The sequence below is a fragment of the Rattus rattus genome, chromosome 8 (assembly GCF_011064425.1).
Source record: "Rattus rattus isolate New Zealand chromosome 8, Rrattus_CSIRO_v1, whole genome shotgun sequence".
NCBI classification, from domain to species: domain Eukaryota; kingdom Metazoa; phylum Chordata; class Mammalia; order Rodentia; family Muridae; genus Rattus; species Rattus rattus.
This window is the reverse complement of record NC_046161.1, coordinates 32,302,435-32,419,787: the sequence shown is the minus strand read 5'-3', so window position 1 is coordinate 32,419,787 and position 117,353 is coordinate 32,302,435. Positions and strand designations below refer to the sequence as shown.

Genomic DNA, 117,353 nt, shown 5'->3' with positions numbered 1-117,353 from the left:
CCTGTGGACTTGTGCCTTGAGTTCTGGGCAGGTCACTTTTACCGAAAAGTTGGTCTTACCTGTGGTCCCGAGGCTCAAGTTGCTTCATGGGGTGCCTTACGGGCTCTCCTTGGCCCAGCAGTGACCAGGAAGATCTCGCCGCCCCTTCAGGATCCTCGGTGCACCAGGGTTCCAGATGGTTTCTGGTGCTTTCCTCTGGAATCAGTAATGTGTGCAGAGAGTAGTCTCTTCTGGTTTTGCAGCCGTGTCTGCCTCTCTGAAGGTTTAGCTCTCCCTCCCACGGGATTTGGGTGCAGAGAACTGTTTATCCGGTCTGTTTCCTTCAGGTTCTGGCGGTGTCTCAGGCAGGGCTCTTGCTGCTCCTGGGCCCTCCCCCACAGGAACCCAGAGGCCTTGTACAGTTTCCTCTTGGTCCAGGGATGTGGGCAGGGGTGGGCAGTGTTGGTGGTCTCTTCACTCTGCAGCCTCAGAGTGCCCCACCTGACCAGGCAGTGGGTCTGTCTCCACAGGCTCTGGGAGCAGAGAGCTTTTTCGCAGGGCCCGGGATCCTTGGTGTGGGACTTCAGGTAAACACAGGGCGTGCCTGGTCCTAGGGATTCTGCCTCTGTTTTCCGATTCCACCAGGCAAGTCCTTGCAGCAGATAAGTTAGTCTTACCTGTGGTCCCGAGGCTCAAGTTCGCTCTCGGGGTGCTGCCCACGGGCTCTCCACGGCGGCAGCGACCAGGAAGATCCAGAGTGTCCGGTTTTATACTGAGTTCTTTCATCCTCTTGAACTTGAGCTTTGTGCAAGGTGATAAATATGGATCTATCTTTAATTTTGTACACAGATACCTTTAGTTAGACTGGCACCATTTACTAATAATATTTTCTGTTTTCCATTTTATATTTTTGGTTTCATTGTCAAAGATCAAGTGTCCATAAGTGTCTGAGCTTATTTCTGGGTCTTCAATTCTATTCCATTGATCAACCTGCCTGACTTTGTACCAATACCACGCAGTTTTTCTCACTATTGCTCTGTAGTTGAGTTGAGGTCAGAGATGGTGATTCTCCCCAGAAGTTTTTGTTGTTAAAAAATATTTTTGCTATCCTGGGATTTTTGTTTTTCCACGTGAAATTGAGAATTGTTCTTTTCATATCTGTGAAGATGTGTATTGGAATCTTAATGGTGATTCCATTGAATCTATAGATTGCTTTTGATCAAATGACCATTTTTACTATGTTAATCCTACCAATCCATGAGCAAAGATCTTTCCATCTAAGGTGTTCCTTAATTTCTTTTTTTAGGGATTTGTAGTTATTTTCATACAGATCTTTCAGTCACTTGCTAAGAGTTACACCAAGATATTTTACACTATTTTTGACTATTGTGGAAGATTTTGTTTCCCTAATTTCTTTGTCAGTTTATCATTTTGTAGAGGAAAACTACTTATTTGTTCGAGTTAATATTATATCCATCCACCTTGCTGAACTTGATTCTCAGCTGTAGAAACTCTATGGTAGATTTTTGGAGTCTCTTATGTATACTATCATATCATCCCCAAATAGTGATACCTTGGCTTCTTTTCCAATTTGTATGCCCTTGATCTTATTTTGTTGTCCTACTGCTGAGGCTAGAACTTTAAGTACTATATTGAATTCATACAGAGAGAGTGGCAGTCTTGCCTTGTTCCTGATTTTAGTGGAATTGATTCAAGTATCTTTCCATTTAGTTAACCTTACCTGCATTCCTGAGATGAAGCCTACTTGATTGTAATGAATGATGGTTTTGATATGTGGGCTAGAATATAATTGAGGATTTTTGCATTGATATTCATAAACAAAATTAGTCTGAACTTCTCTTTCTTTGTTGGGTCTTTGAGTAATTAGGTATCAGAGCAACTTGCCACATCATAGAATAAATTAGGTAGTGTTACTTCTGTTTCTGTGGTATGGAATAGTTGAGGAGTGTTGGTGTTAGCTCTTCTTTGAAGTTCTGGGCTTCTTTTGGTTGGGAAATTTTTAGTGACTTCTAATATTTTAGGAAATATAGGACTGTTTAGATAGTTTACTTACTCCTGATTTAACTTTGGTACATGGTATCTATCTAAAAAGTCATACATTTCATCTAGACTTTCCACTTTTGTTGAGTAAAGGCTTTTGAACTATGATTTGATTATCTTTTTTAATTTCCTCAATTTCTTTTCTTATGTCTCCCTTTTCTGATTTTGTAAATTTTGGTACTGTCTCTATGTCCTTTAGTTAGATTGGCTAAGGGTTTATTAATCCTGTTGGTTTTCTCAAAGAACCAGCTTATAGTTTTGTTGATTCTCTGTATCATTTTCATTGGTTCTAATTGGTTGGTGTCAGGTCTGAATTTGATTATATCCTGCCTTGTAATCCTCTTGGGTGTGGTTGCTTCTTTTTGCTCTATGGCTTTCAAGTATGTTGTTAAGTTTCTAGTGTAGGATCTCTCCAATTTCTTTATGGAAGCACTTAGTGCTAAAAGTTTTCTTCTCAGCTCTGTTTTCATTGTGTCCCATAATTTTGGGTATGCTGTGTCTTCATTTTCATTGAATTCTAGAATGTCTTTATTTTCTTTATTTTTCCCTGACCACAATACTAAGTAGAGAGTTGTTCAGTTTCCAAGTGTATGTGGGCTTTCTGTTTTTGTTGTTATGGAAGTCTAGCCTTAGTCCTTTGTGATCTGATAGGAGAAATGATTTTTTTTCAATCTTCCAGTATCTGTTGAGGCTTGTTTTGTCATCAACTATATGGTCAGTTTTGGAGACGGTACCATGAGGTATTGAGAAGAAGGTACATTCTTTTGTTTTAGGGTGAAATATTCTGTAGATTTCTGTTAAATACTTTGGGTTCATAACTTTTATTAGTTTCAATGTGTCTCTGTTTACTTTCTGTTTCAATGGCCTGTCCATTGATGAGAGTGGGGTGTTGAAGTTTTCCACTATTATTGTGTGAGAAGTTCAGTGTGCGTTTTGAGCTCTAGTAAAATTTCTTTAATGAATGTGGGTGCCTTTGCTTTTGGAAAATATGTATTCAGAATTGAGAGTTCATCTTGGTGGATGTTTCCTTTGATGTATATGAAGTGTCCTTCCCCATCTCATTTGATAACTTTTGTTTAAAAGTCTATTTTATTGGATGGAAGAGCAGCAACCCCAGCTTCTTTCTTGGAACCAATTTTTCTGGAAAACATTTTTCCAGACTTTACTCTGAGATAGTGTCTATCTTTTCTTGGATGTGTGTTTCTTAAATACACAAAAATGTTGATTTCTGCTTGCATATCCAGTCCATCTACCTTTTTATTGAGGGGTTGAGTTGAGTTTGCTGATGCTGAGAGACACTAAAGACAGATGATTGTTAGTTCCTGTGTTTATTGTTGGAACTGGTATTATTCGTGTGTGATTTTCTCCTTTTTGTTTATTGTGAGATGATTTATTTACTCTTTTTTTCTTTCTTGTAAATACTCTTATTGTATTGGAGTTTCCTTCTAGAATCCTCTGTAGGCCAGAATTACTAGATATATATATTGTTTAAATTTGTTTTTGTCAAGGAATATTTTGGTTTTGTTATGGTTGAGAGTTTTGTTGGGTATAAGTTTTGTTCTCTACATGACCTCTGTACAGTATCTTATGACTTTTAGGGTCACTGTTAAGAAGTTTGATATTATTATGATAGGTTTCCTTTACATGTTACTTGGCCATTTTCCTTTAAACTTTTAATATTCTTTTTCTGTTCTCTGCATTTAATGTTTTGAATATTATTTGACAGGAGGAATTTCTTTTCAGGTGCAATAGAGTTAGTGTTCTGTAGACTTTTTTTTAATACTTTTATAGACATCTGTTTCTTTAAGTTGTAGAAGTTTCCTCCTATGCTTTTGTTGAATATGTTTTCTGGCTGGAAAGTTTTACTTTCTTCTTTTCCTATTATTCTTAGGTTTGGTCTTTTCTTCATGTGCTGACTTCCCTCGATGTTTTGAGTTAAGAGTTTATTATACTTTGTATTTTATTTGACCTGTGTATTAATATCTTCTATGCTATCTTCTATACCTAAGATTCTCTCTTCTATCTTTTGTATTCTGTTGGTGATGCTTGCATTTGTAGCTCCTGACCTCTTTCCTAGGTTTTTCATTTCCAAGGTTACCTCTATTTGTGATTTCATCATTGTTTCTATTTCCATTTTTAGGTCGATACCCGCTTTGTTAAATTCCTTCACCTGTTATATTATATTTTGTGGTATTTATGTGAGGGATTTATTTGTTTCCTCTTTAAGGGTTCCTACCTGTTTAACTGTATTTTCCTTCATTTCTTTGAGTTATTTTTATACCCCTTACAAGTCTCTATTATGTTCATGAGATGGGATTTTAGGTCAGCATCAAGCTTTTCAGGTGTTTTAGGTTATCCAGGGTTCACTGTGTTGGGAGAGCTGCTTCTGATGGTGTGAAAGGATATTGGCTTCTGTTTCTTATGATTTGATGCCTGCCTTTTGCCATCTGGTTATCTCTGGGGTTAGCTAGCCTGAGTGTCTCTGTCTGGAACTTGCCTTTGTTATCTCTGCTTGAAGTAGATCTCCTGGGAGATTGGTGGCCCTGGCTACAGCCAATCTCCTGGGAGACCGGAAGACTGTGGGCTGTTGAGAGGAGCAGACATGCAGATCTGTCCCAGTAGAGGTACAGATAGGAATGGATATATGGTTTGAGAGGGGCAGTGTGGTCCTTCATCTGCTGGGCTCCTCAGGGGTCCCAGGTACTGTGATTATTTAGGGAGATGTCTTACCTGCTGCCCTGGCTATAGTAGGTCTCATGGGAGACTCGCAGATTTGTGGTGTTGAGAGGAGAGGGGAAGACATATGGATCAGCCCTGGTGCAGGTACTATGTTGGTAGTTTTAATGCATCTTTTAAGCCTATTTGTACTCTTTGAAGATTTTTGTATATTGATATATTTTTAAGATTAAAAAATCTAGTGCCCTATTACTTCCAAAGTTTCAATATTTTACTAATTTAATAGTATTTATTCTAATGGACTCTTAGGAATGCTTCCTTGACCATCTGCCACTAGTCCCATAGCAGCTGTGTTCCTCTGTGGACATGTCTATCATAACATGTATCCTTTGTCTGCCTGACTATCTCTTTCTAACCTCCACATCCAGATGACATTTCTGCCTGCAAACATGAAATATTTCTTCATGCCAAACCACACCCATATCTAAATAAAATTTTATTGGATTTTTTATTTATTTACATTTCAAATGTTATCCCCTTTCCTGTTTTCCCATTCATAAACCCCCATTCCATCCTGCCTCCCCCTTCTTCTATGAAGGTGTTCCCCCATCCATCAACCTATCCCTTCCCACCCCACGCTGACATTCCCCTACACTGGAGTGTTCAGCCTTGGCAAGACAAAGAATTCTCCTCTCATTGGTGCCCAACAAGGCCATCTTCTACTAAATAAGCTGCTAGAGCCATGGCTCTGTGCATATGTACTCTTTGGATGGTGTTTTAGTCCCTGAGGGCTCTGGATGGTTGGTATTATTCTTATGGAGTTGCAAGCCCCTTTAGCTCCTTCAGTCTTTTCTCTAACTCCTACAATGGGAACCCCGTTCTTAGTTCATTGATGTTTTTGTGATTGGGTTACCTCACTCATGATGATATTTTCTAGTTCATTCCATTTGCCTATGAATTTCATGAAGTCATTGTTTTTCATAGCTGAGTAGTGCTCCATTGTGGAAATGTACATTTTCTGTATCCATTCCTCTGTTGAGTGACATCTGGGTTCTTTCCAGCTTCTGGCCATTATAAATAAGGCTGTATGAGCATAGTGGAACATGTGTCCTTGTTATATGTTGGAGCATCTTTTGGGTATATGCTCAGGAGTGGTATATCTGGGTCTTCAGGTAGTACTATGTCCAATTTTCTGATGAACCTCCAAACTGATTTTCAGATTGGTTGTACCAGCCTTAAATCCCTATAACAATGGAGGAGCGTTCCTATTTCTCCACATCCTCACCAGCATCTATTCTCACCTGAGTTTTTGATCTTAGCCATTCTGATTGTTGTGAGGTGGAATCTCATGGTTGTTTTCATTTGCATTTCCCTGATGACTAAGGAAGTTGAACATTTCTTTATGTGCTTCTCAGCCATTCAATATTCCTCAGTTGAGAATTTTTTTTTTAGCTCTGTGCCCCATTTTTAATAGGGTTATTTGATTCCTTGGAGTCTACCTTCTTGCGTTCTTTGTTTATATTGGATATTAGCCCTCTGTTGGATGTAACATTGGTAAAGATCTCATTATCCCTATTCTAATAATGCCAAATGCTTTTGTCAAGATCAGGAGAAATGAATATCCTAGAACAGTATTTATAATTCTAGAACTAATATTAGATGCCCTGCTGGGTGCTGGGTACCTAGAACTATGAAATACATTTCTGTGAGTTAAACAAAAATAAACTATTTAATGTTTATAAGTTTACTGTCTAGATTTAGCAAAGATCCTATAGCTAATACAGAACTATTTCATTATATTAACCTAGTAAGATAAAAATGAAACCAAAATCTACATGAGCCTCAGCAATCCTGTCATTGTCATGAGACATTACTAAGTTGTTTTGGAAGAGTACAATTTTGATTTCTTTTTTTTTTTTTGGAAAAAAATCTTCTTTGAAAATAACTGGATAAACAAAGAGGTCAGTGCTCAAGGTGAAATGTGAAATGTCTATCAATGAACAGAGAAACACTGAATGATTCTACTTGTAAACAATAACATAGCAAGCAAGCAAACAGAATTTGCCTGGTTCAAGTGGAGAACAGAATGTTGATCACATGATGAGAGATATGGACACATTAAGAAGTTGTTCAATGAGTAGAATTATGTATTAGTATTGAATGGATACCTTATAAAGATGATATTCTATGGTATAATTTGTGTAATTAACAATGTGATATTTTTACTCAAAAATTAAAGAAATAGTTCTCACAGTAAACATTTAGAATACAAAAAATAAAGCAAGTAAACAGAAAACATGAATTTACATGGCTTTGGGATATGGTGGAAATATTATTCTGATTGTCATCATGATCTCATGATGGTTTGAATATAGAAGAACAGATTATATCATAGAGACAGTATGTGCCACCCACTGCATATCTACTTTAACAGCTGTGTTAACAGATCAACAAAGAAAACTTTGTTCCATGAAATAATTTTGGTATTTTGCTAATGAATATTTCTTTCTAAGAGGTGCCGTAGGTTAAGATACAGGAGAGAATTTTTGAAATTTCCTACATTGCCAAAGTCATGCAAATATGCAGGCAGTTTTCAGAAAAGAGTAAGCAGATGCCTTTAGAGAATATGCCAGAACTGACTTTAGACAAAAGCTGGTCACCAAAGTTTGATCGGAAATCCCCAACTGATGTCAAAGCCACAGACTCTGGACAAGATAATGGAGCTTCCGTGGTAGGATCAGCATTTATTGAGTCTCGTAAAAAGCAACAAAGAGAGAAAAGGCTACACTTCTGTTTGCATTCATGACATTGTATCATTAAGAGTGATAGGGACTGGCTATCTTACATGGGATGTGTTTCAAGTTGAGTCACTGATTGGTTGGTCATTCCCTATATCTCTGCTCCATCTTTATTCCTGAGCGTATCGTAGGCAGGACAAGTGTTGGTTTGAAGATTTTATGCATAGATTGATAGTCTGATACTATTACTGGTAGTCCCACCTGGCTACAGGAGGTAACTACTGCAGTCTCTATGTCTCCTACTAGTAGGAGTCTCCTGTAGGATTACCCCCACAGACTCCACAAAACCACTTCTGTTTCATGTCTACACTTACTGCCAGAGATATCGATTGCCATTCTCACTCCCAGACCTGTCCTATAATTCCTCTAGTTTCTTTGGGTCTGTGGACTATAGCATGGCTATCCTATATGTTATGACTAATGTTCACTTATAAATGAGTATATAACCTGTGTATCATGAATTTCAGTTGCCTCACTCAGGATGATGTTTTCTAGTTCCATCCACTTGACTACAACTTTCATGACATCCTTGTTTCTAGTAGCTGACTGGTATTCCATTGTGTAGATGTACCACATTTTCTTTATACATTCTTCAGTTGAAGGGCATCTGGGACGTTTACAGTTTCTGGCGATTACAAGTAAAGCTGCTATGAACATATTTGAGGGAGTGTCCTTGTACAGTGGGACATCTTGGTATACCCAAGAATGGTATAGCTGGGTCTTGGTGTAGAAATATTCCCCCAAGTTGAGTTTTAAAATCAACTGCCAAATGGATTTCCAAAGTGGTTATACCAGTTTGCACATCTACCAGAAATAGAGGAATGTTCCTTTTGCTCTACATCCTCACCAGCATAAGTTGTCACTTGAGTTTTTGATCTTAGACATTTTGATGGATGTAAAGTGGAATTATAGAGTTGTTTTGCTTTAATTTCACTGCTGCTTGGCCATTAGAGATTCCTCTGTGGAGAATTCTATTTTGCTCTGGACCTCATTTTTCAATTGGTTTATTTGGTTTGTTGGTATCCAATTTCTTGAGGTCATTACAAATTTTGAATATTAGTCCTCTGTCAGATGTATGGCTGGTGATCTTTTCCCATTCTGGATGCTAACACAACTGGGTATGGAGAGGCTTCATTGAGTAGCAGATGAAAGCATATATAGGGACCCATAGCCAAACATCAAGCAGTGTTCTGGCAGTCTTGTGGAAGAATAAGAGATAAAACTGGGAGAACTGGTCTCACAAGACCTATAGAATCTACTAACCTGGACCCATGAGGCTCACAGAGTCAGAATTACCAATCAAAAAGCATGCAGGGGCTGGATGTAAGCCTCCTAATCATATACAACAGATACGCAGTTTGGTCTTCACATAGATGCCCTTACATTTGAATTTGAGGCTCGTCTGATTTAGTTGCTTGCCCTTGGGTCCCCTTACACTAACTGGACTACATGGTTGGACCTCAGTGGAAGAAGATGTTACAAAGACACTTCCTAAGCTTCTTCCATCTCTATGAAGCTGTTCCCGACATTTCCTGTACGTGTTGCCACACAATGTATGACCCTCTCTGGTTGCATCCTGTTGGGAGGCTTCAGGGCATTGGAAGCAATGATATATCACAGAACAGCAGGCTTCTTCCCTACAGAAAAACTCTCTATTCCACGGCTCAGTTACATCCTTCCTGTCCAGGTATCAGGGAGTGGATACTTGGATGGCTCAAAATGCTTGAATAGAAGCACTTGTTCAGTGTTTCTAGTCATTCATGCATTAACCAATCACACACAAATTTTCATGTATATGCACATTTTTAGATTGGAGGTAATTTTTTTTTAGAATAGAGCCACAGGTTGAGTTAAACAATTTTATTTATAAGCTCTATGAACCTGTAATTAACTTCTAAATGCTAATAATCTCTGTACCAAAAAAAAGGACACTCTTTTTTTCCTAAGTTTTGTTACAATGTTATGTGTTGACTACAATGGCATGTGACCACTAGGTTGCAATCTGTAATTCCTTTATTATTTCACCAGTCTTGGCAAATCTGTCTCTAGATTAAGTGCATAGCATGATCTTCACTGTAGCCATCTGTAGAAGTAAATCTTCAAATGTCTCTGGAAGCTCCTAGAGGGCACCCAGAATAACTCTGCACCTGCCCAAGTGCTCGATATACACACAGTGCATTATTTTTAATATTCCTTAACTAGCTAAATGGTTGGGCTACTCCTGAACCTCCACATGGCTAACACACTCCCCTCCAATATTCCTTAATTAATATTTGCTAAATTTATTGTTCATCTCTTCTACCCCAGACCCAATCAGGGGAGTGAGCCCTGGGACCACTTCCCTATATCTTAGATGTCTAAGAGGACTCTTAAGTCTAATCTTTCTGCGTCCATATCATGATGATTCTGCTCCTTTCTCTTCCTTTCATCCCTTGTCTCAGAAATTCAAAAGTCCTGCATCCATCTCCCTGACCAACCATTGGTTATTAGTAACTTTACTGATTAATCGAAAACCAAATGGGAACAGGTACCTCAGTGTCTGGATATGCAGATTCCTGTGTAATTTTGGAAGCTTAGTTAAGACAAAGCATTAGAACCAATCCCTAACATAATACTTCTAAGCAGAGTTAAACCCCTTCAAAGCCTTCTTTGTGGATCTGGAACATTCCTATTTTCAGGTGAGATTTATTCATCTTACCGAGGAAACATTTTTGGTTAGTATGATTTGATAGTTTCAATATTTTGGGTATCAAGCCTTTTAAAATTATGTGTATTGACAGACGTTTCTGATTGTGATCTCTAAACTAAATTACCTTAATAAAATGAATATATCTAAAAGATAGTCCCTGGTTCCTACTTGTAAGGAGATCTGTAATGCAGAAATAGAAACGTGAGGAACAGCTCCTCCCAGCAAAGAACTGACACTGTGACCACACAAATTTCCTGCGATCTCACACGCTGAACACCACTCATCCATTTTCTAGAGTTTGTTTTGCTAACTGTTCTGCATCACGCTTCCCCATTTCAAAGAATGAATTTATTATTAGAAAACCAAGTTTTAGAATCTCGTATTCAGATGCTGCCTTCTTTGAATGCTTCTGAGACAGTTTCACTGTGTAGTCCTGGCTGACGTGTAATGCAGTGTATGTAGAACAGGCTGGTATGAAACTTGCAGTGATTTGCAGTCTCTTCATCTTGAGGACTGAGATTAAAGGTGTGTGCTCCACCACATCTGGATTTTTTGCTTGTTTTGTTTATATTCTTGCTTTTTTCTGCACTAGCTTACAAATGCATTTGTGTGCATTAATCATTCATGCATAAACATGAAATCTGCAACAACTTTCTCACTGAAGGGAAGTAGCACACATCCATTGACTAGCCATCCTGAGAAAAATGTTTTATATTCAGGGACTAGAACTCTAATAGAATTTTTCCTTTCACAATACTCAAGCATTAGCCTTGAAGCCTGTTCACTCCGCAACTATCACTTCAGATATCTCTCTTAACAGGCACAGGGAAGTGCTGTGTCTGTTATCAGCTTGCTTCAAATGTGTGATAAGACTAACGACTCATATTTGTATTTTGGGGATGAGATCTGGTTTAATTGACTTATTTTATTAGCTATAACTCTGATCTAGACACAGCAAGTTATTTAGCCGAAACAATATTTGTGCAGGTTGGGCCTAGAGATTGGAAACGGCTTGGGTGGAATGAAGTCAGGTAGGCAGAGGCAACAGAATTAGTGTATCTGACGAACCAAATTAAGTCCAAACCTAGATGTGGGAATTGATCTGGCTGAATGGAAAGGTTGAATCTAGTGTGGAATGTGCCTATGGGTTGGGAGAAAGGTAGTGAAGATCCTGGGAGAATATTAAAGGTTATCTGTGGTACAACTTGGGGTGGTCAAGACTAGGTTGGAGTACTGGATGTGGGACTTTTCGAAAGTTAGATATGTAGAGTTGGGAAACAGAATTGGATAGGGAGTTAAAAAAGACTCACCTGAGCAGACCTCGGTGAATGAAATTGGAAGTGTGGAGTGAGGTTGAGTGCAGTTCAGAAAGGACCTGACTTTAGGTAGGAAGGGCTCTGATAGAAGACTAGACGTTAGTTGTAGTTCAGGTAGGGCTAGCTAGACTGGGACGAGAAATTGGATATGGATCCTGGTCTAGATCTGGAGGGTTGAAGACAAGGCATGAATATGGACCTTTTTCTTTTAAAGTATTGATTCTTTCCACATGGGTTAATTATTGAATACAAAGTTATGTTCTATGTTCTGTTTATTTTTAGCCTCCTCTACAGAATAAATGGGTTTGGTGCATATTGTTCATCAATACTCATGCTGTTATGACAAAAACCTTGTTGTAGACTTCACCTTCCACTCTCTTTCAGAAAGTATTGGAAACTGGTTTAACTTTAGTGCAATAAGGCATACCTCAAAAGATTTTACTCAGCAACCATTCATTAGAGCCACAAAGTGTGTGTGTCCAAGTACTTCCCAGGTGCTTGCATTGTGAGGATTACAGTTGGAGAAACCCTTCTTTTGACACCATTAAAACATCTCATAAATAATAGGAAAAGGCATTGGGGATTATTAGTTTCATATCTACAGTTTATGATATTTTCATAATATTAATCCTACTGATTCATGTGCATGGATGGCCTTTTCATCTTTTTATTACAACTTAGGTTTCTTTCTTCAATATCTTAAAGTTTATATTATATGTACTGTGTCTGTCTCTTGCTTAGTTAGAATTATCCCAAGATATATTGGGGAGTTATAGTGAAAGGTCACATTTCCCTGATTTCTTTAGTTTGTCATTTGTACATATGATGTTCTCTCTCTCTCTCTCTCTCTCTCTCTCTCTCTCTCTCTCTCTCTCTCTCTCTCTCTCTCTGTAGTGTTTGTGTTAATTTTGTATTCTGAAAATATTTATCAGATATGAAAGTATCTTGCGGAGTCTTTGGGGTCTCCTATCTACAAAATATTATCTGAAAATATATTTTGGCTTCTGTTTCTCCTAATTGTGTGACCTTAATCTCCTTCAGTTGCTTTATTGATATGATTTTAAATAGTGTATTTGATAGGTATGGAAGAAGTTGATAACTTTGTCTTGATTTTAGTGTGATTTTTCTTAATTTTAGGATTTTATTGGCTGTGTGCTTTCTACAGATTTCCTTTATCATGTTTGTTTTGTGCATTACATACTAGTTTATCCAGGACTTTTATCATGAAGAGACATGGGATTTTGTCAAAGGTCTTTTCTATATTTAATGAGATGGTCACATTTCTTTTGTTGTTTTGGTTGGTGATTTGCTTTGCTTTTAGTCTGTTTGGTTTGTATGGTGCATTGTGTTCATTGATTAATGTAGGTGGAACCATCCCTGAATCTCTGGTATGGTGTCAACATGATTATAGTTGATAATTTTTTATGTGTTCTTGAATTTGGTTTTCATGTATTTTAGTGAGTTTATTTGTATCTATGTTCATGAAGAATATTGGTGTATAATATTCCATTTTGTTGACACATTGTGATTTGGGTGTCAGGGTAACAATTGGGCTTCATAAAAAGAATTTAGAAATGTTCCTTTAGTATCATTTTTGTGAAATGATTTGAGACACATTATGTTATTTTCTTTGACTTTCTGGAAGAATTCTGCACTGAATTTGCCTAGTTCTGTTCTTTTGTTCAGCCATGAGATTTTTAACTGCCACTGTTACTTCAGTACTAGTTATGGATCTAAACTCTTTATTTGTTAAGATATGGAAATAAAAATGGTCCAGATATTTTTGAAAAGCCAATGTTACAGCTTTGTGAAAAAAATCCAGTAGTTCTGTAAATAGGTAGAAATGGAGATATCACATGATGTAGCAATAAACTAAGAATTTTAATATAAAAGGAGCAATGTTTACAAGACCATCAATCTTAATGCCTGAAGCATAAATTTAACCCAAGTATGATCATTTAATGACTGAAAGAACAAATTATCATATTGTCCTGTATCAGAATTTTATTCTGGTTTTAAAACAATAAGTATTGAATTCCTATTCAGTGTAAATGAACTTTACCTCAGGTTCATAGTGAGTTGGATAATTGTCTTCAAATTAATCTAAAATGTATCTGATTGGAAATGATAAACTCTGAAATTGTAAAATGATGGTTGATAAGTTTGTAAGTATTCTAAGTGTACCAGTTGTGAGCTTGGAATTTAACCAACAGGGAATGAGCTTTCTCCTTTCTGCATATGTTGGCCAACATTTTTGTTTGTTTTGTCAGTTGTGGTCAAATTTCTTCATACTGTAGGAGTCTGGTGTCTTACGAAAGATGAGTCATTGTCATCAGAGTCCATTTTTAGCATCCACCGCAGTTTACTCATGTTACCAGGCTTTTAACAGATGACACCTAGTCATGGTGGCTCCAATACTAACTCTTAGTAGAGAATCACTTTCAAGAGTTCAATTAATCAAATTGAGAGTTTCATTAGGAAACCATCTTTGTATCTTCATGATGCAATATTCATCTCTGTTAATGGACTTGGCTTCACTGCCTATGAAGCAACAAATCAGGTACAGCCATCTATCCTCCAAAACTCAATTAAAATAGCATATATATATATATATAATACAATAAAAATAGCTGAATAAAGAGTACATGAATTTGAATTTGAAGGAGAGCACAGAAAGGTTTTGAGAAGGTTTGTAGGAAGGAAAGGGAAGTGAAACATGTGGTATTTAAAATACCATCTCAAAATTAACGAAACAAAAAGTCAGATTAATAGTGACAAGCAGAATATAAAGATCATCCAGTGAGGCAAAAGATGGACAAAGAGTTTTGGTGACATTTGCCCCACATGTCCATTTTCAGGGGAACTTCACTTGAAGATAAGGTTTAAATAAAAGGCAAGAGGCATGTATATCTGCACAAAGTGTCATCCTATCCATCACTACATGTTGTTAATGACAAGTTTCTCTTCTGGCAGATAAATTGTCCCCAGTACTTTTATCTTTTCTTTTACCAGTAGGAGATGCCTAGAGAAATAAACATTTATTGGAATCTATTCTTTCAGTACTCCGATAGTCAAAGAGATAATCATAGCTGCCTGTTTATCACACATTCCAAAGGTGTCCTAAATTTTCTGTCTTTATGTCTTTAGCATTCCTGATAGATATTTTAGTTATGTTTCCTAATAATCTTGCCAAAGATGAATTGTGATCTTAACTAAACTCTCAGATGGAATAGCTTCAATATAATCATATTATCTTTATATTTTATATTACCATTCACAAAAGGAGAAAAAAAACAGAAAGATTATGAAATTGCCAACTGTGAAGTGTCCCAGACTTTTCTATCTGCTTTTGAAAAGAAAACCTAAATATATTTAGATCAAATGGCTAACTAAATCAACTCAATTTTTTTTAAACTTTCCAGACCTTGAAAAATGAGTGTGTGATAGAGTCGTTACACCTAAAACACTCAATACACTAATAATTATATGTATCAACTGACAACATTTGAAAGTGATATATTTATGTCCAGGGTAGAAAGGAAAAGTCACAGGAATTTTGTAAGATTCATATTTCATTTCTGGTGGCAGACAACTGGTGTTCACAAAGGAATGCTGGCAGCCCAGGTTTATTTTTAAAGATAGAAAAAGTATTCTCTATATTATAGGATAACATATAATGATAATAAAGCATATATCAAAAATGAAGGACATATAAACAATATAACTTCAAACTTATGAACACACGGCAGAAAGAAATATGAGAACCAAACAGATCCCCCAGAGCTTCCAGGGACAAAACCACCAACCAAAGAGTACACAGGGGGTACCAATAGCTACAGCTGGATATGTAGCAGAGGATTGCCCTATCTGGCATCACTGGGAGGGGGTCCCTTGGTTCTGTGGAGGCTTAATGACCCAGGATAGGGGATACAAGGCTGCTGAGGCAGGAGCTGGTGGGCAGGTGGGGGAGCACCCTCATAGAGGCAGGGGAAGGAAGGAGAAGATAGAGGGCTAGTGGAAGGGAAACTGGAAAATAGGATAATATTTGAAATATAAATAAATAAAATAAAAATAAAAACTAATAAAAAGAAATATGACAAAAAAGGTACACTGAAAAAGAAGCACCCACTGAGAATTTCTTTGTTGTTTAACTGCAGAAAAATGTTAAATTGAATTTTGATCAATACATTCTCCTACTTAGGGTTTTTCTCAGGGCATCTTTAACATCTTTGTTCCTGAAGCTGTAGATTAAAGGATTCATCATGGGAACCACAATAGTATAAAAGATGGAAGAAATTTTTCCCTCATCCATAGACCCTGCTGAGGAGGGCTGAAGATACATAAATGTGCTTGATCCGAAAAACAGAGAAACAGCAAATATATGAGAACTGCAGGTACTGAAGGCTTTGTATCTGCTCTCTGTGGACCTCACTTGGAATATGCTGCGAAGAATGAAGCCATAAGAAGTAAGAATGATGGCAGTTGGAACAATAATATCTTTTACTGCTACAATGAACAGTTCTATTTCATTGACATAAGTGCTGGTACAGGAGAGCTGCAGTAAAGGTAGGAGGTCACAGAAATAGTGATTGATGGTGTTACCGTCACAGAAGGTCAGTCGAAGCATGCAACCAGTGTGGATCGTGGCACCCAAAAGTCCCATCAAATATGAACCAAGCATAAGATAGGAGCACACCTTAGGGGACATAGCGATGGTATATGAGAGTGGATTACAGATAGCCACATAGCGATCATAGGCCATTGATGTTAGTGTATAATATTCAGATATGGCAAAAAAGCAAAAGAAGTAGAGCTGGGTCATGCACCCCATATAAGAGATAACATTCTTCTTTAGTATGAAGTTCATAAGCATTTTGGGTGTAATCACTGAGGAATAACAGAGGTCTATAAGGGACAAGTTAAAGAGAAAAAAGTACATGGGGGTGTGAAGGTGAGAATTCAGTGCAATTAGAATTATCAAGGCCAAATTTCCTAATGTGGTTACCACATATATTATTAGAAAAAGTAAGAAGAGGGGTATTTGGAGTTTAGGCTCTTCTGTAATCCCCAAGAGAATGAATTCCAACACCAAAGAGCCATTTGACACAGCCATTCTTCACCAGGAAAATCTGGAGAGACAAAAATATTCAAACTTAGAAAAGAAAGTACAACTGATGAAAATCTATGATAATTTTGATAAATGTACTGGCAATATACTGACCCACTTGAAAATATTGTACCCACCTTTGCTGTTACCAAGACGTGAAGTGGTATTTTTCCATACTAAATATAGTAAATAAAGTGACTGCATCTAACTTCAGCACTTGGGAGGCATAAGCAGATAGACTTCTATGAGTGCAAGATCAGCATAACCTACAGAGTTATAAAAATGACACCCCTCCCCACACACACACACACACACTCACCACACACACACAGACACACACACACTCACCACACACACACACACACACACAATATCACAAGTAGATACACACATAATATAACAAGTAATGTATACACCGGAGTTAAGCACTGTCATTTTAACATGACTGCTTGAAAAACCAAGAGGGAAAAGCAAAATGGAATAGAATAAGACAGATTTGTTCATTTCTCTTCTGATCTTTTGTTTACTTATTGGATATAGAAAGAAGGTCTAGGAAACTAATACTGACCTCAGATTTCACTCTGTGGAGTGGAAATCATGAGCATTGTTTTCATAGAAAGGAGCCAGTATCTAAGACTAGTAAAGGTACTCAGAAACACTCATGATCTAAAGGAATTTTAGGGGTGTCATGAGGAAGCAGTTTACTAAATAAAACATTGCAACTTAAAGTTCTACTGACTCTCTTGGTACTGCCAATGCACCCTTCTCAGACATTCTTTTTTTGAATTTCATTTGAATCATTAGATGGCCCCAAAGGGAGAAATGGTCCTAGCATGAATCCTTAGTCTAGTCTTATCCTGAAGCTCCTGGGCACCAATGAAGGGGAACACACTCTGCGGGGAACCCTGCATACTATTTCCTCCACGTTAAATTTGAAATGTTTGAATTTACATGAGGAGAAAGAAGGATTTTGGTTGCTGGAACAAGTAGGAAATTTAAACAGGTGACATTTGGCCAAGTGGAAGAATGTTAAATATACAACAAAAATAGGTTCTTGATTTCAAATGTTCAGTGATGGTAAAAAAAATGAACAATGCTATATTTTATATCCAACTTTGCTTAAAAATTGTTTCTTATTCAGACACATGCATAAAACCACACAAAAATATATCAAGAGCTTACATGAATTAGTTTCATGATTGAGTTATTTCAACAATGTATATTTTAATCAAAACAGCAAGAATTATGTGATAGATACCTTATTTTGCACATTAGAAGTAACTCAACAAAATTATATATATATATGTATATATACATATGTATATACATATGTATATATGTATATATATGTATATATATATATATATACTAATCTGAATAGATTTTAAAACTTACCTTTCTTAGTAGAGAAAAATGTGTTGGCCCGTTGTCATTATTACTTACTGTTTTAGTCTTAGAAATTCAGTACCAGGATCTGAATCTTTGCTTTGATTCTATGAGAATGCTGAACAAATTTGTTTTCTTGCATTCTCCTTACACCTTTCTTAATTATTGCCCATTGTTTGTAGTGTTACTTCTTATGCCAATAAAATACAAGAAAAACAAGCCAATTTTCTTTTATCATATTTGTTTTTTGAAACTCCAGTTTCTCGCAGGTTTAATTTCCTAAGGTAATCAGAATATGCCCAAAGCTTTCTTTGGCTCTTCAAAGAGACCGAAGATAGCTATTAAAAGGCACTGACAAGATTGCTTGTATATGCTAGACCATGAAGTATCCTTAGTGCCTCAGAGATTCAACCATGCCTGAGCCAGCCTTTGGGGATTGTATATCCCCAGGGACTTGATCCAAAATTAAACTCACATTTTCTAATTACCTTCATTAGAAATAGCCATTATTTGTTTCTTAGATTTTTCTATGGTTTCAATTCTTTTAAGTTTGTAAAAATTGTTCATGGAGTATAGTAACACTTCAATTGTCATCTCCCCTGATACATCTCTCAAATCATTTTTAATTTGTGTTATTTTGTTTGTTGATCTGGACATGAATACTAAGAACTCATGTGTTTTTACTAGAGTTCAAACATAAAAGTACTTTCCCCAGCCATCCAAAATTAATTTTAAATGTTGTATTTGCTCTGATTTTAACATTTCTTGAAATTAACATTTAAACATCAAAATCTCTTAGTCCTTAAACCTAATATTTTACAATCCATGCCATCATTTTTTATATACTTTATTGAAAATTTTGGAAGTAAAGGGATTGTGGAATTGCAACTTGAATTCATAATGTAATAGATGGAGAGAGGATGTTAACAAATCTTTAACCAGGATCCACTAAAACAAGCATGGTAAATAAAATATATGCTTCATCAAATATTTATGGTGAATAATTTTGGAAAAGAAAAGTAAAATACAAAAGGCAATGCCTGGCAAATCCAAAATAGTGAAATCTTACATGTAAGTAAACAGTGCTCATGGATTTAGTCTTTGTCTAGATGAATTCACCATAAATTGAAAATAAAATAAATTGAAAGTATGTCTAAATTAAATGTATAGGCTATATTGTTGTATAGCTGGTGTTATGATAACTAGACCCAGAACAACATGCTGGAAATGTGCCCATTAAGCCTAATCATACTTATCTGGAATAGATAATACACTTGTATTATAGTTTTCATGTGATTAATTTGGACACATATTTGTAATATAGTTTCAGTTTCAGAAGAAATGATAATTGGAATATTGTTACTAACTTGTGATCTTGATTTACTTTTTTTTAAAAACATGAATGTTCCCGTGTTACTTAGGGATGATGTGTTCTTCCAATATCTCAACATATTCAGTAAAATCTATTAAAACTTGTACCAGGCCAGGAGAATTAACAGGTTCCTGTAACACCATCAAGCAGATATATATATAATTTAAATACTTATGAGTTTATTTAATAGGTATACAATAACTGTCTTCAGACACACCAGAAGAGGGCATAGATTGTTACGAGCCACCATGTGGTTGCTTGGGTTTGAACTCAGGACCTCTGGAAGAGCAGTCAATGCTATTAACAGCTGAGACATCTCTCCAGCCATGAAGTAGTTTTTATTTCCAGGTACATAAGAAACTTCCAGCAAATCCTAGGCTAGATACTGATAAAATGTACCTCAAAACACAAATCGAAAGCAATAAATTAAAAATTGAATCAAATGGTTATCACTGTATGGTAATAAGAATGGCTATTGTGTTTCTGCAAAAATCTGGAGAATGTATAATTTGAATTTAGTGAACCATATACTCAATTTCTGGTTGTAGAGATGGGTTGGCCCTTTTATATCTATTAAGATTATAGGTCTACTTATAAACATATGCATTCTGAGCATCAAGTCTCACCTTCTAAAAATGCCAAGGACCGGCCTCTGATTGGATAAAGGTTCTTAGAGAAAGCATATTAGGGTGAGGAGAAACAAGGAACTCAAAGTCAAATGGTACTTTCAAGTAGACGGCTGATATTCTGCTCAAGACGGATTTCCATAGTGTTCTCTGTTCTCTCTGTGTGTCTCTGTCTCTGTCTCTCTCTCTCTCTCTCTCTCTCTCTCTCTCTCTCTCTCTCTCTCTCTCTCTCCGTGTGTGTGTGTGTGTGTGTGTGTGTGTGTGTGTGTGTGTGTGTGTGTGTTTTTCTTCTCTAGACAGCTTTTCATACTCTTCTGTATGTTCTGCTCTTTCCCTGGTATTCTAAAGACTCTCTGGATAGCTCAACTCTTGCAGATCAATATTTCAGTTTTTATTTTATATATTACTTCAGTTATTACCTCAGAATACCCTTTGATTATCCCATAAATCAGCATCCCATAACTCAGGCCTTTAAATTTTAGAAAGAGACATCAAGCACAGGCATAGACAATAAAATACTGGGATGAGATACCACCCTAAAATTACTTTTCTGACCATACTTCGACCAAAATTAGCTCTGTCCCGGGCTGACCTTTAATTCAGAAATCTATGTGCCTTTGAAACCATAAACACCAGCAAAACAACTTATCTGGGTGGGATCGAGCCTTGTCATCATCACTCTCTGAATTTTCTTAGTATCTTTCCGTCAAGCTAGCTCATAGGACAGCTTCCTTTTTTTAAAGATCTGTGAAGCTCCTTATACAACTTATATTGCATCCTTGTATTTTCCATAGTTGAGAATATATATATATATATCTATATATCTTTAATTACATTTTATATATATATATATATATATATATATTTCTTTAATTATATTTCAAATGTTATTCCCTTTCCCGGTTTCCTGTCCATAAGCCCCCATCCCCTCCTCCTCCCTTTCCTCTATAAGGGTGTTCCCCTCCACATCTACCCCCCTTACTGCCTCCCTCCACCCCCACGACGATGCTGTACACTGGGGTTCCAACCTTGGCAGGAGCAAGGGCTTCTCCTTTCATTGATGCCCACCAAGGCCATCCTTTGCTACATATGCAGTTGGAGCAATGGGTCAGTCCTTGCATAGTCTTTGCATAGTGGTTTAATTACTGGAAGCTCTGGTTGATTGGCATTGTTGTTCTTATGGGGTTGTAAGCCCCTTCGGCTCTTTCAATCCTTTCTCTGATTCTTCCAACAGGGGTCTCATTCTCAGTTCAGTGTTTTGCTGCTAGCATTTGCCTCTGTATTTGACATGTTTTGGCTTTATCTCTCAGGAGAGATCTTTATCCGGTTCCTGTCAGCATGTACTTCATAGATTTCATCAATCTTTTTTAGTTTTGGTGGTTGTATATATATATTGTCCACATGTGGGGCAGGCTCTGAATGGCCATTCCTTCAGTCTCTGCTCTAAACTTTGCCTTCATATTCCCTCCTATGGATATTTTTGTTCCCGTTTTTAAGAAGGAGTGAAGAATCCGCATTTTGGTCATTCTTCTTCTTCAGCTTCATGTGCTCTGTGGATTGCATCTAGGGTAATTTGAGTTTTTGGGCTAATATCCACTTATTAGTGAGTGCATACTATGTGTGTTTTTCTGTGATTGGATTACCTTACTCAGGATGATGTTTTCTAGTTCATTCCATTTGCCTCTGAATTTCATGAAGTCATTGTTTTTGATAGCTGAGTAGTACTCCATTGTGTAAATGTACCACTTTTTCTGTATCCATTCCTCTGTTGAAGGACATCTGGGTTCTTTCCAGTTTCAGACTATTATAAATAAGACTGCTATGAACATAGTGGAGCATGTGTCTTTGTTGTATGTTGGAGCATCTTTTGGGTATATGCCCTGGAGAGGTATAGCAATGTTCTCAGGTAGTGCAATGTCCAATTTTCTGAGGAACCTCCAGACTGATTTCTAGAATGGTTGTACCAGTTTGCAATCCCCCCAACAATGGAGGAATGTTCCTCTTTCTCCACATCCTTGCCAGCATCTGCTGTTGCCTGAAATTTTGATGTTAGACATTCTGACTGAGTGAGGTGGAATCTCAAGGTTGTTTTGATTTGCATTTCCCTGATGAATAAGGAGTTTGAACATTTTTAGGTGCTTCTCAGCCATTCAATATTCCTCAGCTGAGAATTTTTTTGTTTCACTCTGTACCCAATTTTTAATAGAGTTATTTGGCTCTGTGGAGTCTACCTTTTTTAGTTCTTTGTATATTTTGGATATTAGCCCTCTATCAGACATAGGATTGGTAAAGATATTTTCCCAGTCTGTTGGTTGCCATTTTACCCTAATGACAGTGTCCTTTGCCTTACAGATGTTCTGAAGTTTTGTGAGGTCCCATTTGTCGATTCTTGATCTTAGAGCATAATCCATTGTTGTTTTGTTCAGGAAATTTTCCCTAGTTCCCATGTGTGGAGACACTTCCCCACTGTTTCTTCTATTAGTTTGAGTGTATCTGGTTTGATGTAGAGGAAATAATATATTTTTGAACTCATGCTTTCAGCATTCTTTCCCACAAACTTAAGGTCTGTCCTTAAGGTTGACTCCTGGACTCTGCTGTCCCTGATTATCATGAAGTCATTAACCTTGACAAAGAGGACATTTCTCAAAGGATAAACATGAAGATGTGTACAAAATTAAATAAACAAGACTTAGACCCACAGCAACCCTCAACACTTATGGAGGATCTGGTCCTGTTTCCTCTGCTCCAGTAGCAGGAAATCACATCTTACTGTGCCCCACATGGCCAAGCCAGACTCAGCAGAAAAATATGAACATGTTGAAAACACAAATGAAAGACATAGAAAGGAATTTAGACTGTGGGCTTTCTGTGATTTGTAGGCACTTAGGTAATGATCCTTGCAGTCAAACCAAAATAGTAAATCACCTTTTCAAATCTTGATTCTAGGGATTAAGACCTTTTTTTTTTTTGGAGCTGGGGACCGAACCCAGGGTCTTGCGCTTGCTAGGCAAGCACTCTACCACTGAGCCAAATCCCCAACCCCGACCTTTTAAAGTCTATTATATTTCAGCTACCATAGCTTTATTAATAATTTATACAGTTTCGATTTGTAAAATAATTACTTAATGAACTCTTTTACAATTCTTATTGTTGTCTTATACTTAAATATTTACAGAGTAGAAAGATATTCAATTAAGTTCTCACAAACTGAATCCAAGAACACATCAAAATGACCATCCATTATTATCAATTAGGCTTCATCCCAGGCATGTAGGGATGGTTCAATATATGGAAATCCAACAACATAATTCACTTGTAAACAAACTCAAATAAAAAAACCACATGATCATTTCATTAGATGTTGAGAAATCATTTGACAGAATTCAACACCCCTTCATGTTAAAAGTCTTGGAAAGATCAGGAAATCAAGACGCATACTTCCATATAGTAAAAGCAATATACAGCAAACCAGTAACCAATATCAATCTTAATGGAGAGAAACTTGAAGCAATTCCATTAAATTAGGAACGAGACAAGGCTCCTCAATCTTTTCCTATTAATTCAATATAATACTTGAAGACCTAGACCAAGCAATCAGACAATAAAATGAGGTTAAAGGGATACAAATTGGAAAGGAAGAAGTCAAAATAAATAACCACTATTTACAGGTGACATGATAGTATAATTAAGTGACCCTAAAGGTTCGAGCAGAGAACTACTAAGCCTAATAAAAAATAAATAATCAAAGTGGCTTGGTATCACTATTACTCTGTAAAATAGCTTGAAGTCAGGGGTGGTGATTCCCCCAGAATTCTTTTATTGTTGACAACAGTTTTTGTAATACTTGTTTTTTTTAATTCCAAATTAATCAGCAAATTGCTCTTTCTAACTCTATGAAGAATTGAAGTGGAATTTTAATGGGGATTGTACTGAATCTGTAGATTGCTTTTGGCAGGATGGCTATTTTTACAATATTAATTCTGCCAATCCATGAGCATGGGAAATCTTTCTTTCTCCTGGGATCTTCAATTTCTTTCTTCAGAGTCTTGAAGCTCTTGTCATATAGATATTTCACTTGCTTGGTTAGAATCACACTAAGGTAGTTTGTTATTTGTGACTATTGTGAAGGGTGTCATATCACTAATTTCTTTCTCACCCTGTTTATACCATGAGTAGGGGAAGGCTGATTTGTTTGAGTTAATTTTATTTCCAGCCCTTTTGGTGAAGTTTTTTCTTCAGTCTTAGTAGTTGTCTGGCAGAACTTTTGGATCACTTAATTATACTATCCTGTCAACTGCAAATAGTGATATTTTGACTTCTTCCTTTCCAATTTGTATCCCTTTAACCTTCTTTTATTGTCTGATTGCTCTGGCTAGGACTTTGAGTACTATATTGAATGTGAAAGGAGAGAGTGGGCAGACTTGTCTAGTCCTTGATTTTAATGGAATTGCTTCAAGTTTCTCTCCATTTAGTTTGATGTTGGCAACTGTTTTGCTGTACATTGCTTTTACTATATTTAGGTATTGGCCTTGAATTTCTTATCTTTCCAAGACTTTTAACATGAAGCAGTGTTGAGTTTTGTCAGATGCAGCATCTATTGATATGGTCATATGAGTTTGTTTACACAGTGGATTACATCTTTGTATTTCTGTATATTAAACTATCACTGATTCCTGGGATGAAGCCTACTTGTTCATGATGGATGATCATTTTGGTGTGTTCTTGGATTTGGTTTGTAAAAATTTTATTGATTATTTTTGCCTCTATACTCATAAGGGTAATTGTTCTGGAGTTCTTTTTCTCTTTATGGTCCTTGAGTTCTTTAGGTATAAACATAATTGTGGATTTATAGAAGGGCTTGGGTAATGTACCTTCTGTTTCTATTTTGTGAAATAGTTTGGACAGTATCAGAATTAAGCCTTCTATGAAGGTCTGTTAGAATTCTACAATAAACCAATCTGGTCCTGATTATTTTTTGTTTGATTTGTTGTTGTTGTTGTTGTTTTTTGTTGTTGTTGTTGGGTTTTTGTTAATAAGGGCTTCTGTTTCTTTAGGCCTTATAGGACTGTTTACATGGTTTATCTGATCCTGATTTAATTTTGGTACCTGGTATTTGTCTAGAAAACTGTTCATTTAATCCAGGTTTATCAGTTTTGTTGAGTACAGGCTTTTGTAATAGGACTGATGATATTCTGAATTTCTTCAGTTTCTGTTGTTTTTGTTTCCCTTTTCATTTCTCATTTTGTTAATTTAAATACTCCCTCTGTGCCCTCTGGTTAGTGTGGCTAGTGGTTTACCTATCTTATTGACTTTCTCAACTTACCAGATTCTGGTTTTGCTGATTCTTGTATGGTTCTTTTTGTTTCTACTTGATTGATTTCAGTCTTTAGTTTGATTATTTCCTGTCATCTACTCCTCTTGGGAGTTTTTGCTTTTCTTTTTACTAGAACTTTCATGTGTGCTGTCAAGCAGCTAGTGTATGCTCTTTCCAGTTTTTATTTATTTTTTTTTGTAAGCAATCAGTACCATGAGTTTTCCTCTTAGCACTGCTTTCATTATGTCCCATAAATTTGGTTATATTGTGCATTCATTTTCATAAAAGTATTTAATTTCTTTCTTTATTTCTTTCTCGACCAAGTTATCAGTGAGCATTGTTCAGTTTCCATATGTATGTGGGCTTTCTATTGGCTTTTTGTTTGTTTATTTGGTGTTGTTGTTGTTGTTGTTACTGTTGCTATTGTTGTTGAAGTCTAACCTTAGTCTGTGGTGATCGGATAGGATGCATGGGATTATTTCAGTTCTCTCGTATCTGTTGAGGCCTGTTTTGTGATTGATTGTATGGTCAATTTTGGAGTAGGTATCATGAGGTGTTGAGAAAAAGTTATATCCTTTTGTTTCAGGTTGAAATATTTTATAAATATCTTTTAAATTTGTTTGGTTCATAACTTCTGCAAGTTTCTCTGTGTCTCTGTTTAGTTTCTGTTTCCATGATCTGTCCATTGCTGTAAATGGGGTGTGGAAGTCTCCCACTATTATTGTATGAGGTGCAATGTGTGCTTTGAGCTTTAGTAAGGTTTCTTTTATGAATGTAGGTGCCCTTACATTTGGAGCATATATTCAGGATTGAGAGTTCATCTTGGTGGATTTTTTTCCTTTGATGGCTACGAAATGTCCTTCCTTATCTTTTTTGATAACTTTTGATTTATATCTATTTTATTAGATATTAGAATGGCTAATTCAGCTTGTTTCTTGGAACCATTTGTTTGGAAAATTGTTTTCCAGCCTTTACCTCTGAGGTAATATGTATGCAGCAAAATGCCGGGTCCTCCTTACATATCCAGTCTGTTAGTTAATGTCCTTTTATTGGAGAATTGGGTCTTTTATAATTTTGTTGAATATATTTACTGACCCTTTAAGTTGAGAATTTTCACTTTTTTTCTCTACCTATTATCCTTAGGTTTGATCTTTCATTGTGTCCTGGATTTCCTGTATATTTTGGCTTAGTACCATTTTGTGTTTTTTTTTTTGTTTTGTTTTGTTTTTTGATGGTTGTGTCAATATTTTCTATGGTATCTTCTGCCCCCGAGATTCTCTACTCTATCTCCTGTATTCTGTTGGTGATGCTTCCATGTATGACTCCTGATCTCTTTTCCAAGTTTTCTATCTCCAAGGTTGTCTCCTTTTGTGATTTCATTATTGTTTCTATTTGCATTTTATATCCTGGATGGTTTTATTTAAATCCTTAACCTGTTTTGGTTGTGTTTCCCTATAATTCTTTAAGGGATGTTTGTGTTTCGTCTTTAATGGCTTCTACTTGTTTGCCTGTGTTTTCCTGTATTTCTTTAAGGAGTCATTTGTGTCCTTCTTAAAATCCTCTATTATCATCATGAGATGTGCAGATGAAGACTGGAAGGCTGCAGATGGAGACCAGAATGCTGCAGATGGAGATCAGAAGGTTTGAGTTTTCAAATTAGCCAGGAATATCTTTCTTAAGTTTGTGTTTTACAATGTCAAAATCAGGATTTGCAAGATATAGATTTATATCGGGGCATCATTCCTAAAACCTTTTTATGCAATCAGTTTATATGTCCAAGAAATTGGAGAGGAATAGAAGGAAAACTGCAGTAAAAGGAAGATACCTCAACCAAAGATAAGGCAAGATATTAACCACTTCACATCAAATCCAAAAAAGAAAAAGAAAACCACAAACAAATAATGTTACCTTGAAAAATGTTTAATGTTACCTTAAACAAATAAAACAGGAAACAATAGTCATCTGTCTTTAATATCTCTTAATATTAAGGGACTCAACTCACCTATAAAAAAGACATAAGCTAGCATATAGGATATGCAAACAAGATCCAATATTTTTTGCATACAAGAAACACATAATTAACAAAGACAGATACTATCTCAGAGTACAAGAATGGAAAAAAATAATCTCCCAAGCAAATGGTCCCAAGAAATAAGCTGGAGTTGCCAGCCTAATATCCAATAAAATAGGCTTTTAACCAAAAGCTATTAAGCATGATGAACAAGATCACTTCATATTCATCAAAGGGAAAATCCACCAAGAGAAAGTCTCAATTCAGAAAACCTGTGTCCCAAATATAAGGGCACCCACATTCACAAAAGAATCTTTACTAATGCTCAAAATACACACTGAACCCCACACATTAATAGTGGGAGACTTCAACACCCCACTCTTATTAATGGACAGTTCATTGAAACAGAAACTAAAGAGAGACATAGAGAAACTTACAGAAGTTAGGAACCAAACTGATATAACAGATATCTACAGAACATTTCACCTTAAAACAAAAAAATACACCTTCTTTTCAGCACCTCTTGGGACCTTCTCCAAAATTGACTATATAATTAGGCACAAAACAGGCTTCAACTGATATAACAAAATTGAGATAAACAATTGTGTCCTATCAGGCCACCATGGCCTAAAGCTTGTCTTCAATATTAGCAGAAGCAACAGAAAACCCACATACATGTGGAAACTGAAAAACTCTGTACTCAATAATAATTTGCTCAGGGATGAAATAAAGAAAGAAACTAAAGACTTCCTGGAATTTAATGAAAGTGTTGACACATCATACCCAAACCTATGGGACACAAGGAAAGCAGTGCTAAAAGGAAAATTCATAGCACTAAATGTCCTAATAAAGAAGCTGGAGATATCTTACACTAGCAACTTAACAGGACACCTGAAAACTGGAGAACAAAATGAATCAAACTCACTGTAGGATTAGATAGCAGGAAATAGTCAAATTTATAGCTAAAATCAAGCAAATATAAACAAAGAGAACAATACAAAGAATCAGCAAAACCAAAAGCTGGTTCTTTGAGAGCATCAACAAGATAGATAAACCCCTAGCCAAACTAAATAAGGGGTCAAGAGGGATTAAATAAATTAACAAAATCAGAAATGAAAAGGGAGACATAACAACAGAAACGGAGGAAATTCAAAATTTGTGAGATCCAACTACCAAAGACTATACTCACAAAATTGGAAAAACCTAGATGAATTGGATGGTTTTCCAGAAACATACCATATAATAAAGTTAAACCAAGAGCAGGTTACCATTCTAAACAGGACCCTATCCCATAAGGAAATAGAAATCATTAAAAACCTCCCAACCAAAAAATGCCCAGGGCCAGATGAATTTAGGTCAGAATTCTACCAGACCTTCAAAGAAGACCTGATAACAATATTCCACAAACTATTCCATAAAATATAAACAGAAGTAACAGTACCTAATTCATTTTATGAAGCCACAATTACTCTGATATCTAAATCACTCTATACCAGGGATGCAAGGTTGGTACAATATGTGAAAATCCATTTAGGTAATCCACCATATAAACAAACTTAAAAAAAAAACCACATGATCATCTCCTTAGATGCAGAAGAAGCATTTGATAAAATATAACACCCCATCATATATAAAGTATTGGAGCGATCAGGAATTCGAGGCCCATACCTGAACATAATAAAAGCAATTTACTGCCAAAAAACAGCAAATATAAAGTTAAATGGAGAAATACTTGAAGCAATTACACTCAAATTGGGGACAAGATAAGGATGCCTACTCTCTCCCTATCTATTCAATATAGTACCTGAAGTGCGAGATAGAACAATAAGACAACAAAAAGAGATCAAGGGGATATAAATTGGCAAGAAGAAATAAAGGTACCACTACTTGCAGATGACAGTATACATAAGTGACCACAAAAATTCTACCAGAGAACTTTTCCAGCTGATAAACAACTTCAGCAATGTGGCTAGATATAAAATTAACTCAAATAACTCAGTAGTCTTCCTTTATACAAATGCTAAACAGGCTGAGAAAGAAATTAGGGAAACAACTCCCTTAACAATGGCCACAGATAATATAAAACATCTTGAGATAACTCTTACCAAATAAGTGAAAGAAGTTTATGATAAGAACTTCAAGGCTCTCAAGAAAGAAATCAAAGAAAATCTCAGAAAATGGAGAGATCTCCCATCCTCATGGATTGGCAGAATTGACATAGGAAAAAAGGCCATCCTACCAAAGGCATTTTACAGATTCACTGCAATCACCATCAAAATCCCAACAATTCTTCAAAGATGTGGAAAGAATTATTCTCAAATTCATCTGGGAGAGCAAACAAACCAGAATAAAGAAAACAATTCTTAACAATAAAAGAATACCTTAGGGAATCATCATCCATGACCTCAAGGTCTATACAGAGCAATAGTAATAAAAATCTACATGGTATTGGTACAGAGACAGACAGGTTGATCAATGGAATAAAATTTAAGTCCCAGAAATAAAACCACACAGTTACACACCCTTGATCTTTGACAAAGAAGCCAAAAAACATACAATGGAAAAATGAAAGCATCTTCAATAAATGGTACGGGACTAACTGGCTGTCTGTATGTGGAAAAATGAAAATAGACCCATATTTGTCACCATGCACAAAGCTCAAGTTCAAGTGGTTCAAGGACCTCAACATAAAACCAGATAAACTGAATATAATAGAAGATAAAGTGGGAAAGAGCCCTAAACTCATTGGCACATGGGGAAATTTCCTAAACAAAACTCCAATGGTTCATGTCCTAAGATCAAGAATTCATTAACCAAATTTATGGAATGGAAACTTCTGTAAGGCAAATCAGCATTCTATAGATTGGGGGAAAAATCTTCACTCATCCCATATCCTACAGAGGGCTAATATGTAATATATATAAATAAAGAACTCAGGATGCTAACCACAAAAATCAAACAACCTAATCAAAAAATAGGGTATAGAACTAAACTGAGAATTCACAACAGAGGAATCTTGAATGACTGAGAAACAACTAAAGAAATTTTCAAAGTCCTTTAGTGATCAGAGAAATGCACATCAAAACAACTCTGAGATTCCACCCACCAGTCAGAATGGCTAAGATCAAAACCTCAGGTGACAACACATGTAGGCAAAGATGTGGAAAATGAGGAACACTCCTCCATTGCTGGTGGGATTGCAAATTGGTACAACCACTCTGGAAATCAATTTGTAGCTTCCTCAGAAAATTGGAAATAGACCTACCTAAAGACCCAGAAATACCACTTTTGGGAATATACTCAAAAGATGCCCCACTATGTCACTGGGGCACATGTTCCACTATGTTCATAGCACCTTATTCATGATAACACGAAGCTGGAAACAACCCAGATGTCCCTTGACAGAAGATTGGATACAGAAACCGTTGTTCATTTACACAATGGAATACTACCCAGCTATTACGAAGGAGGGCATCCTGAGTTTTGCAGACAAATGGATGGAACTAGAACGTATCATCCTGAGTGAGATAAAATGTCCAAAAAGACATGCACAGTATGCTCTCACTAATAAGTGGATATTAAGCTCCCCCCCCCCAGAGTACAGAATATCCAAGATACAATCCACAGAACTCAAAAAGGTCAATAAGCTGAAGTGCCCAAGTGAGGACACCTAAGTCCCACTTGGGAGGGAGAAGAAAGCAACCACAAGGATTGAGGGAGGGAGGAACAGGGGAGGTAAAGGAATGGGGGCAGAGGGAGATGAGAACATGATCGGGTATGGGGTGGGGGAAAAGAACTGAAACCCTGAGGGCTTGCAGAAAAAATGGAAACAGGTGAACTCAGGAAGAAGGGAGTTGGAAGGATGCCCTAGAATGCACCAAAGACCTGGGAAGTAAGAGATCCTCAGGACTCAAAAAGGGTACCCTAGATGGAGTGCCCTACAGTGGTGAGAAGGAACTTACTGAACTCACTTCCAACAGAAAGACAGGGCATCAAATGAGGAATAGGGTTGCTATCGCATAGTCAAATCCCTGACCCATAGTAGTTCCTGTCTGAAAGAAATGCAGGAATGGAAATGAAGAGATGGGAAATGAAGAGATGGGAAATGAAGTTACACGGACAGATGTAAAAGTAGGATCCATCTCAAAGGGAGGCCCTAAGACCTGACACCATTACCGATGCTATGGGGCACTCACAAAAAGGAACCAATCATGATTGCCTTCGAAAAGACCCAACAAGTGGCTGAAAAGAGTCAGATGCAGATATATGCCACCAACCAAGAAACAGAAGCTGCTGACCCCTCGGGTTGAATTAGGGAAAATCTCGAGGAAGTTGAGGAAGAGGGCAACCCTGAAGGCGGACCAGCAGTCTCAATTAACTTGGACCCCCGAGATCTCTCAGACACTGGATCACCAACCAGGCAGTATATACTAGCTGAGATGAGGCCTCCAACACATATGCAACAGAGGATTCCCAGGCCTGGGTTCAGTCAGAAAAGATGCACCTAACCCTCAAGAGACTGGAGACTTCAGGAAGTTTAGAAGTCTGGTGGGCTGGGCGGGGCGGGTGGGGTGGGAATATGATTATGGAGACACAGGCGGGGGCTGGGAGGAGATATGGCATGTGGAATGGTTGGGGGGGTAAGGAGGGGAATAAAATCTGAAATGTAAAAATAAATAAATAAATAAATAAATAAATAAATAAATAAATAAATTGGAACAAGAGTCAGATCTTCCTGTTCAGATGCAGAGTATGGGAAGAGGGTACGTGAAAGTGAACTGCTGTGTATGCAAAAGGGGAAAATAAGAAGGAAGGTAAGAAAATACAACCAAAAGATGACTGTGATGAAATCATACTATGTTTATGTGTGAAAATATCATATAAAGCCTAGTACTCTGTATAGGTAATATTTGCTATTAAAAATAGCTGAATGAAAAATTTCGTCCCTAGAAAGTAAAGAGAATTTATTATTGAAACTTAATGATGCTCAAGATATTGAAGCTTTATAAAAATCATTAAATAATACTTCATTCAATAAAAGTAATATACTAGAATGATAATCAATATTAATGTCAACATGTCTAGCTGCAAATTTATGAATGACTTTAGAGACTGTATCCTTGTGTACTCTGGGGACTGTTTAATCTCTGGTGAGGAGTTCACATCTATTATCATGTATTGGGAAATAAACACAAATCATTATTTCTTCTCTTTCTACTTGTTTATCTTAGAGAAGGCATAAGAGAGATGCACTGCTGCATTTATAATGAGGTCTGAAAATATGAAAAGCCTCAAACAAATGCAGTGTGCTGGAGAACATGGTTGCTCTGAGGTCTGGTATATTGCCTTCCTTCATATACTCTTGGTACATTCATAACTGCAAATTTGAACTACCTCTGATACTGATTCCTGTAACATCCTGTTTTCAAGGTCATTGGCAGATTAAGGGAAACAAGACTCTTTAGCTGCATTGGTTAGCTCTAACATATCAAAAACTAGTTTTCTTCAGCATTAGCAGAGGTGAGTTTCAAGAAGAATCAGCCAGCACCAAGTGGATTAAGAGGGAAAAAAATGCAAGTTTCTCTGGTCTCAATCTCCTGTATTTATTTATCCACGTGTATTAGCAATAGGATTAAAATTGCAGCAGGGCTTCCACTCTACTGTCTTTTTTGTTATTTTTATCTTGGTTCATTCTCATTCTGGGATCATTACAAGTATTTCAGCTCCAGGAAACTCATCAAGAATATAGCAGCATCCAGAAAGGAGAGATTATCTCTTTCATAAAATGCTGTTGTGCACTACAATACAGAAAAATTATATAAAAATATTTATAAATATTTTATAAACACTATAACCAGCACTGATGTGTTGATATATTTCTCTCATACATCTTTGCGAGCATAATTATGACTCTGAATTAATTCTCTAATTTAGGCTATAGGTGGAAGAGAATGTGTTGAAAAGAAGTGTATGTGGTTACACGTGAATCTGAGGTAACAGATATTCCCCAAAGTTATTACCAAAGTTGAAGTGGGATATCTGGAACCCAATAGACTGGTTCAGATTCCCTTCTGGGAATTGGAAAAAAAGCAAGGCTCTTCTACCAGAATGTTTTCCTCCTGGTTATTATGATAGAACTGGAGTGTTTAGTAAATAACTTAAGCAGGGATAGCAATCAGGAAGTTAAATATTAGATAACTAGAAACTTTGAAAGATAGCCTGAATAAGTTTGCCAGTGTTCTTTACTTGGTCATTCTATCTCTTCATTTTTCATTAAAGAGAGAAATAGCTCACATAGATAGAAGTGATACTGATCTAAAAATCAGTGTGTTGTCGCAGTAAGTTTCAATTGCACAATACAAAGAAGAATTTAAATTATCTTGGTTCATTTGTCATAAACAAGAGCTTGAAAACAGATCACAAAGATATCTGCTGATGAAATAATTTTGTCTACCCAGATTTTCAATGGTAAGCATGCTGGCTGGAAATGGCTCCTTTGTGACCGAGTTTGTCCTTGCTGGTTTGACAGATCGTCCAGAGCTCCAGCTGCCTCTCTTTTTCCTGTTTCTAATAATCTACATAATCACAGTGGTTGGAAACATTGGATTGATTATTCTGATTGGCCTTAATCCTCATCTGCACACCCCGATGTACTATTTCCTCTTCAACCTCTCCTTCATTGATCTCAGCTACTCTTCTGTCTTCAGTCCCAAAATGCTGATGAACTTTGTCTCTGAGAAGAATTCCATCTCCTATGAGGGGTGCATGACTCAGCTGTTTTTCTTTCTCTTTTTTGTCATCGCTGAATGCTACATGTTGACCTCAATGGCCTATGATCGGTATGTGGCCATCTGTAATCCTCTCCTGTATAAGGTCACCATGTCTCCTCAAGTCTGTGTTATGCTATCTTTTGCTTCTTATGGGATGGCATTCGCTGGAGCCTCTGCCCACACAGGCTGCATGCTCAGACTGACTTTCTGCAATGCCAAGGTCATCAACTTTTATTTGTGTGATATTCTGCCTCTCCTCCAACTTTCCTGCACCAGTACATATGTCAATGAGGTCGTCGTTCTCATAGTTGTGGGTATTAACATCACAGTCCCCAGCTGTACGATCCTCATTTCCTATGTTTTCATCCTTGGCAGCATTCTAAACATCAAATCCAGACAAGGAAGGTCAAAAGCCTTCAGTACCTGTAGCTCCCACATTATGGCAATTTCTATGTTTTTTGGGTCAGGGACATTCATGTACTTTAATCATTCTGGATCTATGGACCAAGGAAAAATTTCTTCTGTTTTTTACACTAATGTGGTTCCAATGCTCAACCCTCTGATCTACAGTTTGAGGAACAAGGATGTCAAAATAGCACTGAAGAAAGTTATGATTAAAGTCCACAGCAGATTCATAACCTGACTAGAAATGAAATAATATAAAGAATTAAAATTTAAGTTTAAAAATTGTTCAACTTTACTGCTGTTTCCATGAAGACATTTTGTTCATACCAATGTGGCCTTAGCATGCATTGCTTTTGTGTTAAAAGCTGCTACCGATATTCTTACAAGTTTCTGTTACAACAATGACATGTTAACACAAAGGCGGTGGCATATCATTACTCTAGATTTTCAATAATTTTCCCACCTTTATTTTAAAGATTTCAGGTATATGTTACCTAATGTATGACCATAAAAATAGTATATCATGTTTGGATAACAGCATGGATTTAGTAGTATAACTAACAGTAAAATAATATATAATTTAAATTTGGATAAAAACTACAATGGCTTATAGCATCGACAAAGCTCCCCATCAAGGGAAGCACCTCTGAGCAGCACAATTGACTGTAAATCTGTAGCCAAGGCTCTTAAACATGCAGCCTTTGGCTTGTTTTGCCATGCCTCAAATGCATCAGTGTGTACATGTAGGCTTACTCAAGCATGTGATCAACTTCATTTTCTGGTATGGATGATTACTTTTTGAAAGGAGACTTCCTGTTATGTTTCTAAAGCTTTTAAAACTGTTCCCAGTCTGAACTTTTGCCACAAAATTTCCCTTTGTCTCTTTGAGATATAAGATTTTCTTTAATTCGAGGTTTCTTTTTTTTTTTTTTTTTTTTTTTTTTTTTTTTTTTTTTTTTTTTGTGCTGGGGACCTAACCCCTAGGACCTTGCGCTTCCTAGGCAAGCGCTCTACCACTGAGCCAAATCCCCAACCCTAATTCGAGGTTTCTATTCACTGATCTTTCCTCATTACCTTTTATCTTTTACAAACGATTACTGCAAGAAATGTCATGAAACTGAAAATTTCCTGGATTCCACTTCTAAACATAACTGAGAGATCATATTTATATGAAAAGCTTCTAAAACTGGGATGACAATGAAACAGATTGCTTTTTTTTTTAAATAAGAGCACACAAATTCATAGGATGACTAGAACACTCAGAATCAGATTTACAGCTATCACATTGATTCACAACATACTAATTTCATAGAAAAAAATAAAAAATTAAAGTGTTTTTATTATGAAATCAGAAATATACACAAAGAAAAGCCTGCAAAAGAAGTTATTCCTCTAAAAGGAACCAAAATCATGCATAAAACTTAAAAAATAAATCTTTAGAAATTATGTTTGGCCTGCTAAGAGTTATCTTTTGGAAATCACTAAACCTAGAAGAAAAAAATGTAGCAAAGAAAATTCATTAAACTGAGAGCATTGTAGCAATGAAATACTTTCAGGTTTCTCAGATTAAATGAATACTTGTAGGTCATACATGAAATAAAGGCATATCCAGGATATAGAAATAACAAAATGATGTATCAGCAACTGAAGACCATTTAATATCATTTAATAAGTGAAGGCAAGGACATGGAGCTGAAACAGAGAAAATGGAGTGATGCTGTGGCCCTCCCTTCTCCTTGGGAGTTATTGACCCTGTGATCTGGTGATATGCTAAGTGACTTTCCTTACAGCATTTTTGAGGTTGTAGATGGGAAGGGCTTACTAATCATAGCACCATATCATTGTCATATAGTGGGAAGATCTGGGTGGGACTTCGGTGTTGAATCATTCAGCACTCGCCAGTCCTCACACATGAGCAGCAAGGACTTTACTCACTGAAGCAATCTCTCAGCCCTGAAGCAATTTTCTGAACTGTAGATCATTTTTCTCAGAACAAGTTCACAAAGGTATGCTTATGTAATTTTACATAATAAATCATAACTGAAAGGAATGATTAATATTCCTACACAAGACCATCTTCAACACCAGAATTTATATTTTTATTTTACAAAAATCACCTCCTTAAGTGCATTAGACAAATTTCCCAAAGTTTGTTTAAGGTCAGTCCACGAATAGTTATAAATTCTACCCAAAACCCAAACCAACATCATTTAAGTTATTTTATATAAATATGTGTGTGGGAGAGGTGCTTATGGGTTTTCAATATTTGTGAAGAATTGGACTGAAATTTTGATGAAGGCTTCATTGGATCTATTGGCTGCTTTTGTATGATGAGCTCATGGGAGGTCTTCCCATCATTGGGTATCATCATCTGTATTCAGTATTTTCAAATCCTCACTGACAGGTGTCCTTCAGACACGATAAGGAGATGGTAAGAGTGTAGTTAATGCTGGGTAAATTGCATCTAGCTATGAAAATTCTCACCAAGAAAAGCATAACACATTTCATGCAATTGAAAAATGATATCTGTGTGGTAGCCTTGACTGAGCCTTGCATATGTGTCACATTAGCAATGACAGGAAATATGATGCTTTCCAGTGGAGGATGTGCAGAAGAAAACAGATGTTTAAATTACATTTTCAAAACCGAATTAGTGCAGAGTAAGAAAGTATATGAACATGGATGGCATTCAACCCTAGTGCAGATTTACTACATCGTTTGAAGAACTATTTTCCATAATTTGATGAAAATACATATGCATGTTCTAAATAAAAACGGGAAAAAGAGCCAAGGGTTTCATTAGCACTATTCTTAAATAGTACACATATTACACAGAATGAGAAATTGTGGAAATGGTAAAATTCTGTTGTGGCACAGTCAATTCTGTCTACTTCAGATTTTATTCATGAATGTTTGTCCATGTGAGTAAAGTGTTAGTGAATGATGTTTCTTTTGAAACTCTTAGAGTGAATGTGCCTTTGTAAGTTATACAGAGTATACCTGAGTAATTTCATTATAAGCAAAAAAAAAAAAAATAGAGAAAGTAAAGTTCCAATGTCAATTCTCTCTAAGTTAAGGGAAAAGACAAGGCAAACAAAATATCTTATAACTTTTTGTCCCTTTTAGTAGGACAGGCACATACCCAGTGAGAATGGTCCATTCTGAGAGATTCACCAAACTTGACTTTCCTTACACAGTACAGTTGTAAAACTCGCCAATATTAGCAGGTTCCAAAGGATGGAGATAAAGGTTTACCTGTACTAGAAAGACTGTGAGCACTGATATTCACTGGGACAGGTCAATATTGACTTTGATAGATGACAGACATTAAGACTCTGGCATAACTCTATTTTATATCTATTTAACTGTCTATATCTATCTATTGATCCATCTTTCTGCTTATCTATTTGCATGGAGTAAAATGCTTGGTGCTATGAGTATACCCAAATAATCCATAGGCTTTTGTGATTTTATATTATTCTCAATAAAAATGAAGATAGCAGTAACTTGATTTGCTCAATTTAATATTTTATTTATACATATTAAAACAAATAAGGGAAATGTTGAAGCTACTGTAGTTTATAATTTTTAAGCAGCTCATATATTTCAAATGAAGCAAAATAATTTATGTTGAAATTATTAATTTTTCTGCAAGGATCATCTAGAAAGATGGCCAACCTAAGTGAGTATCATTCTGGATTTCAAGTGAGGGAAAGAAGTCATAATTTTTGGGACTTTATTGATACAGAATTTAAAAACAGCAGCATTCTCTGGAGTGTGGTTATGGTTGGACTAGAAAGGAAAACTTTTGAAGATAGTACTTTTAAAGTAATAATACAATTTTCAGACTCTTTATTTTCTATTTAAAATACTTCATTCATGTATGCTGATGAGGGCACATTTGGGCACTATTTAAATCAATGGAGCCCAGTATATGCTGTATTCTTTTTCTATTTCTTAACTCCAGTTCAGTCTCAGATGCAAGAACTCAGGAAATAGCCAGCATGCGAGCTTTATTCAAAATCTAAAGAACATGAGAAAGAGGTCCTGGAAGAAGTGTTCATAAAAGACAAGTGACCTGCAAATCTAATTCATCATTGTAATGCATAATACCTCCCTGCTGAAAGGCCAATTTTAAGTGTCACAGTTCTATTGAATTTATAGAGATAAAAAGAAGAAATCCCCTTCATCTTAAAAAAAAAGCTTCTATAATCTGGTTAATATACTCTTATTGCATGGAATAAGATCAATACATTTTATTTATTTATTTTCTTTTCTTTTTTTTTTTTTTTTTTTTTTTTTTTTTTTTTTTTTTTTTTAAACTTGAGTATTTCTTATATACATTTCGAGTGTTATTCCCTTTCCGGTTTCCGGCAAACATCCCCCCCCCCTCCCCTTCCTTATGGGTGTTCCTCCCCACCCCTCCCCCATTGCCGCCCTCCCCCAACAGTCTAGTTCACTGGGGGTTCAGTATTAGCAGGACCCAGGGCTTCCCCTTCCACTGGTGCTCTTACTAGGATATTCATTGCTACCTATGAGGTCAGAGTCCAGGGTCAGTCCATGTTTTAGGTAGTGGCTTAGTCCCTGGAAGCTCTGGTTGCTTGGCATTGTTGTACATATGGGGTCTCGAGCCCCTTCAAGCTCTTCCAGTTCTTTCTCTGATTCCTTCAACGGGGGTCCTATTCTCAGTTCAGTGGTTTGCTGCTGACATTCGCCTCTGTATTTGCTGTATTCTGGCTGTGTCTCTCAGGAGCAATCTACACTTCTGCACTTCTTTGCTTCATCCATCTTGTCTAATTGGGTGGCTGTATATATTTGGGCCACATGTGGGCAGGCTCTGAATGGGTGTTCCTTCAGTCTCTGTTTTAATCTTTTGCCTCTCTCTTCCCTGCCAAGGGTATTCTTGTTCCCCTTTTAAAGAAGGAGTGAAGCATTCACATTTTGCTCATCCGCCTTGAGTTTCATTTGTTCTAGGCATCTAGGGTAATTCAGGCATTTGGGCTAATAGCCACTTATCAATGAGTGCATACCATGTATGTCTTTCTGTGATTAAGGGTTAGCTCACTCAGGATGATATTTTCCAGTTCCAACCATTTGCCTTCAAATTTCATAAAGTCGTTGTTTTGATAGCTGAGTAATATTCCATTGTGTAGATGTACCACATTTTCTGTATCCATTCCTCTGTTGAAGGGCATCTGGGTTCTTTCCAGCTTCTGGCTATTATAAATAAGGCTGCTATGAACATAGTGGAGCACGTGTCTTTTTTTATATGTTGGGGCATCTTTTGGGTATATGCCCAGGAGAGGTATAGCTGGATCCTCAGGCAGTTTAATGTCCAATTTTCTGAGGAACCTCCAGACTGATTTCCAGAATGGTTGTACCAGTCTGCAATCCCACCAACAATGGAGGAGTGTTCCTCTTTCTCCACATCCTCGCCAGCATTTGCTGTCACCTGAGTTTTTGATCTTAGCCATTCTCACTGGTGTGAGGTGAAATCTCAGGGTTGTTTTGATTTGCATTTCCCTGATGACTAAAGATGTTGAACATTTCTTTTTAGGTGTTTCTCAGCCATTCGCATTCCTCAGCTGTGAATTCTTTGTTTAGCTCTGAACCCCATTTTTTTAATAGGGTTATTTGTCTCCCTGCGGTCTAACTTCTTGAGTTCTTTGTATATTTTGGATACAAGGCCTCTATCTGTTGTAGGATTGGTAAAGATCTTTTCCCAATCTGTTGGTTGCCGTTTGTCCTGACCACAGTGTCCTTTTCCTTACAGAATCTTTGTAGTGTTATGAGATCCCATTTGTCGATTCTTGATCTTAGAGCATAAGCCATTGGTGTTTTGTTCAGGAAATTTTTTCCAGTGCCCATGTGTTCCAGATGCTTCCCTAGTTTTTCTTCTATTAGTTTGAGTGTGTCTGGTTTGATGTGGAGGTCCTTGATCCACTTGGACTTAAGCTTTGTACAGGGTGATAAGCATGGATCGATCTGCATTCTTCTACATGCTGTCCACCAGTTGAACCAGCACCATTTGCTGAAAATGCTATCTTTTTCCATTGGATGGATTTGGCTCCTTTGTCAAAAAATCAAGTGACCATAGGTGTGTGGGTTCATTTCTGGGTCTTCAATTCTGTTCCATTGGTCTATCTGTCTGTCTCTGTACCAATACCATGCAGTTTTTATCACTATTGCTCTGTAATACTGCTTGAGTTCAGGATAGTGATTCCCCCTGAAGTCCTTTTTTATTGTTGAGGATAGTTTTAGCTATCCTGGGTTTTTGTTATTCCAGATGAATTTGCAAATTGTTCTGTCTAACTCTTTGAAGAATTGGATTGGTATTTTGATGGGGATTGCATTGAATCTGTAGATCGCTTTTTGGTAAAATGGCCATTTTTACTATATTAATCCTGCCAATCCATGAGCATGGGAGATCTTTCCACCTTCTGAGGTCTTCTTCAATTTCTTTCTTCAGTGTCTTGAAGTTCTTATTGTACAGATCTTTTACTTGCTTGGTTAAAGTCACACTGAGGTATTTTTATATTATTTGGGTCTATTATGAAGGGTGTCGTTCCTAATTTCTTTCTCTGCTTGTTTCTCTTTTGTGTAGAGGAAGGCTACTGATTTATTTGAGTTAATTTTATACCCAGCCACTTTGCTGAAGTTGTTTATCAGCTTTAGTAGTTCTCTGGTGGAACTTTTGGGATCACTTAAATATACTATCATATCATCTGCAAATAGTGATATTTTGACTTCTTCTTTTCCGATCTGTATCCCTTGACCTCCTTTTTGTTGTCTGATTGCTCTCAATACATTGATCAATACATTTTAAATATTCCCTGCTTATATGTGTTTCCAAGTTTATACATTTTGTCTGCAATCTTTATAATAAAAATATTCTCACTTTGTAAATCTGCACATTTTTAAATATTAAAAGCTTAAATTTGAATGATTTAAATATATTACTTGATGTTTTTATATATGAATATTTCTTGCAAACTATTAAATACATAACTTCAAGTCAAGATTATTTCTCTTCAAATTTGACATTGTATATTTTTATCATAAATAGCAACACAACACATAGGAAGACTTGTGTATAAAACCTATGACTCATTGAGCATATTTCCTGCATATGTTCACCCATCTCCTTTGATCTCTGCGTCAAAGGGTTTATAGGCCCTCTTCGTAACCTACGTTCATATTATATATACATATGTAAGCGCATTATTGATATAGAACTGAACAACTCTGGTGTTTGCCTTAACTTGATCAAGTTACATACTTGTGCATATATTTGTAGGTGTGTGTGTGTGTGTGTGTGTGTGTGTGTGTGTGTGTAGGTGCATGTCTGAGTAGATGTTGTGTGTGTGTGTAAGTGTGTGTGTGTGTGTGTGTGTGTGTGTGTGTGTGTGTATGTGCTTGCAGCAGTAAAAATAATAGAAAGGGAGTCCATTACTTAGTTGGTTACTATGGGAGGTCTTGGGGTAAGAAAAGGGAACTGGAAGATGATTCAGTTGTGTTAAATTTTATTTCCTTAAAACTGTTTAGACTTTTTACTCATTTATTTTAATCTCTATTATTTTTCAATTAAAATATAATTACATAAATTTCCACTTGCCTTTTCTGGTCTCCTACCTTTCCAATGCACATAAGTGCTTGTTCTCTCTAACATTCATGACTTCTACTTGCTTAATTGTGGTTACATATATACTAATATATCATCATAAATAAATTAAAAACAAACTCTCCACATAATATTACTTCTTTGCATGAGTTCATGGCTGATATTTGATAACCAATTGAAGAATGTTTCTTAGATGAAAAAGAATATTGTAACACTGCTACAATTCTTCACTTGTCTTCAGCTCTCTTGGGTTGAGGCCTTTTGAGATGTCCCCATTCCTCGGGTCAACCTTGTTCAGAAATAGTTTTTTTTTTCAATAACATCTATGATATTTCTGGTCGCAGAGCACTGACAGTGACTAAAACTAATATTTACAGATAGAGAATTCAGTCAGCAGCAAGACTAATAGGCAATTCACTTAACGTGAAGCAAGAGAGGAAGAACCATAAACTCAGAGTTTCCTTTTGAGCTCAGAATAATTAGGGACATAAGAGACTATCTATCTATCTACACTGGGGTGCAGGTTCTCTAGAGTGAATGGAAAGTTTGAGACTAATTGTGGGTCCCTCAGGAAATAAGGATCAAGATCCAGGGTACAATAGAATTTCCTCAGCGCTATCTCCAATCTAAATGCTCTACTTTGAGGAAAAACCTAGACAATCTCCTAACCTGCTTATAAACACACACACACACACACACACACACACACACACACACACACACACACACACACCTCATACTTTGAGGCCCCTTTTCTCTTCATCCAGGGAAGACTTGAAGCCTTAATCACAAATGATGCTGTACAATTCAGAAATTGGTTTGCTGAAACTAATTCTTGTGCATACCTTCATTGAACTGAAGGATCTGAGACTTAGAATCTGAAATCTTTGTTCGGACAAACATGGATAAATGTTTGTACTGAAACTTGTGATTTTTCTCGATCACAGGTATACTAAAAGCTCTCTAACTCTTGTTCTCTCTCTCTCTCCTCTTTCCCCCTTTTCTTTTTTTAATTAATATGTGTTATTTATTTTATATTGCTGAAAATATATTTTTTATTTAATATATTGTTATTATAATTTTCTCCCCCCAACTGAGGTCATCCCAAAGTGCCAACTCATCAATACAAAGTACTTCTTAATGTATGAGGGAAATCAATGAGCTTATTTCCTTTTCTGTGTAAAATGAGACTCAAGTGAACTATTCTTCAGGAGAGATCCTACTGTGGGATCAAAACATTTTGGGGTTGGGGATTTAGCTCAGTGGTAGAGCACTTGCCTAGCAAGTGCAAGGCCCTGGATTCGGTCCCTAGCTCTGAAAAAAAGAAAAAAAAAACGTTTTAAGATGCGTCCATTGCAGCTGGAGTTGCAACATCTCTGATGAGTTTCTCCTATGTGATCAGAGCTCAAGTCTTCCAGAGTCATAATTTTCTAATATGGTGGCAGGAGACATTATTTCTATGGTTAACTAATTTTTTTGTTTAGTTTTAGATTACGAATATGGTTTTCTTTCATACTATAGCAAAGGTGAATCTGCACTAGCACACATCACAATAATTTCCAGGTATCTGCTTCCTATTTTCATTGTTGTAGAAAGGTCTCTAGTGAAGGAATTCAGGAGGTGGGGGAAGACCGAATCTATGTTAGTGCATTCTTCACTTTTATTTTGTGATAATTTCATAAATAACACTAAAATTTGTACAACGTAATATGAGACTTTAGATAATTCATTTGAACCTGCACCAGCCTATTCTGTATACAGTCATGACTAGAAGACACACTGACAACATATACTTCACAGGGGAGAAAGATCCAGGACTGTGTTTGTATTGTTCTCTAATATAACTCTATTTTCTGTGTCCCCAGATTCTCTCCCAGAAGAATGGACTCAGTAAATATCTCTTTGGTGACTGAATTCATTCTGGTAGGATTAACAGACCAGCCTTATTTACAAATACCACTGTTCATTGAGTTTCTAGCAATGTACCTCATCACTGCATTGGGAAATGTATCTTTAATAATACTAACTGTGCTGAATTCTCACCTTCACACCCCTATGTACTTTTTCCTCTTTAACTTGGCCTTTGTAGACCTCTGCTATTCTTCTGTGTTCACTCCCCAAATGCTGATGAATTTCATAAAAAGGAAAAATACAATTTCTTACATGGAATGTATGGTCCAACTCTATTTCTCTTGTTTTTTTGTTATTTCTGAGTGTTATGTATTGACTTCAATGGCCTATGATCGCTATGTGGCCATCTGTAACCCACTGTTGTATAAACTTGTCATGTCCTCTAAATTATGTCTGAACCTAATGCTTGCTTCGTACTTCATTGCATTTTCTGAGTCGGTAGCTCACACTGCATGCATGCTGAGATTGACCTTCTGTGATGCTAACACCATCAACTACTACTTCTGTGACATTCCCCCTCTGCTTCAGCTTTCCTGCATGACCACACACGTCAATGAGCTTGTCATTTTCGTTGTTGGGAGCATCAATATCATTGTTCCCATTTCAACTATATTTATCTCCTATGGTTTTATTCTCTCCAGCATCTTCCGCATGAGCTCTTCTGAAGGCCGATCCAAAGCTTTCAGCACCTGTAGCTCACACATCATTGCTGCTTTTCTGTTCTTTGGCTCAGGTGCGATCAGGTATTTCAAACCCTCCTCAGCTGGGTCTATGGATGAAGGAAAAATCTCTTCTGTCTTTTACACCAATGTGATTCCCATGATAAATCCTCTACTCTATAGCTTGAGGAACAAAGACATTAAAGTTGCCCTGAGGAAAACCCTGAAGAAGAGGAACTTTTGACTGTACAGTATTGTATGTGTGCTTTGTTTGGTCACAAAGATAGTTTCTATTTATGGGCAATATTTCAGTGAAAGATTTTAATTACCTATTTTTTTCTTACCAAAATATTTTCTACTTTTTTTGTTTAGTTTTGAACAGGCAGAACCTATTGTTGCAATTATGAAGTCTAGTCTTTTTATTTTTCTTTCATAAAAAGGAAATCTGAATCTACTGTTTTGGTTTTAAATGCCTTCTTCATTTTTGTCATATCTGCAAGTTTTTATTCTATTTAATTTTTAAAATAATGCAGCTGAAACAACTTACCTATTTCTGCCCACTCATTGCAAAGTTCTCTTTATGGTATGATAACAGTACAATTTATACTGATTTAATTGCTTCTAAGTATGAAAAATTCTGACCAACAAAAATATAATAGATTGCATGCAAATATATATATATATGTGTATATATATATGTATATATGATAGTCATGTGTCACATTAGAAATTAAAGGAAACATAATGCTTTCCAGTGGAGGATGTACAGAAAGCAGACATTTAAATTTCACCTTCAAAAAAGAACCTGTTACTACTGCCAAAAAAAAAAAAGGAAAGAAAGAAAAAAGAAGAAAAGAAACTTCATGACCAATAGAAAAAGTCAATACTAGTGTATATTTCCTATGTAATTTGAAGAACCATTTCCTATCATTTGACAAAAAATATATGCATGTTCTTAATAACAATGGAAAAAACAGCCAAAGATTTCATTAACATTATTCTAAAATAGTCTGCATGTTACACAGAACAAGAATTATAGAAATGTTAAAATAGTGCTGTGACTTCATCCAGCTGTCCTGCAAATTCTATTTATGCATATTTGTCTGTCTGAATAAGGTGCTAGAGAAAACAGTTGCTTTTGAAACTGTTAAAGTGAATGCGCCTCTGTAAGTTATGCAGAGGACACCTGAGTATATTCATTATAAACAAAAAAAATTAAGGAAAGCAATGTTCCAATATCATATTCTCTCTATGTTAAGGAAAAAGGCAAGGCAAACAAAAGGTTTTATAACTTTTAGTTCTTTTTAGTAGGCTAAGCGCATACGCACTGAGAGTGGTGGGAGTTGTTGATTGAGTATTCTGAGAGACTCACTAAACTGATGTTCCTTACACAGTGGAGTTGTAAAACTCACCAATATGGGCAGGTACCAAAAGATGGAGATATAGCCTTATATTTACTGGAAAGACTGTGTACATTGATAGTCATAGGAACAGGTCCACATTGACCTTCATAGTTACCAAATATTAAGATTCTGACATGATTATATTTCATATCTATTTAATTGTCTGTTCGTGTATCTGGCTATTGATCCATCTTTCTGTCTATCTACACTATAGAAAATGCCTGGGCTTCCATTGTACCCGAATAATCCGTAGGCTTCTATGATTTTTATGTTAGGACACTTAAAGATGAAGATGGTGGTATCTCAATTTGGTCAATTTAATGTTTTATTTTTACATATTAAAACAAATAAGGGATATTTATTAGCTATTGCGTTTTATAATTTTTTAAAACAGCTGAAATTTTCCACTGAAACAAATCAATTTACATTGAAATTATTACTTTTACTGCATGGATCGTCTATGAAATTAGCCACTCTAGGAGAGTATCATGCAGGATTTCAAGTGAGGGCAAGAGGTCATACTTTTCAGACTTGGCAGTGTAACTTTAAAGACAGCAGCATTCCCTGAAGTATAATATTTGGACCAGAATGGAAATTTTTGAAGATAGTAATTTTAAGGCAGTAATGCAATTTTCATATTCTTAAGTTTTTATTTAAAATGCTTCATTTGTGTATGCTCATGTACACACGATTAGATTTTATTTAAAATCAGTGGAATCCCGCATATGTGGTATACTTATCCTCTCTCTTAACTTCCATTCAGTCTCAGAAGGATCAAATAAAGCCAAAGAGTTCTGGAAATAGCCACAGCACAAGCTTTATCCAAAATCTAGAGGATAACATGAGAAAGAATTCCTCGATAACGTTTCATAAAAGACGAGTGATCTACCAATCTATTTCATCATTGTGATGCATAGTGTCTACCGTTAGAAATGCCAATTTTAAGTCTCACAGTTTTACAGAATTTGTAAAGACAAAGAAAATGTCCTTTACCTTAGAAAAAAAGCTTCTGTATACTGATTAATGTATTTTTGCATGATTAAGCTCCATAAATTTGTATGTGCTTCCAAGTGTATTTATTTTGTCTGCAGTCTTCCTAGTAAAAATACACACATTTTGTAAATCTGTACTTTCACAATATTGAAAGGCTTATTTTGAATAATTTTAATGTCTACATTTAATAAAAGCTTTTGAAGCTTTTACATAGGAAAGTGTCATGTATCCCATTAAATACATAACTTCAAGTTACAATTATTTCTCCTCAAATTTGGCATTGTATATATTTATCATAAATAGTAACACAAGACACAGGAAGATTTGTGCATAAAACCTAAGACTCTTTAAGCATAGTTCTCACACATCTTCTCCCGTCTCCTTTGATCTCTTCACCACATTATTTATAGGCCCTCTTTGTAACCTACATTCCAATCAACCATACATGTATAAATGCATAATGGATATAGAACTTAACATACATGGTGTTTTTCTTAACTTGATTATTTACGCATTTGTGAATATGTTTGTGTGTGTGTGTGGTGCAGCAATAAAAATTATAGAAAGGGAGTGCATGATTTGGTGACTATGGGAGGGCTTAGGTTAAGAAAATGGAACTGGGAAGATGATGCAGTTGTGTTCTATATTATTTTCTAACTATTGTTTAGAGTTTTTACTAATTTATTTTAATCTTTTAATTAAAATATAATTACATAATTTTCTACTTGCCTAGCTCTCATTCTAGGGTTGAGGTCTTTGGAGATGATCCCCTTGCTTATGATATCTATGTTCAGAAACAAAATTTTAAAATAGCACCTATGATGTCCCTGGAAGCAGAGCACTGATGTGACTTTCTAAAACAAGCTAAATTATTCAGACACAGAATTTAAGTATTCAGGAGCAAGACCTTGGGCAATTCACTAACTTTAGGAAATAAGAGAGGAGGAAGCATAACCTCAGAGTTCCCTTCCGAGCTCAAGATAATTGGGGAGGCAAAAGTCTATCTATCTACACTAGGGATGTGGGTTCTCTAGGGTGATTGGAAAGTATAATTGTGGATCCCTCCAGAAATAAGAATAAAGATCCAAGGTACTGTAGAATTTCCTCAGCTACTTCTTTAATCCGAATGCTTTCCTCTGAGGAAAAGCCTAGACAATCTCCGAACCTTGCTTACTAGCACACACCTCCCACACTTTAAGGCCCCTTTTCTCTTCCAGGAAAGATTCAAAGCCTTAAGCACAAATAATGCTCTATGGTTCAGAAATTGGTTCAGTAAAATTAAATGTCATGCAATCTTCCTTGAGGTGAAGGATCTGAGTTTTTGAATCTGGAATATTTGTCCAGACAAACATGGAAAAGTGGGAAAGTAAGAGACCTCAAATGTTTGGACTGGAAAATGAGAATTTTCTGAATTACAGGTATACCTACAGCCCCCATCTCTCATCTTTCTATGTAATTTTTCTTATTAATGAATATTCATTACTTAGTTTTATATTGTTGAAAATATATTTTTTCTTTTAACATATTGAGATTATAGTTTTCTCTCCCCTAATATATCTGGTGTCCTCCCAACCTGTCAAGTCATCAAGCCAAAGTATTTCTTAGTGTATGAGAGAATTCAGGGAGATATTTCCTTTTCTGTGCAAAATGAGACTTCCAAGGAGAGCCTAGAGTGTGATCAAAGCTTAAGGGGTGTTGGGTCCAAATGTAGATGCAACATCTCTGATGGGGTTCTCCTGTGTTGTCAGAATTCAAGACCCCAAGATTCATAATTCTCTTATATGGTGGCAGGAGACATTCTTTCCATGGTTCATACTTTTTCTTTTAGTTTTAAATTAGGGTTATTGTTTTCACTCATACTACAGGACAGATGAGTCTGCACTAGCAAACTCTATAACTTCCAGGTATCTACATCCTATTTTTATTGTTGTGAGATGTCTCATGTGATGGAACACAGGAGGTAAGGGAAGACTGAATCTTTGTAAGTGTGTTCTTTTCATTTATATTTTGATATTTTTATAAATAATGATAAAATTTGTACCATTTTTGAAAGACTTTTGATAATTTATTTGAACCTGCACCACCTAACTCTGTATACATAGTCATGACTAGAGGAAATATTGACAACATACATTTCACAGGTGAGAATTATTCAGGACTCTGTGTATATTATCCTATAACATAGTTCAATTTTCTGTGTTCACAGATCCTCTTCCAGAAGAATGGACTCAGTAAATATCTCTTTGGTTACAGAATTCATTCTCGTAGGTTTAACAGACCAGCCTCATCTACAAATACTCCTGTTTTTTGTGTTTCTAGCAATGTATCTGGTCACTGTTCTGGGAAATTTGTTCTTGATAATTCTTTTTTTTTTTAAAAGATTTATTTATTTATTATATATATGAGTACACTGTAGCTGTCTTCAGATACACCAGAAGAGGGTGCATCGGATCTCTTTACAGATGGTTGTGAGCCACCATGTGGTTGCTGGAATTGAACTCATGACCTCTGAAGAGCAGTCGGGTGCTCTTAACCGCTGAGCCATCTCTCCAGCCCCATGATAATTCTAACTGTGCTGAATTCTCACCTTCACACCCCTATGTACTTTTTCCTCTTTAACTTGGCCTTTGTAGACCTCTGCTATTCTTCAGTGTTCACTCCACAAATGTTGATGAACTTAATAACAAGGAAGAATACAATTTCTTACATGGAATGTATGACCCAACTCTATTTCTTTTGTTTCTTTGTTATTTCTGAGTGTTATGTATTGACTTCAATGGCCTATGATCGCTATGTGGCCATCTGTAACCCACTGTTGTATAATCTTGTCATGTCCTCTAAATTATGTTTGAAACTAATGCTTTGTTCGTACTTTATTGCATTTTCTGAGTCTGTAGCTCACACCACTTGCATAATGAGACTGACCTTCTGTAAGGCCAACACAATCAACCACTACTTCTGTGATATTCCTCCTTTGCTCCAGCTTTCCTGCACAACCACATATATCAACAAGCTTGTAATTTTTGTTGCTTCGAGCATCAATATCATTGTTCCCATTTCAACTATATTTATCTCCTATGGTTTTATTCTCTCCAACATCTTCCACATCAGCTCTTCGGAAGGACGTTCCAAAGCTTTCAGTACCTGTAGCTCACACATCATTGCTGCTTTTCTGTTCTTTGGTTCAGGTGCATTTATGTATTTCAAACCATCCTCAGCTGGGTCTATGAATGAAGGAAAAATCTCTTCTGTCTTTTATACCAATGTGATTCCCATGATAAATCCTCTACTCTATAGCTTGAGGAACAAAGACTTTAAAGTTGCTCTGAGGAAAACCCTGAGCAAGAAAAACCTTTGAGTGTAAGGTTTAGCCTTTATGACTCTTAAGTTTGACCTCAAAGACCGTTTCTACTTATGGGCAATATTTCAGTTCAAAATTTTACCTAGTGGTTTTTAATCTAGAAAATATTCTACTTTGTTTCAGTTTTGAATAGTCAGAAATCCTTATTGCAATTATATAGCCTAGTCTCTTTTTTGTAACATAAATAGAAAATTTGATTCTTCTAGTTTTGTGTTTATAATGTGCAGAGTTTGCTTTCTTTATTTTTTGTCACTTCCATAATTCTCTATTCTCTTTTTCATTTAAAATTAATGGGGCTGAAACTACTTATGTATTTCTGACTACTCATTGCAAACTTATCTTTATTCCTTTTATAATTTAGAATAGTCCTTCAAAAAATCAAATGAAATAAGGTTAGGATGCCAATTTCTAGTTGATGTGGGTTTCTATCTTCAATGCTTGTCCTTATATGTGTAAATTTAAGATCTGATTATTCTTTCTTTTTTATGTTCCATTTTAAAGCAACATATTCATTCAACTATCAATATAATAGATATTAATTATTCATTATCAATAGCTTAATGAACAGTGTATTATTTTGCAATTATTGCAGGTCTCAATCATTCTATTAATTCACATACCATTTTGCATGTTCATATTTGTACTGTTTAGGAAACAAAATGTTTGTACTTTGAAACTTTATTATTTTTTTGTGAGGGACACATTTCTAAGGTTGGAGAAGTGGTCATTTTAACTTGGAGTTTTGTTTTTGTTTTCAAAAGGAGGTTGAATTCATCTTCTAAATTAAAAATGGAACAATTTGAAAGTCTTAAGGGTCTAGTAATTCAAGAAAAGAAGATCTAGAACAGTAAGAGAGCCAACAAAAGCCATTAGACTAGCAGACAAGAAGATAGTGAATAAGCAAGAGCCCTTCCATCTAAAGAATCACTGAAGGTATTTTGAAAATCATATTTCTATGAAAATTTTAACTTTCTTCTGCAGAGTATTGCAAATATTCTCCTTACTTTATTAATCTCATTGTGGGTATGAAGGATAATGTGAATAGTGTTTCAAGTAATGAAGATTATTTTATTGGGAAATAAAGTTGGGTTGTATTTGTTTTGTCCAAGTAGCACAAGAACAGCAAATCCAAGGAGTGAATATCATATGGTATTTGAAACTCCAGTTAGAAAGATTTTTCATACATTGAAGAGGGAAAACAGAAGCCTCTTTCGTTTCTTTTATGAAAATGGATGTACATGTATGCATGTATCTGAATACACACACACATACACACACACACAAGAAGTATGTATACCACAAATACACAGAAAAGTATGCCACACATTCATAAAGACACACACACACACACACACACACACACACACAGAGTGAATAAACATTTTGTGTTTAGTCTTATCTCTATAGATTCAGTGTGGGTTTTATGTTTCTATGATTGGTAATTGAAAATTATTACAAGGTTTAACAATAAATGATAAATTGATAAAATGTGTCTTTCAATGTGATGTATGAAGTGTGTCATAAATAGTGATAATTCTGCAAATGGCATGCTAAAAGGAAATCAAAGTATTAAGAAACAACACGAAAATTAAGTAACCTGAGGACCAAGGAAAAGAGCTCATGCAATGCTAGCTCTGGGCTAAATATTACATTGATAAATCTTTTGAAATTTCTATTCAATATAGAACTGTAAATTCTACACACAGTCAATTGGCAAGAAAACCTAATAACTGTTACTAAATTAGCATGAGGAATAATGATTTGTCTTTATAGAGGTAACAAACCTGTGTCCAAAATTCTAATGAATCAAACAAAAATTTTATAACAAATAGTAACATTTAATAAACTATAAATACCAGCAGATACTCTCTGCTATACCACAGGCTATACCTGTCAAAAAACAGGTAGGATGCCTTCAGATCTTATCAATGGTGGTGGTTTGAATGTGGTTGGCCAATGGGAGGTGGCACAAGAACTGTGGCCTTGTTGGAAGAGGTGTGGTGTCATTGGATGAAGTGTGTAGGGAGGCTCTGGAGGGTTCTTGTGCTCTATCTCTGCCCAGCAGGGAAGAGGCCCTTGTGTTAGCTTCCTGCAGAAGATAATCTCTCCTTTTGGCTACCTTCGGTTCAAGATATAGAACACTTGACTCTTTAAGTACCATGTCTGCTTACATGACGCCATGCTTCCCACCGTGATGATAATGGATTAAACATGTGAAACTGTAAGCCAGCCCTAATTAAATGTTATACTTTAGAGGAGTTGCTTTGGTCATGGTGTCTCCTAAAAGTAATAAAACCCTAACTCAGTCACCCACTCTATCTGTTACCCTAGACCCATACTTGGCACCACCAGAGAATACGAATTGCAGCTTTTTCATCTCCTTGTCTATATCTCCTGTGAATTCCTTAGATCGTCTTCCCCCGGACTACCATTCTCTCATCTTCCAATACTGTTAAACATTCTACCTATGAATTTACCATTCAAGTAGGACATTAAAATGGTGATACTTAGCTAACATACTCTCTGAAAATCCCAAAAGGAAACAAAAACAAAGTAAAAATACACATACTAACCCACAAGAAATGCTGAACTTAGCACATAGACCTGTTATCACCCCAAATCCTATGCCTAGACGCCAGCATAAGAACACAATCAGCATCAGTTGTGGGGAGGATGGAGAGAGAGAAAGTACAGGTAAAGACAAATGGAATTGGTGTGAAGGGGTATTTCTGGGATGGGGTAGAAACTGAGGAAAATGGAGTCTTCCAGAATCTAAAAGGATTACCATGGCTAGGACTTCTGGTGATGGGTGATACAGAGCATAAATTGACCATCCCTGTAACCAGGAAAGATTTCTGGTAGAATTCCGAGACACCAACCCATCCACAAAACTTTCCATTTATAATTTGCCTTGACCACAAGAAATGCCAAGGTAAAAGTGGCACATAAATTGTGAAGGTACCCAATCAATGACTGGTCCAGCTACAGACCCATGACATGAGAGGCATCCAAACCCTAAAATTCCCTGAAGGATCAGGAACCAGAACCTGGAAAGCCTACAGACCTATGATAGAACCAAAATTAAATCGCAAAAAAATAGTCAATAAAATTATTCCTGAGGATAGTTTACTACATTCATAGATTAGTGACTAGCCAAATTATCATGAGAAGCTTCATCTAACAACTAATGGGAACAGATGCAGAAACCCAGGCCAAAGATTAGGTTGAGCTTGGGGAACCTTGTGACAGAAAGCTAGAAGATTCAAGTATACCACAGAAAAACCCACAGAATCAACTAACCTCGACCCATAGGGCCTCATAAAGGCTTTACCAACAACTAGGGATCTTGTGTGGAAATATGCTTGGCCCTTTGCATATATGTTATAGTTGTGTAGCATGATCTTCTTTTGGGACTCCTAATGGGAAGTAGAACCTGTCCTTGACTCTGTTTCCTTCCTGTGGATACTTTTCTCCTACTGATTTGCCATGTCCAGTCTTAATAGAAAAGGAGGTAGCTAGTCTTACAGCAACTTGATATGCCATAGCTGGTTAATATTCATTGAAGTGGGCTTTAATCTAAGAGAAACAAAGGAGTGTATGGGTGTAGGTTGATGTTATTATGCAGGTGAAGGCAGGTACAGGATAGAATGAGACCTGGCACTGAACTAGAAGGAAAGATGGGCAGGAGAAAAGTTTTAGAGAGGAGAGATCAGAGCAAGAGGAGAGGGAGCAACATGGCAGGAGAACGAGAGAACATGGCAGCGGATGTTAAGATTTCTCCGCACATCTACAGGTTGTTATGACTATTCTTAAGGGATAAATGTGTACAGGGCTTTGTATGTCTAGATGAACAAAATATATCATCTCTAGGTGGGCAGTTTCTATCCTTATCAATTGGTTTTAAGTTAATTGTGGAGATGTATTGTACACCGAGGATTTAACGCATAAATCTGGTTGTTGGGTTCAGGTTGCTGAGTAATGATTTCACTGGGTAGTTGGGAGTGTGAACAAAGTCTGTGACAGGAAACCGTGCTAGGTGATAGAATGCTTGAGGCTAGCATGGCACAGGACCACACTAACAAGACCCGCAGAACATGATGTGAGTCTCAGGCGTGGTAACAACCATGAAGGGGACAGTGTGTGCAAGTTGTAACAGAGTAACAGCCGTAGTGCATGGATCCTGTGCAGAGTGGGAATCAGGTTGTGGGACTTTTTAATCATACTGCAACAGATGGGTGGGGAGATATGGGGGTGCATAGAGCATGGGGAAAGAAACACTAAACATATCTCAACATCAACAGTAGACATTATCTTGGGATAAAGGGTACAAAAGATATTTCAAGTAAAGGGACATAGGAGGCAAGTTGGTGTATCCATTTTAATATATATTAAAATAGATGGCAAATTAAAAGTAATCAAAAAAGATGTAAAAGGACACTACATATTTATCAAAGAAAAAAACTTCATTAAGATGGTGTTTCAATCTTAACATATATGCCCCAAACACAAGGCCACCGACCATTGCAAAAGAAACAGTAGTAGTGTTTAAATCACAAATTGTCCCTTTACACACTCATAGTGAGAAACTTCAATACCCCACTCTAACCAATTGACACTCCATACAGACAAAAACAAAACAAAGAAAGCTGAAGCTAACAGGTATTTCCAGAACACTCCACCTACCCAAACACAAAAGAACACACCTTTTCAGCACTTCACAGAAGTCTTTGAAAAATTGATAATTTACTCAAACATTAAGCAAGTCTCAATAGACACAAAAATATATGCAGACATTGTCCTATCCAAACACCATAGATTAAAGCTGTATATCAACAACAGAAACAACACAATGTTTACAAACCCATGGGCACTAAACAATTCTCTACCAAAAGGATACTGGGTAAAGACATAAAGAAAGAAGTGACTTTCTAAAATTCAATGGAAATGAATGACAACACAGGCAAACTTATGGGACACAATCAAAGCAATGCTAAGAGAAAAGTCGACAGTACTAAATTCCTGTATAACTGAGTAAATGTAATCCACCATATAAACAAACTGAAAGAAAAACAAACAGACAACAACAAGTTAGAGGTTAACAATTTAACAGCACACCTGAAAGCTATAGATCAAAGAAGTAAGCACACTCAAGTGGAGTAGTCAGCAAGAAATAATAAAATTGAGGGTTGAAATAAATAAAATAATACTGAAAAACTAATAAATCAGAGAGTTGTTTATTTGAGAAAAAACCAAATCCTGATTCAAAGTAAGTAAAATGCCTAAGGAGACTATGCAAATTAGTAAAACAAGAAACAAGAATGGTGACATAAGCAGTACCAAGAAAATTAGAGAATTTTAAGAACATACTTTACAAGGCTGATTTCTTCCAAGTTGGGAAATCTAAAAGAAGTGGATAATTTCCTCAATAGGAACCATTTACCAACATTAACTCAAGATCAGATAAACTATTTAAATAAACCTATAAATATAAGTGAAATAAAAGCGGTCAATAAAAATCTTCCAACCAAAGAAAGTCTAAGGCCAGATAGTTTTAACAGAAAATTCTACCACACTTTCAATGAAGAGTTACTGTCAATACTCTTCAAATTATTCTATAAAATAAAAACAGAAGAAACATTGTCTAATTCATTTTCATAAGGTTACAATTAGCTGATCAACAAACTATCTAAAGACTGGACAAGGAAAAATACAGACCAATTTTTCTTATCAGCTTACATATAAAATACTCATTAAAGCATGTGCAACCAAGTAGGCTTCATTCCAGATTTGCAGGTGCAGTTCAATATGGGAAAAAACTGAGTAAATGTAATCCATCATATAAACAAACTGAAAGAAAAACAAACAGACAAACAAACATGATCATCTCATTAGACATAGAAGTCTTTGACTAAATTCATCACCCTTTAATAAAAAAGTTCTATATAAAGTAGAAATACAAAAGACATACCTAAACTTAATAAAGTCTACAACTAACAGTAAGCCTATAGTCAACATCAAATTAAATAAAGAGAAACTCAAAACAATTCCACTAAAATCAGGAACAAGACAAAGCTCTCCATTCTCTCCATAACTATTCAATACACTATTTGAAGTCTTACCTAGAACAATAAGAAAACTGAATGAGATCAAGGAGATACAAATTAGAAAAGACTGTGTAAAACTATCATTTTTTTCTTGTTTTATTTCTATTGCTTTTTTTTTTTTTTGATTTGATGGTACACAATGTTAAATTTCTGTGAGTTCAAGTTGGGTCTACATAGCAAGTTCTAAGAGAGGTCCTATCTCAAAGAATCCAATTAATTAATTAATTTAACTAAAGAAAAAAATGCCAGAATTTTAGACAGGTGAATACAGTATAGTAGAACACCTGTATAAAAAATTATTTTATTTATTTACATTCCTTCCACTGCTCCCACTTCTTGATCCCCCTCCTACAGTTCCTCATTTTACTTTTCTTCCCCCTTTCCTCCAAGAGCGTGTCCTTTCCCCACCATGCCTAGCCCTTCCCTAGGGTCTCAAGTCTGTACAGAATTAGGTGAATCTTCTCCAAATGAGTCCAGAAAAGGCAGTTCTTAGCTATGTATGTGCCAAGGCCTCTGTTGTATCAGTAAGGCTTCCTACAATAGCAGATCCACGGCCTCTGTTGTATCAGAAAGGCTTCCTACAAAAGCAGATCCAAGATCATGCAGAAACACACAGCTAGATATTATTCAGAGAGAGAGGGAGAGAGAGGAGAGAGAGAGAGAGAGAGAGAGAGAGAGAGACAGACAGAGACAGAGAGAGAGAGACAGAGACAGAGAGAGAGACAGAGAGAGAGAGAGAGAGAGAGACAGAGAGACAGAGAGACAGAGAGACACACAGAGACACACACAGAGAGAGACAGAGAGAGAGACAGAGAGAGAGACAGAGAGACAGAAACAGAGAGAAAACAAGAAATTAAATTGGAGGTTTCCTTTAGGTGCTTCCCTTCAGAGATGGGTGACTCCACAGAATAGGTAGAAGAAAAACTGTAGGAGTCAGAAGGGATAGAGCATATCATGAAATCATAAGTACCTGAGTCATCAACTCAGTTAAGTAGGGCTCATATGGGCTCACAGAGACTAAAGCAGCAATTCTCGAGTCAGCAATGGTCTGTATCAGGTTCTCTGCTTATAGGTTAGAGTTTGGTGTTTTTGTGAGACTCCTAATAGTGAGAACATGACTGTCCCTTACTCTTGCCCTATCTTGGGATTTTTCTTCGATTGTGTTGCCTTGTCCAGCCTTGATATGGGAGCTTTTGCCTTGTCTTTTTTATCCTGTTTTTTCTCATTTGGCTCTTTTCTGATGAGGAAACACAGAGGGAGTGAATCTCACTCAGTGAGAGGCAGGTGGGGAGAGCTGAAAGTAGTGGAGGAAGGGGAAACAGTGCTCAGATGCAATGAACGAGAGAAGCTATTTTCAGTAAAAGTAAAATTAAATAAATAATATGATGGGCCAATATATTCCAATTGTAACAACCAAAATAGAGATTTTAATTTGTAGATAATTTCAAAAAATCTATAAAAGTCAGCATATGTATCAATTGCATGTCCATATAATAACAGTGAATAATAAGAAAGGGAAATTAAGAAAATATACATAAGTATCATACATCACATAAAAGAGTATAAAATATTGCATAACACAATCTACCAAATTTTGTTGAAACTGAGACATAAATATAAGGAAATACATCTTCATTCATAAGTTAATAAACAATAGTTAAGACAACAATGCCCCAATTAATTTAAACATGCTTATCTGAGTTAAAGAAAAACATATAAGATTTTCATGGTAGTTTTATGTTGTTGTTTTTGATATTGTTTGATTTTAGTAATGTTGGATTTATAAAATGAATTTTGATGTCTTTGATTCTCTTTACCTTGTGGGAAGAATTTGAAAAATCAATTATGCTTTTTATGCTTGAATACAGCACTCAATGGTTCTTTGCTTTTTAGTTTGCTTTGTTTTGTTTTGTTTCAGGTGGCTGCCAGGAATTCAGAATATAACAGACACGGTCAGTGGGCTAAATACTTATAGAGAAACCAACTGCTATGCAGTATCCACATAAGTTATATCATGATATATCACATACATACATCAGTTATATCACATACTTCTTTCCACACTGGGAGATGCTGTGAGATAGTATGTCTGGGAGTTTTCATATTTAATGTCTTTGAGACAGTTGGTGTAGGAGCAGTGGTGATCACCAGTCTATATCCATTGATCTATTCTTACTAGAAAGAACTGAAAGCCAGGTCACTGCATTTTACTTCCTAGCAACACTTCACTATATCCCAGAATCCTAAATAGTAGCCAAAGATCTGGTCAAGCCACAGAAAATTTATGGCATTGGAAATACCATGCACATCTTTCTTCTATAGGGAGAAACTGGGGGGTGGGGTGAGATTTTTTTCAATTTTTACTTCTGTATTGAGCTGAGACTATTAGTATTGCCAGGTTCAGTCTCCATAGTTTACAGTTGAATTTAGTATTTAGAATATATACTGTGTTTTCCTGAAAAAATCAGTGAGACAGGGCAGAAAAAAATAATCTTATAGATGACCTGTGAACAAGACGTGGCATAGATTGTACATATTTGTGTTCCATTCCTTTCCCGGGTTGTTTATCCTAATTTTGTGTTCCTATGTCAGTAATAGTGCATGGTAAGAGTGTAGCTTATTTTTCACTACCAGATGCAGTGTGGTTGGTTTCATGGAAGACCAGGATGCAAGAACCCCAGGACTAATTTTCAGACTACTCACGGATGATAAATATATAATTGTGGCTCAGTTGCTCTGTTAATGAACAATTCTGTACTTGATGTTCCATCACCTTGCTGAATTAAAAAGGATTTTATATTTCATTCTCCCTGGAGAATGTTCAATCCCTCAAATGAAGGAAACATCGAGTCCCTAAGGAAATGATGACATATTATGATCCAAGTTGTAGCTGTAAACCACTTATCTCCCTATTGCCCACAGAAACTATTCCCTAGAGAAGTGTAATGCATTAGCTACTCTGCTTATAAGGGAGTGCATAACACTAATAGCACATCGAAACTCTGACTTATCAAAGGTAAATATGAAGATAATTTTCCTCTGCTACTTGAGATGACCATAACTTATAATAAGTTATGTGTTTTAGTTTATATATACCAACTGAATATACTAGACATGTATCTAGGATGAAATTCTTCTTCCAGGACCATATAAGTAGGTAGACAATGAGGAAACACTACTGTTTTACTTAACAATTAAGTTCTAAATTCAATTCATATTACTCTCTTGTTTTGGAGCCGAAGACCAAAGCACTAATACATGTCATCATTATTTTTATACGGTGCAGTACTGAAGCTCAATGAAATGATGTAATAATCTACTCAAAGTGAGACATGGAGGCTTTTCAAAGACTTTTAGGACCTTAGAATAGATAGAAGCTTTAAGGAGATCCTTCTTTTTGGACGGAACTTCACTATTCTCTATTCATGAATATTTTCTACCACATGGGAGTAACTAAAACATTATGAAATTATTCCTTATATTTTAGAACACTATGTTGATCTCATTTCCTCAAAGTCTTACCTGGATAAGAGACCAACAGACAGTGTCAAGGTATATACCTCCAATCTTATCAATGAGGGGAGGTTTAAGAGTAGGAAAACCAATTATGCAAACAGTGGTTTATCTTGGATCTGCTCTCGCCTTTCTTGTCTTTGGATACTCTATATTTTTACAGAGAAGTATTGACAGTCCTATGTAGAATGAATATGATATTGTTCTCAGTTAACTAATGTTGCTAATTGAGGGCAAGAGCAGAGGACAGATAAATAAAAGGGAAAAAAGTGTCTTCTGGACATGGCAGGGCATTTGCACACACAAATTTAGATTAACTGTGACACAATGCACAAGATCTCTGCAAGTCCAATCCAGACCAAATCCTAGCACAGAAGGAAGAGTCAGTGAGTCAAGAAGCTTCACCCTTAGATAAGAGCTTTTGACAATTTTAAGCTGCTGGTAGGAGAGCTTCTTTAAGAGTGTAGCTCCTGAAAGAAAACAAAAGAGGGTAGCTCCTGGTAAGTCAACAATCCTTCAGCAGAAGGACACATTTCCAATAATATATGACCAACACAAAACAGTATGATTAAGAATAAAATAGATATGAAGTAGCATAGACAGGAAAAGAGAGGGTAAATATCATCACAATGGGTATGAAATAACAGTATATCTGTGTGTGTGTGTGTGTGTGTGTGTGTGTGTGTGTGTGCGTGTGTGTGTGTGTGTGTGTGTGACAAAGGGGGATGGATGGAGGGGAGGAGAGAGAGAGAAAAAGAAAAAAATTTAGATGAGAAAACATTACAATTAAAAGAAAAATTTATGTTGGTTATGTTGGTGATGCTGTATATGTTTGAAAGACTGTTGTGGGAAAGGTTTATAGCATGACTTCTCTTGGCCTGTGCTCACAGATTCCTCTAAAGAATGGGTTCTGCAAATGGCTCTTCAGTGACTGAGTTCATCCTGGTGGGATTAACCAAGCAGCCTGATCTCCAGTGCCCCCTCTTTATCCTATTTCTAGTGATGTACGTTGTCATTGTGTTGGGAAATCTGGGTTTGATTACATTAATTGCACTGAATTCTCACCTTCATACCCCAATGTACTTTTTCCTCTTTAACTTGTCATTTGTTGACCTCTGGTACTCTTCGGTGTTCACACCCAAAATGCTGATGAGTTTCATATCAGAGAAGAACATTATTACCTACAAAGGATGCATGACGCAGCTTTTCTTTTTCAGTTTTTTCTGCATTTCTGAGTGTTATGTGCTGACTGTAATGGCCTATGATCGCTATGTGGCCATATGTAATCCACTATTGTACAATATTGTCATGTCTCCGAAATTATGTTTGAACCTCATGCTTGCCTCATACATAATGGCATTTTCTGGTGCCATGGCTCACACAGGATGCATGCTGAGACTGACTTTCTGTGATGCAAACACTATCAATCACTACTTCTGTGACATCCCCCCTTTGCTTCAACTCTCCTGCACCAGCACCTATGTCAATGAGCTGGAGGTCTTTGTTGTTATAGGCATCAACATCCTTGTGCCCAGCATCACCATCTTCATCTCCTATGGTTTCATCCTCTCAAGTATTTTTCATATCAGCTCCAAGGAGGGCAGGTCCAAGACCTTCAGCACATGCAGTTCCCACATAATCGCAGTTTCTCTGTTCTTTGGATCAGGTGCATTTATGTACCTCAAACCATCTTCTGCTGAATCAATGAATGAGGGCAAAATCTCCTCTGTCTTTTACACCAACACAGTTCCTCTGCTGAATCCCTTAATCTACAGCTTGAGGAACAAAGATGTTAAAATTGCCTTGATAAAGACCCTGAGTAAGAGAAAGTGTTGATCTGAAAGAGTGTCCTTTCTCATGTAGTTACTGCACTTAGAATGTCAGTTTTCTTAGTTCCATTTGTGTTGCTCTTATCACTTTTTCTTTGTTTGTTTGTTTGTTTGTTAGACTGTTGGGTGAAAGAAATTTGAATCTCATTTCAATAATTTATTTCTGTGTTTTATAGATAATGAATGTTATCCCTTACTATTGCCATAAATAATTTCTCTTCTTCTTTCACGTGCTTTTAAGAACACTAGTGGAGAAATTTAGGTATTCAAAAGTATGGTAATTTTCACCATTTCTTCCAGTGAAGAAAGGTTATTATTTGATAACCATTTCACTTAATGTGTCACATAAGTAGAGGGACTCACCTGCGCTGGCTTTCAGAAACATACTTTTACAGGATGTTTCTATTCTGGTTATTTCTCCCTTAATTGGAATATAGTTTTGTTTTTTGTTTTTTTTACCAAGCCAAACTGGAAGTTTCCACAGAAAATTTAAGTTTCTCACTCATATATTCAAATATTACAAATGAGTTAACTTTTAGCAAAGAGCTCTGTTATTTGTTGAGTCCTTTTTTTCCAGGAGTTTTAGGCATGATTTTGAGCTAGAAATATTAAAATGGCAGACTAACATAAGATATTTAAGCTTTTAAACAATATGTAGGGAATAACCTAAGTTATGATAATACCATTTATGCTTAACTATTATTATTACTATTTTTAAAAAGAGCAAAAACTGACTATCCTTAAGATACTAAATCTAAGGTTTTCAAAGTACAATATAAGCTTTTTTAAAGATAACATATATATCTTGCTATTGTTTAATTTTTCTAAATGTCATTACATTGTCTAACATTTTGAAATTTAGCATTAAAAAAATCTTTGTTCTATTATAATACTCTTTTGACATTAATAAATCCTTGACTTACACTTTAGAAAGTTCATCCATTTATCTATCTGAAATCAATATGTACATGCTTCATATTTCCTTATCAATGAACTTTTACATATATTAGATATAAAATATGGGCATAAGTATTGGAAAATATTGTTTGGTGTTTATCTCTTGATCAGCACTTTCCTTTTTAAAATGTGATTATATGTAGGTACTCAAATGAGTGAAGATGTACCATGGCCATACAGGAGTCTGCAGGGGTCAGAAGAGGGCACAAGATCCACAGGGCTAGAGTAATGGAAGATTATGACCTTCTGTGTGAGTTCAGTAAAATGGACTCAGGTCTTCTGCAAGAGTAACAAGTGCTTTCAACAATTGAGCCATACCTCTAGAACTAATAAAATTATTTTCTTTGTTGAATGGAAAGTATATCTAGTAAATGATATCTCTGCTCTTTTGTAGCCTTTAGCATTTTGTAGTCTCTGAACTACACATTTCCCTCTTTCTAACTGCATTATATCATCCTTCTTTATCCTTTTACCTACGAGTCCTAAGTGTCAGGAAACACCTTTGAATTGCCTAAGACTTGAAGAAAATTTTCTTTATAGGTTTCAAGTACATTGACTAAGTTTTCCTGTTGTAATGTGTATACAGTTAACAATGAATTGTGTTTATATATGTTTATCAATCTGAATAAAGTTCAACTAAAAGCTAAGTCTGTCTTTTTAAATGAATTGGCCTTTGGATATTTGTCGGTGCCTGCACCGACACGGTACCGAGAATCAGGCGAAAGCCTGTGGGATTAAAGAAACACACACACACAGGTTATTCGTGTCAAGCCAGGAGAGGAAGAGAGAGAGAGAGATTCCTGTAGCTTTATTCACCACTTATATACCCAAGTTCCCCAGGTAGAAAATATCTGGGAAGCACAGTGGGAAACCCTGGCTCATGACTACCTGGCTCATGACTTTGGTAACAAAAGACTGACTACGAGACCTGAATTAACTAGGGAGAAATCCCAGAAGACCAGCCTAAATCTCAAGGACAAAGGCTGAGAAAGCAAAAGGCAGGAGCGAATTGACCACTGCCCAGGTGTGGCCCAGGTGTGTCGGTTCCACATGCATCAGCCGGGCTCAAAGCATTCCGTGATTATTTTCGTCCTGTGCCGTAAATTCACGGGAGAGGCTTTTGTCCCACAATCTCAAGACTTTATGGCCATACAGCCCCAGAGTCATGTAGCCACCTTGAGCTATGCAGTCACAAAGCGGCCAGGCCCAAATCCAATACGGCTCCCTACAGATATTTATAGAGAGAAATCTTGTGAATGTGTATTAGGAAAATAGGTTGGGCAAACAGAATTATCCATTGCCTTCCTCATCCTATCCCCACACACTAAGAGAATGGATAGATATAGTGGAGTAACTAGTATTAAGAATCAACTGTCGCAAAAGAGGTACAGATAATAAAAGGCTGCACTTACTTTTCTTGCTTGATGTAGTTGTAATCCAACAATTCCTAGGTGTAAAAAGTGAAAAACTTGTCTTAGCCTTCCATGGTATTTGTGGAAAGAAAATAGATATTGACTTTGAAAGTGTATTGGTAGCTTCTCCATACCTCTAGATACTGACATGTTTATTTGTAATATATTTATCATCTATCCATGTGTGTAACATCATCATCATCTTTCTTCAAAATCTTTCCTTACATTTTTTAAAGTGTCTTTTAAAAATATTTGTTTTTCTTGGATGGTTTATGTATTTACATTTCAGATGTTATCCCCTTTCTCCTCTCTCTCATACCCCATACCACCTCCCCCTGCTTCCATGAGAGTGCTCCCACTTCTACCCATCGACTCCCGTCTCAACCCCCTAGCATTGCCCTACATTGGAAAAAGCTGCCTTCACAGGACCAAGGGTTTTCCTCCTATTGATGCTGGATAATGTCATCCTCTACTACATATATGGCTGGAGTTATGGGTCCTTCCATGTGTATTCATTGGTTGGTGATTTAGTTGCTGGGATCTCTGGTGGGGTCTTTTTGGTTGATATTGTTGTTCTTCCTATGGTGTTGCAAACCCCCTCAGCTCCTTCAGTCTTTTCTCAAACTCCTCCACTGTGGTTCCCTTGTTCAGTGCAATGGTTAGCTGCAAGCAACCTCATCTGTATCAGTAGTGCTCTGGCAGATCCTCTCAGGAGATACCCATATCAGGCTCCTGTCAGCAAACACTTGTTAGCATCAGCTATAGTGACTGGGTTTTGGAGTGGCATATGGGACAGATCTCCAGGTGGGGCAGCCTCTGGATGACATTTTCTTCAATCCCTTCTCCACTTTTTGTCTCTCTATTTACTCCCATGAGCATTTTGTTCTCCCTTCTTAGAAGGAATGAAACATCTACATTTCGGTCTTCCTTATTGAGCTTCATATGATCTGTGAATATTTTCTTAGGTATTCCAAGCTTTTGGGCTAATATCCACTTTTCAGTGAGAATATACCATGTGTGTTCTTTTGTGACTGGGTTACCTCACTCAGTATGATATTTTCTAGTTCTATCCATTTGCCTAAGCATTTCCCATAATTATTGTTTTTAATAGCTGAGTAGTACTCCATTGTGCAAATGTACCACATTTTCTTTATCCATTCCTCTGTTGGAGAACATATGGGTTCTTTCCAGGTTCTGGGTATTATAAATAATGCTGCTATGAACATATTTATTTGTTATATGTTGGAGCATCTTTTGGGTACCACCTCACACCAGTCAGAAGAGCTAAGATCAAAAACTCAGGTGATAACCGATGCTGGCAAGGATGTGAAGAAATAGGAACACTCCTCCATTGTTGGTGGGATTTCAAACTGGTACAACCATTCTGGAAATCACTCTGGTGGTTCCTCAGAAAATTGGACATAGTACTACCTGAGAATCCAGCTATACCACACCTGGGAATATACCCAAAAGATGCTGCAAAATAATTTTAAAATAAAAATTTGAAAAGACAAAACAAGACAAAAGAAAAAATCAAATAATACACTGAAATTAATCTGAGTGAAACTCTATATATTGCAATGAACTTCCTATACAGTTAGCTTCAATGGGCAATTTTAAGCTGTGAATCTTTACATTAAATTTTGTCCTTTTACTTTGAATATGGATATATTTTGATGAAATGTATCCATCAACAACCATTAAACATCTTTAACAGAACTAGTACTACAAAGCAATTAGCTTTATATATATTGTCTTTCTTTATTCTTTTAATTTATTCTCCTTTATTCAATACATCTCAACAGTACTCTCCTACCCCTCTACTCTTCCCAGGCCCTACCTCCCATGTTTCCCAGACCCACAACTCCTTTCTTCCTTTTCAGAAAAGAGCCAACACTCTTGTAGGAGGGAAAGAGTTCCGAGGGCCAGAAAAAGAGTCAGAGACACTCCCTTTCCCACTGTAAGGAGTTCCCCAAATCCTCAAGCTAAACAGCCATAGCATATATGCAAAGAACCTATCATGTAGGCTCTGTGATTGCTGCTTTTTCTCTGTGAGCCCCTATGAACCTTGCTTATTTATTTATGTGGACCCTATTCTAGTGGTGTCCTCAACCCTTCTGGCTTCTATAATTCTTCTCCCTCCTCTTCCCCTCCATGTAATGTTCTGTTGTCGGTCTCTGAATCTGGTCCCACCAGCTGCCTGAGAAAGCATTTCTGATGAGACTTGGGTTAGGCACCAATCTCTTAGGATGGCAGAATATCTTTAGGAATCATTTCATTGACTTTTCTATTTTATTACTTTATTATTTTATTTATTTACCTGTTGTGGCATGGATATTTTTAATAAATCCTGGTGCATGGTTCCTTCCAGCCTTAGACCATTTATGTACCTGGATTAAAGACCCACACATAGCATTATATTTTAATATGCCTTAAGCAGCACAATAGTTGGAAAAGTGGCTAACTGCCATTATTTTTAGAATTCACTCTTCTACCTATAACTCTGAGTTACTACTTACTACTTTTTTTTTTCAACCTTGTCTGCTCTTCACCCAATTAAGCAGATCTCCTTCATAGTCTTCTTCTCTATTTTCCTGCATGCCCTCCTAAGGCATGAACACTTTCTTCTCTCCTCAGGGTCCCAAACCTAGCAAACCTAAATGCTACCTTGCTGTCTTCTTCCCAGCTGTTGGCGACTGGCCTCTTTACTTACCAATGAGAATTAACTGCAAGTAGGTTCCCAGAAGCTATCTCTTGTAAACCGTTTTCAGGAACCCAAATTAGCATTAGAATATAAGTAAGTATTATTTATTTATTTATTCATTCATTCATTCAATCATTTGTTAGCAGTTGTGTTTTATTCTACTACAGGTCTCTGCATCATTCAGCTTCTGATTCTTACCAATCTAGGCAGTGTATGGCATGGGATCTTTTTTGTAGCTTTGACCTCATTAGACCAATCATTGATCATTCTCACAAGTAGGATGGGTTGTAGTTTGGTCCAAGTGATTGGGTTTGTGTCACAGTTCCAGAACTGGAAGACTTGCCTAGTTATAGAAGATTGTTGGTTCAGGCTCCAGATCCTCCCATTCTAGGAGTTCCTGGATAGCCTCATCCTCATGAGTTACAAGAAGTTTCCACTGTACTAGGTTTTCACATTACTCCCTAAATGCCCCCATATTTCAGTAGTCTTTCCCTGTATTCTCTCCCCCTATTCCTCTGCCACCTGTTTCTATGCTCGCCCAGCCCAGTCTACCCACAAAAATCTATTTTAATTTTCCCTTCCCAGGAAGATCCATGTATCCTTCACTACAGTCCTCCTTTTTGCTTAGTATTTCTGGGACTATGGGCTGTGGCATGATTATCTTTTACTTAAATGCTTATATCCACTTATAAGTCAGTACTTAGCATGTTTGTTCTTGCTTACTCTTTGCCTCACTCGGGGTGATTTTATTCTAGTTCCACCGTTTGGCTGCAAATTTCATGTCATTTTTTGTTGTTGTTCTAACAGTTGAGTAATATTCCCTTGTGTAAATACAGAACATTTTCTTTATCCGTTCTTTAGTCGATAACATCTAGGTTGTTTGTAGCTTCTGGCTATTATGGATAAAGTTGCTATGAAAATAATTGAACATGTATATTTTGGTAGGATGCAGTATCTTTTGAGTATATGTCCAAGATTGGCATAGCTGAGTCTTGAGATAGATCTATTTCCAATTTTCTGAAGAACCATTATATTGATTTTTATAGTGGTTATAGGAGTTGGCATTCTCCCCAGCGATGGAGGGATATTTCCTTTGCTCCACATCTTTGTGAGCATGAGCTGTCATTTGTGTTATTTATCTTGTGCATTCCATCTGGTTTATACTTTCATTTCCTTGACGATAGTCTTTCAATCTATATACATTGAACTGAAAACTTGGGACAAAATTTTTTATCATTTAGAGGGTATTTACCCATACTTTTTTTTTTTTACCTCTTAGGTCAGAAATTTATTTTGTTACCCTAAATCACAATTGATAGAACAATTTGGGTTTCCTTTACCCTTGCTTTAAAGCCTTTCTGTTGAATTTTCCTTTTTTTTCCATCTTTATCAACTTGAGTATTTCTTATTTACATTTTAATTGTTTTCTGCTTCCTGGTTTCTGGGCCAACATCCCCCTAACCCCTGCCCTTTCCTTTCTCTATGGGTGTTCCCCTCCCCCTCCTCCCCCCATTACCGCCCTCCCCCAACAATCACATTCATTGGGGGTTCAGTATTGTCAGAACCAAGGGCTTTCCCTTTCACTGGTGCTCTTACTAGGCTATTCATTGCTACGTAGGCAGTTGGAGTCCAGTGTCAGTACATGTATAGTCTTTGGGTAGTGGCTTAGTCCATGGAAGCTCTGGTTGGTTGGCATTGTTGTTCATATGGGGTCTCAAGCCCCTTCAAGCTCTTTTAGTCCTTTTTAAGATTCCTTCAAGGGGGTCCCGTTCTCAGTTCAGTGGTTTAATGATGACATTCGCCTATACTTAAGCACCTAAGGGTCTAATATACTTCAGGTGTCCAGCAGGCAAACTATTAAGTACCTGGAGGAATCTTGGAGTCTTCATCCCTACTTGTAAAATGAAATCAAGATTGCAGGAGACAGAAGAAGTTTGACTAATCCTGCTTCAGTTCTTCAGTCCAATATCTGGAGAAGGCAACTCCTAGATTCTTTGAAATTTGTAATGGTATCCCAATAAGAGCAACTAAAATTTCTTTAACAAATAAAATGAATTTGGAATACTAAGTACCTCCCAGGGGTCATTAGGTTTAAACACTGGAGCTCTAAATGGACATCTCCGAGGGGATATACATGGGTGGATTCATGGCTCCCAAAATATATGTAGCAGAGGATTGCCTTATCTTGCATCGATGAGAGGGGAGGTGCTTGGTCCTGTGGAGGCATGTCGTCCCATCACAGAGGGATGCTGGAAGGGTGAGGCAGGAGTTGGTTAGTGGGTGGGGAGCACCCTCTTATAGGCAAAGTGGAGAGGGGGTGGAATGGGGGATTTTTTGGAGGGGAAAAACAGAGAAAGGAGACAACATTTGAAATATAAATTTAAAAAAATTAACTAATAAAAAACCTGAAACTCTGATATGAAATTTGACACACACTAAAAGAAAGTACTGTTTTTCAGATTTCACCAGGTATTACCATTGTATATGATAATTTGTGGCCCAAGAACATTTACATTAAGAGCATGTTAGTGTGTATGTATTACATTCCTCTGCAGTTTTTAATCTTACCTAATCAAGTAGTCCTTCTCTTGTTAATGTCTTGCATTCCCTTGAACAGATCACTTCTAGTTTCAAATCATATGCAAACTTAGTTTCATAAACATATGTAAAAATCTAGGAATCATAAATGAAAGAAAATATAATGAATGAACATTAATATAAATATTTGTAGTAAATTAATGCAATGGGTGCTTTTTCTTTAACCTAGATAATTCTCTAATAATAGCACAGAGATACCAAGATTTATTTAAGGCTTTACTGAAATATGTGGGTAGTGATTTTGATCTATTTTAATCCCCTAAACTCATTTGGCTATCGCCCAGCTCAAATCCCCATAAACTTGCATTTGGATATACCTTGCTTCAGATGAATTCTTATCAACATCTTCTTCTTCCTTCTTGTGGCTCATTGATTCTGTATTCCTCTCTCTTTCACCTTCCCTTGTCTGACAGAAGTCCCACTCCATTATCTTTCTGCTCAGCCATTGGGTAAACAGTTTTTATTGACAACACAGAGAATAAATGATCAGCATTGTTTACACAAACTTGAGACAGGAGATTCTTGACATAATCATTACAATGCTATGTCATACTGAAATAATCTATTTAACTAACACAAGAATAATATTTACACAGTGCACAAAATATTATGCCTACATGAAAAACATGGCATTTGCCTTTCTGATAAACTCTTAGTTGCACAGAATAATTATCTAACATTGTATATATTTTCCTTCAAACAACCTAACTTTGCTCTTCTTTATGGCTGAAAATGTAAAAATGTACATTTTCTTCAGCCATTTCTCTGTTGTTGGATATGTTGATTGGTCAATAGCATATCTATTATGACTGACTCTACAATAAACACTGCTGCACAGGTATCCCTAAAAGTTATTGACTTGGAAACCTTATGGTAAATGCCAGGAAGTAGTGGTTCTTATAAAAGATCTATTTTTTAATTTTTTGAGAAATTTTCATATTCATTCAATATAAACTAGAATATCATACATTAATACAAGCAGTATATATGAGCTCCCTTTTGTCTACCTTACAAATAGCTGAAGTTTACAATTCTTTTTTTGTAAATAAAATCATATAAAATACATCTTCCATATTAAGTGAAACTATATTAGAAATATTTACATAAAGTTTCAAAGAAAAGAACATTTTTTAAGTTACCGAATGCCACTCTTCCCCCAATTTTTAAAATTTTCCAATGACTGCTGTTTTAACCAAGGTCATGTAGACTTCAGTGGGGATTTCATTTCTATTTCTCTGGTGCTTCGTGAAGCTGAATGTTTTCCATGTTTACTGAATACTTGCACTTTATCTTTTGATAAATGTCCTTTTTTCTTTTATTATTATTATTAACTTTTTCTTTTTCCTTTTTTTACACTCCTGATTTTATTCCCTCTGGGTCCACCCTCTGACTTTTCCACATCCCATACCTCCTTCCTTGTCTCCATGAGGATGTCCTCAACCCACCAGACCTCTAAATTACCTGGAGCCTCTAGTGTCTTGAGTGCTAGGTTCATCATCTTCGACTAAACTCAGACCCAGTAGTCCTCTGCTATTTATGATATGTGTTGGCCTCATCTCAGCTGGTGTATGCTGCTTGGTTGGTGATCCAGTGTCTGAGAGATCTCACTGGTCCAGGAGAATTGAGATTGCTGGTCCTCCTACAGGGTTGCCCTCCTCCTCAGCTTCTTCCAGCTTTTCCCTAAATCAATCACAGGGGTCAGCAGCTTCTGTTCATTGATTGGGTGCAAATATCTTCATCTGACTCTTTCAGCTGCTTGTTGTGTCTTTTGTAAGGTAGACATGATAGGTCCTTATTTGTGAGCACTCAATAGCCTCATTAATGGTGTCACACCTCAGGGTCTCCCCTTGAGCTGGATCCCACTTTGGGCCTGTTATTGAACCTTCTTTTACTCAGGCTTTTCTTCATTTCCACCCTTGCCGTTTTTTTCCGGCAGAAACAAGTATGGGTCAGAGATTTGATTTTAGGATGGCAACCCCATCCTCACTTGATGCCGTATCTTTCTGCCGGAGGTGGGCTCTACAAGTTCCCTCTCCCCACCATATGGCATTTCATCTAGGGTCCCTCCCTTTGAATACTGAGAGTCTCCCATCTCCCAGGTCCATTTTTCTTAACACATTTATTGATTGGTTGATTGATTTAATTTTGTTTATATTTTCTATTTATTTGTTATCAAAATCTGTAAATTATCTCCTTTCTTGTTTAACTTCTTTGCTATGTAGAACTTTTTTAATTTTACAAGTTTCCATTTTCCAATTGTTGGCATTAATCTGAGTGAGTGATCACAGTCCTATTCCACCTATCTCTGTATCTATATTATTTTTTTCCTATAACAGATTCAGGGTTTCAGGCCTTACCTTAAGGTCCTTAATCTTTTTTTGTTGTTGTTGTGATAAATAAGCATCATTTCGTTATTCTAATAGTGGTTAGACAGATTTAACAGCAGCATTTTTGAACAAGCTATCTTTTCTATGATGTATTTTTGGCATATTTGACAAAATTTGGCATAGTTGCCAAAAATTAGGTAGATATACCTTCATGGTTTTATAGCCATGTTCTCTATTAAGTTCCATTGTTTTTGCCTGAGTATTATACTATATTATGGTATTTCTTTACATTGTAGAATAACAAACGGTGACATCATTAGATTGATCAATTTTGTTCAGGATGATTCTTGATTTATTTGACAGCATGCTGGTATTAAAGAAAATTGTTAATTTAGTATACTGTCTATTCATCATACTAAGCATCTATTTTTCAATCAACTACAAGAATTTTTGGAGAGTTTTTCACAATCTTTTTTGTTTAATATTATAACAACTTCAAATAGTAAAGGCACTAAATTTTTCCCTATTTTTCTCTTTTATTTATTTATTTTTGACCTGTCTTACTGCTCTAAGACTTCAAGCACTATATAGTTTAAGAATGGATAAATTGCTAATCCAATCCACCAGCTGTCTCTGGCCTATTTCCAATTATGCATTTCTCACAGACCAACTGTAGCAGCCTCTAGTCTCACATATTACACAAAACAAAAAAGGAAGTCACATGTACAGGTCACAATGCAAAAACCACAAATCGTATGAAAGTCCATGACACTATGCACCAATTAAACCATTAGTACTACAAAAATGATCTCCAATGAGAATTCCATTACATGAACTCCAGGACAGAGATTTGAAGAAGAAAAACCATTCAGTTACTTCATCAAATAATTCAAGGACATTAAAGATGAACTAGAGATAAGAGGGAAAGAATGAACACCTGAGTGATGTTCAAGAAAACACACATTCCTGACTGGCATTTGTAAAAACCATTGGTGATGAAAGACACTACAAAAGCAAGACTCTCTAAATCAACATTATTAAAGCTCTTATGAACTCTCAGATAGTCTGAAGAAAAGCTCAATAGTTGTCAAATGCTAGACAAGATACTTGGGTCAAATTCCTGAGAGGAAGGAGAGAGAGCAAGTTATTTCCAGGAAAGAAAACAGTAATTGGTTATCCAGTATGAACAAATAATCCTGGAAACATACATATAAGTAACATTATAGAGACAGGACACGTTGTATATAGATATTTAAGATATATCTTTAATATATATATATATATGTACACACACACACACACACACACATATATATATATATATATATATATATATCTCAAAGATGCAATAGTAATGAATTTGAATAAACAGAGCAAGAGGAAATAGAGGAGGTTTTGGAGGGAGAAAATGAGAAGGGAAATGATGAAATGAAATCTTTAAAAAGTATTTAAATACATCTTGCTTGTCTCCTCTCATACCTAATACTGTCTCCACTTTTTTCTTCTCCCCCTCCTCTCTTCAAGAATTGAACAGATGTGTGTAGCAATGGGGAATGTAAAACCAGGTAGCCACCAGAAAGTTCCAAATGCCAGAAAAGCAAGAGGTTTCTAGGACCCAACGGGGATGACATTAGCTGAAATGCTCAACAATGGGGACAGAGAACCTGTAGAGACCATATCCAGCGGTTACGCATGGCTCCTGGTTGAGGGATGGGACCACCTACGCTTCACAAAATTTTAGACAAGAATTGCTCCTGACTAAAGGAAATGCAGGGACAAGTAGCAGACCAGAGACTGAGGGAGGGGCTATCCAGGGACTGCCCGACCTGGTGTCCATCCCATGTGCAGTCACCAAAACCAGACACTTGCTGATGCTGGGAAGTGCTTGATGAAAGGAACCTGCTGTAACTCTCTCCTGAGAGGCTCTGTCAGAGCCTTACCTATGCAGATGTGGATGCTCACAACAAAACAACAAACTGAGCACAGGAACCCCAATGGAGGAGTTGCGGGAATGACTGAAGGAGCTGAAAGGGTTTCCAAAATCATGGGAAAAACGACAATATCAACTAACCAGATCTCCCAGAACTCCAGGGACTAAACCACCAACCCAGAATACACATGGAGGGACCCATGGTTCCAGCTGCATATGTAGTAGAAGTTGGCCTTGTCTCGAATCAGTGGGAGGGGAAGCCCTGGGTCCTGTGAAGGCTTGATGCCCCAGTGTAGGGGAATGATAGGGCTGTAGAGCGGTAGCGGGTAGGTGGATGAGTGAGGGAACACCCTTGTGCAGACCGGGGTACGGGTGGAGTAGTGGGTTTTCGTGGAGGAAAACAAGAGAGAGAATAGCATTTGAAATATAAATAAACAAAATAACCAATTAAAATATTTAAATAAAAAGCAATTTGGTGAAGAAAGTTTTTCCTTCATCTACCACTTCCAGATAACAATACATAACTGACAGAAGTAAGGGAAGGGACCTGGAGGTAGAAGCTGAAGCAAAGGCCATAGAGGGTCACTGTTTACCAACTTGCTCCTTATGGCCTAATTTCTTATAGCACCAAGGCCCATCTTCCAATGGTCCAAAGGAGGGCACTGACCATGGTAAACTATGCCTTTCTACATTAATCATCAATCCAAAAGCAAAAGGAAAATTCCAACAAGCTTGTCAAACCGCCAGTCCAAGGAAGACAATTTCTCAATTGTGTTCTCCTCATTCCAAATGACTCTAGCTTGTTTCAAGTTGACATAAAACTAGCCAGAACACCAAAAATGATATAAGGACTTTCATTTACTCAAAACAAAAACAAAAACAAAAACACCCTGCATTTGGCGTAGAACTTCATAACTGCTAAAAAGAATATTTCATACCCTGGTACAGTCTAGTTGGCTAGAGTGTTTCATCGATGCAACCTTACCAAGAAAAGACATTTATATTTGATAAACAATCCAAAATATTAAGAGAAATAAAAGGAGGAAAGAACAGCTGCCACCTCTACCTGAATGGTATGAGTCTATTCTTGTAATAGCAGTGGTGTGGGATTAAACCAGAAACTGTGCTTAACTTGACGCTGCTTGTGTATCAAATTTAAGAGGCATGACATAGGTCACTTTATACTGTTCCCGTTTATTACCTAAACCAGCTGAAGTAATGAATACATCAAACACTTTCAGTTAAATAATAAAGCTGTAAAATATAAAATTTGGAAGATACTTCTACTTTTTATTTTCAGGTTTTGCTCTTACAGATTGCTTTCCACACTTTTGCTCCCATAAGCCACTCTATCTCATAAGTTTTTTCATAGAAAGTAAATTTTGTACAATCCACTCTCTACTAAGTCCCGGTTTACTAAGCCAAAAGCTCCCTAAAGTATTTAGTACCATTTTGTATGAGACCGTGAATTCTTACTTAAGCCAATCACCTACTACCACACGATATTTTCTTTTTCTTTTTTTGTAATAAAAATTTAATAGTACATTTATTTCATATCTACAGCTGATTGAGGGTAGATATGACTCTATATCCAAGGAATCCTCACCATGATTCAAATTTTTGTCAGGAGGAGATGATGGAAACAAAGCCCAATGAATTTAGAGATCCTAAAGTAGCACACAACACATAAACCTCAAGGCTGACATGTTGCCTCATATTTCATTTCAGTGGTAAACTCAGCAATTTCAGCATTACTGCCTTTCAATTCAGTAATACAAGTGGAAATATAGTGGGGTACAGTGAGAAGGAATGGTCGCGATGAAATCAAATGCCTGAAGGTTTATCTTCTGAGTGAGGACTGTTGAATCATTTTCTAAGCTGTTAACCTACCTGAGCCTAGTTATACTATTTATATACTGAAAATATTTTTAAATGTAAATGTGCTGGTTTATATTTATAAGTTAATGTCATACAGATGACAAATGAATGTTTAATACATAGTATAAACACGTGTCATAAAGGTGTTTAAAAGTCAGTTTAGAACAACGTGTGTCTATTCAATATAGATATCACAAACGGATATTTTCTCACCGATTGGACAAAGAAAAGAGAACAGAGAGAATGTGAAATTTAGCAACTTTTTCAAGTAACAAATATAATTGGTCTTCTACAAATATACAATTGTAATGAAGTCTAAATGCTAGAATCATTATTGATAATCTGTAAGTATAATTAACAAAAGAATCTATATGCAATGTGATTCTTATCAAGGTATAACGATGAGGAGAAATTGTAATTATTTAAAAGAATAGATCACTATAAAATGCTAAGTCAATATCTACTTTCCATTTCCATATTATTAAATCACAATGAAATAAAGCTGACACCAGAAATACATGAAACAAAGACTCTGTGTTGCATCTGTAATGAGATTAGGCTATGACTAAAACATTCTGCTCAGCGTTTTTTTCAAGGCAACTTTGACATCTTTATTTCTCAAGCTGTAGATTAGAGGGTTCATCATGGGAACCACAATGCTGTAAAATATGGAAGAGAACTTTGCCTCATTCATAGACACAGCTGAAGAAGGTTTGAGATACATAAATGCACTTGAACCAAAGAACATAGAAACAGCAATTATGTGGGAACTGCAAGTGCTGAAGGCTTTAGACCTGCCTGAAGTGGACCTTATTTTTAGGATGCTGGAGAGAATAAAGCCATAAGAGGCAAAGATGATCACAGTGGGCACAATGATGTCTTTTCCTGTTACGATGAATAACTCTATCTCATTGACATAGATGCTGGTGCAGGAGAGTTGCAGCAAAGGGAGGAGATCACAGAAGTAATGGTTGATGGTGTTTCCATCACAGAAAGTCAGTCTCATTACACAACCAGTGTGGATTATGGCACCTGAAAATCCCATGAAATATGAAGCAAAAATAAGATAGAAACATTTCTTTGGAGACATGGCAACACTATAGAAGAGTGGATTGCAAATGGCCACAAATCGGTCATAGGCCATGGCTGTCAGCACATAACACTCAGAAATTGCAAAAAAGCCAAAGAAGTAGAACTGGGTCATGCACCCCATGTAAGATATAATGTTCTTCTCTAGGACAAAATTCATCAGCATTTTTGGTGTGATCAGAGAAGAATAGCAAAGGTCTATGAAGGATAAGTTAAAGAGGAAAAAGTACATGGGTGTGTGAAGGTGAGAATTCAACATAATTAAAATTATCAAAGTCAAATTTCCTAATGCCGTTATCAAATACATTACTAGAAAAATTAGAAACAGTGGCATTTGGAGGTCAGGCTGGTCTGTTAAGCCCAAGAGAATAAATTCAGTTACAGAAGAGCCATTTGCCAGAGTCATTCTTTTCTCAAGAATTTGTAGAGACCTGGGAGAACCTCACAGAACTTCCAATAATAGCTTCTCTCACAAATTGAAGTATAAGCAGGGGATGTCTGCAAAGAACAATCTGGTATCAGTAAAATCATTTCTCACTCTATGATAAAGTGAAATGACAATCATTTCCCCCTGTTACAATCTCAATGGTAAATATAGTTGAAAATATATCCGTAACTGTTCACCTTGCTGAGACTGAGAATTTTTGTACTAAAATAATTAATTTATCAGAGAAATGGATGAAACTGTGTAGACCAGGATAGAATTCTTTATTCCTGCTTATCTGCATTCCTGCAACTTCCCTTTAATATTGAAAGAAGTTTTAAAACTTGGTGCTGATCTATGTTTGTAGTCTCTGAAGTTAGTATCAATAACTCTGCAGTTAATAAAAATATGAAAGAACTGGGAATGTTTAAGTTACTGTCAATGCTTAAGTTACTGGAGAAACTTCATACATATAAAGGAATATGAGATCTGTCCATGGAGAGTCAGATTACTTGATAGGACACCTCAAATGGAGTGGGGTGTCTATTGACTCTCTGGACATTCATCTTCCCAGAAATCATACCTGCAGTCTTACGGTTGAATGAAAGGATGAGAAAGGGGTACATCAATGATCCTTAGATTCTTCTTAACCGGAAGCCATATATAAAGAAAAAATATACCACATTTACTGGAAAATTCAGCATAATCTTTTTATGTACAATCAAGAAGTATTGTAGATAGAAACAGAACAGGACTGTGGAGAGAAAACTAAATACAAAGGCTAACTGGGAAGGACATTATAAACAGGTTCTGGGATCTAAAGTCAGCATTATTACACAGTTAAGAATTTTATATTATATACCTGAGTTTGTTACAAGCTATATCTTAAATGTAAAATAAGTACTCATTCATCATGTAAGTCATTTTTCCACATTAATGAAAATCGGTATCTTAAAAATGGAAGGCATTAACACAAATTTATTTTAAAACTTACCTAACTAGCTAAGAGAAAAAAAACCCTTGTTGCCACTTAAACATCGCTATTATCAGTTATCCTAGAAAGTTGGGCTCTGAAGTAGTTAGTTTCTTTGATTTTGAAAAGGATATTATAAAAAAATTTCTAGGATGACTTCTGACTCATCACTCATCATTTGTAATGCAGTTATATTAGCCACTGTTGTCAGAAGGAAAATAGACAATATTTCTTTTGTCCCACGAGCCACTGTATGAGGCTCTATAAAAGTCAAACAGGGGTCATTTCATTTTTCTTTTGGGATAGGTAAAATAGAAATATTCTCAGTCTCTTCCTAGAGGCACATCACATCTAAATAAGCAGATAATTAAGTGAGTACATTTATATGCTGGACCATGATATATTTTTATTTCCTTAGGGATTGAAAATTTAATCAGCTCTGAATGTCTCATTTGGGGTTTTACATCCTTCATTCTTGAGCCCATATTAAACTGCCATCCTCCAGCACTTTCTTCTCATAAAGAAATTACTGCTTATTACATTGTCTTAACACTAATGTTCCAAAACTCTATCCCAAGGCCTTATTATTTCTCAAAAAAAAAAAATTCCAAAAGTGTAGCAGCAACACACACATACATTTTCTCTCTTAATCAGTTTTTGCTTGTTACTTAATTACTTTTGTTTGTTTCTCTTGGATGGATCCCCGGACCTTGAAGATATTACACAAATACTTTACCACTCAGTTACTTTCCAGCCTCTAAAATTACCACTGATTTATTGTATATTTCCACATTTTTTGACAAGAATGTTAATTACTGCTTGATTACTGATTTAGTTTTAAAAACAATAGTTTCCTCATGCTTGAAGGTTTTGTATTTGAATCCTCTGTCTTTATATCATCACTAATATAATAATTTGAAAAAATATTTGATATTTCTTTACCTATGCTTCTTCTTGTTACTCTACAGAGCATAAATACATCATGAACTTTCCTGGATGGCTGTGTTAAATTAAGAATGAAATGTTGCCCCGCATAAGAGAAGTAAAGGAATTTCATACATAAATCAGTACTTGGGTTTATGAAAGTCTATGGACCTTACCTCCTCATGGCCTTAAAATATTCTCAATTAGTTGGGTTGGGGATTTGGCTCAGTGGTAGAGCACTTGCCTAGCATGCACAAGGCTCTGGGTTCGGTCCCCAGCTCCAAAAAAAAAAAAAAATAGTCAAAACCTTTTTGGGGGCTGGAGAGATGGTTCAGCGGTTAAGAGCACCTGACCGCTCTTCTAGAGGTCCTGATTTCAATTCCCAGCAACCACATGGTGGCTCTCCAATGCCCTCTTCTAGTGTATCTGAAGACAGTTACAGTGTACTTATATATAATAAATGAATAAATAAATCTTAAAAAATATTCTCAAATATAAGTACATTTAAATCCGATGCATAAAATGTAACGTTGGTGCTACAAACAATACTGACCATGAAAATTCTACAAATGTTACAAATACTACTTCTAGTATCTGTTCGTTGCCAGTCATGATGCTTGTACTACTAATAGACTAAAGACAAGACTACTTTGAGCATAAAAGGCACAGTGTCATTTTCCATTGTTATCTAAATTTGTTTTGTTCATAGTATTCGAGTCAGATACCATAGATTTTGTGGTCTTTAGGATGCTTTTGTTTGCTCCAATATTGGACTTTCACATTATCTAAATATTGTCCATATGTTACATATAACCATTTATATTCTCTCTGTGTATGAGTATATTTCATAGAATATATTATGAGTTATTTAAACCCTGGTGAAGATAAATGTTCTTATAAACCAGATATCATGAGATTAAGTTCAGTCAGGTGTGAATTCCATGCCAGCCTGGCCCAATAACATTCTGGGTAAACTGAGCTACCTATTGAGACCAGGAATCAACAATCCAGTGCTCCACAAAAAGTAAAGAAACAAAAATAAATTAAAAATTGAATTAGAAAGGACTGAAAGAGCTTGAAGAGGCTTGAGACCCCATATGAACAACAATGCCAACCAACCAGAGCTTCCAGGGACTAACCCACTACCCAAAGACTATACATGGACTGATCCTGGGCTCCAACCTCATAGGTAGAAATGAATAGCCTAGTAAGAGCACCAGTGGAAGTGGAAGCCCTTGGTCCTGCCAAGACTGAACACCTAGTGAAAGTGATTGTTGGGGGGGCGGGCAGTAATGGGGGGAGGATGGGGAAGGGAACTCCCATAGAGAAGGGGAGGGGGAGGGGCTTGGGGAATATTGGGCCCGGAAACCGGGAAAGGGAATAACAATCGAAATGTAAATAAGAAATACCCAAGTTGGGTTGGGCATTTAGCTCAGTGGTAGAGCGCTTGCCTAGCAAGCACAAGGCCCTGGGTTCAGTCCCCAGCTCCCAAAAAAAGAAAAGAAAAGAAAAAAAAAAGAAATACCCAAGTTAATAAAGATGAAAAAAAAATGTATAGTTCCAGCACTATATTAAGAACTCTCAACCTTTTCCTGATAACTAGATAGTCCATATATTATGTATGTAGGACTCTCGTATGCACAGTCTGCTACTGTCAAATAGTCAATGAGTGTGGGCAAAGGTCTATCGAACTTTACTTGTAGACATTGAGGGTATTCCTCAGTCACACATGTAATTTGTATGGGAGATGTGGCCTGATGTGTAATGAGTAACACCAACTTCAGGGGGAGTGTAAAGAAAGAAAGAATGGAATCAGCCAGTGATGTAATTACATGTATATTATCAATTTTACTTTTTAAACTTTGTATTGGTGTGAGTAGGTACGTGGTGTATACATCTTTTGGGTGTAGGCCTGTGTGATTGCATATAGTCCACAGAAAGATCTCACATGAACTGCTCTATCATTATCCACCTTATTCTCTGAAATATGGTCTCTAATTGATTATGAAGACTGCCTGGTGTCTAGCCTGGATAATTTTAAGGGATATAATATGCATATGACCACATTTGGTTTCTCCTGTGAGTGATGGGTACTTGAATTCATGTCTCATGCTTTCTCAGGAAGTACATGTACCTGATTACTGATGGAAATCATCAACTCTTTGAATAACATGAATGTATTAAATGTATTAAAAACAAGATGTGAATATTAAGAAATATATTAAGTTATCAAGTGTTTGGCTCACATGGTCAGTCACCTTCTCAGGAACATGCTGACACTTAAGATCTCACCCTGAGTTGCTTTCTCAGGTCAAGATGAAGACCGAAGCTTTCTACTCGCTGCTAGTGATTCTCTGAGGTCAGGGAGCATGCAAAGACTTCAGCTCCTACATAAATAATTCTTTGAGACCTCAAATGTCCTGAGACTTTGGACCCTACCTTTGGAATCTATCACAAGTTGGCTTGTCTGGTCCATGTTGTATTTTACACAATTGGCAATGGTGTATGTAATGCAGGAGGCAGGGGGCACCTCGGTAGTCCCATGCAAAAGTGCTCTCTCTGAGGAATCAGCTTAGGACAGGCTTATCATAAAAGAAAGTGCATTGGCAGGAAGGGGACCTGCAGAAGGAGGTAGAGGCAGAGAAAACAGGGGGACAGAAGACAGAAAGAGAGGAGATAGAGGAAGAGAAGAGGAGAGAGAGGGGTAAAGAACAATCATTTTATTTTATAATACTTATTCAATTTACATCCCCATCACTGCCCCCTCCAGGTCACTCCTTCCCACCTCTGTTATCCCCAACCTCCCTCCCCTTCTCTTCTCATCTGAGTGAGTAGCCCCACCACAGGTATTGCTCCACCTTGGCATATTAAGTTTCTGAAAGGCTAGCTATATCCTCTCCCACTGAGGCCAGACAAGGAAGCCCAACTAGAAGAACATTTTGAATAGACCCTGTTCCCGTTCATGACCCAAATGAAGATGAAGCTATACATCTGCTATATATATTTGGGAAGGCCTAGGTCCAGCCTGAGCCTGGTCTTTGGTTGGTGGTTCAGTCTGTGAGAAATCCAAAGTCCAGTTTAACTGATTCTGTTCGTCTCCCTGTAGAGTTCCTATGCCCTTCAGAGCTACATTCCTTCCACTTATTCTTTTGAAGGCGTGAAGATGTGACAGAAACTTGGGATAAGGGAGGCACCAAAAAATCAATAAGGGTAAACTTTTCTGCGACTACATCAATGTGGATATGGAGCCTGAACAGGCTTCGTCCTGTAGCCAGATAGGAACCCCAGTGGAATGATAGGGAAACCAACCCACCCACAAAACTTCCAACTCCAAGTTTATCCTATATGTAAGAAATATAGTAATGAGGGGATGGGGCAGATACTGAAGGAATGGGCAAGTAATAATGGGCCCAACTTGAGATTCAGACCATGGGAAAGCACCAATCCCTGACACTATTAACAAAACTCTGTCATGCTTGCAGACAGAAGTCTAGCCTGGCTGTCTTCTGAGAGATTCTACCCAGAAGCTGATTCAGACATGTGCAGACACCTACAGAAAAATCATGTATGTAGCTTGGAGCAGTCTCCTTATATGCCTGGCTCCTGGATCTTACCTGACTGGCAACTGTTTCTAGGTAACTGGTGGGTGGAGCTTAGAGGAATTGCTCACAGTCTAGAAGAATGATTTGTCTTCATTCCTCAAATCCAGTGGCTCTCTGAAGTCTAGCGATTACCTGAGACCCTGGTTCCAATGTTGGTTGCAATGTACTTTTGATTTTGTACTCTAGCTATACCTTATATAATAACCATGGGTGATCAGCCATATTTCCCTTGTGCCATTGCTGTTGTTGTGATAGTACATACTGACAAGAGCAACTTTAAGGTATAAAGAGTTACCACTGTCGGTGAGTCAAAGACATACTCAGTATTAGAGATAATATGTAAGGTAAGAACAGAGAAAGAATGAATGCTTGCTTCTCTAGCCTCATTTTCTCCACTTCTCCACAGTACAGGTCTAAAAACCTAAGGAATAGTGCCACCTATAGTGGTACACACATCAATTAGTGTAATCATCATGAACCTTACCTGCATATCCCCAGGTCCGCTTTATCTAGGTAACCTTATGTAGAAACTCTCTTCTCAGTTGACTGTACTACTTTTAAATCATGAGTTCAAAATAGTTATAAACATTTCTAAGCATCATGAGTAGCAAATATGAAGGAGTAACTTCTTTTCTCTTTTGAGTTGTCAGTTGTCATTTGAAGAATAGAGAGACCAATAAATAAGGCACTGTGAAAAAAAATTACATAACTCTTCTGTGGTCTATTGTGACATTAGAATGTATCTTCATACTGATCTTAGATAGTAGTAACTTTACTCTGCCTAAGAAAGATTTAAGTCCTACTCATGATTCACAAGTCTCCAATTGACTTGGGGAGATGTAGGCTCTGCTTCTTATACTTACAGTGATTTCAATGTTCAGAGCTTCATATTTTCTACAAAAAGCACAAAACATAAGTCTCTTCCCTCCTGAAGGGCTCAGCTTCATTAGCAGTGAAACATACCAATGACAGAGACATAAAAAACCTATGTGCACTGATGGAAAATTTCCATGTTTAAGTTGCTATGTGATATACCTACATATGCCAATTTTTGGAGAAAATTTTAACTAATGATCATTGGGAATTATATGATATAGAATGTAAATATTCTATTTCCAATGTCAAAACTAACTTTCATATCTTGACACACCTAGTGCCTAGATTTTGTTGTTTATGTATAACACATTGCTAAAATCTCATAGTCATTTATTTCTACAAATGTGTATATGGTATACACTTGTGGCTTTGTTGGATATGAATACCTGACCAAATGTGTATGCAGGAACAGTGAGTAACTGAAAATGTATCTGTCCCTGTTTTTTTTTTTTTTCCCGGAGCTGGGGACCGAACCCAGGGCCTTGCGCTTGCTAGGCAAGAGCTCTACCACTGAGCCAAATCCCCAACCCCTGTATCTGTCCTTGTTGTAATGAGCTTTTAATTTCTACGGAACCAAAGCACCTTAATGGGCTGAGATAGCAAAAAAGTAGATTCTTATGACATACGGTTGAAGTTATGCACACATTTCATAAAAATTTAAGTTTCTAAATATGTCTCTCTCTGTTAATATGTGAGTATATATATACACATACATGCATATATATGTATATATTTTTATAAAATTCAACATAAATAGAAGTAGAATGTTCTTAACAAAGATTAAGTGTTGGGGAAATATATGGGCATATATAAATCATTTTATATTCTATTTTAATAGTATTTTTATTTTTGAAATTATAATATAATCACATTACTCCCACCTTTCCTTTCTTCCCTCCAAATCTTCCATGTGCCTCAAATTTTACTCTCTTTCAAATTCATGTATTTTCTTTTCTTTAATTGTTATTTCTTTATCAGGAATATTCTTGACATACAAAGTGAAATATGACCTTTTTATAATTTTTATTAAGGTTGTCATATATATATATATATATATATACATACATACATACATACATACATACATACATACTGACAAGGCTATATGTCTGTCAAATAACTATCAAATTTCTTTTTTAAGGTGGGAATTATAAGAGATACTATAGAAACAAACAGGGTTGGGGATTTAGCTCAGTGGTAGAGCACTTGCCTAGTAAGCACAAGGTCCTGGGTTCAGCTCTCAGCTCCAAAAAAAAAAAAAAAAAAAAAAAGACACAAACACATCCATAAAAAAATTCTAGATAAGTTACACCTGATACAGGGATGCTATTTAAGTCTTATAATCAGAACTCACAGTTCCTTTACTGTTCAGTTACCAGTTTTCCAGCAGACTACTCCTTGTCATGGCCCTTGCAATACCAACCCTGAGAGCAACAGAAGCTTGCCCAGAGTAATATTTGATTAATTACAATTCAAGCTTCTTCATGGAAACTTTATCCCATTCTTTGAAGGACATTTTTTTCCTCTGGTGGTATTCATATGTAACACAAATTGATCTATTTTTATTTCTTTGCACAAAGCTCAAGTCCAAGTGGATCAAGGATCTGCACATAAAACCAGATGTGCTGAATCTAATAAAAGAGAAAGCGGGAAAATCGCCTTTAATACATTGGCACAGGGGAACTTTTCTTGAACAGATCATCAATGGCTCATGCTCTAAAATCAACAATTGACAAATGGAACCTCATGAAACTGAGAAGCTTCTGTAAGGCAAAGGACACTGTCACTAGCACAAAATGGCAACCTACAGATTTGAAAAAGGTCTTTACCAACCCTACCTCCAAAACAAGGCTAATATCAAAAGGTTAGACTCTGGAAAACCAAATAACCCATCTAAAAATCAGGGTACAGGGGTTAGAGAAAGGATTGAGGAAACTGAAGGGGTTTCCAACCCCATGAGACAAAAATATCAACTATCCCAAGCTCCTAGGGTCTAAACTACAATCCAGAGAGCACACAAAGACAGACTCATGGCTCCAGCTGCATATGTAACAGAGGATGGCCTTGTTGGGCACCAGTGAGAGGAGAAGTCCTTTGTCCTTACAAGGCTGGATACCCCAGTGTAGGAGAATGTCAGGACAGGAAGGCAGGAAGGGGTGGGTGGTTGGGTGGGGAACATCTTCATAGAAAAAGGGAAAGGGGTGATGGAATAGGGGGTTAATGGACAGGAAACTGGGAAAGGCGATAACATTTGAAATGTAAATAAAAATATCCAATTAAAAATAAATTTAATGGACTTCAAATTTTAAAAAATTCAGGGTACAGAGCTAAAGAAAGAATAATCAATTATACTTCTCCTGGGCATATTTCCAAAAAAAAAAATGCCCCAACACATACCAAGGACACATGCTCTACTATGTTCATAACAGCTTTATTTATAATAGCCAGATGCTAGAAAGAACCCAGATGTCCTTCACTGGAGAAATGGGTACAGAAAATGAGGTACATTTACACAACGGAGTACTACATAGCTATTAAAACTAATGACTGCATGAAATTCTTAGGCAAATGGATGGAAGTAGAAAATCTCATTCTGAGTGAGGTAACCCAATCACAAAAGAACATACATGGTATGTACTCACTGGTAAGTGGATATTAGCCCAAAACCTCAGAATGCCCAAGAGACAATTTATAGACCACATGAAGCTCAAGAAGAAGAAAGACAAAAGTGTGGATGCTTCAGTCCTTCTTAGAAGGGGGAACAAAATACTCATGGAAGGAAAGACAGAGACAAAGTGTGGAGCAAAGATTGAAGAAAAGGTCATGTAGAGACTGCTATACCTGGGGGTTGATCCCACATGCAGTAATCAAACCCAGTCATTATTGGGGATGCCAAGAGGTACATGCTGACAGGAGCCTGATATTGCTGTCTCCTGAGACCATCTGCCAGAGCCTGACAAATATAGATGTAGATGCTTGCAGTCAACTATTGGACTGAGGATGGTGATCCCGATGGAGGAGTTAGCTGAGGAAGTTGCAACCGCATAGGAAGAACGACAATATCAAATAAGCAAACATCCCAGAGATTCCAGGGACTAAACCACCAATAAAAGAGTTCACATGGAACAACCCATAGCTCCATCCGCATATGTAGCAGAGGGTGGCCTTGTTTGGCCTCAATGGAAGGAGAGGTGCTTGCTCCTGTGAAGGCTTGTTGCCCCACAGTGTAGTGCAGGGAGGGAGGAAGAAGTTGTTTGGTGGATGAGCGAGCCTTTTCTTAAAGGGGAAAAAAATAAGACCTTTCTTTCAATTTTAACTCTACTACAGATGTTAACTTCACCTAATAAAAATCAAAATTACCAATAATGGAGTCAATAAATGGGGATCAAGCCCTCTCATACAATAAATGAGTTTAACCATAATGTGCATACACATTCAGCAATTGAGACAACACACCATTCATCTTTGTTTTTATATATGATATTTCTGAATGGAAAGTGGAAAGCACTGCCAAAATAATAAATGCTATAATAATTATCCTAAAAACTGTTTGATTGGGAACATGGTGATGAAAAATGAAAGATGAAAAGAATCCAAGTACAGTCATTTACTATTGTTTGCTCATGAAAAATAAAAAAGGAACTGGAGCAGGGGTGTTAGTGGATGTCTAATGAATGCCTGAGATCATTGCCTGACAGAGACAAAGAACTGAAGTCTAGGAAAGACAGATAAGCTACAGAGAAAGCAAGAGTAACAGCAGTTTTATGCCTGCAGAATAGAAGGACATGGCTGAAGTCCTTACTAACTGAGTACTTATAGGATTGCTGATCTCTTGTTTCCTTTATGGGCTCTTCATGCCTTCTTGTCATTTCTCCTTGCAATGTCTCCTAAGAATCAGAAGACACTGGACCTCCTCGTCTCCATTTTTGTCCATGCAGATCTTTTAAAAAGGAACAAATCTGGGTCACAATTTTTGACTGTGGGATGGCAACCCCATCCCTCCATTTCATGCCCTGTTTTTCTATGTCTTTTTACTGGAGGTAGACTCTAAGAGTTCCCTCTCCCACTGTTGTGCATTTCCTCTAAGGCCCCTCCCTTTGAGTTCAGATAGATTCACAAAAACAATATCAAATAAGCAAATACCCCAGAGGTCCCAGTGACAAAACCACCAACCAAAGAGTACACATGGCGCAATCCATAGCTCCAGTCGCATATGTAGCAGAGGGTGGCTTTGTCAGGCATCAGTGGGAGAAGACCTCCCAGGTCTCTCATACTTTCTAGTGGGCCCTCCCACCTCCTATGTCCTGAGTTTGCATATTTCCATTCATTTTGCTGGCCCTCAGGGCTTCTCTCCTGTCTCCCCCATCCCATACCTGATTGTGTTACGTTTTCCCTTTCTTCTCCCTCTCCCCCCTCCAACCAAGGTCCCTCCTTCTGCCTCCCATGATTACCTTCTTCTCCCTCCCAAGTGGTACCTTTCTGCTTGCTAACATTCTTGAATTCTATAGGAGAGGCTGCAAGGTCTGAGATTATTAGTGATGCTATAATGTGCTTACAGACAGAAGCCTCGCATGGCTGTTTCTCTTAGAGGTTCAACAAGCAGATGTCTGAGACAGATGCAGATAATTTCACCCAAACACTGAACTGAAGTAAGGGACAGGTGGTTGAATTAAGAAAAGCCTGGAAGAAGCTGAGGAGAAGGGCAACCCCATAGAAAGAACAGCAGTCTCAACTAATTCAGACACCTGAAATCTCTCAAATACTGAGTTCCCTCAGCATTCAAGAGCTGGTCCAAGGCCCCTGACACATATATAGCAGAGGACTGCCTAGACTGGCCTCATTCAGAGAAGATGAGCCTAATCCTCGAGCATCTTGAGCCCCCACCCTGGGAAAAAAATCAAGGAACACAGAGGTTCAATTTCCCAAAAGCAAGTTTCAGTTTCAACTTATTTTGTCTATTAAGGTGGTTCTCTATTAACTTTGCCACAAAAATCTCCAAATTTTCAATAATGCTCTAAAACTCTTCTACTGTACCACCCTATTTTGCTTGCTGTTACTATGATAAAAGACCATGAACAAAATCATCTTGGAGTAGAAAATCATATTTTCTCTTACAAGTTTTTGGGTCCTGATCTATCACTGAAGGATGTCAGGCCAGGAACTCAAGGCAGTAACCTTGTAGAAGAGACTATGGAGAAATGTTATTTACTGGTTTTCTTCAGGCTCACATTTACCCACATTCTTATACCTCCTAAGGCCTGCCTAGGGGTGGCATCACCCACAGTGGACTGGGACCTCCCGCGTCAATGAACAATCATGAACATACCACAAAAAATATGCCCACAGATCAATTTGATATAAAAAGTTCCTCAATGGAGATTCTCTCTCCCCAAATGTGTCAAGTTGCCAACCATAGTTAGTTATCATACATCCATTCATCATGGATAATATTCAATGTTTTATGAATAGTTGAGATTTAAAATAATCAAAGATATAAAACTCAGTCTAAAACTTCACACGAAATCTGATAAAATTTCAGTGTAATTTTTATTTCTCATTTTACACACAGAGATTTCATATTTCCTGGATGTGTATCTTTGACCTGCTACCTTTAACTTCCATTCCTTCCCAAGACCTTATCTAAATGCCTCTCGAAACATTTTCGAGGCCTTTTGTCCAAATAATTCAGATACTATATTGAATCAATTGTCTTTAACTTCACCAGGGAAACATGCATCTGTGGTTAAAAAATACAAAGATACATCAAACAGTTTTGCTGAATAAATATGGTAGATATGTATACACACACACACACACACACACACACACAACACACACAATGCTGAGTGAATTTATAGAACTTCAGCAAAGAAAAAAAGCACATATTAGAAGTAAGTCCTCATATTTCATTCTAGTTGGAAGGTATATTTTAAAGAGTGGTAGGCTAGAGATCATTTGTCTAAAAGTTCATGGACTTTCTTAAAGAATCCTGTATTATTATGTAAACTATTATTCTCACAAGTTCTAATATATGTTTGTCATAGTGTATTTTACCAATAAAATGTACTTCTTTAAATTTACAAGTTAGATATTAGATATCTAGCAAATACTGGCTTTAGAGAGTAATGTATTGTTGTCCAGTGAAGGATACAAAAACAAGAATACAGATACACAAAGACACAAAGATGATTGAGATTTGATTTCATATGACAAATGTAGCTAGTTTTCTGCATAGTCATAATACAAGTACATATTACTTTACTCAGATCAATGGACAAAATTGATAATGTGCTAATGTTTACAATAAAACAACAAAAGAGAAGAGCTACTCAATGCTATTTTATAGAGGTAAAATGAGAAAAGTATCAATCGTACACACAGTGAGAAAAAAATCTATTTAAAAATGATGAAAAGCAGACATCAAATTTAAATTGAGAAGAAAGAAAGTTAATATGAAAAAATTTAAACAAACATAATACATATAATATATATCAAAATAGAATAATTAAATAAAGAAGTAGTGTCAGAATTATAGCAAATGCAGACAATCTCTTTATTGTTTAAGTATAGGCTCAGAGAAGTCCAGTTTCTGATCAAAATATTCTCCTGCTCAAAGTTTTTCTCAAGGCCACTTTAACATCTTTGTTCCTCAAACTGTAAATTAAAGGGTTCATCATGGGAACCACAATGGTATAAAAAAGAGAAGAGAATTTCCCATCATTGATAGATAGAGCTGAGGTAGGTTTGAGATACATGAATGCACCTGATCCAAAGAACAGAAAAACAGCAAGCATATGGGAACTGCAGGTGCTGAAGGTTTTGGACCTGCTTTCAGTGGATTTTATTTTGAGGATGCTGAAGAGGATAAAACCATAAGAGATAAAGATGATGAGACTGGGCACAATTATGTCTTTTCCTGCTACAATGAACAGCTCTATCTCATTGACATAGGTGCTGGTGCAGGAAATTTGCAGTAAAGGGAGGAGATCACAGAAATAGTGGTTGATGGTGTTTCCATCACAAAATGTCAGTCTCAGGATGCATCCAGTGTGTATCATGGCACCAGAAAATCCCATGAAATATGAACCAAGCATCAGATAAAAACATACCTTAGAAGACAAGGTAACATTATACAATAGTGGATTGCAGATTGCCACATAGCGATCATAGGCCATTGAAGTCAGCACATAACACTCAGAAATGACAAAAAAACAAAAGAAGTATAACTGGGTCATACATCCCATGTAGGAGATAACATTCTTTTTTTGTATAAAGTTCATCAGCATTTTGGGTGTAATCACAGAAGAATAACAGAGATCAATGCAAGACAAGTTAAACAAGAGAAAGTACATGGGAGTGTGGAGGTGAGAATTTAGCACAATTAGAATGATCAAGGTCAAATTTCCCAATACAGTTATCATGTATACTACGAAAAATAGTAGGAACAGTGGTATTTGGAGTTCAGGTTGGTCTGTTATCCCTAAGAGAATGAACTCAATTACCACAGAACCATTTTCAAAAGCCATTCTTCTCTCAGAGAATCTGTAGAGACAGAAACATAAGTGAAATTTCAGGAAAAGAAGAATTTAGAAACACATTTTCTCTACCATGATACAGAACATCATTGTCTTCCTCAATTAGCATTTAGAGGTTAATTACCGTAAAGAGCATCACTAGTACACCACAGCTTTGACCAGTGACTTAATATTGTTAATCTGACTACTCAAAAATTCAAAGGCAAAGGGCAAATTCGATGCACAGGAGCTAATTGCCCTTCTTTCTTCTCATCCTTTCTTTGTTACTTCTGTCTCTCCTTGATTCAAGGGAAAATTTTAGCAATCTGCTGGGGGCCTATCTCTAGACTGCTCTTCAGCATACTTAGGACAATGAGCAGTATTTCCAATATTAAGCAAAAGAAACCAACTCTTTAATATGTATATATAATATAGAGAGATTTCACTAAAACTCACAAATCTAGAGAAATTGGCCTTCTTTATAGAAATGCAGCTGATTGAATAAGACACTGCAGTTTGCATTTATAGTGACTCTAACATTTCTCTGAATCGATATCTAGGATATTTTTTCTGTTTAATTCTCTTGAACCTTAGACTTGCTCTTAATGTTATAGATTTTTGGACTGTGTTTGACAACCAGGCCTCTATGAAAACTAAAAACAAAGAAAACTTTAGAAGAAATACTGTATCATCTATGTAAAATCAAAGAACAATTCTACTCACGTAAACAGACAAAATAATATCTGTTGTTAGAACTAATGGGAGAGAAAATGGCCCAAGGGAAGAAAAATCAATCTTCAAGATAAAAATAGTTTTGAAATTTAATGTGCAACATATTAACTTCAGTTAATGGTGAACTGAAAATAGAATCCATCTGAAATTATCTTATTATAGGTATATTTACACAAACACACAAGTGTGTATTAAAATAGAGGAAAGACACGTGAAAGGGGCTCAATGCTGGGTCATTTCACAAAGGATATGTGGTCAAAACAAATACTATACATCATAAACACTCTACACAGTATTTATTTCTCAGTAAATGTGTTCAAGAAAATTTAAGCTTTCAGTATGAATACATTTTAGAACTTACCTTATTTAAGAGAGAAATCTTATTGGTCCCTTTCATTAGTATTTGTTCCTCTTACTTTGGAAAGAAAGCATTGGGCCCCAAAGAACTGGGTCCTTAATTTTTTTGTGTGCTCTGGACATCTTTTCGAATCATGTTCATGTGTAATAATTATAGTCATAATTCTCTAAAGAGAAAACATGAAAACAGCTTTCATATTTGCCTCCTAAAACGAGACACTAGACATTTTATGTGGCTTTAATTGCATATTAAACATCATAAGCAACACAGAATCATTTTTAGCTGCTTCCCAGGAAACACATAGCAGATACAAAAAGGAGATGAGGTGATGCTATTTAGATGCCTACACATGTATACTTCCTTGGGAACTCAGAATTTCATTTAAGAATACCCTCCTCTTGGGGAATTACTCCTGCTCCATGCTAGAGCTAATGCTGAACTCCCAGATTCCAACTCCCTCTTCTCTTTAGGGAAAACTATTGTTATGGTTATTTCTCAGTCTGTCACCATGTTTTTAATGTTAGTTTTCCACACAGTCTTCCCTCAGGCTTTCTTAAAACTAGAAGTAAAGATTTTAACAGCATGTCATAACACACACACACAGTATTCTTACATGTGTTTCTCATAATTAGGTTTAAGATTTTTTTGCTCATTTACTTTTTGTTTGTTATTGCTCAGTGAATATATGCATGTAGATTAGACAAGTTCTGAACCACTAAGCTGCCTTCCCTAGCCCTCTAACATAATTAATATTCAGATTGATAGTTTAGAACACATTCTTAGAACATCTCCTGGAAGGCAAAGGAAAAACACCTCAGATATTGTCCCTGAAGGGTAGTGACAAGCCTTAGATGGACTGGGACAGTTGACTTCACTGGTGGCACCTGTGGACTTTTCAGATTCAGGAAGCTTCCTTTTCTTTGTATCTAACACTTTGACAGTGCTGGGGAACTAACCTGTAAATAGAATCTTCCATCACCTACTGTATAACATCCTCAACACTCTAAGACATGTGCCCACAGTCTCTTCTCTCACACAGAGACCACAGCCCTGATTAAAGGAAACATTCTGCTCCTAGATGTATTTGTTGTTGATATCAGGAACTGCTTTTGCCTCCAGCAGTGAAGTCAACTGCACACCTGTTAGCCATATATTCTCAGCATACCTTTGGTTCAGCTCCCAGCGTTGCAAGCCCGGTAGCAGTCACACCACATTTCAAATAAAAGGCAGACCTTTCCTACTCCCTTCCCATTTCTCTCCCTTCTCCCTATCTCACCAAACCCCCATGTCTCCGCCAACCCAATAAACCTCTCCTTGTGAGACTGTGTTGGCCTGGTATGGTTTGTCCGGACATGAGACATGATTTCCATCCCCACATTTGTCTCTTTATTTTATTTTCAAAATGCCCCATAAATTTGATCTAACAGTCACTCTACTTGTTTACTTTGATACTTCTCTTCTCTGTGCCTGTGTGCACAAATATTTCACCCTCATGCTGCCCGAGTATAATTTAGGGGTTGCCCATGCTCACCCTGTTCTGGCAACATTTGAGCATATTAGATAAAATGTATTAAAATTCTGTCAAGTGGCCCAATACTGTAATGTAAACACACAAGGGGTTACAGCTGGAAGACTGTGGCTGTCAAGTAAGCATGGTCAGCCTAGTCACTCACATGATAGCCTAGACTGTACAGTGAAACTTTGACACAGCAACATAAAGTCAGTAAAAAGCAAAACAAAAAATGAAAATTGAGTCAAATAATATCAAACATACAAAATTAAAATTTGTCATTTTTTTTGGCAAAGAATCCAGTTAATAAATATTTTGCATTTTTGTGGCTCACCCAGACTGTAAAACCTCCAGAGACCACCAGAAATCACAACTTGATGTAATTGCATGGGGGTCTTTATTCAAGCTTAGCTTGGGCCACCAACCTTCCTGATAAGCTACTTATACCTGTCTTCCCACTTAACAATCTCAAAATCATGTCTGGAGCTCATGCATCCATAGCTTAACTAACCAGAAATATCAAGATATTTTTGAATTCTGCACACTTTCTAACATGAGTGAGGGACAGAGAGTACCATACAGAATATGGATGATAATCAGAAGTGCAAGAAACTGTGCATTCCTTCTGTACTCCAAAGTGGAGCAATGGCAGTCCTTCTAAGTACCTTCCATTGCTTACCTAGCAACAGCCAGATAGGCCTGGATTGCTATAAAAGGAACTGTTTAGCTTCTCTGACTTTCTGACTCTCTGATTCTCTGACCCCATTCACTCTCCCTGATCCTTATCTACCTCTTTCCCCTTCCCTCTCGACTCTCTCTAGACTCATGCTCCTAGCTGGCCTCCTGTCTTCTCTTTCTCAGTTTCTCTCTCTCTCTCTCTCTCTCTCTCTCTCTCTCTCTCTCTCTCTCTCTCTCTCTCTCTCCTTCCCTGTCTTTTCTCCTTCTTTGCCCCTAATTGCTTCTCAACCCTCCCCCCATTCTGATGTTCCCAAATAAAGCATATTCTACACTAGACCTGTCCTATGGCCAATACCTGTCATACAATGGGCCTGCTGATGTACTCCCTCCCACGGCACCATACTGAGCTCTACAAAACACATCAGACTGAAGTAGGTTTTTATCAATAACTGATAGGGATTTATTCTTAGTGACTTAGACTTAGATGCAGACTCTGTTGTTCCCAGACATTCATGTGATAATTCTTGTATAAATACTAAGGGCTAATGACTGCAATAATTTTTTTCAAACATACATCATTTTGAAAAATAAGTCCTGGAAGAAAAGTGTTCTCAAAATTCAATTGCCTGGTTCAACTGCAATGACAGGCAAGGTATGAAATTTGCAAGCCCAGATGCTAATTAAATTATTTGGGGCTAGCTTTGGCCTTACCCTCCTACAGACATGCCTTGCCCAGTGCTGGATCAGAACTAACATCAGGTGATTGATTAATAGATAAAAACTTTGAAATCGATTGAATGGCAAACCACTAGCTTCCACTATCCTATAAGGAAAGAATGTCATCAGATACTATAATCTTAGGCTCTTAGCTCCCCATATCTTATAACTTCTCACATGCAATTTGAAAGAGTTCAATTTTTTACTAAATGAAATCATTTTACTATCTCAGCATTTTTACCTATAATCTAAGTTAGATAGTCATAAGACCAAAGTTAAATCATATTCTTATGAAGACATACATGATATACTTTTATACTAATCATAAAATGAAAATTTATAAGAACTGTCAAAACAAAAATAGAAAAGATTCAAAGTGGAATGATCCCCCAAAATTAAAATATTACCATAACATAACAATCCTTAAGAAAAGATAGTAGGTGGAGAAAGAGTAACAAAACAACAAAATAAAATATTGACAATATAGGGAAATAATCAACTAGTCCTTATATAAGAGACTTGGGATGACTCAATGAAGCAAAACAAAATGCATATTTATTCTGTCTGCATGAGAGTCACTTTAATCTTAGGGATACACATAGAATGAAAGTAAGGTTAGAGCAAAAACATTCTACATAAACATAAAGGTAATGAGAGTATCAGTAAGAAGAGTTATATCTGACAAACTATATGTTAGGTCAAAAGGTATGAGTTGGAACAATGAAGACATTATATACTGAAAAGTTGTCAATTTATCAAAATTTTATATTAAAAAAATAAATGAATGTGAGAGAGGTGAGGGTGAGGTGTCCAGTAGCAACTGGAGCAAGGAGTGGTAACAGATATGACCAGGAAACATTGTATACATATATAAGTGTTTCAAAAGCATTTATTTTAATGTTTACTTGGAATTTCATGTTAGTATTTATTTATCTTTCTACATTACTTCCACCCCACACTTTCCCTTCCTATATCCCTTAAGTTCATGGTCTTGTTCTCTCTCTCTCTCTCTCTCTCTCTCTCTCTCTCTCTCTCTCTCTCTCTCTCACACACACACACACACACACACACACCTTAATGGCATCATTCTTCCTAGCTCTTTTATCATCTGTAGGGTTATTTATTTAAATTGTGCTTTAGATATTTATGTTCTATAGCAATAGAACAACAAATGCAAGAGGGAATGCCTATCTACTATTTGTGTAGCATTCATGATAATTAGTATGAAATTTCCTCCCACATATTATCTACAACACCACTCTATCACTGGCTTCTCCACTTGGACCCTTCTACTCAGTTTTTGGGATCAGCATTGAAATAATTAGATAAGATGCCCAGAGATTATCATAGAGATTTTGTTGCAGGGAATGATGGTGTATTCAAAAAGGATGAGAGACAACAATGGCCACCAAGAACACGCTAAATCTGTGCATGAAAATGTAGATCAAAGGGTGAAAATGAACTATTCTCTCAATGTATTCCATGAAGGTTTTACACACACACACACACACAAACACACACACACACACACACACACACACACACACACACACACTGAAATTTTACACAAGCATAAACAAAAACTTGAGTTCTTTGAAGAATTCAGAAAACAGATTTTTAGGTTAATAAACATAAAGCAATCTTAGAAAATAAACATTACAGGTTTTCTGTTCTGCATGATCCAAAAACACAAAAGGACGAGGTTTAGTGTGACCAAGAAGGCAGAATAAAATGTAGTGTAGGTAAGTATAAGCAAATTACAATTATATCTATGTACACAACGGCAAACTCATTATTTTTATGCTAAATATAAGTAATAAACTATAATACAAAATGTTATGAATAATATGTAGTTATGTAACTGAAATTCTTTGATAGATATATTTTCACTATGAATATTTATGAAAACCATTTATAAACATATTTATAAAATAAACCAATTCATTAAGTCCCTCTAAGGTTACTGTTATATCCCTGTATTTGGGAAAGACCACTAGGATAAACAGTGGAAATATTTCCATAGTGTATTTTGTGTGTGCATGAATATTTTGAAAATAGGTAATTTAACAAGACTTATATGCAGGAAATTAAAATTTTATTGAATTTATTTAATATTAAAATTTTATTATTACCATATTACTATTTGTATGCTCTGTTTACTAGAACACTGAAAACATCAGTGGCTATTTCACAATAAGAAACAATTTCTTCTCTAACTGGAAATAACTGCCAGTAACTCATTAGGAATGGGTTGACCTTGATGATGTCCCTGCCATCATGGATTGAGTGAAAATAGGCCAATTTTGTTCAAGTCCTATGTAGGTTACCACAGTTACCGTAAGTTCATGAATGCAAGGGTTCTGTTCTTTCTCAAAGAGAGAAATTCACATCACTCTTCCCCCATCCCCCCATCTTTTGGTTCTTACATGCTTTCTTCATTCTCTTCCACGATGTTTTCTGAGACCTGGGAGTGATATAAATGTTGTATTTAGAAAAGAACATTTAACCCTTTCTGATTCTCAGTACTTTTACCGCTACTATGGTCTCTGCATTAACTGTGCTATCCACTACTAAGTAAAACATTCTAAGTTTATGAGAATCTAATTTCTGGATATAGGCAACTTTTTAAAATGCAACTAAACCCCTTGCTCATTAGAAAAACAAATTTATTAGTTTCTGTGACAAGGCTTATGGCCTACCCATGCCATGGGCTGCTGATCAGGGATCATACACAGTATCATATAGAGTTCTTCCTTGTTGAGTAAAGTTAAAAAAGTAATGAACGGTTACTTTTTGAACAGTCACGCTATTATTGAGATAATGGACACATTGTGCCTCACAGGAAGGTATTCCAGCTTCCAGGGTTCACAGATGGGTAAAATTGTTAAAACTTTTTCTCTACCAGCATCCTGCATGAATACTCTAGCATCACAAGAGCTAGCAAAAGAATAAAAGCTTTTAGCACATACCTAGCTTGATTTTTCAGTGTCCTGTGATTAAAGTGCATAGTTCCTTTAGCTTTAGAATAATAATATCCAATCTTATTTGTAAATTAAGATCAATAGTAATGCTTTTTATTGTACATCCAACCACAAGTCACAAGGTATCATACAATTGCCAATCATATGTGATTTTCTGGGAGTAGTGCTGTCCACTTCTGCATGGTGTTTTAGCTAAGGTTTCTATTGTTGTAGAACATCATGAACAGAGGCCTCTTGAGAAGGAAAGGGTTACTTCAGCTTGAATCTTTAAGATCCATCATCAAAAGGAGTTAGTCTAAGAACTCCTGTATTTACCTGGCAGAGGCCATAAAAGGACAGTACTTAGAGCATTACGTCCATGACTTGCCCACCCTACTTGTTATAGAAATCAAGATCACCTGCCCATGTGTGGCATTTCCCCATAGTGGGCTAGACAACCAATCATCAATCGTAAAAATGTTCCATGGTCCAGTTTTATGGAGTCATTTTCTCAACTGAGGTTTCCTGTTCCTAGATGTCCCTGGCCTATGTCAAAATTATGTAAAAAGTAGCCAGCATAAAAGTTGTGTCCATTGAAACTTCCTTTGAATTATATTTTGAACATATCATCCTGTTTAGTATTCAAAGCTATAGTGAAATTGTTAAATTTGAAAGGAGTACCAATATTTAATCACTACAGTTCCTTCAAGTATAATAATGCTTAGTGTTACTAGTTTTCTAGAAAGGTATAGATTCTCTTCATGACAAATAATGGTGCGCATGTTAACCAGAGACAGGTATGACATCTTCATTCATTTACACTTCATGCCTCAGTCAAATATAATAATAATGTATTCATCTAGTCACATGCATCTCATGGGAAATGAAGTAGAACAGCAAAATAGACGTTTTCTCAAAACTAGAACTATGTCTACCAAGGGATCCAGCTATCTCACTTCTGGGCAAGCAGCCAAAGAACAGATGATTTTTCAGTCGTGAAATATAAAAGAAATTACATAGTTTTCTATAAAAGCACAATGATTTTCCAATATTCTTAAAATGCCATGCACATACATCAGAGATATGGTCTGATGCAAATGGCTCCATGATGTCATCTTCACTATTGAAAATGAGTTATTTGTGAGAGTCCTTTGATTTTTCCTTTGACCATTTACCAGAAAAGGAATAATGATATACTCTTTGAAATTTCCTAAACAAAACAGACAAGCAAGTATACATAAACTCATATCAAAAACCTCAGAAAATGTTTTTATAAATCTTTCCTCCTAGCCAATTTTATCTGCCCATAATTAATTCTTAAGAACTTGAATGAAAAGTGTATGTTTCACCATTAGAAGTTGCTGATACCTTCCAATCAATTAATAGTCCTTTCAAAAATTGTTTTCCTAATTCCTCATCATCCTTTTTGTGGGTGATAGAGCTTTTGTAACTAGCAAAGAGTAGAGCTCACAGGGAAGATGCTTGGAAAGAACTCTATCTTATGATGATCTTGAACACACCAAAATCATACTTATTCATGGACGGGACAGCTGAGGTGCCTCTCAGTCTATGCATCAGCATGTCTTCAGTGGGATTCCCGAGTTTCCAGTTCTCAATAGTTCAAAACTGCCGATCCTACTGCTGCTGCTTCCATGAGTATCACGTTTAGGGAAATCTTTCCCTGGTACCCTGAAAGGTGCCGCAGACCATGGGATCAGGTCAGTGTCATGAGTATTTGCTCTCTCTCTATTTTCTGAAGTGGACTGTGTTCTTCAGTTGATTTGAAATTATATCTGAAGAGTATTTTATGTATTGCTGCTAATCTCACAGAATACACATTTCATCATATGTTGATTTTCCTATAAACTTCTTCACCCCCTGTGGTGGGTAATATGAAAGAAGGATAATAACAAGTGTTTATTGCAGTGAAGGTGGTTTGACATCTTCTGTGTGTTGTGTATGAACAAACAGTGGAAGAGATATGTAATGAAACAGAAACCTTTAATAGGCTAAGATAATAGTTTACAAAATTAGAAATAGTCACAATGTTAACAAGTCCACCTCTAAGTGTTAGTAAGTGGAACTGAAAACATATGTCTATATAATAACCTTAGTTCTTATAAATATGTGTATATTTAGGTTATAATTCATAAGTAAATACTCACTGGTTTTTGTACCTTTATTAAATTTTTATATGCATAATGTTCATAATTTTCCACTCCCCAAATCTTTCCAGATCCTCCCACCTCTTTATCTATTCATGTATGTTATTATATGTTATTTATGTTATTTATTATTTATACATACATATGTATGTATGTTATTTCTCAAGCAGAGACAAAACAAACAAATAGAATATGAATGAAATAAAGGATGCAAAACCTAAAACAAATAAAATTAATATCTTCCAAAAACTTCCATAAAACAAAGCCAAATAAAGTATGTGGTATGTTTTGTAGAAACTTAACAGGTATATATTAACTACTGAGTAGAGAAACAAAACGTTATACATCCATTCTTCAAAATATATTTAGTTGTAAGTAGTAATAAAGCACAAACTCATTGTAAAGTTTGGATGAATTTCACAAACATATGAAAAGAAAATCAGAAAGGAGAATATATATTCAGATTTATTTAATGAATTGTATAGAATAGAGAAATATATAGGTATGAAAAATTCCAAGGCATTCATTACAAAGACATCCATGACCTTATAGAGGTTTCAAATATGCAGATAGGTGAAATATAGAAATCAGGGGAAGACCCAGACAGCTCAGAAACACATCTCCAAGATAACAAAATAGCAAAGAGAAAACCTTAGCATGGAAATCAAGACAATGAAAAGAACCAAAGAGAAGCTGTGAATCAGTCATTCAAATAGGAACCATGGCAGAAAACATTGTCAAAAGAGCAATACAACAATCTGAAAACATTGCAATTTCTTTTAGTAAGAAATATCAGGACCAAATTGCAGCCAATCTTTTCCCAGCTGCACCAGCAAAGTATGTATTCTCCTATGCAAAAAGAGGGATATCATCTTGTTTCCTATCCAAAAAAGAGTATGACCAAGAAGAGAAAACTAAGAAATGCTGTTTGAAATAGCATTATATTGAGGAAGAATTCCCAGTCAAATTCCAAAAGAGACTGGTTATCCCAATATTGTCTAGTGAGGTAATATTTTTAAAATGCTGTAGATTGAGTCTATATTAAAAAGTGAAAGGCATGATATCAAGACTAATAGATTACTCTGGACATTTTTTTTTACCTTTTTTTAAATTTTTTTTTTTTACTATTATTAACTTGAGTATTTCTTATATACATTTCGAGTGTTATTCCTTTCCTGGTTTCCGGCAAACATCCCTCCCCCCCCCTTCCTTATGGGTGTTCCCTCCCAACCCTCCCCCATTGCTGCCCTCTCCCCAACAGTCTAGTTCACTGGGGTTCAGTCTTAGCAGGACCCAGGGCTTCCCCTTCCACTGGTGCTCTTACTAGGATATTCATTGTTACCTATGAGGTCAGAGTCCAGGGTCAGTCCATGTATAGTCTTTGGGTAGTGGCTTAGTCCCTGGAAGCTCTGGTTGGTTGGCATTGCTGTACATATGGGGGTCTCGAGCTCCTTCAAGCTCTTCCAGTTCTTTCTCTGATTCCTTCAACAGGGGTCCTGTTCTCAGTTCAGTGGTTTCCTGCTGGCATACGCCTCTGTATTTGCTGTATTCTGGCTGTGTCTCTCAGGAGGGATCTGCATTCACATTTTGATCATCCGTCTTGAGTTTCATTTGTTCTAGGCATCTAGGGTAATTCAAGCATTTGGGCTAATAGCCACTTATCAATGAGTACATACCATGTATGTCTTTCTGTGATTGGGTTAGCTCACTCAGGATGATATTTTCCAGTTCCAACCATTTGCCTACGAATTTCATAAAGTCATTGTTTTTGATAGCTGAGTAATATTCCATTGTGTAGATGTACCACATTTTCTGTATCCATTCCTCTGTTGAAGGGCATCTGGGTTCTTTCCAGCTTCTGGCTATTATAAATAAGGCTGCGATGAACATAATGGAGCACGTGTCTTTTTTATATGTTGGGGCATCTTTTGGGTATATGCCCAGGAGAGGTATAGCTGGATCCTCAGGCAGTTCAATGTCCAATTTTCTGAGGAACCTCCAGACTGATTTCCAGAATGGTTGTACCAGTCTGCAATCCCACCAACAATGGAGGAGTGTTCCTTTCTCCACATCCTGCGCCAGCATTTGCTGTCACCTGAGTTTTGATTTAGCCATTCTCACTGGTGTGAGGTGAAATCTCAGGGTTGTTTTGATTTGCATTTCCTTATGACTAACGATGTTGAACATTTCTTTAGGTGTTTCTCGCCATTCGGCATTCCTCAGCTGTGAATTCTTTGTTTAGCTCTGAACCCCATTTTTTAATAGGGTTATTTGTCTCCCTGCTGTCTAACTTCTTGAGTTCTTTGTATATTTTGGATATAAGCCCTCTATCTGTTGTAGGATTGGTAAAGATCTTTTCCCAATCTGTTGGTTGCCGTTTTGTCCTAACCACAGTGTCCTTTGCCTTACAGAAGCTTTGCAGTTTTATGAGATCCCATTTGTACTCTGGACATTTTTAATGAGCATTTTTATACTAAGGTTCTCTAATCACATTAAACTCTCTAATGTTGATCATCACATACACAGATATACATATATATATATATATATTCACAATATTATTATGGTAAATGTGACTAAAAATGTTTTTGAGTTGTATTATAATCTGTAAAGTAACAACTGAATCAGAACAAAGGAATTTCAAAGAGACATAATTAAACAGCATTGTTGAATATGATACTGACTAAACAATTTTATTTTATTTAATCATCAGCAGACTATTTTTTGAACAAAATCTAGAATAGCAATTCTACAAAGCCTTTAATTAAAAATGACTATTTTAATACATTTAAATACTGAAATTACACATGACAACTGTGTGGAAATAACAAAAACTTATGCCAAACATAAATTAAAAAGAGAAATTACCTCAGTGTGATGAAAAACTAAGAGAGTGAAGCAGAGACTACCCCAGGAAAAATATTGGATTTGAAACAATTGTCTTAAAGATAATCAGTTTATCACTAAAACTTTTTCCTGCTCAAAGTTTTTCTCAGGGCAAGTTTAACATCTTTGTTTCTCAAACTGTAGATTAAAGGGTTCATCATGGGGACCACAATGGTATAGAAGACAGAAGACACTTTCCCCTCATTCAAAGATCCAGCTGAGGAGGGCTTTAGGTACATAAATGCACAGGAACCGTAAAACAGGGAAACAGCAATTATATGGGAGCTGCAGGTGTTAAAGGCTTTAGATCTGCCCACATTTGATTTTATTTGGAGGATATTAGAGAGGATGAAGCCATAAGAAATAAAGATGATAATACTGGGTACAGTGATATCTTTCCCCCCTACAATGAAAATCTCTACCTCGTTTACATAGGTGCTTGTGCAGGAGAGCTGCATCAAAGGCAGAAGATCACAGAAGTAGTGGTTGATGGTGTTCCCATCACAGAAGGTCAGTCTCAGGATGCATCCAGTATGGATCATGGCATCAAAAAATCCCATCAAATATGAACCAAGCATAAGATAAGAACAGACTTTAGGGGACATGGCAACATTATACATGAGTGGATTACAAATAGCGACATAGCGATCATAGGCCATTGCTGTCAGGGCATAGCATTCAGAGATGGCAAAAAAACAGAAGAAGTAGAGTTGAGTCATACAGCCTGCAAAACTAATAATGTTCTTCTTTAGAACAAAGTTCATCAGCATTTTGGGTATTAAAAACAGAGGAATAGCAGAGGTCTATGAAAGACAAGTTAAAGAGGAAAAAGTACATAGGTGTGTGAAGGTGAGAGTTCAGCACAGTTAGAAGGATTAAGGTCAAGTTCCCAAAGGCAGTGATCATATACATAACTAGGAAAACTAAGAACAGGGGTATTTGGAGGTCAGGGTTATCTGTTAATCCCAAGAGAACGAATTCTGTTACCAAAGAGCCATTTGTCAGGACCATTCTTCTGTAGTAGAATCTGTGGAGATAAAAAGGGAAAAGTGAAAGTAAAGTGGAACAGAGTATTTACAACTGATGTTTTCCCATACATATGACACATATCCTGGGAAGGCCTATACATCGCTCTCCTGCTTTCTGGAGTACATCAGAGACTAAGTCAAGAAATCTTAATCAAGGCTAAATCAATTCAATTATAAAATATGATTCAGTTCTGGAGTCCCAGTGTTCCACATTTTAACAATACTAAACAATGCTTTGGTACACATACACACACACTCACACACACACACACCCCCACACACACACACACACAAATGTGTATATATATACATATATATATATATGTATACATTTGAGTCTGAACAGATTACATCCTACATTTGTCTACTCATATTGTATAACTTATATTCATACAAACACATAAAAGGTACTCTATGTTGGAAGAATAATAGGTGAATTGTCTTCATTTTTGGCATCTCAGAATGAATAAATTGTTCGAAGTAAGTTATAAATCTTATATGATTTATATCAGTTTTTGAGGATATCTCAAGAAAGGTCTTACAGATAATTTATAATTAACATAGACTTCAAAACATACATAAAAATAGCACAGACTGAGAAAGTTGTGCATATGTATCTGTGTTTCTATGTATGTATGGTATGAATATTTGTGAAAAGGAGGCCATAAACATAAATGAAAACATAGTTTCTTATATAAACATGTTTGAAAGTAGGAAGAGGAAGGAGAAAATTATGTGATTATATCAATTTCAGAAAATGGTAGAAATCATTTTATAAACTTATCGTGGGGAGAAAATATATCTTTTAATAACTTCTTTCTATAAGGATGATATCATCCCACAAGTCAAGTTTCTTTGAAGTCAAGAATCTGAAACACAAAACTAGTTTCTCATATTGCTTGGAAATGTTTATGAAAAACAGATCATAAAGTTAAGAGTGATTCCTTAATCCTCTACTGAGCTATATAAAAGAATAAAGAGCTTTTCTCATCGTCACTCAAACTGTAGGAGACACCAAATAATTTTATTTTTTTACTTCTATACTGTACTGCGTTTACCTGTGAATTGACAGTAAAATCTTTCTCAGACTCTTCCTGTAGCACAGATTGCAGCTATGAAACAGAAATGAGGTACTTTTTTAACTTGCTGGGCCATGATATATCTTTATGAACTTAGGGAGCAAGGCATGACCTTCTCTTTAGGGATTAACATGTCATTTGTCCTTATGCCAAAATTGAACTCCCACTGACCTCATCTCTTAAGGGAAATCTTAGTTTTGGTTTCTCTTGGTTTTGTCATAAATGTTTTTTGCTTGTTTGTTTGCCTGTTTGTCTGTCTGACTCTCTCTCTCTCTCTCTCTCTCTCTCTTCTCTCTCTTTCTAACTCTCTCTTTATTTAACATTCCAGATTTATTTATTTATTTGTTTGTTTATTTATTTATTTATTTCCCTCCTGATCCACCCACTGACTCTTACCCTGCTGTTTCTATGAAGACGTCCCCTACCGTACCCATGCAGACCTCTAAATTCCCCAAGGCCTCCAGTCTCCTGAGAGTTAGGTGTATCTCACTGAACATAGACCAGGCAGACCTCTACTGTATATGTGTTTGCATCCTCATAAAAACTGGTGTATGCTGCCTGCTTGATGATCCAGTGTCTGAGAGACCTCAGAGTTCCATGATGATTGACCCCGCTAGTACTCCTACAGGGTGGCCCTCCTCAGTTTCTTCCAGGTTTTACCCTAATTCAACAGCAAGAGTCAGCAGCTTCTGTTGCAAATATCTGCACTGGACTCTTTCAGCTGCTTGTGTGGTCTTTCTGGGGGTAGACATTAGGTAGGTTCCTTTTTATGAGCGTTCCATAGCCTCAATAATAGTGTCAGGCCTTGGTACCTAGCCTTGAGCTGGATCCCATTTTGGGCCTGTCACTGGGCCCATTTTTCCTCAGGCTCTTCTCCATTTCCATCACAGATGATCTTTCAGACAGGAAGAAATATGGGTCAGGGTTTAGACTGTGGGACACCTACCCGAGCCCTCACTTTAATGCCCTGTTTTTTGACTGGACCTGGGGTCTACAATATGCCAAATGCCTGTGTATTTTGTCTGCGGTACACTGATCCCTTTGAGTCCTAAGAGTCTTTCACCTCACAAGTCTCTGGTACATTATAGAAGGTACTCCAAGTCTTCTACCTGCGAAGGTTGCCTGTTTCCATTCCTTCTGCTGGCCTTCATGGCTTCATTCCTTTTAGCCCATCTAATACCTGTTCATGTTCACCTCTTTTCCCTACCCCATCACCTTTCCCTCCTATGTCCCTTCGTCCCTCCCTACCCACTTGTAATAGTTTTCTTCTCCTACACAAATAGGATTGAGGTATCCTTACTTGGCCACTTCAGCTTATGCACATTGATGTGTTTTGTGAACTATCTTGGATATTTTTTTTTCATTTTTGTCTAATATCCACCTATTAGTGAGTACATGTCATGCATGTCCTTTTGGATCTGATTTATGTCATTCAGGATGATTTTTTTCTAGTTCCATCCTATTGCCTCTAAAACTCAAGATATCCTCATTCTTAATAGCTGATCAGTACTACATTGTATAAGTTAACAACAACATATTCTGTATCCATTCTTCTGTCAAGGGACATCTGGGTTGTTTCCAGCTTCTGGCTATCACAAATAAGGCTGCTATGTACATAGTGGTACACATTTGGGGTATATTCCCAAGAGTGGTATTGCTGGGTACTCAGGTAGATCTATTTCCAATATTATGAGGAACCTCCAAGTTGATTTCCAGAGTGGTTGTATCAGTTTGTAATCCCACCAGCAATGGAGGAATATTCCTCTTTTCCCTCATCCTCCCCAAAATCTGTATTCCATGTTTATTTTAATTTGCATTTCCTTGATGACTAAGGACTTTGTACATTTCTTTAGGTGCTGCTCAGCCATTCAAGGTTCCTCTAGTGTGTCTCTATTCTCTTCTCTCTCTCTCTCTCTCTCTCTCTCTCTCTCTCTCTCTCTCTCTCTCTCTCTCTCTCTCTCTCTGCTTAGCTTCTTGAATTCTTTATATATTTTGGACATTCACCGTCTATCAGATGAGGGGTTAGTGAAGACTTTTCTCAGTCTGTAGGTTGCTGATTTGTCTTATTGACTATGTTCTTTGCTTACAGAAGCTTTCCAGTTTCATGAGGTCTCATTTATCAATTCATGGTCTTAGAGATTGAGTCATTGGAGGTCTTTTTAGGAAATTTCCCTGTTCCAATGAGTTCAAGGCTTTATTCTGCTTTTTCTTCTATTAGATTCAGTGTATCTGGCTTTATGTTCAGGTCCTTTGTTCACTTGTTATTGACCTTTTTGGAAGGTGACAAATATGGGTCTATTTTCATTTTTCTAGACACACACAGCCAGTTTGATCAGCACCATTTATGGAAGATGCTTTCTTTTTCCCATTGTATATTTTTGGCATCTCTGTCAAGGATCAAGTGTGTGTACATGTATGGTTTAATTACTGGGTCTTCAATTCTATTCCATTGATAAACTTGTCTATATCAATACCATGCAGTTTTTTTTTATCACTATTGCTCTGTAAAAGAGCTTCAGTGCAGGGATGGTAATTCTCCAAGCCATTCTTTAATTGTTAAGAATTATTTTTGCTATTCTGGGCTTTTTGCCTTTCCAGATGAATTTAAGAACTTCTCTTTCTGTGTCTTTGAAGAATTGCGATGAGATTTTGATGGGGATTGCATTGAATATGTGGATTGCCTCTGGAAGGATGACCAGTTTACTATATTAATTCTGCCAATCTAGGAGTATGGGAGATCTCTCCATTTTCTGAGATCTACTTCCATTTCTTTCTTGAGAGACTTGAAGTTCTTGTCATACAGATCTTTCATTGTTTGGTTAGAGTTACCCCACAATATTGGATATTATCTGTGGCTTTGTGAAGGGAGTTGTTTCCTTAATTTCTCTCTCAGCCTTTTTATTATTTGTATAAAGAAGGCTACTGATTTGTTTGAGCTTAATTTATTTCTGGCCACGTTACTGAACATGTTTATCAGCTGGACAAGTTCTCTGGTAGAATTTTGGGGTCACATATGTATACTATCATATAAACTGCAAATAGTTATACCTTTATTTTTTCTTTGCAGTTTGAATCCCCTTGATCTGTTTCTGTTTAATCTAGCACATGGAATACTATATTTGATAGATATGGGGAAAGTGTACATCCTTGTCCCTGATTTTAGTGGGATTCCTTCCATTATCTCTCCATTTAATTTGATATTTATTGTTGGTTTGAATTAAATTGATTTTATTATGTTTATGTATGTGCCTTGAATTCCTGATTTCTCCAGTAATTTTAACTTGAAAGGGTATTGTACTTTTTTCAAATACATTATCTGCATCTAAACAGATGATCATGTGTTTTTTTTTCATTGAGTTTGTTTATATAGTGGATTATGTTAATGGATATTCAAATATTGGACCAACCTTTCTTCCCGGAATGAGGAATACTTGATCCTGGTGAATGATTGTTTTGATATATTCCTGATCTCAGTTTTCAAGAATATTATTGAATATATTTGCATTAATATTCATACGTGAAATTGGTCTTAAGATCTGTGTTTTGTCTAGGACCTTGTGTTTAGGTATCAGAGACATTGTGGCTTCATAGAAAGAATTAGGTAGCATTCCTTCTGTTTCTTTTTTTATTCATTGTTTTTAATTTTTTTCCATCTTTATTAAATTGGGTATTTCTTATTTACATTTCCAATATTATTTCCTTTCCCGGTTTCCATGCCAACATCCACCAACCCCTCCCCCTCCCATACTATATGGGTGGTCCCCTCCCAATCCTCCCCCCATTGCTGCCCTCCACCTTGAATCCCGTTCGCTGGGGGTCCAGCCATAGCAGAACCAAGGGCATCATCCCCTTCTACTGGTGCCCTTACTAGACTATTCATTGCTACCTATGCAGTTGGATCCCAGGGTCAGTCCATGTATAGAATTTGGATAGTAGCTTAGTCCCTGCAAGCTCTAGTTGGTTGGCATTGTTGTTTGTATGGGGTCTCAAGCCCCTTCAGCTCTTTCAATCCTTTCTCGGATTTCTTCAACGGTGGTCTTGTTTCCAGTTAAGTGGTTTGCTGCTGACATTTGCCTATGTATTTGCCATATTCTGGCTGTTTCTCTCAGGAGGGATCTACATCCGGTTCCTGTCAGCCTGCACTTCTTTGCTTCATCCATCTTATCTAGCTTGGTGCCTGTATATGTCTGAGCCACATGTGGGGCAGGCTCTGTTCGAAACTTTGCCTCCCTATTCTCTCCCAAGGGTTTTCTTGTTCCCCTTTAAAGAAGGAGTGAAGCATCCACATTTTGGCCATCTTTCTTGAGTTTCATGTGTTCTGTGCATCTAGGGTAATTCGAGCATTGGACTAATATCCACTTATCAATGAGTGCATACCATGTGTGTTTTTCTGTGATTGGGTTACCTCATTCAGGACGATATTTTCCAGTTCCATCCATTTGCCTATGAATTTCATAAAGTCATTGTTTTTGATAGCTGAGTAGTATTCCATTGTGTAGACTACCACATTTTCTATATCCATTCCTCTGTTGAAGGGCATCTGGGTTCTTTCCAGCTTCTGGCTATTATAAATAAGGCTGCTATGAACATAGTGGAGCACGTGTCTTTGTTATATGTTGGGGCATCTTTTGGGTATATGCCCAAGAGAGGTATAGCTGGGTGCTCAGGTAGTGCAATGTCTACTTTTCTGAGGAACCCCCAGACTGATTTCCAGAATGGTTGTACCAGTCTGCAATCCCAACAAAAATGAAGGATTGATCTTTTCTCCACATCATTCCCAGCATCTACTGTCACCTGAGTTTTTGATCTTAGCCATTCTGACTGGTGTGAGAGGGAATCTCAGGGTTGTTTTGATTTGCTTTTCCCTTATGACTAAAGATGTTTAACATTTCTTTAAGTGCTTCTCAGCCATTCAGCATTCCCCAGCTGTGAATCTTTGTTTAGCTCTGAACCCCATTTTTTAATAGGGTTATTTATTTCCCTGCAGTCTAACTTCTTGAGTTTTTTGTATATTTTGCATATGAGCCCTCTATCAGTTGTAAGATTGGTAAAGATATTTTCCGAATGTGTTGGTTGCCATTTTGTCCTAACAACAGTGTCCTTTGCTTTATAGAAGCTTTGTAGTTTAATGAGATCCCTTTTGTCGATTCTTGATCTTAGAGCATAAGCCATTGGTGATTTGTTCAGGAAATTTTCTCCAGTGCCCCTGTGTTCAAGATTCTTCCCCACTTTTTCTTCTATTAGTTTGAGTGTATCTGGTTTGTTGTGGAGGTCCTTGATCCACTTGGACTTAAGCTTTGTACAGGGTGATAAGCATGTATCGATCTCCATTCTTCTACATGCTGACCTCCTTTTGAACCAGCACTATTTGGTGAAAACCCTATCTTTTTTCCCTTGGATGGTTTTGGCTCCTTTGTCAAAAATCAAGTGACCATATGTGTGTGGGTTTATTTTTGGGTCTTCACTTCTATTCCACTGGTCTATCTGTCTGTCTCTGTCCCAATACCATGCAGTTTTTTATCACTATTGCTCTGTACTACGGCTTGAGTTCAGGGAGAGTGATTCTCCCGGAAGTCATTTTTTTTGTTGATAGTTTTAGCTATCCTGGGGTTTTTGGTATTCCAGATGAATTTGCAAATTGTTCTGTTTCTATTTTATGGAATAGTTTGAGTCAAATTGATATCAGGTCTTCTTTGAAGGTCTGGTAGAATTCTGTACTAAATATTTCTGACCCTGGACTCTTTGGGTTGGGAGGTTTTTAATGAGTATTTCTATTTCCTTATGGTATATAGACTTGTGCAGAAAATTTACCTTCTCTTGATTTACCTTTGGTATGTGGTATCTGTCTAGAAACCCATCCATTTCATCTAGATTTTCAATTTCTTGAGCATAAACTTTATAGTAGGGTCTGATGACTTTTTTTTAATACAATCCAACAACCCTCTTTTGTTGTTATGTCTCCCTCTTCTTTTTGATTTTGTTAATTTACATACTGTTGCAGGACACTTTAGTTAGTTTGGCTACTGGTTTATCTATATTGTTGATTCTCTCCAAAAAAAATACAGTTTTAGGTTTTGTTAATTATTTGTATTGTTCTCTATGTTTCTATTTGGTGGATTTCAGCACTGCATTTGACTATTTCCTGCCATCTATACGTCTTACATGAGTTTTTTGTTGTTGTTGTTGTTGTTGTTGTTGTTGTTGTTGTTGTTGTTCTAGAGTTCTCCTGTATAATTTGCAGTTGCTAGTGTAACATCTCTCCATCTTTACAATGGTACTCAGTACTATGAATTTTCTTCTTAGCACTGCTTTCATTGTGTCAGATCAATTAGGGTATTATATATCAACATTTTATTTAAATACCAGGAAATTTTTAATTACCGTATTTCTTCCTGACCAAGATATCATTGAGTAGAGAGTTGTTCAGTTTCCATATGTATGTTGACTCTCTGTTGTTTTTGTTGTTATTCAAGATCAGCAACAGTTCGTGCTGGAACTATATCATCCCTAAATTTCATGCCCTTGTAATTACACACACACACACACACACACTTTAATGGCTTCATCCTTCCTACCTCCTTCATCATCTGGAAAGCTATTTATTTGAATATTGCTTTACACATTTAAATTCTATAAGAATATTTTCTATCAAGAAAAACAAATAACAGGTGCAAGGGGGAATGCCTATCTACTATCTGTGTAGCCACTATGAAAATTAGTATGGAATCTTTCCCACTTATGATCTACAACACCACACTCTCATTGCTTCTCCACTTGGATTCTTCTACTCAGTTTTTTTGATCTCCATTGAAATAATTAGATAAGATAGATTATCATAGAGATTTTGTTGCAGTGAACATTGGTGCATTCAAAAGGGGTGAGAGACAACAATGGCCACAGGGACCATTCTAAATCTGTGCATGAAAATGTAGATCAAAGGGTGAAAATGAACTATTGTCTCAATGTATTCCATGAAGGTTTTACACACACATACACACACACACACACACACACACACACACACTGAAATTTTACACAAGCATAACAAAAATTGAAACTTTAGAAGGAGAATGCCAAAAACAGATTTTGAGGTTAATAAACATAAACAAGACTCAGAAAAATAAACATCACAGGTTTTCCATCCTGTATGGTTGAAAATACATGAGCATAATGTTTAGTGTAACCAAGAAAGGAGAAGAATATGTAATGGCGATAAGTATGAAAAATCACAATTATGTCTATGTATACAGTGAGAAAGTCATTATTTTATATGCAAAATAAAATAAAATACAAACTTTTATGAATAATGTGTAGTTATGTAACTTGAAATTCCTTGATACAGATACATTTTCACTATGAATTATTTATGAATAGATATATAATCATATTTATAAAGTAATTAACTAAGTCCAAATAGCATTGCTGTTATACCCTTGTATTTGGGATGACAACTAGGATAGAGAGTTAGTTGCAATATTCATATAATATGTTGTGTGTGTGTATGGGTATTTTGAAAATAGGTAATATAACATAATTTCTATATAATAAATTAGATTTTTATTAAATCTTTAATATTAAAAATTTTTGTTGCCATACTACTATTTGTATGTTCTGTTTATTAGAACATGGAAAACATAAGTAGTTATTTCACTGGAAGAAAGATCTCCTTCTCTAACAGGCAATAACTGCCAATAATTCTTCAGGAAGGGGTGAATACTGATGATGTCCCCACCATCGGTATTGAGTGAAGATGTGCCAATTTTGTTCAATTCATGTTTAGTTCATCACAGTTACTCTAAGTTCATGAATGCAATGGTTATATTCTTTCTCAAAGAAAACATTTCACACCACACCTCCCCCTATCTTTTGGGTCTAACACGCTTTCTTCACTCTCTTGTTGCTTTCTGAAACTTGGGAGTGATATAGATGTTACATTTAGAGATGAACATTAAACTCTTACTGATTCTTTGTACTTTGTCCAGTATTATGGGTCTCTGCTTTAACTCTGCAATACACTACTAAGTTAAAGTTTCTGTCTAAGTCAAGGAGAATCAAATTTCTGGATATATGCATCTTTTTAAAAACTACAATTTACACCTTGCTCATTAGCAAAACAAATTTATTACATCTCCTCAAAATATGTGTGGGCAACATTTGCCATGGGCTATTATTGATCAGGGTTACATATACAATAACATGCAGAATTCCCTCTTGTTGACTGAACCTCAGAAATGTAATGAATGGTTATTTCTAGAACAGGAATGCTACTATTGGGATAATGAGCACATTGTGCCTGGCAGGAAGGTACTCCAGCTTCCCGGGTTCACAGATGAATAAAATTGTTGAAAATGTTTCTCTACCAGCATCCTGCATGATATACTCTAGCATCTCAAGATCTGGCCAAAAGAATAATAGGTTCTAGCTCATGCCTTCTTGATTTCTCAGTGTCCTGTGATTAAAGTGCATGGTACCTTTATCCATAGGATATATTATCCAATCTTAGTTGTAAATTAAGATCACCAGTAATGCCTTTTATTGTACATCCAACCACAAGTCACAAGGTATCATACAATTGCCAATTACACACAATTTCCTGGGAGTAGTGCTATACATTTCAGCATGTTGATTGAGCTAGAGTTTCTTTTGTTGTATTAGAACATCATGAACAAAGGCCTCTTGAGAGGGAAAGGGTTACTTCAGCTTGTATCTTTATGATCTATCATCAAAAGGAGTCAGGACAGGAACTCTAGGATTTATCTGGCAGAGGGCATGAAGGGACACTGCTTGCTTGTTTACTTCCATGACTTGCCCACCCTATTTGTTACAGAACTCAAGGACACCTGCCCATGGTTGGTATTACCCTATAGTGTGTTAGGCCACCAATCATCAACCACAAATATGGTTCGTGTTCCTGTTTTATGGAGTCATTTTTTCAACTGAGGTTTCCTGTTTCTTGATGTCTCTAGCCTATGTCAAATTTATATAAAAAAGTAGCCAGCATAAAAGTTGTCTGCATCGAAACTTCATTTAAATTATAGTTTGAACATCTCATTCTGTTAAGTATACAAAGATACAGTGAAATTGTCAATATTTGAAAGGAGTAGCAAAAATTTAATCACTGCAATTTCTTTCAGATATACTAATGCTTATTGTTACTAGTTTTCTAGAAAGGAATAGATTCTCTTCCTGAAAAATAGTGGTCCACAAATAAACCAGAAGTATGATGTCTTCATTCATTTACACTGCATGCCTCGGTCAATTATAATAATAATTTATTCATCTAGTCCCATGCATCTCATGGCAAATGAAGTAGAACAGTAAAATAGACATTTTCTCAAAACTAAAACTATGTCTACCAAGGGATCTAGCTATGTCACTGCTGGGTCAGCAGCCAAAAACAGATGATTTTTCAATTGTGAATATAAAGGAAAGAACCTATTGTTCTATAAAAACCAAAATGATTTTCCACTATTTTTAAACTTCCATTGCACATACATCAGAGATATGGCTCCATGATGTCATATTCACCCTTGAAAGTGGCTAATGTGTGAGAGTCCTGTAATTTCCCTTTTACCATTAATGAAATAATGAATAATGACAATTGAAAATATCCTAAATAAAACATATAAGTAAGTATTCATGGAATTACATTAAAACCCCAGAAATTCTTTTTACAAATTTATTACCTGCTAGCCAATTTTATGTCTCTAATTAATTCTTAATAACATGTATGAAAAATGTACATCTCACTATTAGAAGTTGCTGATCCTTTCCAGTCATTTAATGTTCCTTTCAAAAAATTGTTTTCGTGTTTCTTCATCATCCTTTTTTGTGGTTAATTGTGCTTTCTTAACTAGCAGTCAGTAGAGTTGAGGTTTATAGGGAAGATGCTTTGAAAAAAATCTACCTTCTGATAATCTTGGGCACACCAATATCATACTTATTTATGGACAGTACAGCTGAGGTGCATCTCAAAATCTGTGCATCAGCATGTCTTCAGTGGGATTCCCAAGTTTCCCTTTCTCAATAGTTCAAAACTGCTGATCCTGCTGCTGCTGCTTTCATGAGTATCACATTTAGGGAAATCTTTTCCTGGATCCCTGAAACGTGCCTCAGACTATGGGATCAGGTCAGTGTCGTGAGCATTGGTATTATCTCTATTTTCTGAAGTGGATTGTGTTTTTTCAGTTGATTTGAAAGTATATTTGCAGAGTATTTTAAGTATTGCTACTAATCTCACAGGATACACACTCAGTTAAGCTGGTTTTTCTATAAATTCCAATATTACTCCCTGTGGTAGGTAATAAAAAAGAAAGATATTGACAAGTCTTTATGGCAGCGGAGGGGATCTGACATCTTTTGCATTCTGTACATAAGCATTAACAATGGAAGAGAAATGTAACGAAACAGAAATGCTTAATTGTGTAAGATAATATTTACAAAATTACGAATAGACACTATGTTAGCAGGTCTACCTCTAAGTGGTAGTGAGTGGAACTGAAAACATATGTCTGTATAATAAACTTGGTTCTTATAAATATGTGTATTTTAGAGCATTATTCATAAGTAACTACCTATTGGTTTTATAATTTTATTACAATTTTTCATAAACATTATGTTCATAATTTTTCCACTCACCCATCTCTTTCCAGATCCTCTCACCTCTGTACCTATTCAACTTCATGTTTCTCAAGCAGAGACAAAAACAGAGAGAATATGTATGAAACAATGCCAAATCTGAAAGAAATAAAATTAACATCCTCCAAAAAACTTTCACAAAACAAACAAGCCAAAACCAAATAAAATATGTGGGTTGTTTTGTATAAATTATTCAACATCATTGGTATATAATTTTACTGATTTTTCAGAAACAAAATGTTATACATCTCCACTCACTTCATAATATATTTATTTTCAACTATGGAATAAAGCACAGACTCAAATCAAAGTTTGGATGAATAGAATATATATATATATAATATATAATTCCAAAAAAAACATAAAATTTACTATTCTCCAAAAAACTTATTTGGTGAAAGTCTAGAATACCAAAAAATACACATCTATAAAACTTCCAATGCATACTTTACATAGGGATCCATGACTACATAGAGTTCTCAAATACGCAAATGAGTGAAACATAGAAATCAATATAAGACACAGACAATGCAGGAACACATGGCAAAAATAACACATTAGCAAAGAGGAAACCTTAACATAGAAATCAAGATACAAATAAAGACACTGAAAAGAACCAAAGAGAAACTATGAATCAGTCATTCAAATAGAAACCACAGCATAAAGCATTGTCAGCAGAGCTATAGAACGTTCTGAAAGCATTGCAATATCTTTTAAAAAGAAATGAGCGGTTTATTTCCAGGAAAGCAGAAAAAGGAATAATACTTGAAATGTAAATAAAAAATCTTAAAAAGAATATACTAATTTTTAAAACAAAAACAAAAAAGTATAAAATAAAGTTCAAGTCTTTCCAAAAGTGAAAGAAAGAAAGAAAAAAAGAAAGAAAGAAAGAAAAGAAGAAAGAAAGAAAGAAAGAAAGAAGAAAGGAAGAAAGAAAGAAAGAAAGAAAGAAAGAAAGAAAGAAAGAAAGAAAGAAGGAAAAAAGAAAGAAAGAAGAAAGAAAAGAAAAGAGAAAGAAATGAATGCCAGGGTCAAATATCAGCCAATCATTTCCAGGTTGCACTGTCAAAATATGTAATCTCCTACACAAAAAGAGAGATATCAACTTGTTTTCTGACCAAGGGTATGATGGAGAAAATAAAACAAAGGAATGCTCTTTGAATTAGCATTTAATTGAGCAAGAATCCACAGTCAAATTCGAAAAGAGACTGCTTATACCAATTTTGTCTTAGTAAAATGTTATTTTAAAAATGCAGGAGATTGAGACCATATTAAAAAGTGATAGACATGATATCAAGTCTAATAGACTACCCTGGACTTTTTATTTTATTTAATGAGCATTTTTACACGAAGTATATCTAATCTCATTAAACTCTTTAATCTTGCTCTCTCTCTCTCTCTCTCTCTCTCTCTCTATATATATATATATATATATATATATATATATATCCTTATAATAACATTATGGCTAAAGTGTTTAAAAGTGGTTC

The 117,353-nt window shown here is 36.4% G+C and overlaps 7 protein-coding genes and 1 pseudogene across 7 annotated transcripts; 4 read left to right on the top strand and 4 right to left on the bottom strand.

Annotated features, from left to right (window-relative positions):
* Nucleotides 1-15,699: 15,699 nt before the first annotated feature.
* LOC116907055 (olfactory receptor 8B3-like) lies at nucleotides 15,700-16,662 on the bottom strand. Its single transcript, XM_032910009.1, has one exon. It carries the CDS (start codon nucleotides 16,630-16,632, stop codon nucleotides 15,700-15,702), a length of 933 nt encoding a protein of 310 aa, XP_032765900.1. The 5' UTR covers nucleotides 16,633-16,662.
* A 17,108-nt stretch (nucleotides 16,663-33,770) lies between these two features.
* On the top strand, nucleotides 33,771-34,748 carry LOC116907209 (olfactory receptor 147-like). The gene is given in 1 exon segment (XM_032910178.1): nucleotides 33,771-34,748. A coding segment is annotated over 1 exon segment (978 nt).
* Nucleotides 34,749-43,988: 9,240 nt separating this feature from the next.
* On the top strand, nucleotides 43,989-44,945 carry LOC116907173 (olfactory receptor 8B3-like). The gene has a single exon (XM_032910127.1). The coding sequence runs from the start codon at nucleotides 44,013-44,015 to the stop codon at nucleotides 44,943-44,945; it is 933 nt and encodes a 310-aa protein (XP_032766018.1). The 5' UTR covers nucleotides 43,989-44,012.
* Nucleotides 44,946-49,310: 4,365 nt separating this feature from the next.
* On the top strand, nucleotides 49,311-50,455 carry LOC116907102 (olfactory receptor 8B3-like). The gene is made up of 2 exons (XM_032910069.1): nucleotides 49,311-49,447; nucleotides 49,651-50,455. Exons 1-2 carry the CDS (start codon nucleotides 49,320-49,322, stop codon nucleotides 50,453-50,455), a joined length of 933 nt encoding a protein of 310 aa, XP_032765960.1. The 5' UTR covers nucleotides 49,311-49,319.
* Nucleotides 50,456-60,975: 10,520 nt separating this feature from the next.
* LOC116906821 (olfactory receptor 8B3-like) lies at nucleotides 60,976-61,911 on the top strand. The gene has a single exon (XM_032909704.1). It carries the CDS (start codon nucleotides 60,979-60,981, stop codon nucleotides 61,909-61,911), a length of 933 nt encoding a protein of 310 aa, XP_032765595.1. The 5' UTR covers nucleotides 60,976-60,978.
* Nucleotides 61,912-76,275: 14,364 nt separating this feature from the next.
* Nucleotides 76,276-77,205, bottom strand: LOC116906934 (olfactory receptor 145-like). Its single transcript, XM_032909859.1, has one exon. It carries the CDS (start codon nucleotides 77,203-77,205, stop codon nucleotides 76,276-76,278), a length of 930 nt encoding a protein of 309 aa, XP_032765750.1.
* A 12,986-nt stretch (nucleotides 77,206-90,191) lies between these two features.
* Nucleotides 90,192-91,130, bottom strand: LOC116906913 (olfactory receptor 145-like). Its single transcript, XM_032909833.1, has one exon. The coding sequence runs from the start codon at nucleotides 91,122-91,124 to the stop codon at nucleotides 90,192-90,194; it is 933 nt and encodes a 310-aa protein (XP_032765724.1). The 5' UTR covers nucleotides 91,125-91,130.
* Nucleotides 91,131-103,195: 12,065 nt separating this feature from the next.
* Nucleotides 103,196-104,132, bottom strand: LOC116906868 (annotated as a pseudogene).
* Nucleotides 104,133-117,353: the final 13,221 nt, after the last annotated feature.

Coding starts and splice junctions, on each gene's coding strand:
- LOC116907055 (XM_032910009.1), bottom strand. CDS start 16,632: ATGGCTGTGTCAAATGGCTCTTTGGTGTTGGAATTCATTCTCTTGGGG.
- LOC116907173 (XM_032910127.1), top strand. CDS start 44,013: ATGGACTCAGTAAATATCTCTTTGGTGACTGAATTCATTCTGGTAGGA.
- LOC116907102 (XM_032910069.1), top strand. CDS start 49,320: ATGGACTCAGTAAATATCTCTTTGGTTACAGAATTCATTCTCGTAGGT. Junction 49,448..49,650: donor GTCACTGTTCTGGGAAATTT/GTTCTTGATAAT, acceptor CCATCTCTCCAG/CCCCATGATAATTCTAACTG.
- LOC116906821 (XM_032909704.1), top strand. CDS start 60,979: ATGGGTTCTGCAAATGGCTCTTCAGTGACTGAGTTCATCCTGGTGGGA.
- LOC116906934 (XM_032909859.1), bottom strand. CDS start 77,205: ATGACTCTGGCAAATGGCTCTTCTGTAACTGAATTTATTCTCTTGGGC.
- LOC116906913 (XM_032909833.1), bottom strand. CDS start 91,124: ATGGCTTTTGAAAATGGTTCTGTGGTAATTGAGTTCATTCTCTTAGGG.